This window comes from Rana temporaria, chromosome 5, assembly GCF_905171775.1.
Source record: "Rana temporaria chromosome 5, aRanTem1.1, whole genome shotgun sequence".
Taxonomy (NCBI): domain Eukaryota; kingdom Metazoa; phylum Chordata; class Amphibia; order Anura; family Ranidae; genus Rana; species Rana temporaria.
Window position 1 is genome coordinate 3,937,470 of NC_053493.1, and position 144,179 is coordinate 4,081,648.

A 144,179-nucleotide genomic window follows, 5' to 3' on the forward strand; every position below is an offset into this window, starting at 1 on the left:
ATGTGGCATCATGGCCTCTGGATGGAGTTGATGATCATAGAAAATACTATTTGTGATCTTGAGCAACTTTTATTAAAAAAGATCTGTCATGGATATGCAATAGTCTGGCAGCTTACCTGTTTCCATCTGTACATTAGAGGCCTGACTCTGTTCTGGTTACCTTCTTATCTCCTCTACTTCCTGTATGGCCCCACCCAGGCCAGCCCAGGAAGTCTATATTAACTGTTGCACTACAGGCCTGTGTACCGTTTTTGGCTCGTTCCTGACTTTTCCTGTTTGCCTGTGCCCTTGACCTTTTGCCTGTCTGCCTCTTGCCCTGACCTTGGCTTACCCATCACTACCGTTTGTCCTGCTTGCTGCTTCCCCTCTCTTTCTCTGCGGAGCGTGACCTAGGGGATCCCAGGGGTTGCGACCTGGATCCAGCTGCGGCGAAGGCCATCCTCACCACTAGAGGCTCTGGTGAACACAAAGCTGGGTCTTAGACTCCGCGCCCTGGGCCATCTTGGGTTCACGCTTCCTCTCTGATAGCAGCAGTCGGCTATAGGGTTCACTACCCTGTGGTGCATCCCTAACCCCAACGGGGTGCACTTGTCACCTGGCCACAGGTGACCTGACAAGATCTCTTCAAGTTCACTTTAATTGCCCAGAATTCTTTTTTAGTAAGTAAGACCGCAATACTTGTTTTGTTCAACCACTTATCTTACTGGGGAAATTTTTTACATTTTTTTTGCTAGAAATTATCTTAAGCCCCCCCCAAAAAGCTTTTTCTGAAAGCCCTGGAGAATAAAATGGTGGCATTTTTTTATGGTGCATGATATTTGCAGTTATTTAGCAAACATATTTCCAGGGGAAAATACACTAAAATGAATTATAGTGCAAACAAACACAATATTATACTCATTTTTTTCTGTAAAAAATATAAAATATTGTGTTGCATCGAGTAAATAGATACCAAACATGTCCAGCTAACATTGTGCACGTGATTGCCACCACCGGTCACTTGCGCACTCACCTCAAATGGTGGACCTCCCAAGTAGCAGGTCAATTAACGCTTACCCCACCTTGGGGTTGCTCTTTGATTCCACTTGGTTAAAGGGGTGGTTCCCCCTAAATCAAAATTCTAACAATACATTCGGATGTCTGCTTACACTGCGGGTAGGCTGGCTTTTGTTTTTTTGTTTTAGTACATACCTCGATATCGCCGTTTCCTCGCTTGGCGGTGGGCGTTCCTAGTTGATTGACGTTCCTCAGACGGGCGCATACTGCGCGTCACAACTTTCCGACAGAAGCCGAACGTCATTGCGCAGGCGCCGTATAGAGTCGGCTCTATACGGCGCCTGCGCAGCGACGTTCTGCTTCTTTCGGAAAGTCGTGACGCGCAGTATGCGCCCGTCTGAGGAACGTCAATCAACTAAGAACGCCCCCACGCCAAGCGAGGAAACGGCGATATCGAGGTATGTACTAAAACAAAAAAACAAAAGCCAGCCTACCCGCAGTGTAAGCAGACATCCGAATGTATTGTTAGAATTTTGATTTAGGGGGAACCACCCCTTTAAGGCCTCTGTAACGGTCAGGAGTTAAAGCCGTTTACGATATTCCATTCCACCAACCCAAGACAGCTTATCCGACACTCCACAATCCAGCAGACAGGACCCATTGGATTTCCCCCAGAAAACGAGACACACATAGCTCTGTTCTCTGGTTCCAAACGAATGACTTTAATGGTAAACTCAAGCTCTTCTTATACAGTTAGAAGCCCCAATAAACAATGGTTTAACTCCACCCATAACATGACACTAGAAAATCAATACACACTGGGGTAGATTCAAGAAGCAATTGCGCCTGTGTAACCATAGGTTGCACAGCGCAATTGTTTACTTGCCCTGGCGTAACGAGTGCTCCTGATTCAGGAACCTCGTTACGCCGACTGCAGCCTAAGATCTGCGCGGCATAAGGCTCTTATGCCCGCACATCTTAGGCTGCATTCTTGCGGTGGCCGCTAGGTGGCGTTCCCGTTGTGTTCAGCGTATAGTATGCAAATTGCATACTAACACCGATTCACAACGTTGCGCGAGCCCTGCGTACGCAATTTACGTAGTTTCCGTACGGCGGTTTTCGCGCAAGGCTGCCCCTGCTATTAGCAGGGACAGCCCATGTTACGTATACCCATCGTTCCCGCGTCGCGAAAATTGAATTTTACGTAGTTTGCGTAAGTGAATCGTGAATGGCGCTGGACGCCATTCACGTTCACTTAGAAGTAAATGACGTCCTTGCGACGTCATTTGCCGCAATGCACGTCGGGAAAGTTTCCCGACGGAGCATGCGCTTTACGATCGGCGCGGGAACGCGCCTAATTAAAATGATTCCCGCCCCCTACGGGATCATTTAAATTGCGTGCTCTTCCCCGGGCATTTTGCCGGCGCACCCGCACAATTTACGGAGCTTCTGCTCCGTGAATCAAGGGCAGCAGAGCAAATTTGCGGGGGCGCAGGGCAAAAACGTTGCCCTGCGCCTCCGTAAATTATGGGCAATTCTACCTGAATCCGGGCCACTGTTTAGATAATGACATTCAGATAATCTACATGAGCTAATTACTAATCATTTATCCAGACATTGTGACTCTGCGATAAGCTTTTCTCACCTTCTACACAATCCACATTCCTTTAGTAAACATAAGTCGGACATTTGACCTTTAGATTGTGCTAATTCACATCACATATTATCATCAATAGAACTTTCACACAATACAGTGTTAATTAGCATCACACAATGAACAGGTCTTTAGAAGCCAAACTAAAGTTAATTTACATGACAGTAGCAGACTTAATTACCTATGTTCCACATTGAATGAATCACTGTCCTATTGACCTGTTGGGGTCAGAATTAACCACCTGTAAAATTTCAAGATATCTTGCAATACATTGTGAATTATCCTTACTGTCCCATCTCATGTAATTCAAGATATCATTTCGCAGTCATCCTATGCCCCTAGTGGACATAGGATGACCCTAGACGCAAGAGTCATTGGTGAAGCTGAAACAGGAGTACCCCACATCCTTCAAGAGCCTCTGGGTCCCACGGGCCATACCTTTACAGCCTCTCACTTGAATTACCTTCTCCTGTTACCATTTTATTTATTTTTTATTTATTTATTTTTATTTATTTTTTTACTCTGTTTCCATTTTTTTTTTTACTCTGTTTCATTTTAGATGGCGTATAACACTTCCACATACATGGGTGTGTGGCCCTTTAAGAGATCAAAATTTATTCCTGCAACTGACTCATATAATAAGGCAGGGCTCGACAAATCCCGGTCGCCAGGTCGCCATGGCGACTAGAAATAGTGTCCTGGCGACTTGGCTTTTTTTTTTTGTGAGCTGGCGCCATCTGGTGGTGAGCCGTTGGTATTTCAAGTTAAGCATTACAAGTTAAACAGCAATTCTAATGTCATTTTTCACTATTTTTCAATGCCATATTCTTCCCTCTAATTAGAACCCCCAAACATTATATATATTTTTTATCCTAACACCCTAGAGAATAAAATGGCGATCGTTGCAATACTTTCTGTCACGCGGTATTTGCGCAGCGGTCTTACAAGCGCACTTTTTTGGGAAAAATTACACTTTTTTTAAATAAAAAAATAAGACAACAGTAAAGTTATCCCCATTTTTTTTTTATATTTTGAAAGATAATGTTACGCCGAGTAAATTCATACCCAACATGTCACCCTTCAAAATTGCGTCCGCTCGTGGAATGCCGACAAACTTTTACCCTTTAAAATCTTCATAGGCGACGTTTAAAAAAATCTACAGATTGCATGTTTTGAGCTACAGAGGAGGTCTAGTGCTAGAATTATTGCTCTCGCTCTACCGATCGCGGCGATACCTCACATGTGTGGTTTGAACACTGTTTACATATGCGGGCGCTGCTCACGTATGTGTTCGCTTCTGCGCGCAAGCTCATCGGCACGGGACGGGTTTTCTGGCTCCTAACTTTTTTAGCTGGCTCCTAGATTCCAAGCACATTTGTCAACCCCTGTAATAAGGGGGTTCCCCATGGTGTAGTAGGTCTTCCCCTTGCTCTTTATATGGGGTGTACTGGAGTGCTTTCATTTTATAATTTATTTTATTACACTTTATTTTTTTTCTTTATTGCTAACAACCCCCCGTGTGATAGCATGGGCAGGTGACAGGTACTCTTTATGGAGACTTTGGGGGTCTAATAGACTCCCAGTTTTCTCCCCTGCCCACCAATGCAGTTATTCAAGCACAGATCATGCTTGAATAGCTGCGTCCTCTGCTAGCTGAGGAATGACAGTTGTGATCCCTGTAGTCACAGGAGGGATCTGGGAATGGATGTTCCCTGAGAACCTTCTTTCCCAGGGCAAGTTGTTTTCCTATGGTCCTGGGCAGTGTCGGGACAAGATCATCCAGTGCCCAGGGCAGAGATGGCAAATTGCGACCCCCTCCATTATGTGCAAGCTTATGAGAAGGAGGGGGGAGAGAGAGCGCAGCCTGCACCTCCTCCCAGCTCTCTCCTCCTCTTATTGCCGCTTCTATCGCTGGGCTGACAGAAGTAGTGATGCCGCTGTCACTACTCCTGTCAGTCGTATAGTAGAAGGCCCATCCCAACAATACATGCTGCGACAAAGGCAGCCGCCTCCTTCTGCCCACCCCTTTTCCCGGCCCTGGACTCTCCAGAGGAACGGCAGAGCCTGGGAACCACTGAGGGTGCCACCAGCAGTGGGCAGGGTGCACTTTGGGACCCCCACTTCATCGGAAACACCTTTCTCAGCTCTTGAAGTGGGTACCAAGGTCACGGATGCAGCGATCGTTGAGAACTTGATTTATCCCCTTGTCTACCATGCAGTGGCGGTGCGTCCATATTGGGCGCAGGAGTGCCGCCCCCTCTCTCTTTCCTGCACCGCCACTGATTAACAATACATAGATTCATGCATTGCCTGAATCTATGTATTGTCGCTGCTGCCACCCACTATTCAGATGGCCGGCCCCCTGGTGAGCGCCGGCCATCTGAATAACGGCAGCTGGTTGGCTTAGGAAGTGCCTATCAGAGCCAGCGGCCGGCTTCCAAATAGTTAACCAGGGGACGCACAGGGGTTAACACTGACAGGCGTCTCAGCCAATCAGGTTCACCGGATCTGGTTACCGCTAACCTGATTGGCTGAAACATTGTCAAAGGCAGGAGAAGACTTCGAGGGACGGTGGAAGGAGGATGGCTGACCCCAGAAAGGTAAGTGCTGGGCGGGGGGGAAATCTGGCAGCATTTTTTACAGGGCACAGGGGCGACAATTGATGGGCACAGTGGCGACAATTGATGGGAACAGTGGCGACAATTGATGGGCACAGTGGTGAGAATTGATGGGCACAGTGGTGAGAATTGATGGGCACAGTGGTGAGAATTGATGGCACAGAGAGATAATAGTCACCGCTCCGATAAGGTATGTGGATGGATCCGTATCCTCTCAGAGAAACCCAGGTGCCGGCAATGCACGAAGAAATTGTAGAAAGAAATGTTTGGACAGCCGCACTCTGGTAAAAGTATTCAAACACCACACATCACAGCAAAGACAGGGGCATACAGCTGTATGCCCCTGTCTTTGCTGTGATGTGTGGTGTTTGAATACTTTTACCAATAAAAGGCAACCGAGAAGGTTTTTCCAGAGTGCGGCTGTCCAAACATTTCTTTCTACAATTGATGGCACAGTGGCTGCGTTTGGCATGGCACAGTGGTGACAATTGATGGGCACAGTGGCGACAATTGATGGGCACAGTGGTGACAATTGATGGGCACAGTGGCGAAAATTGATGGCACAGTGGCGACAATTGATGTCACAGTGGCTGCGTTTGATGGCATGGCACAGTGGCGACAATTGATGGCACAGTGGCTGTGTTTGATGGCGTGGCACAGTGGTGACAATTGATGGGCACAGTGGCGACAATTGATGGGCACAGTGGCGACAATTGGTGGCACAGTGGTAACAATTGATGGCACAGTGGCTGCGTTTGATGGCATGGCAAAGTGGCTGTGTTTGATGGCACAGTGGCTGCATTTGGCATGGCACAGTGGTGACAATTGATAGGCACAGTGGCTACAATTGATGGGCACAGTGGCGACAATTGATGGGCACAGTGGCTACAATTGATGGGCACAGTGGTGACAATTGATGTCACAGTGGTGACAATTGATGTCACAGTGGCTGCGTTTGATGGCATAGCACAGTGGTGCGAATTGATGGCACAGTGGCTGCGTTTGATGGCATGGCACAGTGGCGACAATTGATGGCACAGTGGCTGTGTTTGATGGCATAGCACAGTGGTGCGAATTGATGGCACAGTGGCTGCGTTTGATGGCATGGCACAGTGGTAACAATTGATGGCACAGTGGCTGCGTTTGATGGCACAGTGGCTGCATTTGGCATGGCACAGTGGTGACAATTGATGGCACAGTGGCGACAATTGATGGCACAATGGCGACAATTGATGGCATGGCACAGTGGTGACAATTGATGGGCACAGTGGCGATAAATGATGGCACAGTGGCTGCGTTTGATGGCATGGCACAGTGGCTGCATTTGATGGCATGGCACAGTGGCGACAATTGATGGCACAATGGCGACAATTGATGGCATGGCACAGTGGCAACAATTGATGGCACAGTGGCTGCATTTGATGGGCACAGTGGCTGCCTTTGATATGCACAGTGGCTGCGTTTGATGGGCACAGTAGCTGCGTTTGATGGGCACAGTGAGGCTGCAATTGTTTTATTTTTATTTATTTTTTCGTTTGTTTGCGCCCCCCCAAAAAATTTTTGGAGCACCAGCCGCCACTGCTACCATGCCGTTTATAACCATACCTTGGCAGACACGTGGTTAAGCCATCCGCTAGCCCTGGATAAGCCTCATCACACCTACACCACACGAGTTCGGGATGTGGCGGGATCTCCGGGAGTCAGAGCTGAATCCTAATTCTCATAAACCCAATTCTTCCATTCAAATTTTTATGGAAACCCTCAGAGCGCCGTTCCGACCTCCGATCCGTCTCCCACCATTCACCTTTCCGTTCCATCTGCTCGTCTTCCCTTTGATTTATGGCAGTAACTCAGAAAGGCTCTGGCCTCTCAGATGCTTAGGGGCCTCCCTGCTGGTAGGTGACCCCAATTGTCACCCCAGCATGATGTGACCCCCCCTTCCTCCCCTCCCAGCAGGCTTTGAAGACAAGGTAAGAAGCTGGCATGACAAAAGATGGCAGTGGGGGCGCTGGCAGTTCATAGAACGTGTAACCAAGCCCGGCCGCGGTAATTGCCGGCTTGCGAAGGCTCTGAAGAGGTGTCCGCGCCGCCTTGTGTGACCTGCGGGAGGTGGTACCTCCCCCGCTCAGAACAACGAGAATCAGGAGACGGCAATAAAAGGATCAAAGTCACAGAGGAATGGCGACCAGACTGTCAGAGATCATTCGCCATCACCTCCTCCCAGACAACCGCGCAAGAGCAGAGCGAGCCGACAAAGGAACGCGAAATCCTTCATAATAAGCGGAATTCCAAAAAAAATGATAATCTTAGAAGGAACTTCTAGAACTGTGATTAACCCCTTCAATACCGGGGGCCACTTTCACCCCCTTCCTGCCCAGGACAATTTTCAGCTTTCAGCTTTCAGCGCTGTCACACTTTTGCCACGTGCACGCAGAGGCGTTGCTAGGGGGGGTGCGGTCCGCACCGGGTGACACCATCCTGTTTTTTTTTTTTTTAGCTGACATGCCCAGCCTGCCCTGTGCAATCCCAGCCTGCCCTGTACCACCCCAGCCTGCTCTGTGCCACCCCAGCCTGCCCTATGCCACCACAGCCTGCCCTGTACCACCCCAGCCTGCCCTGTACCACCCCAAACTTTCCCATGCCACCCCAACTTGCCCTGTGCCACCGTAACCTGCCCTGTACCACCCCAATCTGCCCTATGCCACATAACTTGCCCTATACCACCCCAACCTGCCCAATGCCACCCTAACTTGCCCCTGTACCACCCCAACCTTTCCAATGCCATCCCAACTTGCCCTATGCCACCCTAACTTGCACTATACCACCCCAACCTGCCCTGTACCACCCTAACTTGTCCTATACCACCCCAACCTGCCCTATGCAACCCTAACTTGCCCTATACCACCCCAAACTACCCTATATCACCCCAACATGCCCTATACCACCTTAACCTGTCCTATACCACCCCACTACACCAACCTGCCACTATACCACTCTATACTACCCTAACCTGCCACTATACTGCCCTATACTATCATTTACAGGGGCTGGTTTGGGGTGCGCCCCCCGTGCCCGTGCGCTGCCTGCTTGGTGCTGGGCAGCCTAGACAGAGGGGGGGTGACACCATGTTTTACCACACCGGGTGACACCAACCCTAGTGACGCCACTGCGTGCACGCGATCTGAATTTTCGACAACGAATGTTCGATGGGAGCTTGTTGTCTGGAAATTCCGACCGTGCTCAGGCTCCATCGGACATTTGCTGTCTGAAATTTCCGACAACAAAAATTTTGAGAACGCGTGTACACAATTCCGACGCGGAAAAATACCACGCCATGCTCAGAATCAAGCAGAAGAGCCGCACTGGCTATTGAACTTCGTTTTTCTCGGATCGTCGTAGTGTTGTACGTCGCCGCGTTCTTGCCGTTCGGAATTTCCGACAACATTTGTGTGACCGCGTGTAGGCAAGACAAGTTTGAGCCGACATTCCGTCAGAAAAAAAATCCACGGTTTTGTTGTCGGAATGTCCGATCGTCTGTACGCGGCATTTGAATAACAATTACGCAATTACAATTACAATTTCCCACAAATAAAACTTTCTTTCGGTGGTATTTGATCACCTCTGCGGTTTTTATTTTTTTGCTAAACAAATAAAAAAAGACAGAAAATTTTGAAAAAAATAAAATTCTTTTGTTTCTGTCATAAAATGTTGTTTTCTCCTTCACTAACGGGCACTGATATGTAGAACTGATGGGCACTAATGAGTTGGCACTGATAAGGTTTCACTGATGAGGCGGCACTGATAAGGTGGCACTGATGGGCACTGATGAGGAGGCACTGATATGTAGAATTGATGGGCACTGATAGGCGGAACTGATGGGCACTGATAGGCGGCACTGATAGGCGACTGTGATGGGCACTGACAGTCGGCTGTGATGGGCACTGACAGGCGGCACTGATAGGTGGTACTGATTGGCAATGACAGGTGGAACTCATGGGCAGCACTGACGATGAGGTACTGATTGCCCAGATGTTACTGATTGACACTGTAATGGGCACTGATTGGCACTGTGGTGGGCTCTGATTGGCACTGTGGTGGGCACTGGCAGACTATTATTGCTAGGCGCTGATTGCCACTGTAATGGGCACTGATTGGCACTGTGGTGGCCTCTGATCGGCACTGTGGTGGGCACTGATTGGTACTGTTGTGGGCACTGGCAGACTATTATTGCTGGGCACTGATTGACACTGTGGTGGGCTCTGATTGGCACTGTGGTGGGCACTGGCAGACTATTATTGCTGGGCACTGATTGGCACTGTAATGGGTACTGATTTTCACTGTGGTGGCCTCTGATCGGCACTGTGGTGGGCACTGGCAGACTATTATTGCTGGGCACTGATTAGCACTGTGGTGGCCTCTGATCGGCACTGTGGTGGGCACTGGCAGACTATTATTGCTGGGCACTGATTAGCACTGTGGTGGCCTCTGATCGGCACTGTGGTGGGCACTGGCAGACTATTATTGCTGGGCACTGATTAGAACTAACTGTGGTGGCCTCTGATCCGCACTGTGGTGGGCACTGGAAGACTATTATTTCTGGGCACTGATTAGCACCGTGGTGGCCTCTGATCCGCACTGTGGTGGGCACTGGAAGACTATTATTTCTGGGCACTGATTAGCACCGTGGTGGCCTCTGATCGGCACTGTGGTGGGCACTGGCAGACTATTATTGCTGGGCACTGATTAGCACTGTGGTGGCCTCTGATCGGCACTGTGGTGGGCACTGGCAGACTATTATTGCTGGGCACTGATTGGTAGCTGATTGACAGATCTGAGGGGGCTGTGATGATAATCAATGTGCTGATTATCATCACAGACCGCTCCTCTGACAGGGAGTGCCGCCGATCTGCTTTCCCTCTCAGCGCAAACGGAGGAATGCCATTTACCGATGATCAGCTGTGATTGGTCACAGCTGATCACGTGGTAAGAAGCCTCTGACAGAGGCTCCCTATCACGATCGGAAATGTGGCCTGTCAGACTGACACGCCACACTCGCGATCGGCGCGCTGCATGCCCCCACGGGCGCGCGCTGGCATGTTATCCTGCTGGACGCCATATGACGCCCAGTCAGGATGACAGAACCACCGCCCGGCCGTCAATCTGCTATAGGCTGGGCGGGAAGTGGTTAAAAAGTACCCCTTATACTGCATTATGGCCACTAGATGGAGCTGGTGATCATAGGAAATAAATACATGTTTACTATGATCATCAACTCCATCTAGTGACTGTAATGACTTTGGTCTTGAGTTTCTGTTGAAAGATAGCCCCGCCCTTCCTGTGCCTAGGCACTCATTCGCTGTGTCCTCATAGCTGTATATCTTCAGTGTGAGATCATCTAAGGCAGTGGTCCCCCAAATCTTATTGCAACTCAGGGCCGGTAAATTCTATCAAAACCTTCTGTGCCGCAACGGTAAGAAAGACAATACGAGTATGGGACTACCAGTACAGTATTGGAATTGTGGAAGGCTCTGGACTGGGCTGAGTGTCAGTGTGGAGGAATGAAGGTCCTGGAGGCAGTTAGCAGACTCTGCAGCAGACTTGGTGGCCCTTGATGAGGTTTCTGAAAGGAGCTGGGGGCAACTGTGGGAGATGAGGTCTCTGAAGGTGATTGGGGCTTTGCAGCCCCAATGTGGGAAACTGGAGGGCACAGCAGGGGCTGGGGGTCACTGTGGGATACTGTTGGGGGCGCTATGAGGGGCTGAAGGCTCTGCCGCAAGCTTGGGGACATTGTGGGGAACTGGTTGGCACTGTGGGGACAGAGGTCTCTTAGGAAACCCAAGGGCCCTGTGAGAGGTTGTGGTGCACTGCAGACAACTATGGGAGAGGTTGGGTGGCACTGTGGGTACAGGGGGCTCTTAGGGAACCCGAGGGCCCTGTGAGAGGTTGTGGTGCACTGCAGGCCACTATGGGAGAGGTTGGGTGGCACTGTGGGTACAGAGTGCTCTTAGGGAACCTGGGGGCCTTGTGAGAGGTTGTGGTGCACTGCAGGCCACTATGGGAGGTTGGGTGGCACTGTGGGGACAGAGAGCTCTTAGGGAACATGGGTGACCTGTGGGAGGTTGTGGTGCACTGTTGGAGGTTGTGGTGCACTGCGGGCCACTATGGGAGGTTGGGTGGCACTGTGGGTACAGAGGGCTCTTGGGGAACATGGGTGCCATGTGGGAGGTTGTGGTGCACTGTGGGAGGTTGTGGTGCACTGCAGGCCACTATGGGAGGTTGGGTGGCACTGTGGGGACAGAGAGCTCTTAGGGAACATGGGTGACCTGTGGGAGGTTGTGGTGCACTGTGGGAGGTTGTGGTGCACTGTTGGAGGTTGTCGTGCACTGCGGGCCACTATGGGAGGTTGGGTGGCACTGTGGGTACAGAGTGCTCTTAGGGAACCTGGGGGCCTTGTGAGAGGTTGTGGTGCACTGCAGGCCACTATGGGAGGTTGGGTGGCACTGTGGGGACAGAGAGCTCTTAGGGAACATGGGTGACCTGTGGGAGGTTGTGGTGCACTGTTGGAGGTTGTCGTGCACTGCGGGCCACTATGGGAGGTTGGGTGGCACTGTGGGTACAGAGGGCTCTTGGGGAACATGGGTGCCATGTGGGAGGTTGTGGTGCACTGTGGGAGGTTGTGGTGCACTGTTGGAGGTTGTGGTGCACTGTGGGAGGTTGTGGTGCACTGCAGGCCACTATGGGAGGTTGGGTGGCACTGTGGGGACAGAGAGCTCTTAGGGAACATGGGTGACCTGTGGGAGGTTGTGGTGCACTGTGGGAGGTTGTGGTGCACTGTTGGAGGTTGTCGTGCACTGCGGGCCACTATGGGAGGTTGGGTGGCACTGTGGGTACAGAGGGCTCTTGGGGAACATGGGTTCCCTGTGGGAGGTTGTGGTGCACTGTTGGAGGTTGTGGTGCACTGTGGGAGGTTGTGGTGCACTGCAGGCCACTATGGGAGGTTGGGTGGCACTGTGGGTACAGAGGGCTCCTGGGGAACATGGGTGCCCTGTGGGAGGTTGTGGTGCCCTGTGGGAGGTTGTGGTGCACTGTTGGAGGTTGTGGTGCACTGTGGGAGGTTGGGGGAGATGATTGCAGTTGCCTGGAGGCCCAGGACGAGGGCAGCCACAGCCTGGGAATCCATGGCCCGTGGTTTAGAACCATTGATCTAAGGAGTCTACCCATATTTGGTGATGGCACTACTGTACTGATCACTGTTCTCCTTGCTGGAGAGGAAGCTGTACCTGAGGACCTGCACTGCAAGGATCTCCCTGCTTCATCTATTCTGTGGATCTGGGCTTCCTCCACCTCTTTTATTACCCCACCAGTCATCAGATCACCAGTCACCGGGGGCAGCTCTGACATGAGGAAGCAAAGCCCTGCCTCTATCAAGATGGCCGACTCCACACAGAGCAGAACAATGTGTGATCAGTCAGTAACAGGGAAAGGATCAGTTATAGGAAGACCACAAGCAATACTGGTGGCTAGTCCTATTACTGTACTGTTTACTGTTCTCCTTGCTGGAGAGGAAGTTGCACCAGAGGACTTGCACTGCAAGGATCTCCCTGCTCCTGCTTCATCTATACTGTGGGTCTGTTCTTCCTTTACCATTATCATCACCCCTCCAGTCATCAGGGGGCAACTCTGACATGAGGAAGCAAAGCCCTGCCTCTAGCAAGGATCGGTTATTGGGAGACCAGAAGCAAAATTGGTGGCTAGTCCTATTACTGTGCTGATCACTGTTCTTGCTGGAGAAGAAGCTGTACCCGAGGACCTGCACTGCAAGGATCTTCCTGCTTTGTCTTCATCCATTCTGTGGATCTGGGCTTCCTCCACCTCTATCATTACCCCACCAGTCATCAGGGAGGGATCTCTGACATGAGGAAGCAAAGCCCTGCTTCTACCAAGATGGCCGACACCGCACAGAACAAGTCATAGTAAGTCAGTAATGGAGAGAAGACAGCGTGAGGAGAAAAAAAAGCCGATCACTGGCTCTTGTGCAACGGTCCCGAAGAGAAAGGGACACAGGCACCTCATCTGTGCCCACCAGTATCGCCTGCCAGTGCCCACCAGTGCAAAAAAGTGCCACCTATCAATGCCCACGAGTGCCATCTATCAATACCCACCAGTGGTGCCAATCAGTGCCTCATCAGTGCTGCCTATCAGTGTCACCTACCAGTGCCGATCAGTGCCCATCACTGCCTTCCATCAGTGCCCATCACTGCCAGCTATCATTGTCACCTATCAGTACCCACCTGTGCCACCTATCAATGCCTTTCAGTGCCACTCATCAGTGCCACCTATCAGTGCCCACCAGTGCCACCTATCAGTGTCCATCAATGTAGCCCGTCAGTGGTCATCAGTGAAACCCATCGGTGCCCATCAGTGCAGCCTCATCGGCGTACATCAATGAAGGACAAAAATTACCTGTTTGCGAAATTTTATAACAAAATATAAACCGGTTTTGTATTTTTTTTACCCACTTAAGGACCCCTTCACGCCGATATACGTCGGCAGAATGGCACGGCTTGGCACATCAACGTACCTGTACGTTGCCCTTTAAGCCCAGCCGTGGGGTCGCGGGCGCGTGCACACGACCTGGTCCGAAGCGCCAAGACGGCGGCCGCGGGACTCGCGGACCCGATCGCCGCTGGAGTCCCACGATCGGTCCCCGGAGCTGAAGAACGGGGAGAGGTGTGTGTAAACACAGCTTCCCCGTTCTTCACTGTGGCGGCATCATTGATCGTGTGATCCCTTATATAGGGAATCACAATCGATGATGTCACACGTCCAGCCCCGCCCCCCTACAGTTAGAAACACATATGAGGTCACACATAACCCCATCAGCGCCCCCTTGTGCTTAACTCCCAAACTGCAATTGTCATTTTCACAATAAACAATGCATTTTTATAGCATTTTTTGCTGTGAAAAATGACAATGGTCCCAAAAATGTGTCAAAATTGTCCGATGTGTCCGCCATAATGTCGCATTCACGAAAAAAAATCGCTGATCGCCGCCATTAGTAGTAAAACATTTTTTTTTTAATAAAAATGCAATAAAACTATCCCCTATTTTGTAAACGCTATAACTTTTGCGCAAACCAACCGATAAACGCTTATTGCGATTTTTTTTACCAATAATAGGTAGAAGAATACGTATCAGCCTAAACTGAGGATAAAAAAAATTATACATTTTGGGGGATATTTATTATAGCAAAAAGTAAAAAATATTGCATTTTTTTTTCAAAATCGTCGCTCTATTTTTGTTTATAGCGCAAAAAATAAAAACCGCCGAGGTGATCAAATACCACCAAAAGAAATCTCTATTTGTGGGGGAAAAAAGGACGCCAATTTTGTTTGGGAGCCACATCGCACGACCGCGCGCTTGTCAGTTAAAGCGACGCAGTGCCGAATCGCAAAAACCGGCCGGGTCCTTTTAGCTGCCTAAAGGTCCGGGTCTTAAGTGGTTAACACAAAAACAAAAAAGGAAGAGGTGATCGAATACCACCAAAAGAAAGCTCTAAAAAAATGATAAAAATGAAAAAAATGATAAAAATGAAAAAAATGAAAAAAATTATAAAAATAAAAAAAATTATAAAAATGTGGGGTACAGTGTTGTATGACCGCGCAATTGTCATTCAAAGAGAGTGAGAGCTGAAAATTGGGCAGGAAGAGGGTATAAGTGCCCGGTAAGCGAGTGGTTAAAGGTACCAGCGGGTGAAGGTTCAGCCTTCAAGAGGACCTGTCACGTTACCGCGATTGGGCAAAATGAGACATTCCTTTGACAATAAAGTTTTCCATTTTGAAACGCTTAGTGGGACAATGTCTGACTCCCTGACACAGCCAGTGGCCCAGATTCAAGAAGCTATTGCACCCGCGCAACCATAGGTTGCGCGGCGCAATAGCTGTTTTGCTCCCGCGTAGCGAATGCCCCTGATTCAGGAACATCGCTACGCGGACTGCAGCCTAGGATCTGACAGGCATAAGCCTCCTTATGCCTTCATATCTCAGGCTGCATTCTTGCGTTGGCCGCTAGGGGGCGCGGCCATTGTGATCGGCGTATAGTATGCAAATTGCATACTACCACCGATTCACAAAAGTTGCGCGGGCCCTGCGCACGCAAGGTACGGAGTTTCCGTACGGCGACTTTAGCGCAAGGTTGCTCCTGCTATAGCAGGGGCAGCCAATGCTAAAGTATAGCCGCCCTTCCCGCTCGTGAAATTTAAATTTCACGTCGTTTACGTAAGTGATTCGTGAATGGCGCTGGACGCCATTCACGTTCACTTAGAAGCAAATGACGTCCTTGCGACGTCATTTGCCGCAATGCACGTCGGGAAAGTTTCCCGACGGAGCATGCGCTGTTCGCTCGGCGCGGGAGCGCGCCTAATTTAAATGATTCCCGCCCCCGGCGGGATCATTTACATTAGGCGCCCTTACGCCGGGCTATTTAGCATAGCGCCCGCGCAATTTACGGAGCTACTGCTCCGTGAATCGCGGGCATATCAAAATATTTGCGTGGGCGCAGAGCAAAAATCGTTGCCCTTTGCCCACGCAAATATTGCGCGGATCTACCTGAATCTGGCCCAGTGTTTGTTTCCTGGAAAGCATCGGCGGCGGCGGCAGATTTATTCCCCCGGCCCGGAGTGACTCTTTAATGGATGCCTTGTCTATATGTAAATATCATTCCGATATACAATATGTTTCCTCGCGCGGGAATGTATATGTCTCGGATCGATTCCACAAACTTTCATGAATATATTTCGCTCCGACACCTCGTAAATCCGGCAGCTTTATGTCTTTTTATCCGCGATCGGGGAATCGCGTCCGCAGCAGAGCGCTGCGTTATTTATACCGCGGCCGATCAATGCGCATCAGGTAAAATGTAAGGAAAGCCTTGATCTTCTCTGTCATGGGCCGCGCCTGGCCAAATGATTCAGCCTTTGTCAGCCAATCATCGATCTCATCTGAAGGTGACAGAAAAAGAGAAGATAAAGCCGAGGCGTCTGTTTAGTCTTTTCTATTTGGTAACACTGGGGTAGATTCAGATAGATTAGCGGATCTTTACATCTGATTTACGATCCGCCGGCGCAAGTTTTTGAGGCTAGTGCTGTATTCAGAAAGCACTTACCTCAAAACTTGCGGCGGCGTATCGTAATTCCCCCGGCGGAATTCAAATTCCGCGGCTAGGGGAAGAGGAACTATTTAAATCAGGCGCGTCCCCGCGCCGATCGAACTAACTGCGCATGCGCCACCGGCTAAATTTCCCAGCGTGGATTTCTCCAAATGACGTCGCAAGGACGTCATTGGTTTCGACGTTAACGTAAATTACGTCCGGCCGTATTCACGAACGACTTACGCAAACGACGTGAAAAATTCAAAACGCGGCGCGGGAACGACGGCTATACTTAACATAGGATACGCCGCACTTACCCCTGCTATAGCAGGGGTAACTTTCCGCCGGAAGAAGCCGAACGCAAACGACGTAAAAAAAAAAGCGCCGGGCGGTCGTTCGTTTCTGAATCGGCGTAAATGCTCATTTGCATATCCGATGCGTAAAAGATATGGAAGCGCCACCTAGCGGCCGGCCTGGAATTGCAGCTTAAGTTACACCTGTCGGATCTTAGGCATATCTATGCGTAACTGATTCTATGAATCAGGCGCATAGATACGACCGGCAGAACTCAGAGATACGCCGTCGTATCAGGAGATACGCCGTCGTATCTTCTTTCTGAATCCGGCCCCCTGTATCCAAGAAAAATGGATGGTCCCTCTCCTAGAATCCTACAGTCCCGGATTAGAATCATTAACAAGTCAAACTCACTTTTATCGCAGGCCACATCAGAATTATGGGTTCCCTCAACGGGAAGAGTCCCGACACCATCCTCCCCTCCATTAAAGTGCACCCCCCCCCCCTTACCCTTACCTTGTGCTGCTGCCAGGAAAAAGCTGGGGGCGAAGCTAGGAAGCAGGAACTGCTAGGTCGGCGGCACCCCCCTCCCCTACCCTGGCACTAACCCCACTGGTTGCAGGCAGGCGGGCTCCTGCGGGAGGCGCTGCGGGCAGCAGTCAGGTTGTGTGCTCCTATGGGTGGGTTGTGGGCTCCTATGGGTGGCGGGCAGCGACTGGGTTGTGGGCTTCTACGGGTGGGCAGATGCCGGGTTGTGGGCTCATATGGGCGGTGGGTTGTGGGATCCTATGGGTGGGTTGTGGGCTCCTACAGGTGGTGGGCAGAGGCTGGGTTGCGGGCTCCTACTGGCGGTGGGTTGTGGGCTCCTACAGGTGGTGGGCAGAGGCTGGGTTGTGGGCTCCTATGGGCGGTGGGTTGTGGGCTCCTATGTGTGGGTTGTGGGCTCCTACAGGTGGTGGGCAGAGGCTGGGTTGTGGGCTCCTATGGGCGGTGGGTTGTGGTCTCCTATGGGTGGGTTGTGGGCTCCTACAGGTGGTGGGCAGAGGCTGGGTTGTGGGCTCCTATGGGCGGTGGGTCGTGGGCTCCTATGGGTGTGTTGTGGGCTCCTACAGGTGGTGGGCAGAGGCCGGGTTGTGGGCTCCTATGGGCGGTGGGTCGTGGGCTCCTATGGGTGTGTTGTGGGCTCCTACAGGTGGTGGGCAGAGGCCGGGTTGCGGGTTCCTACTGGCGGTGAGCTGTGGGCTCCTATGGGCGGGTTGCGGGCTCCTACGGGCTCCTATGGGCAGCAGGTTGTGGGTTGTGGGCCCTGAATGCCACCTATCAGTGTCACCTCTCTGTGCCACCTATCAGTGCCACCTAACAGTGCCTCCTGATCAGTGCCGCCTCATCAGTGCCCATCAGTGAAGGAGAAAAATTAAAATTTGAAAACTTTTTTTTTTTTTTGTTTAGCAAAAATAAAAACCCCCCAGTGGTGATTAAATAACACTAAAAGAAATCTCTATTTGTATGAAAAAAAAATATAAAAATGTCCTATGTGTACAGTGTTGTATGACCGCGCAATTGTCATTCAAAGTGTGACAGTGCTGAAAGCTGACAATTGGCCTGGGCAGGAGGGGGGGTAAAGTGTCCCGGTATTGAAGGGGTTGAACTAGGAGGTGGGGGGTAAAAGTGCCGGTATTGAAGGGGTTGAACTAGGAGGTGGGGGGGTAAAAGTGCTGGTATTGAAGGGGTTGAACTAGGAGGTGGGGGGTAAAAGTGCCGGGTATTGAAGGGGTTGAACTAGGAGGTGAGGTGGGGGGGTCACATCCCCTTTAATTCAGAGAACGCGCCCCCCCATCCCCCCCCCCCCTGTCCTGTGAACGGTTTAGTTTAGTACATACAAACCACAAATCGCGGCGTATTGGTGAGCCCCCCCTATGGCGGCGAGCCCCCCCAGATTATCTGATCACACCGGCGCCGTTATCGGGTTGCCGGTAAAAAATTGATGCCGCGGCAGATAAAAAAAGAAAGCAGATGCGCCGGCCCGCCATAGATCAGCAGCTGTCAGCGCCGCCGCAACAATGCGAGGAGTTATAACCGCGGGAAAGATGGAGAGCGCAGCGACCGCGCTTTGATATAGCGGCGTCCCCGCACCCCCCCTCCCCCTCCTTGTCCAGGTAGCCTTGCATTATTCATACATGAAATTTAAAGACATCATTATGGTTACCACGGCAACGGGCTCTTTTCTTTAAAAAAAAAAAAGACGGCGAATTACGGCGTTGGACGCGCAACTTGTGTCTAAATAGAACATTCGTAACATAAAAAATAGATCCAAGCGCTATAAATACCGGGGCGGCCAATCAGATGAGAGGATAATGCGACGGCCGGCGTGCAGATCGCAAAAACATTTAACCGTTTCAATACCGGACACCCCCCCCCCCCCACTTTCCTGCCCGCGCCGATTGTCAGCTGAATGACAATTGCGCGGCCGTGCAACACACTGTAAGCAAACAACAGACCCATAGAAAAATTATTTATATGCAAAATTTTATAAGAGAAACAAAGAAAAAAACTTTTATTTAATTTTCTATATTTGGGGTATTTTTTCATTTATTTTGTAAAAAAAAAAAAAAAAATGGCGATTGCGACCAATAGAAAGCTTTCTATCAGTCTCAATCGCCACTGGCGTTTTTTTTTTTTACAAAATAAATGAAAAAATACCAAAAATTTGGGAAAAAAATGCAAAATTGTATAAAAGAAACGAAAAAAAAAGCTTTTTTTTATTTTTTCAAAATTGTTGGTATTTTTTTCATTTATTTTGTAAAAAAAAAACGCCAGATAGAAAGCTTTCTATTGGTCGCAATCGCCACTTTTTTTTTTTTTTACAAAATAAATTAGAAAGATACCAAAAATTTTGAAAAAAAAAAGTTTTTCTTTGTTTCTTTTATAAAATTTTGCATATACAGTAAATAAATTCCTGAATAAAAATTATTTATATGCAACATTTTATAAAAGAAACAAAGAAAAACTTTTTTTTTTCAAAATGTTTGGTATCTTTCTAATTTACTTTGTAAAAAAAAAAAAAAGTGGCGATTGCGACCAATAGAAAGCTTTCTATCTGTCTCAATCGCCACTGGCATTTTTTTTTTTTACAAAATAAATGAAAAAAATACCAAAAATTTTGAAAAAAGAAAAAAAAGCTTTTTTCTTCGTTTCTTTTATACAATTTTCCATTTTTTTTTCCAATTTTTTGGTATTTTTTCATTTATTTTGTAAAAAAAAATGCCAGTGGCGATTGAGACCGATAGAAAGCTTTCTATTGGTCGCAATCACCACTTTTTTTTTTTTTACAAAATAAATGAAAAAGATACCAAAAATTTTGAAAAAAGAAAAAAAAAGTTTTTCTTCGTTTCTTTTATAAAATTTTGCATATAAATAAATTCCTGAATAAAAATGATTTATATGCAACATTTTAAAAAAGAAACGAAGAAAAAAACTTTTATTTATTTTTTTCAAAATTTTGGGTATTTTTTTTCATTTATTTTGTAAAAAAAAAAAACACCAGCGGCGATTGAGACAGATAGAAAGCTTTCTATTGGTCGCAATCGCCACTGTTTTTTTTTTTCTTTTACAAAATAAATGGAAAAAATACCCCAAATTTGGGAAAAAAATAAAAGTGTTTTTCTTTGTTTCTTTTATTAAATAAAATTTTGCACATAAATCATTTTTATTCAGGAATTTCAGCCAAAATTAATTTCTTTGGTGAAAATAACTAGACATGTGCAGACTGGAATATTTTGTTTCGTTTTTTCGTTTCCGTTTGGAAAATAAATTTATTTAGTTACTCCCGAAAATCGTTTTGATTTATTTCGTTTTTCGTTGGGGAATAGCTTTCGTCCGAAAATCCAATAATACTTGGTTTCTGTTGAATAGGCAAAAGAATATTCGACGGAACGTCGAATCTTTGTTGGTTTCTGTCTAATGGTCAAAAAATTATTCGACGTAACGTCGAATTTTTACGCCGAATCGTACATTTCCGTTCGAATATTCCGCCTACAAGAATTCTAATGTTGTATGACTAGTAATAATGTCGAATCTATTTTCTCATAAATCGAAATCTATTCTCTGTAATGTCGAATCTATTATTTCTATAGTGTCGAATCTTTTCTCTGTAATGTCGAATCTATTATTTCTATAGTGTCGAATCTTTTCTCTGTAATGTCGAATCTTTTCCCTATAATGTCGAATCTCTCTATATCAAATTTTTACCGCAACGAAAACGAAAATAAAGCATTTTTTATGTCGGATCTTTCGGTTTTCGTTTCTTGCACTTTCGTTATCGTTTTTTAAAACGATAACAAAAAAAACTGATTTTCGGACGAAAATGCATTTTAACGAAAACGAATGCACATGTCTAAAAATAACCCAAATCAGTGCCTGTTATTTAATCTGTAGAAAAGTTATAAACTATGGCCCAGATTCTGAAAGGACTTACGACGGCGCAGCGCCATGTACGCCGTCGTAAGTCCTAATCTGGCCCGTCGTATCTATGCGACTGATTCTTAGAATCAGTTACGCATAGATATCCATTAGATCCGACAGGTGTAAGTCTCTTACGCCGTCGGATCTAAACTGCAATTTATTTTTTGCCCGCTAGGTGGCGCTTCCGTCGAATTCCCCATCGAGTATGCAAATTAGCTAGATATGCGAATTCCCGAACGTACGCGCGGCCGACGCAGTAAAGTTACAACGTTTACGTTAGGCTTTTCACGGCGTAAAGTTGCCCCTGCTATATGGTGGCATAAGTGCGGCGCAACAATGTTAAGTATGGCCGTCGTTCCCGCGTCAAAATTTTACTGGGTGGCACAGTGGGAGGTTGGGGGGCACTGTTGGGGCTGAAAGTTCTCAGGGGGCATTGCAGGCCACTATGTGGGGTTGGGTGGCATGGTGGAAGGTAACAAGCTAGGGGATTTTGTAGAAGGCTGGGTGGCACAGTGGGAGGTTGGGGGGGGGGGCACTGTTGGGGCTAAACATTTTGGGGGGGGCAAGGGGGAGTTGCAGGACACTATGTGGGGTTGGGTGGCACGATGGAAGGTAACAAGCTAGGGGATTTTGCAGAAGGCTGGGTGGCACAGTGGGAGGTTGGGGGGCACTGTTGGGGCTGAAAGTTCTCAGGAGGCATTGCAGGCCACTATGTGGGGTTGGGTGGCACGGTGGAAGGTAACTAGATAGGGGATACTGCAGAAGGCTGGGTGGCACTGTGGGAGGTTGGGGGGACACTGTTGGGGCTAAAAGTTTTGGGGGGGGCATGGGGGAGTTGCAGGACACTATGTGGGGTTGGGTGGCATGATGGAAGGTAACAAGCTAGGGGATTTTGCAGAAGGCTAGGTGGCACAGTGGGAGGTTGGGGGGCACTGTTGGGGCTGAAAGTTCTCAGGGGGCATTGCAGGCCACTATGTGGGGTTGGGTGGCATGGTGGAAGGTTAGGGAATCTGCAGGCCCAGGAGAAGGAAGGCCGTGGACCGGCAGTGAGCTAGAGCCCAGTGATTGAGAACCCCTGGATTAGGCAACCAACACGTTTCGATGGTTCTAAAGGTCCCCCTTCATCAGGCCTAATTAGCACAACAAAATTAACGTTACAAATAAAATAAAGACATCTATCTGAATAAAATACAAAGTATCTCCCTTTGACCTTGAGAAACGTTCAGCTTCTTTTTATTCCTCGCTGTATTTTCTATTGGGCGTCGGTCACAAATGAGCGAACGTTGGGCGACACCCCGCGGCAGAAACTCACTAAAATCTCCGCTAAAGAAACTTTTTTTTTTTTGGTCTCCCCTCCAAACTCCGCTGAATAAATTTCCACCCCGATCTGTGAAGTTGATGCCGGGCCGCGGCGCTCTAAATCCGCAGATACAAATCTTTATTAATCAGAAAATAATTACAAGGGAGCACGAATTCCATTAGATGTAAAATTGATTGCACTCGCTAATTTGTCAGGGTAAGCTGTACGGCAAAAAAAAAAAGAAAAGAAGAAGACATCGGTATTAACACCACGCCGCGCGTCTCGTAGCCGCATAGATTTCCAGTGATTCCATGCAGAACAATATTCATTTTCACGCGTTGTATGCAAATCCGAATCCGTCTGACACGCCGCGTTCCTAATAAACTTCAGAGAGAACTCCTAATAAACTTTCATAGAGTTTGGGGCGATCGTTAGGAGTGAGCCGCTGCTTCCGATCATCCTTCATTGTGGAAGCAGAACGCAACGTTTCTCCCTAAATCTCAGGACTACGCACACTTCATTGGCCAGATTCGCGTACGGCGGCTTAAAGTTGTGCGGGCGTAGCGTATGTAATTTACATTACGCCGCCGCAAGTTAGAGAGGCAAGTGCTGTATTCACAAAGCACTTGCGTCCTAAGTTATGGCGGCGTAGCGTAAATGTTACGGCGGTGTAGCGTAAATGTTGCCGGCGTAAGCGCGCCTAATTCAAATTGTGAAGAGGTGGGCGTGTTTTATGTAAATAAAGCATGACCCCCACGTAAATGACGTTTTGAACGAACGGCGCATGCGCCGTCCGTGGACGTATCCCAGTGCGCATGCTTCAAATTACGCCACAAAGACTCATTGGTTTCGACGTGAACGTAAATTACGCCCAGCCCCATTCACGGACGACTTACGCAAACGACGTAAAACGTGAAAAATTTTACGCGGTTCCGACGTCCATACTTAACAATGGCTGCGCCATCTTTTTGGTGGTTTATCTTTACGCCTGAAAACGCCTTACGTAAACGGCGTATCTTTACTGCGACGGCCGGGCGTACGTTCGTGAATAGGCGTATCTAGCTGATTTACATATTCTAGGCGTAAATCAGCGTACACGCCCCTAGCGGCCAGCGTAAAAAGACAGCTAAGATACGACGGCGTAGGAGACTTACGCCGGTCGTATCTTAGCAACATTTAAGCGTATCTCAGTTTGAGCATACGCTTAAATATACGACGGCGCGGATTCGGAGTTACGACGGCGTATATACGGCGTCGTAACTGTACCTGAATCCAGCTACTTGTATTTAAACAACATTTCCTTATTCGGTGTCACAGACCGTTGATGTTTCGTTGTAGCGCGTCGCGCCTTGCTGCCTGTTCACGTCTTCACCGCCCTGCCCCCTCCCCCCTGCCAGGAAAAAAACAAAATGGAAGGACACGGAGGGAGAGACGCCGATATAACTTTAGGACGGTGTCAGGCTGAAGTGATGACGGTTGTTTAAACAAAGGCGGCTGATGATGAGAGCGCTGAGCGCGCCATTACGGCCTCCCCTCCCTGAGCAATGGGCTGCATTAAGCCCGCGGACGTTTTTAGTATTGCATCATTTATAAAGTGGACACCATCACTGCAACGGGTAATAGAGATTATCAATTCTGCCCGTGGCCTTATCTCACTTCACCTATTACCGGCTTCCTACAGCTCGCCGCTGAATTACAATGGCCGCCATCCATCCCACCCCGCCTCGCGTCCTGTCACCGCCGGCTGATGTTTTCCACTCTTGACGTTGTTTACCCACAATGCCCCTGGCAGGGCCTGTATGACTTTAATCCCAGCTGACGAGTCTCTCCAGTCCTTCGTAGGTCGCAGCTGGCGGAGGGTCGCTGGTTCTGCATGTTGCTGCGTTCACACCTGAGCGTAGGTGGGTTTTTTTGTGTGCGTTTTATGTGCGATTTTGGCGCATTTTTGCGCCACTTTGCATGTTTGTGTGCCGCGTTTTTGGCCTTTGGCGGTTTTTTTATTGGCCAATAGAGAAAACTGTTATCTGTTGCATCATTTGTTGCTCGGTATTTCAGCTTTTTTAGCTTTTCCATTAGCTTTTATTTCTTCTTCTTCTTCTTTTATTATTATTCTTTTACTATAATGTTTTTTCATTAGGGGTAAAGGGTTCGAGATCAGTTTAGGTAAGGTTAGGATTAGGAGTTGGAGTTAGGGTTACTAATTATTATTTTATTTTATTTTTTATTTATTTTATTTATAATTATATGAAAAATAATAAATACATGTAAAATAAAGACACAGATAAATAAATAAAAAAAAAAATTCAATAAATGAATACTAAGTAACAATAAATAAATAATTAACCCTTAACTTTAACCCTTACATCAGAGGTTCCCAGCACATCAGAGGTCTCCCCATCACATCAGAGATCCCCCCATCACATCAGAGATCCTCCCATCACATCAGAGACCCCCCCCCATCACATCAGAGGTCCCCCCATCACATCAGATCCTCCCATCACATCAGAGATCCCCCATCACATCAGAGATCCCCCATCACATCAGAGATCCCCCCATCACATCAGAGGTCCCCCATCACATCAGAGATCCCCCCATCACATCAGAGATCCCCCATCACATCAGAGGTCCTCCCATCACATCAGAGATCCCCCATCACATCAGAGATCCCCCCATCACATCAGAGATCCCCCATCACATCAGAGATCCCCCCATCACATCAGAGATCCCCCCATCACATCAGAGATACCCCATCACATCAGAGGTCCCCCCATCACATCAGAGGTCTCCCCATCACATCAAAGATCCTCCATCACATCAGAGGTCCTCCCATCACATCAGAGATCCTCCCATCACATCAGAGGTCCTCCCATCACATCAGAGGTCCTCCCATCACATCAGAGGTCCTCCATCACATCAGAGGTCCTCCCATCACATCAGAGGACCTCCCATCACATCAGAGGTCCCCCCATCACATCAGAGATCCCCCATCACATCAGAGATCCCCCATCACATCAAAGATCCTCCATCACATCAGAGGTCCTCCCATCACATCAGAGATCCTCCCATCACATCAGAGGTCCTCCCATCACATCAGAGGTCCTCCATCACATCAGAGGTCCTCCCATCACATCAGAGGACCTCCCATCACATCAGAGGTCCTCCCATCACATCAGAGGTCCTCCATCACATCAGAGGTCCTCCCATCACATCAGAGGACCTCCCATCACATCAGAGGTCCTCCATCACATCACATCAGAGATCCCTCCATCACATCAGAGGTCCCCCCCATCACATCACATCAGAGATCCCTCCATCACATCAGAGATCCCCCCCATCACATCAGAGATCCCCCATCACATGTCCCCCCACCACATAAGAGGTCCCCACTATATATTAGAGTCCCTCATCACATCAGAGCCTTCCAATTACATTAAAGCCCCCTTATCACAAAGCCCCCCCCCCCCCCCCCGTTCAAATCAGGAGCCCCATGTTTTTGTTACAGCAGCGGGTCTGGAGTTGGTGGACCTCCATCCTCCTTGATCATGGGGATGGCCCTGCACGCCACCTTCCCTGGATCAGAGTCATGTGAGCGAGCCGACCGCCAGCACCATAGCAATGACTGATGCTGGCACGTCATTGGTTGTTATACTGCTGGTAGCCAGCTCCGCCTCCACCATGGCAATTCATGAACCCTGATCCGGGCAAACTGAGTCTTGTGCTCCCGATACCCCCCAGATGAAGAAACGCTGCTACAGGTAGGTATTTTGGATGTAGATAAAGGAGAACAACGTGTCTAATGTCAGAACCAAACCACAGATTATTTCACACGAGGCCGCCAACGCCCAGAGGGTGGAATTGAACCACTCTGCCGCTAGGCAGCTACAGGTTTGAAGCCTGCACCCCAGACCACTGAGGATCATCTGGGCAATAGTACTGGCTGTCCCATGTTGTATATAAAGCCCGCAGCTGATTGGACAAGTCAACTTAGGGAGGTATTCCCCCCCCCCCCCCCCTAAATATAAAAAATAAGTTCTAATATTAGGATTGTGATTGGCAGTGAGCTCAATGAATAATACAATCACCACGCAGTATATGCACGATGAGACGCAGCAGTGAGCAGAGACTGTGCTGGCCCAGCTGCATGCTGTGCTGTGAAAAGCATTCTGGGTATTGGTAGATTTAAATGTATTTGAATATTTAAAGGGGAAGTAAAGGAAACAAAGGTTTCATTCTTTTATTAAAGCGGGGGTTCACCCTTAGAGGGCACTTTTCCCCCTTCGCTTCCTGCTCGTTATTACTAGGGGAATCGGCAATTTATTTAAAAATATGTGCAGTACTTACCCGTTTACGAGACGCATCCTCTCCGTCGCTTCCGGGTATGGGCTTCGGGAATGGGCGGTCCTTCTTGATTGACAGGTTTCCGAGAGGCTTCCGACGGTCGCATCCATCGCGTCACGATTTTCCGAAAGAAGCCGAACGTCGGTGCGCAGGCGCAGTATAGAGCCGCACCGACGTTCGGCTTCTTTCGGCTACGAGTGACGCGATGGATGCGACCGTCGGAAGCCTCTCGGAAGGCTGTCACTCAAGAAGGAACGCCGGCTCCCGAAGACCCATACCCGGAAGCGACGGAAGAAGATGCAGCTCGAAAACGGGTAAGTACTGCACCTATTTTAATATAAATAGCCGATTCCCCTAGACCGAACGAGCAGGAAGCTAAGGGGAGATTTTTTTTTTTTTTTTAAATGGGTGAACTCCCGCTTTAAAAAAAAAAATCTGAACTCACATCTGAGGATTAAGATATAATATTTTGGGAACCTTCAGAGATAAAGGCTTTGTGCAGTCATGAAAAATAGAAATAAATAAAGTCTCAGAGAGGAGACATTTCTCCGTCCCTGAGGAGAACACTGATTGGCCAGAAATGCCCCAAAACCTGAAAGACAGATTCGTAGCCTTTACAGATGAAGTGCCAACAGCCTGGTAGGTCCAATCAGGGTGGCAAAGGCAATAGGAGAGAAGGCTGTGTGGCCAGGGGGCCCTAGAGGATGAGCCCCATTTCTTGCTATGGGGTCCCAAATATCATACTCAGAAAAAGAAACCCTTGTTGAGTTGTGGCCTAGCTGCGTTCTGGAGAGCCTGTCCTCCATGTGTTCAGCCATGTGGTGGGGGAGAACCTGTACTCTATAGTCTGTTGCTGCTTGGCATTGGCTGGTCCCCTTAGGGGAGGCGCTATGAGCACAGGATCCTCCCCTGAGCATCATTACAGCGATGCCCCCGACCAGGCCCAAGCAGAACCACCAAGTAGCCCATTCCATACATTCCTCACACCCAATGACAATGGATCCCAACATCAGCCTCACCCATTATCAGCTTCACCCAACATCATCCTCACCCATCATCAGTCTCACCCAATATCTGCTTCAACCAAATTCAGCCTCACCCAACATCAGTCTCACCCAACATGTCTCTCCCATCATCAGCTTTACCCAATATCAGTCTAACCCGTCATCAGTCTCACCCAATAGCCACTTTAACCTAAATCAGCTTCACCCAATATCTGCTTCACCCAACATGAGTCTCACCCAACATGAGTCTCACCCATCATCAGCCTCATCCAACATCATCCTCACCCAACATCAGTCTCACCCAATATCTGCTTCACCCAACATCAGTCTCATCCAACATCATCGTCACCCAACATCAGTCTCACCCAATATCTGCTTCACCCAACATCAGCCTCATCCAACATCATCCTCACCCAACATCAGTCTCACCCAATATCTGCTTCACCCAACATCAGCCTCACCCATCATCAGCCTCACCCAACATCAGCCTCACCCATCATCAGCCTCACCCAACATCATCCTCGCCCATCATCAGTCTCACCCAATATCTGCTTCAACCAAATTCAGCCGTACCCAACATCAGTCTCACCCAACATGTCTCCCATCATCAGCTTCAACCAACATCAGACTAAGCCATCATCAGCCTCACTCAATAGCCACTTTAACCTAAATCAGCTTCACCCAACTCCAGCTTCACCCAACATCAGCCTCAACCAAAATTAGCCTCACCCATCATCAGCCTCACCCAATATCTGCTTCAACCAAAATCAGCTTCACCCAACCCCAGCTTCAACCAACATGAGTCTCACCCAATACCAGCTTCACCCAATACCAGCTTCACCCAACATCAGCCTCACCCATCATCAGCTTCACCCAACATCAGCCTCACCCAACATTCATTTTAAATATCATCAGCCTCACCCAACATCAGCCTCACCCAACATCAGTCTCACCCAACATCAGCCTCACCCAACATTAGCCTCACCCAACATCAGCCTCACCCAACATCAGTCTCACCCAACATCAGTCTCACCCAACATCAGCCTCACCCAACATCAGTCTCACCCAACATCAGCCTCACCCAACATCAGTCTCACCCAACATCAGTCTCACCCAACATCAGCCTCACCCAACATCAGCCTCACCCAACATCAGCCTCACCCAACATCAGCCTCACCCAACATCAGCCTCACCCAACATCAGCCTCACTCATCATCAGCTTCACCCAACATCAGTCTAACCATCGTCAGCTTTCCCCAATGTGCAATTTAACCTAAATCAGCCTCACCCAACATTAGTCTCACCCAACTCCAACTTCACCCAACACCATCTTCACCCAACATGAGTCTCACCCAACATCAGCCTCACCCAACATGTCTCACCCATCATCAGCTTCACCCAACACCAGCTTCGCCCAACATCAGCCTCATCCAACATTAGTCTCCCCTATCATCAGCCTCACGCAACATTATCCTCACCCATCAGCTTCATTCAACATCAGTCTAACCCACCATCAGCTTTACCCAATATCCGCTTTAACCAAAATCAGCTTCACCCAACACCAGCTTCACCCATCATCAGCCTCAACAAAAATTAGTCTCACCCATCATCAGCTTAATCCAACATTAGCCTTACCTATCATCAGCCTCACCCAATATCTGCTTCAACCAAAATCAGCTTCACCCAACATCAGCCTCACCCAACCCCAGCTTCACCCAACATGAGTCTCACCCAATACCAGCTTCACCCAACATCAGCCTCACCCAACATTCGTTTTACCTATCATCAGCCTCACCCAACATCAGCCTCACCCAACATCAGCCTCACCCAACATCAGTCTCACTTATCATCAGCTTTACCCAACATCAGTCTAACCATCGTCAGCTTTACCCAATATCTGCTTTAACCTAAATCCGCTTCACCCAACATCAGCCTCACCCAACACCATCTTCACCCAACATGAGTCTCACCCAACATCAGCTTCACCCAACATTCGTTTTACCTATCATCAGTCTCACCCAACATCAGTCTCACCCAACACAAAGCTTTGTTTCTCATCTTGAGGTTAGGAGACAAAAGATTAGACACAATGCCGGCCTCTAACTCTGTACTAAAACACATTTGATTTGCATATTTACATAATTTCAGTAATCCCAGTGGCGGTGGCACATTCCCTAAGTTGCAAAAAGATAACAATAAAGATGAGAGCCGAAGAGCAAGCCTTGTCTTTTGGGCTTTGGTAGAGTCCTGCACCCCATATCACAGGGGTTTGACATTGTGTTTCATTTTCAGACAGTGAAACTTGCTTTCTTTTTTTTTTGCTACCTCTTTGAACCTTGATCGTGTCTTGAAGAAGACTAACGGTGAAACGCGTTGACGCACAAGGGCTCACTGTACAAGTTGTATCATTGTATATGACTTTTAACAATTTTGAACGCTCTGACTATAATATGTATTTTTCTAAATAAATATTGTTATTTTTTCAATTTCTCCATTGTTTTCTATGCCTCTAAAGTCCGGTCTATGGTTACTCTCCGAGTAACCTTTTTTCTTGTTTCCTCCGACATTCATAACTGCTTTTGGTCCTGGCTAGTTCAGGTTTGCCGTTATGCTGGGTTTGAGGCAAATTGTGCAGGTTACATTTTTGACTGGGATAAAAAAAATGTTTCAATAGTTTTTTATTGAAATTTCCACAAAAGAATAACAATAAAAATACAGGTAAAACTGTCATAAAGCATTAAGCATAGCAGTGCAATAAATAACAGATCGTATGTCAAAAAGGAAGACATCAAACCGGCTACCAAGGGGGCCAAAATAATGCACTGCATGGCCTTTGCACTATGGCCAGTGAGCTTAGAAGGGCCAATAATGGGAGGGTTAGGTTGGCCTCCATTACCATAGCAATGAATCCACTTTGCAACAGACCATTTTAAATGAAATTTGGCCCATAGAACAGTTTTCCACTTTGCAACAGACCGTTTCAAATGAGATTTGGCCATTACCATTGCAATGAATGACACTGTGCAACCCGGCCCCGGAGTGTCATTGGTTGTTATGGTACTGGCAGTTGGCTCCACCCCACCATGGCAATCCATGACGCTGATCCAGAGCAAGTTGGGTCCTGCGCTCCCGACACCTCGGAGGAACCCCGACAGCATCCTGGTCAAGAAACACTGCTATAGGTAAAGTACGTATTTGGCATTTTGGATGCATATAAAAGAAAACAACGTATCTAATATCAGATCCACATCACACCGCCAACGCCCAGAGGGTGGAATTGAACCACTCTGCCGCTAGGCAGCTACAGGTTTGAAGCCTGCACCCCAGACCACTGAGGATCATCTGGGCAATAGTACTGGCCGCCCCATGTTGTATATAAAGCCCGCAGCTGATTGGACGATCAACTTAGGGAGTTTTTCTTTTCCCCCCTAAACATAAAAAAATAATTCTAATGTTAGGATTGTGATTGGCAGGGAGCTCAATGAATAATCCAATCACAAGGCAGTATATGCAAGATGAGATTCAGCAGTGAGCAGAGACCGTGCCGGCCCAGCTGCATGCTGTGCTGTGATAAGCATTCTGGGTGTTGGCAGAGGGGAACATATTTACATATTTAAAGGGCAACTAAGAAAAAACGGTTCAATTGTTTTATGTAAAAAAGTTGAACTCACACTTGAGGATTAATATATAAACACTTCCGGAATTTATCAGAGATGAACATTTTGTACCAGTGGAGGCTGGCGCTCAAAATTTTTGGGGGGCGCAAACGAAAAAAAAAAAAAAAAAAACAATTGCAGCCTCACTGTGCCCATCAAATGCAGCCACTGTGCCATCAATTGTCACCACTGTGCCATCAATTGTCACCACTGTGCCATGCCATCAAACACAGCCACTGTGCCATCAATTGTCACCACTGTGCCATGCCATCAAACACAGCCAATGTGCCATCAATTGTCACCACTGTGCCATGCCATCAAACACAGCCACTGTGCCATCAATTGTCACCACTGTGCCATGCCATCAAACACAGCCACTGTGCCATCAATTGTCACCACTGTGCCATGCCATCAAACGCAGCCACTGTGCCATCAATTGTCACCACTGTGCCATCAATTGTCACCACTGTGCCATGCCATCAAATGCAGTCACTGTGCCATCAATTGTCACCACTGTGCCTTGCCATCAAATGAAGTCACTGTGCCATCAATTCGCACCACTTTGCCATGCCATCAAACACAGCCACTGTGCCATCAATTGTCACCACTATGCCATGCCATCAATTGTCACCACTGTGCCTTGCCATCAAACACAGCTACTGTGCCATCAATTCGCACCACTTTGCCATGCCATCAAACACAGCCACTGTGCCATCAATTGTCACCACTGTGCCCATCAATTGTCACCACTGTGCCCATCAATTGTCACCACTGTGCCCATCAATTGTCACCACTGTGCCCATCAATTGTTACCACTGTGCCATCAATTGTTACCACTGTGCCCCCCCCCCCGCCTGGCACTTACCTTTCTCGGGTCAGCCATACTCCTTCCACGTCCCTCGATGTCTTCTCCCGCCCTCGATGACGCTTCAGCCAATCAGGTTACCGATAACCAGAACCGGTGAACCTGATTGGCTGAGACGCCTGTCAGTCTTATCCAAGAAACGAACCGCCGGTACGTCCCGAGGATAAGCATTCAGGAAGCCGACTACAGCCTGAGGGCCGTACTCGGAAAGCCTATCAGAGCCGCTGGCCAGAGGTTCCGGGGGCACTGGTGACACTCGTTCGGAAATACGCGGAATCACTCGGAAATACTCCGTTCCCTAACCTTTCCGAGGGTTTCCGAGATCAGCCGAGCTGTCCCCAGAGTATTTCCAAGGCTCTCCGGCGCCCCCCTCCCACCTCTGTCCACATGCGGTATCGCATGCCATAGAAGTCAATGCGGAACGAATTATCTTAGTTTCCATTGACTTCTATTGGGAAACTCGCTTTGATATGCGAGTGCTTTGGATTACAAGCGTTCTCCTGGAAAGGATTGTACTCGTAATCCGAGGTTCCACTGTATAACATTTTATACAGAGCCTTGAATAAGTATTCATACCCCCTTGAAATTCCCCACATGTTGTCATGTTACACCCAAAAACGTAAATGTATTTTATTGGGATTTTATGTGAGAGACATAAAGTGTCACATAATTTGTGGAATTGTGGAAAGAAAAATTATACAAATAAATATGTGAAAAGTGTGGGGGGAGGGGCATTTGTATTTAGCCCCTTTACTCTGATACCCCCAACTAAAATCTAGTGGAACCAATTGCCTTCAGAAGCAAATAGAGTCCACCTGTGTGTCATTTAATCTCAGTATAAACACAGCTGTTCTGTGAAGCCCTCAGAGGTTTGTTAGAGAACCTTGGTGAACAAACAGCATCATGAAGGCCGAGGAACACACCAGACAGGTCAGGAATAAAGTTGTGGAGAAGTATAAAGCAGGGTTAGGTTATAAAAAAATCTCCCAAGCTTTGAAGATCTCACGGAGCTTCTGTTCAATCCATCATCGGAAAATGGAAAGAGTATGGCACAACCGCAAACCTACCAAGACATGGCCGTCCACCTAAACTAACCGGGCCTGGGCAAGGAGAGCATTCATCAGAGAAGCAGCCAAGAGGCCCATGGTAACTCTGGAGGAGCTGCAGAGATCCACAGCTCAGGGGGGAGAATCTGTCCACAGGACAACTATTAGTGGTCTCTCCACAAATCTGCCCTTTATGGAAGAGTGACAAGAAAAAAGACATTGGAGAAAGAAAGACAGAAGAAGTCCTGTTTGCAGTTTGTGAGAAGCCATGTGGGGAAGGGGCCACAGAAAACATGTGGGGGAGGGGACACAGCAAACATGTGGGGGAGGGGACACAGCAAACATGTGGAAGAAGGTGCTCTGGTCACATGACACTAAAATTCCACTGTGCCATCAATTGTCACCACTGTACCATCAATTGTCACCACTGTGCCCATCAATTGTTACCACTGTGCCATCAACTGTTACCACTGTGCCCATCAATTGTTACCACTGTGCCAGCAATTGATACCACTGTGCCATCAATTGTTACCACTGTGCCATCAACTGTTACCACTGTGCCCATCAATTGTTACCATTGTGCCAGCAACTGATACCACTGTGCCATCAATTGTTACCACTGTGCCATCAACTGTTACCACTGTGCCCATCAATTGTTACCATTGTGCCAGCAATTGATACCACTGTGCCATCAATTGTTACCACTGTGCCATCAACTGTTACCACTGTGCCCATCAATTGTTACCATTGTGCCAGCAATTGATACCACTGTGCCATCAATTGTTACCACTGTCACTGTGCCCTGATATTGTCACCACTGTGCTCCACAATTGTCGCCACTGTGCCCAGTTAAATGCTGCCACTGTGACCTGTAAAATTCCCCCTCCCCCGGCTGGCACCTACCTTTCTCGGGTCAGCCATACTCCTTCCACGTCCCTCGATGTCTTCTCCCACCCTCGATGACGCTTCAGCCAATCAGGTTACCGATAACCAGAACCGGTGAACCGGATTGGCTGAGACGCCTGTCAGTCCTATCCAAGGGACGCACCGCCGGTACGTCCTGAGGATAAGTATTCAGGAAGCCGACTACAGCCTGTAAATCTGGGAGAAGAGAAGATATACCCATACAATATCCATCAGAAAGGCCCAATACATGAATCCTCCCATCAGAGATTCCCCATCATGCCAGTCTCCCCATCACATCAGAGCCTGCCAATTACATTAGAGCCCCCCCCCCCCATGTTCACATCAGGCGCCTCATGTTTTTGCTACAGCAGCACAGCAGAGGGTGGGGGGTGCAGAGGGTCTGGGGTTGGTGGACCTCCATCCTCCTTGATGGTGGGGATGGTCCTCCATGCCACCTTCCCTGGATCAGAGTCATGTGAGCGAGCCGACCGCCAGCACCATAGCAATGACTGATGCTGTGCATCCTGGCCCTGGCACGTCATTGGTTGTTATGGTGCTGGCAGCCAGCTCCGCCTCCACCATGGCAATTCATGAACCCTGATCCGGGCAAACTGAGTCCTGTGCTCCCGATACCCCCCAAATGAAGAAACACTGCTACAGGCAGGTAGGTATTTTGGATGCATATAAAAGAGAACAACGTGTCTAATGTCAGAACCAAACCACAGATTATTTTACACGAGACCGCCAACACCCAGAGGGTGGAATTGAACCACTCTGCCGCTAGGCAGCTACAGATTTGAAGCCTGCACCCCAGACCACTGAGGATCATCTGGGCAATAGTACTGGCCGCCCCGTGTTGTATATAAAGCCCACAGCTGAATAGAAAATACAACTTAGGGAGTTTTTTTCCTAATCTTTAAAAAAAGATCTAATATTAGGATTGTGATTGACATGGAGCTTAATGATAATCCAATCACAACGCAGTATATGCACGATGAGACGCAGCAGTGAGCAGAGACCGTGCTGGCCCAGCTGCATGCTGTGCTGTGAAAAGCATTCTGGGTATTGGAAGATTTGAATGTATTTAAATATTTAAAGGGGAAGTAAAGGAAACAAAGGTTTCATTGTTTTATTTAAAAAATAAAATCTGAACTCACATCTGAGGACTAAGATATAATATTTTAGGAACCTTCAGAGATAAAGGCTTTGTGCAGTCATGAAAAATAGAAATAAATAAAGTCTCAGAGAGGAGACATTTCTCCGTCACTGAGGAGAACACTGATTGGCCAGAAATGCCCCAAAACCTGAAAGACAGATTCGGAGCCTTTACAGATGAAGTGCCAACAGCCTGGAGGTCCAATCAGGGTGGCAAAGGCAATAGGAGAGAAGGCTGTGTGGCCAGGGGGCCCTAGAGGATGAGCCCCACTTCTTGCTATGGGGTCCCAAATATCATACTCAGAAAAAGAAACCCTTGTTGAGTTGTGGCCTAGCTGCGTTCTGGAGAGCCTGTCCTCCATGTGTTCATCCATGTGGTGCGGGAGAACCTGTACTCTATAGTCTGTTGCTGCTTGGCTATGAGCACAGGATCCTCCCCTGAGCATCATTACAGCGGTGCCCCCGACCAGGTCCAACCAGCACCACCCAGTAGCCCATTCCATACATTCCTCACACCCAATGACAATGGATCCCAAAATCAGCCTCACCCATCATCAGCTTCACCCAACATCATCCTCACCTATCATCAGTCTCACCCAATATCTACTTCACCCAACATCAGTCTCACCCAACATGTCTCTCCCATCACCCAACATGAGTCTCACCCATCATCAGCCTCACCCAAAATCAGCCTCACCCAACATTAGTCTCCCCTATCATCACCCTCATCCAACATTATCCTCACCCATCATCAGCTTCATTCAACATGAGTCTAATCCATCATCAGCTTCACCCAATATCAGTCTCACCCAATATCTGCTTCAACCAAATTCAGCCGTACCCAACATCAGTCTCACCCAACATGTCTCTCCCATCATCAGCTTCACCCAATATCAGTCTAAGCCATCATCAGTCTCACCCAATTGCCATTTTAACCTAAATCAGCTTCACCCAACATCAGTCTCACCCAATATCAGTCTCACCCAACATGTCTCACCCATCATCAGCTTCACCCAACATCAGTCTAAGCCATCATCAGCTTTACCCAATTTCCACTTTAACCTAAATCAGCTTCACCCAACATCAGCCTCACCCAACATCAGCTTCACCCAACATGAGTCTCACCCAACACCAGCTTCACCCAACATCAGCCTCACCCAACACCAGCTTCACCCAACATTTGTCTCCCCTATCATCAGTCTCATCCAACATTATCCTCACCCATCATCAGCTTCATTCAACATCAGTCTAACCCACCATCAGCTTTACCCAATATCCGCTTTACCTAAATCCGCTTCACCCAACATCAGCCTCACCCAACTCCAGCTTCACCCAACACCAGCTTCACCCATCATCAGCCTCAACCAAAATTAGTCTCACCCATCATCAGTTTAACCCAACATTAGCATTACCTATCATCAGCCTCACCCAATATCTGCTTCAACCAAAATCAGCTTCACCCAACATCAGCCTCACCCAACCCCAGCTTCACCCAACATGAGTCTCACCCAATACCAGCTTCACCCAACATCAGCCTCACCCAACATTCGTTTTACCTATCATCAGCCTCACCCAACATTCGTTTTACCTATCATCAGCCTCACCCAACATCAGTCTCACCCAACATCAGCTTCACCCAACATCAGCCTCACCCAATATCCGCTTCAACCAAAATCAGCCTCACCCAACATCAGCCTCACCCAACATCAACCTCACCCAACATCATCTTCACCCAACATAAGTCTCACCCAACATCAGCTTCACCCAACATTCGTTTCACCTATCATCAGTCTCACCCAACACAAAGCTTTGTTTCCCATCTTGAGGTTAGGAGAATGAAGAGTAGACACAATGCCGGCCTCTAACTCTGTACTAAAACACATTTGATTTGCATATTTACATAATTTCAGTAATCCCAGTGGCGGTGGCACATTCCCTAAATTGCAAAAAGATAACAATAAAGATGAGAGCCGAAGAGCAAGCCTTGTCTTTTGGGCTTTGATAGAGTCCTGCACCCCATATCACAGGGGTTTGACATTGTGTCTCATTTTCAGACACTCGCTTTCTTTTTTTTGCTACCTCTTTGAACCTTGATCATGTCTTGAAGAAGCCTAACGGCGAAACGCGTTGACGCACAAGGGCTCACTGTACAAATTGTATCATTGTATATGACTTTTAACAATTTTGAACGCTCTGACTATAATATGTATTTTTCTTAATAAATATTGTTATTTTTTCAATTTCTCCATTGTTTTCTATGCCTCTAAAGTCCGGCCTATGGTTACTCTCCGAGTAACCTTTTTTCTTGTTTCCTCCGACATTTATAACTGCTTTTGGTCCTGGCTAGTTCAGGTTTGCCGTTATCCTGGATTTGAGGCAAATGTTGCAGGTTACATATTTGACTGGGATAATTTTTTTTTTTAAAACATAATGCACTGCATGGCCTTTGCACTATGGCCAGTGAGCTTAGAAGGGCCAATAATGGGGGTTAGGTTGGCCTCCATTACCATAGCGATGAATGACACTGTGCAACCCGGCCCTGGAGTGTCATTGGTTGTTATGGTGCTGGCAGTTGGCTCCACCCCACCATGGCAATCCATGACGCTGATCCAGAGCAAGTTGGGTCCTGTGCTCCCGACACCTCGGAGGAACCCCGACAGCATCCTGGTCAAGAAACACTGGGGTAGATTCAGGTACTGCTGCGCACTTACTACGGAGGCGCAGCGTTACGTTTTTACGCTGCGCCTCCGTAAATTACCTGCGCTACGCTTCATTCACGAAGCAGTAGCTCTGTAATTTGCGGAGGCGCACCGTAAAAATGGCCGGCGTAAGCGCGCGTAATTTAAATGATCCCGTAGGGGGCGTGGATCATTTAAATTAGGCGCGTTCCCGCGCCGAACGTAGTGCGCATGCTCCGTCGGGAAACTTTTCCGACGTGCATTGCGGCAAATGACGTCGCAAGGACGTCATTTGCTTTAATGTGAACGTAAATGGCGTCCAGCGCCATTCACGATTCACTTACGCAAACGACGTCATTTTCAAACATCGACGGGTATACTTAGCATTGGCTGCCCCTGCTAATAGCAGGAGCAGCCTTACGCGGAACCCGACGAAAGCAAACGACGTAAAATGCGTACGCAGGGCGTGCGTAGGGTTGTGAATCGGCGTGAGTATGCAATTTGCATACTCTACGCCGACCACTACGGGAACGCCACCTAGCGGCCATCGTAAGAATGCAGCCTACAATACGACGGCATAAGAGCCTTATGCCAGTCATATCTTCGGCTGCAGTCGGCGTAACTGAATACAGAAAAGTCGTTACGCCGGCGCAACTAAGCAATTGCGCTGCGTAACTATGGTTACACAAACGCAATTGCTTACTGAATCTACCCCACTGCTATAGGTAAAGTACATATTTGGCATTTTGGACGCATATAAAAGAAAACAACGTATCTAATATCAGATCCACATCACACCACCAACGCCCAGAGGGTGGAATTGAACCACTCTGCCGCTAGGCAGCTACAGGTTTGAAGCCTGCACCCCAGACCACTGAGGATCATCTGGGCAATAGTACTGGCCGTCCCATGTTGTATATAAAGCCCGCAGCTGATTGGACGAGTCAACTTAGGGAGGTTTTATTTTCCCCCTAAACATAAAAAATTTATTCTAATGTTAGGATTGTGATTGGCAGTGAGCTAGATGAATAATCCAATCACAACGCAGTATATACAAGATGAGATTCAGCAGTGAGCAGAGACCGTGCCGGCCCAGCTGCATGCTGTGCTGTGAAAAGCATTCTGGGTATTGGCAGAGGGGAACATATTTACATATTTAAAGGGCAACTAAGAAAAAACAGTTCAATTGCTATATGTAAAAAAGTTGAACTCACACTTGAGGATTAATATATAAACACTTCCGGAATTTATCAGAGATGAACATTTTGTACCAGTGGAGGCTGGTGCTCAAAATTTTTGGGGAGGCGCAAACGGAAAAAAAACAATTGTGGCCTCACTGTGCCCATCAAATGCAGGCACTGTGCCATCAATTGTCACCACTGTGCCATCAATTGTCACCACTGTGCCATGCCATCAAACGCAACCACTGTGCCCATCAATTCTCACCACTGTGCCATGCCATCAAACGCAACCACTGTGCCCATCAATTGTCACCACTGTGCCATGCCATCAAACGCAACCACTGTGCCATCAATTGTCACCACTATGCCATGCCATCAATTGTCACCACTATGCCATCAATTGTCAGCACTGTGCCCATCAATTGTCACCACTGTGCCATGCCATAAAACGCAGCCACTGTGCCATCAATTGTCACCACTGTGCCATCAATTGTCACCATTGTGCCCATCAATTGTCACCACTGTGTCATCAATTGTTACCACTGTCACTGTGCCCTGCAATTGTCGCCACTGTGCCCAGTAAAATGCTGCCACTGTGACCTGTAAAATGCCCCCCCCCCCCCCGCCTGGCACCTACCTTTCGTCGGGTCAGCCATCCTCCTTCCACGTCCCTCGATGTCTTCTCCCACCCTCGATGACGCTTCAGCCAATCAGGTTACCGATAACCATAACTGGTGAACCTGTTTGGCTGAGACGCCTGTCAGTCTTATCCAAGGGACGCATCGCCTGTAAGTCCCGAGGATAAGCATTCAGGAAGCCGACTACAGCCTGCCAATCTGGGAGAAGAGAAGATATACCCATACAATATCCATCAGAAGACCCAATACATGAATCCTCCCATCAGAGATTCCCCATCATGTCAGAGCCTGCCAATTACATTAGAGCCCCCCCCCATGTTCACATCAGGCGCCTCATGTTTTTGCTACAGCAGCACAGCAGGGGGTGGGGGGTGCAGGGGGTCTGGGGTTGGTGGACCTCCATCCTCCTTGATGGTGGGGATGGTCCTCCATGCCACCTTCCCTGGATCAGAGTCATGTGAGCGAGCCGACCGCCAGCACCATAGCAATGACTGATGCTGTGCATCCTGGCCCTGGCACGTCATTGGTTGTTATGGTGCTGGCAGCCAGCTCCGCCTCCACCATGGCAATTCATGAACCCTGATCCGGGCAAACTGAGTCCTGTGCTCCCGACACCCCCCTGATGAAGAAACGCTGCTACAGGCAGGTAGGTATTTTGGATGCATATAAAAGAGAACAACGTGTCTAATGTCAGAACCAAACCACAGATTATTTTACACGAGACCGCCAACGCCCAGAGGGTGGAATTGAACCACTCTGCCGCTAGGCAGCTACAGATTTGAAGCCTGCACCCCAGACCACTGAGGATCATCTGAGCAATAGTACTGGCCGCCCCATGTTGTATATAAAGCCCGCAGCTGAATAGAAAATACAACTTAGGGAGTTTTTTTCCTAATCTTTAAAAAAAGATCTAATATTAGGATTGTGATTGACATGGAGCTTAATGATAATCCAATCACAACGCAGTATATGCACGATGAGACGCAGCAGTGAGCAGAGACCGTGCTGGCCCAGCTGCATGCTGTGCTGTGAAAAGCATTCTGGGTATTGGAAGATTTGAATGTATTTAAATATTTAAAGGGGAAGTAAAGGAAACAAAGGTTTCATTGTTTTATTTAAAAAATAAAATCTGAACTCACATCTGAGGATTAAGATATAATATTTTGGGAACCTTCAGAGATGAAGATTTTGTGCAGTCATGAAAAATAGAAATAAATGAAGTCTCAGAGAGAAGACATTTATCCGTCACTGAGGAGAACACTGATTGGCCAGAAATGCCCCAAAACCTGAAAGACAGATTCGGAGCCTTTACAGATGAAGTGCCAACAGCCTGGAGGTCCAATCAGGGTGGCAAAGGCAATAGGGGAGCAGGCTGTGTGGCCAGGGGGCCCTAGAGGATGAGCCCCACTTCTTGCTATGGGGTCCCAAATATCATACTCAGAAAAAGAAACCCTTGTTGAGTTGTGGCCTAGCTGTTCTGGAGAGCCTGTCCTCCATGTGTTCATCCATGTGGTGCGGGAGAACCTGTACTCTATAATCTGTTGCTGCTTGGCTATGAGCACAGGATCCTCCCCTGAGCATCATTACAGCGGTGCCCCCGACCAGGTCCAACCAGCACCACCCAGTAGCCCATTCCATACATTCCTCACACCCAATGACAATGGATCCCAAAATCAGCCTCATCTATCATCAGCTTCACCCAATATCATCCTCACCTATCATCAGTCTCACCCAATATCTACTTCACCCAACATCAGTCTCACCCAACATGTCTCTCCCATCACCCAACATGAGTCTCACCCATCATCAGCCTCACCCAAAATCAGCCTCACCCAACATTAGTCTCCCCTATCATCACCCTCATCCAACATTATCCTCACCCATCATCAGCTTCATTCAACATGAGTCTAATCCATCATCAGCTTCACCCAATATCAGTCTCACCCAATATCTGCTTCAACCAAATTCAGCCGTACCCAACATCAGTCTCACCCAACATGTCTCTCCCATCATCAGCTTCACCCAATATCAGTCTAAGCCATCATCAGTCTCACCCAATTGCCATTTTAACCTAAATCAGCTTCACCCAACATCAGTCTCACCCAATATCTGCTTCACCCAACATCAGTCTCACCCAACATCAGTCTCACCCAACATGTCTCACCCATCATCAGCTTCACCCAACATCAGTCTAAGCCATCATCAGCTTTACCCAATTTCCACTTTAACCTAAATCAGCTTCACCCAACATCAGCCTCACCCAACATCAGCTTCACCCAACATGAGTCTCACCCAACACCAGCTTCACCCAACATCAGCCTCACCCAACACCAGCTTCACCCAACATTTGTCTCCCCTATCATCAGTCTCATCCAACATTATCCTCACCCATCATCAGCTTCATTCAACATCAGTCTAACCCACCATCAGCTTTACCCAATATCCGCTTTACCTAAATCCGCTTCACCCAACATCAGCCTCACCCAACTCCAGCTTCACCCAACACCAGCTTCACCCATCATCAGCCTCAACCAAAATTAGTCTCACCCATCATCAGTTTAACCCAACATTAGCATTACCTATCATCAGCCTCACCCAATATCTGCTTCAACCAAAATCAGCTTCACCCAACATCAGCCTCACCCAACCCCAGCTTCACCCAACATGAGTCTCACCCAATACCAGCTTCACCCAACATCAGCCTCACCCAACATTCGTTTTACCTATCATCAGCCTCACCCAACATCAGTCTCACCCAACATCAGCTTCACCCAACATCAGCCTCACCCAATATCCGCTTCAACCAAAATCAGCCTCACCCAACATCAGCCTCACCCAACATCAACCTCACCCAACATCATCTTCACCCAACATAAGTCTCACCCAACATCAGCTTCACCCAACATTCGTTTCACCTATCATCAGTCTCACCCAACACAAAGCTTTGTTTCCCATCTTGAGGTTAGGAGAAGGAAGATTAGACACAATGCCGGCCTCTAACTCTGTACTAAAACACATTTGATTTGCATATTTACATAATTTCAGTAATCCCAGTGGTGATGGCACATTCCCTAAATTGCAAAAAGATAACAATAAAGATGAGAGCCGAAGAGCAAGCCATGCCTTTTGGGCTTTGATAGAGTCCCGCACGTCATGTCACAGGGGTTTGACATTGTGTTTCATTTTCAGACAGTGAGACTCGCTTTTTTTTTTTGCTACCTCTTTGAACCTTGATCGTGTCTTGAAGAAGCCTAACGGCGAAACGCGTTGACGCACAGGGGCTCACTGTACAAATTGTATCATTGTATATGACTTTTAACAATTTTGAATGCTCTGACTATAATATGTATTTTTCTTAATAAATATTGTTATTTTTTCCATTTCTCCATTGTTTTCTATGCCTCTAAAGTCCGGTCTATGGTTACTCTCCGAGTAACCTTTGTTCTTGTTTCCGCCGACATTTATAACTGCTTTTGGTCCTGGCGAGTTCAGGTTTGCCGTTATCCTGGATTTGAGGCAAATTTTGCAGGTTACATATTTGACTGGGATCATTTTTTTTTTTAAAACATAAATCACTGCATGGCCTTTGCACTATGGCCAGTGAGCTTAGAAGGGCCAATAATGGGAGGGTTAGGTTGGCCGCCATTACCATAGCGATGAATGACACTGTGCAACCCGGCCCTGGAGTGTCATTGGTTGTTATGGTGCTGCCAGTTGGCTCCACCCCACCATGGCAATCCATGACGCTGATCCAGAGCAAGTTGGGTCCTGTGCCCCCGACACCTCGGAGGAACCCCGACAGCATCCTGGTCAAGAAACACTGGGGTAGATTCAGGTACTGCTGCGCACTTACTACGGAGGCGCAGCGTTACGTTTTTACGCTGCGCCTCCATAAATTACCTGCGCTACGCTTCATTCACGAATGATCCCGTAGGGGGCGTGGATCATTTAAATTAGGCGCGTTCCCGCGCCGAACGTACTGCGCATGCTCCGTCGGGAATCTTTCCCGACGTGCATTGCGGCAAATGACGTCGCAAGGACGTCATTTGCTTTAACGTGAACGTAAATGGCGTCCAGCGCCATTCACGATTCACTTACGCAAACGACGTCATTTTCAAACATCGTGACGCGGGAACCACGGGTATACTTAGCATTGGCTGCCCCTGCTGATAGCAGGAGCAGCCTTACGCGGAACCCGACGAACGCAAACGACGTAAAATGCGTACGCAGGGTGCGCGCAGGGTTGTGAATCGGCGTGAGTATGCAATTTGCATACTCTACGCCGACCACTACGGGAACGCCACCTAGCGGCCATCGTAAGAATGCAGCCTACGATACGACGGCATAAGAGCCTTATGCCAGTCATATCTTAGGCTGCAGTCGGCGTAACGAGCTTTCTGAATACAGAAAAGTCGTTACGCCGGCGCAACTAAGCAATTGCGCTGCGTAACTATGGTTACGCAGACGCAATTGCTTACTGAATCTACCCCACTGCTATAGGTAAAGTACATATTTGGCATTTTGGACGCATATAAAAGAAAACAACGTATCTAATATCAGATCCACATCACACCACCAACGCCCAGAGGGTGGAATTGAACCACTCTGCCGCTAGGCAGCTACAGGTTTGAAGCCTGCACCCCAGACCACTGAGGATCATCTGGGCAATAGTACTGGCCGTCCCATGTTGTATATAAAGCCCGGAGCTGATTGGACGAGTCAACTTAGGGAGGTTTTATTTTCCCCCTAAACATAAAAAATTTATTCTAATGTTAGGATTGTGATTGGCAGTGAGCTAGATGAATAATCCAATCACAACGCAGTATATACAAGATGAGATTCAGCAGTGAGCAGAGACCGTGCTGGCCCAGCTGCATGCTGTGCTGTGAAAAGCATCCTGGGTATTGGCAGAGGGGAACATATTTACATATTTAAAGTGCAACTAAGAAAAAACAGTTCAATTGTTTTATGTAAAAAAAGTTGAACTCACACTTGAGGATTAATATATAAACACTTCCGGAATTTATCAGAGATGAAGATTTTGTACCAGTGGAGGCTGGTGCTCAACATTTTTGGGGAGGCGCAAACGGAAAAAAAACAATTGTGGCCTCACTGTGCCCATCAAATGCAGGCACTGTGCCATCAATTGTCACCACTGTGCCCATCAATTGTCACCACTGTGCCATGCCATCAAACGCAATAACTGTGCCATCAATTGTCACCACTGTGCCATGCCATCAATTGTCACCACTGTGCCATCAATTGTCACCACTATGCCATGCCATCAAACGCAATCACTGTGCGATCAATTGTCACCACTATGCCATGCCATCAAACACAGCCACTGTGCCATCAATTGTCACCACTGTGCCATCAATTGTCACCACTGTGCCATGCCATCAAACACAGCCACTGTGCCATCAATTGTCACCACTATGCCATGCCATCAATTGTCACCACTGTGCCATCAATTGTCACCACTATGCCATGCCATCAAACGCAATCACTGTGCCATCAATTGTCACCACTATGCCATGCCATCAAACACAGCCACTGTGCCATCAATTGTCACCACTGTGCCATGCCATCAATTGTCACCACTGTGCCATCAATTGTCACCACTATGCCATGCCATCAAACGCAATCACTGTGCCATCAATTGTCACCACTATGCCATGCCATCAAACACAGCCACTGTGCCATCAATTGTCACCACTGTGCCATCAATTGTCACCACTATGCCATGCCATCAAACGCAGCCACTGTGCCATCAATTGTCACCACTGTGCCATGCCATCAAACACAGCCACTGTGCCATCAATTGTCACCACTATGCCATGCCATCAATTGTCACCACTGTGCCATCAATTGTCACCACTATGCCATGCCATCAAACGCAGCCACTGTGCCATCAATTGTCACCACTGTGCCATGCCATCAAACGCAACCACTGTGCCATCAATTGTCACCACTGTGCCATGCCATCAAACACAGCCACTGTGCCATCAATTGTCACCACTATGCCATGCCATCAAACGCAGCCACTGTGCCATCAATTGTCACCACTGTGCCATCAATTGTCACCACTGTGCCATCAATTGTCGACTGTGTCATCAATTGTCACCACTGTGCCATGCTATCAAACACAGCCACTGTGCCATCAATTGTCACCACTATGCCATGCCATCAATTGTCACCACTGTGCCATCAATTGTCACCACTGTGCCATGCCATCAAACACAGCCACTGTGCCATCAATTGTCACCACTATGCCATGCCATCAATTGTCACCACTGTGCCATCAATTGTCACAACTGTGCCCATCAATTGTCACCACTGTGCCATCAATTGTCACCACTGTGCCATCAATTGTCACCACTGTGCCCATCAATTGTCACCACTGTGCCATCAATTGTCACCATTGTGCCCATCAATTGTCACCACTGTGCCATCAATTGTTACCACTGTGCCCATCAATTGTTACCACTGTGCCCATCAATTGTCACCACTGTGCCATCAATTGTCACAACTGTGCCCATCAATTGTCACCACTGTGCCATCAATTGTCACCATTGTGCCCATCAATTGTCACCACTGTGCCATCAATTGTCACCACTGCCACTGTGACCTGTAAAATGCCCCCCCCCCCCCTGCCTGGCACTCACCTTTCTCGGGTCAGCCATCCTCCTTCCACGTCCCTCGCTGTCTTCTCCCGCCCTCGATGACGCTTCAGCCAATCAGGTTACCGATAACCAGAACCGGTGAACCTGATTGGCTGAGACGCCTGTCAGTCTTATCCAAGGAATGCACCGCCGGTACGTCCCGAGGATAAGCATTCAGGAAGCCGACTACAGCCTGAGGGCTGTACTCGGAAAGCCTATCAGAGCCGCTGGCCAGAGGTTCCGGGGGCACTGGTGACACTCGTTCGGAAATACGCGGAATCACTCGGAAATACTCAGTTCCCGAACTTTTCCGAGGGTTTCCGAGATCAGCCGAGCTGTCCCCGAGTATTTCCAAGGCTCTCCGGCGCCCCCCCCCTCCCACCTCTGTCCACATGCAGCATTACATGCCATAGAAGTCAATGCGGAACAAATTATCTTACTTTCCATTGACTTCTATGGGGAAACTCGCTTTGATGTGCAAGTGCTTTGGATTACAAGCGTTCTCCTGGAACGGATTATCCTCGTAATCCGAGGTTCCGCTGTACAACATATTATACGGTGTCTTGAATAAGTATTCATACCCCTTGAAATTTCCCACATCTTCTCATGTTACACCCAAAAACATAATTGTATTTTATTGGGATTTTATGTGAGAGACACAAAGTGTCACATAATTGTGAAATTGTGGAAGGAAAATGATAAATGATACAAATAAATATGTGAAAAGTGTGGGGGGGGGAGGGGCATATGTATTCAGCCCCCTTTACTCTGATACCCCTAACTAAGATCTAGTGGAACCAATTGCCTTCAGAAGTAAATAAAGTCCACCTGTGTGTAATTTAATCTCAGTATAAATACAGCTGTTCTGTGAAGCCCTCAGAGGTTTGTTAGAGAACCTTAGCGAACAAACAGCATCATGAAGGCCGAGGAACACACCAGACAGGTCAGGGATAAAGTTGTGGAGAAGTATAAAGCAGGGTTAGGTTATAAAAAAATCTCCCAAGCTTTGAAGATCTCACGGAGCTTCTGTTCAATCCATCATCTGAAAATGGAAAGAGTATGGCACAACCGCAACCCTACCAAGACATGGACGTCCACCTAAACTGACCGGACCTTTCGCCATAGTCCCTCGTCCTTAGACCATACTTCTTAGACTATAGTCCATAGTCCCTATTTCTTAAACTGTAGTCCATAGTCTCTAGTCCTTAGACAATAGTCCCTAGTTCATAGACCATAGTCTATAGTCCACATCCCATAGACAATCCCGGTAGTGATCAGGAGAGGGTGGCTACGTTCTTACATACAATGGCCCGGATTCAGGTAGATTTGCCCCAAAGTTACGGAGGCGCAGGGCAGCGTTTTTGCCCTGCGCCCCCGCAAATTTACTGCGCTACCCGCGATTCACGGAGCAGTAGCTTCCGTAAATTGCGTGTGCGCTGTGTAAACTTGCCCTGCGTAAGGGCGCCTAATGTAAATGATCCCGTAGGGGGCGGGAATCATCAAAATTAGGCGCGCTCCCGCGCCGAGCGTAGAGCGCATGCTCCGTCGGGAAACTTTCCCGACGTGCATTGCGGCAAATGACGTCGCAAGGTCGCAAGGACGCAAGGACGTCATTTGCTTCAAAGTGAACGCGAATGGCGTCCAGCGCCATTCACGAATCACTTACGCAAATTACGTAAAAATCGAACGTCGCAACGCGGGAATGACGGGTATACTTTAGCATTGGCTGCCCCTGCTATTAGAAGGGGCAGCCTTACGCTAAACACGCCGTACGGAAACAACGAAAATTGCGTACGCAGGGCTCGTGCAACGTTGTGAATCGGTGTTAGTATGCAATTTGCATACTATACGCTGAGCACAACGGGAGATTTGATAGCAATAGAAGGTAAGAATACCGATTGGAATAGAATTGTATTTGGAACTTTATTCACATTGATATTAATAGAAGGAGTCAGAGAACAGGAATAGTTTCTTGTTGGGGGGGGGGGGGGGGGGGGAGGGGCTGGGACCACTTTATCACTTTGTGATTTCATTATTCCCGTCCAAGTAGTTAGTAAATGGCGGTGTCTGCGCCGTGCTCCCGGTGACTGTCCTCTCTCCCGTCACATTATTTATTCACGCCGCACAAAGATGGGCAAATATTTTTCTGCCGCCCAATAATTGCATCGGCTGTTTACTCTTCCTGCGCTCACCGAATGTTCTGGAAGTTGTTAATTATCTCCGGCGCCGGATTATTAGCACGTGTCAGTAAGGCAGCTTGGCGTTTATGTAAATCACGTCTGGAAACGGATGAAGCTGAATTTTTACTTCTGAACCTTCGTGAACCCCGAACACCTCCGCCGAATGGAACGTCCCCGGCGTCTGGCCGGAGGGCAGGAAACGCTCATTGCCTGGAAATTGAGTCTGGTGAAAGTGGAGGCTGCGATTACTGCGCTCATCAGAGGGCCGATCATTACACTTCGCAGCAATTACATTTCTTTCTTTATCAGAATGTGGCTGATAGTCTCATACCCAAAGCAGGAGGACCGGGGACACCAGACTTCTATTCCCCTCTATATATCCCTCGCCCTCCTTCTCTCTATCCCTCGCCCTCCTTCTCTCTATCCCTCACCCTCCTTCTCTCTATCCCTCACCCCCCTTCCTTCTCTCTATCCCTTGCCCTCCTTCTCTCTATCCCTCACCCTCCTTCTCTCTATCCCTCACCCTCCTCTCTATCCCTCACCCTCCTTCTCTCTATCCCTCAATCTCCTTCCTTCTCTCTATCCCTCACCCTCCTTCTCTCTATCCCTCACCCTCCTTCCTTCTCTCTATCTCTCACCCTCCTTCTCTCTATCTCTCGCTCTCCTTCCTTCTCTCTATTTCTCACCCTCCTTCCTTCTCTCTATCCCTCACCCTCCTTCTCTCTATCCCTCACCCTCCTTCTCTCTATCCCTCACCCCCCTTCCTTCTCTCTATCCCTTGCCCTCCTTCTCTCTATCCCTCACCCTCCTTCTCTCTATCCCTCACCCTCCTTCTCTCTATCCCTCACCATCCTTCTCTCTATCCCTCACCCCCCTTCCTTCTCTCTATCCCTCGCCCTCCTTCTCTCTATCCCTCGCCCTCCTTCTCTCTATCCCTCACCCTCCTTCTCTCTATCCCTCACCCTCCTTCTCTCTATCCCTTACCCTCTTCTATTCCTCACCCTCCTTCTCTCTATCCCTCACCCTCCTTCTCTCTATCCCTTGCCCTCCTTCACTCTATCCCTCACCCTCCTTCTCTCTATCCCTCATCCTCCTTCCTTCTCTCTATCCCTCACCCTCCTTCTCTCTATCCCTCACCTTCCTTCTCTCTATCCACTCGCCCTCCTTCTCTCTATCCCTCACCCTCCTCTCTATCCCTCATCCTCCTTCCTTCTCTCTATCCCTCACCCTCCTGCCTTCTCTCTATCCCTCACCCTCCTTCATTCTCTCTATCCCTCGCCCTCCTTCTCTCTATCCCTCACCCTCCTCTCTATCCCTCACCCTCCTTCTCTCTATCCCTCACTCTCCTTCCTTCTCTCTATCTCTCACCCTCCTTCTCTCTATCTCTCACCCTCCTTCTCTCTATCTCTCGCTCTCCTTCCTTCTCTCTATCTCTCACCCTCCTTCCTTCTCTCTATCCCTCACCCTCCTTCTCTCTATCCCTCACCCTCCTTCTCTCTATCCCTCACCCCCCTTCCTTCTCTCTATCCCTTGCCCTCCTTCTCTCTATCCCTCACCCTCCTTCTCTCTATCCCTCACCCTCCTTCTCTCTATCCCTCACCCCCCTTCCTTCTCTCTATCCCTCGCCCTCCTTCTCTCTATCCTCGCCCTCCTTCTCTCTATCCCTCACCCTCCTTCTCTCTATCCCTCACCCTCCTTCTCTCTATCCCTTACCCTCTTCTATTCCTCACCCTCCTTCTCTCTATCCCTTGCCCTCCTTCACTCTATCCCTCACCCTCCTTCTCTCTATCCCTCATCCTCCTTCCTTCTCTCTATCCCTCACCCTCCTTCTCTCTATCCCTTGCCCTCCTTCTCTCTATGCCTCACCCTCATTCCTTCTCTCTATCCCTCACCCTTCTTCTCTCTATCCCTCATCCTCCTTCCTTCTCTCTATCCCTCACCCTCCTGCCTTCTCTCTATCCCTCACCCTCCTTCATTCTCTCTATCCCTCGCCCTCCTTCTCTCTATCCCTCACCCTCCTCTCTATCCCTCACCCTCCTTCTCTCTATCCCTCACTCTCCTTCATTCTCTCTATCCCTCGCCCTCCTTCTCTCTATCCCTCACCTTCCTTCTCTCTATCCACTCGCCCTCCTTCTCTCTATCCCTCACCCTCCTCTCTATCCCTCACCCTCCTTCCTTCTCTCTATCCCTCACCCTCCTTCTCTCTATCCCTCACTTCCTTCCTTCTCTCTATCCCTCGCCCTCCTTCTCTCTATCCCTCACCTTCCTTCTCTCTATCCACTCGCCCTCCTTCTCTCTATCCCTCACCCTCCTCTCTATCCCTCACCCTCCTTCCTTCTCTCTATCCCTCACCCTCCTTCTCTCTATCCCTCACTCTCCTTCCTTCTCTCTATCTCTCACCCTCCTTCCTTCTCTCTATCCCTCACCCTCCTTCTCTCTATCTCTCGCTCTCCTTCCTTCTCTCTATCTCTCACCCTGCTTCCTTCTCTCTATCCCTCACCCTCCTTCTCTCTATCCCTCACCCTCCTTCCTTCTCTCTATCCCTCACCCTCCTTCCTTCTCTCTATCCCTCACCCTCCTTCCTTCTCTCTATCCCTCACCCTCCTTCCTTCTCTCTATCCCTCACCCTCCTTCCTTCTCTCTATCCCTCACCCTCCTTCTCTCTATCCCTCACCTTCCTTCTCTCTATCCCTCACCCTCCCTCTCTCTATCCCTCTCCCTCCTTTTCTCTATCCCTTACTCTCCTTCTCTCTATCCCTTACGCTCCTTCCTTCTCTTTATCCCTCACCCTCCTTTTCTCTATCCCTCGCCTTCCTTCTCTCTATCCCTCACCCTCCTTCTCTCTATCCCTCACCCTCCTTCTCTCTATCCCTCACCCTCCTTTTCTCTATCCCTCGCCTTCCTTCTCTCTATCCCTCACCCCCCCCCCCCACTCTATCCCTCCCTCCCTGCCTCCCTCTATCCTTCACCCTCCCTCCCTCTATTCCTCACCCTCCTTCTCTCTATCCCTCACCCTCCTTCTCTCTATCCCTCACCCCCCTTCCTTCTCCCTATCCCTCGCCCTCCTTCTCTCTATCCCTCGCCCTCCTTCTCTCTATCCCTCACCCTCCTTCTCTCTATCCCTCACCCTCCTTCTCTCTATCCCTTACCCTCTTCTATTCCTCACCCTCCTTCTCTCTATCCCTCACCCTCCTTCTCTCTATCCCTCACCCTCCTTCTCTCTATCCCTTGCCCTCCTTCACTCTATCCCTCACCCTCCTTCTCTCTATCCCTCATCCTCCTTCCTTCTCTCTATCCCTCACCCTCCTTCTCTCTATCCCTTGCCCTCCTTCTCTCTATCCCTCACCCTCATTCCTTCTCTCTATCCCTCACCCTTCTTCTCTCTATCCCTCATCCTCCTTCCTTCTCTCTATCCCTCACCCTCCTGCCTTCTCTCTATCCCTCACCCTCCTTCATTCTCTCTATCCCTCGCCCTCCTTCTCTCTATCCCTCACCCTCCTCTCTATCCCTCACCCTCCTTCTCTCTATCCCTCATCCTCCTCTCTATCCCTTACCCTCCTTCCTTCTCTCTATCCCTCACCCTCCTTCTCTCTATCCCTCACTCTCCTTCCTTCTCTCTATCTCTCACCCTCCTTCCTTCTCTCTATCCCTCACCCTCCTTCTCTCTATCTCTCGCTCTCCTTCCTTCTCTCTATATCTCACCCTCCTTCCTTCTCTCTATCCCTCACCCTCCTTCTCTCTATCCCTTACCCTCCTTCCTTCTCTCTATCCCTCACCCTCCTTCCTTCTCTCTATCCCTCACCCTCCTTCTCTCTATCCCTCACCCTCCTTCCTTCTCTCTATCCCTCACCCTCCTTCCTTCTCTCTATCCCTCACCCTCCTTCTCTCTATCCCTTACCTTCCTTCTCTCTATCCCTCACCCTCCCTCTCTCTATCCCTCTCCCTCCTTTTCTCTATCCCTTACTCTCCTTCTCTCTATCCCTTACACTCCTTCCTTCTCTCTATCCCTCACCCTCCTTTTCTCTATCCCTCGCCTTCCTTCTCTCTATCCCTCACCCTCCTTCTCTCTATCCCTCACCCTCCTTCTCTCTATCCCTCACCCTCCTTCTCTCTATCCCTCACCCTCCTTCTCTCTATCCCTCGCCTTCCTTCTCTCTATCCCTCACCCCCCCCCCACTCTATCCCTCCCTCCCTGCCTCCCTCTATCCTTCACCCTCCCTCCCTCTATTCCTTACACTCCCTCCTCTATCCTTTACCCTCCCTCTCTCTATCCCTTGTTTTCAAAATGTTATAATAAACTATGAAACAGTTTTTTTTTAGCAAAAAAGAAAAAAAAACAGTAGTGATTAAATACCACCAAAAGAAAGCTCTATTTGTGTGGAAAAATGATAAAAATGTAATTTGGATACAGTGTTACATGACCGTGCAATTGTCATTCAAAGTGTGAGAGTGCTGAAAGCTGTGAATTGGGGTTTTAAGCGCCCGGTAAGCAAGAGGTTAAATCATTACATGTTAGGTATCTATTTACTCTGCGTATCATCATCTGTCACATTATACAAAAAAATGGGCTAACTTTACTGTTTTTTTTTTAATTGTGAAAGAGTTTTTTCCCCAAAAAATTGCATTTGAAAAATTGCCACACCCACCATTTTATTCTATAGGGTCTCTGCTAAAAAATATATATTTGGGGGTTCTGAGTAATTTTCTAGCAAAAAAAATATAAATTTTACATGTAGGAGAGGAGTGTCAGAATTGGCCCGGATGTTACGTTGTTAAATATGTAAATATGTTCCCATCTGCCAATACCCAGAATACTTTTCACAGCACAGCAAGCAGCTGGGCCAGCACAGTCTCTGCTCACTGCTAAATCTCATCTTGCATTTACTGTGTTGTGATTGGATAATTAATTGAGCTCTGTGTCAATCACAATCCTAACATTAGAACTTAAAAAAAAAATAGGAAAATAAAATAAAATAAAATCTCCCTAAGTTGTATCGTACAATCAGCTCTGGGCTTTATATACAACATGGGACAGACAGTACTATTGCCCAGATGATCCTCAGTGGTCTGGGGTGCAGGCTTCAAACCTGTAGCTGCCTAGCGGCAGAGTGGTTCAATTCCACCCTCTGGGCGTTGGTGGTGTGACGTGGATTTGATATTAGATACGTTGTTTTCTTTTATAAGCATCCAAAATGCCAAATACGTACTTTACCTATAGCAGTGTTCCTTGACCAGGATGCTGTTGGGGTTCCTCCGAGGTGTCGGGAGCGCAGGACCCAACTTGCTCTGTATCAGCGTCATGGATTGCCATGGTGGGGTGGAGCCAACTGCCAGTACCATAACAACCAATGACACTCCAGGGCCGGGTTGCACAATGGCCAAATCTCATTTGAAATAGTCTGTTGCAAAGTGGAAAACTGTTCTATGGGCCAAATCTCATTGGAAATGGTCTGTTGCAAAGTGGAGAACTTTTCTGTGGTCAGACAAATCGAAATTTGACATTCTGTTTGGCAACCATGGACCCAGAGTGCACCTTCCAGCTTGTTATCAGCTCTCAGTTCAAAAGCTGGCATCTCTGATGGTATAGGGTGGGGGCATTAGTGTGTATGGAATGGGCAGCTTGCACATATGGACAGACTCCATCAATGTTGAAAGATAGATGCAGGTTTTAGAGCAGCATATGCTCCCATTCAGACTACATATTTTTTTAGGGTAGGCCTTGCATATTTTAGCAGGATAATGCCAAACTGCATACTGCATCTATGACACCAGCATGGCTTCCTAGTAGAAGAGTGCTTTACTGGCCTGCCTGCAGTCCAGATCTTTCACCTGAGTGAGCTACACACCAATCAGCCATAACTTTATGGGTGAACTTTATGTTCACCCACCTATTATTTAGTAGGCTTACTTCTTCACATACAGAATCCACTGTATATTAAATCTGATTCCCTAGCACACAGCTACGATCTGCACAGTGTGTAGCTGGCTACTGTGCTACAGTTCTGACCTGTGGAATTCTCTGGTAGCCAGCAGGACTGCTGTCAGAAATCATGGGGCCCCACACAGCCTTCCTGACACCCCCCCCCCCATTATTGGCCCTTCTAAGCTCACTGGCCATAGTGCAAAGGCCATGCAGTCCATTATGCTTTAAAAAAAAATATCCCAGTCAAATTTGTAACCTGCAAAATTTGCCTCAAACCCAGGATAACGGCAAACCTGAACAAGCCAGGACCAAAAGCAGTTATAAATGTCGGAGGAAACAAGAAAGAAGGTAACCATAGGCCGGACTTTAGAGAATGGAGAAATTGAAAAAAATAACAATATTTATTAAGAAAAATACATATTATAGTCAGAGTGTTCAAAAATTATTAAAAGACATATACAATGATACAATTTGTACAGTGAGCGTCAACGTGTTTCACCGCTAGGCTTCTTCAGGACACGATCAAGGTTCAAAGAGGTAGCAAAAAAAAAAAGAAAGCGAGTCTCACTGTCTGAAAATTAAACAGATTCGAATTACAAATCTGATAGATAGCATATATACGTTAAAAAACAATATGCTCGTCTGACCACAGGAAAATGAATGACACAAAAAATGGTACAAAGTCTTCATCTCTGATAAGGAGCTCAACCTTTTTTAAACCCATTTCTCTTTAAATATGTAAATATGTTCCCATCTGCCAATACCCAGAATGCTTTTCACAGCACAGCATGCAGCTGGGCCAGCACGGTCTCTGTGCACTGCTGCGTTTCATTTTGCATATACTGCCTTGTGATTGGATTATTCATTGAGTTACCTGCCAATCACAATCCTAAAATTAGATTTTTTTTTATATTTAGGGTAAAAAAAAACAAAAAACGTAAAAAAAAACAAAAAACGTAACAAAAAAAAAAATATCTCCCTAAGTTGATCGTCCAATCAGCTGCAGGCTTTATATACAACATGGGACGGCCAGTACTATTGCCCAGATGATCCTCAGTGGTCTGGGGTGCAGGCTTCAAACCTGTAGCTGCCTAGCGGCAGAGTGGTTCAATTCCACCCTCTGGGCGTTGGTGATGTGACGTGGATCTGATATTAGATACGTTGTTTTCTTTTATATGCGTCCAAAATGCCAAATACGTGCTTTACCTATAGCAGTGTTTCTTGACCAGGATGCTGTCGGGAGCTCAGAACCCAACTTGCTTTGGATCAGCGTCATGCAGTGGCGGCTGGTGCTCAAAATTTTTGAGGGGGCGCAAACGGAAAAAAAAACAATTGCAGCCTCACTGTGCCATCAATTGTCACCACTGTGCCATCAATTGTCACCACTGTGCCATGCCATCAAACGCAGCCACTGTGCCATCAATTGTCACCACTGTGCCATGCCATCAAAAGCAGCCACTGTGCCATCAATTGTCACCACTGTGCCATGCCATCAAAAGCAGCCACTGTGCCATCAATTGTCACCACTGTGCCATGCCATCAAATGCAGTCACTGTGCAATGCCATCAAATGCAGTCACTGTGCCATGCCATCAAACACAGACACCGTGCCATCAATTGTCACCACTGTGCCATGCCATCAAACGCAGCCACTGTGCCATCAATTGTCACCACTGTGCCATGCCATCAAACGCAGCCACTGTGCCATCAATTGTCACCACTGTGCCATGCCATCAAAATCAGCCACTGTGCCATGCCATCAAACGCAGCCACTGTGCCATCAATTGTCACCACTGTGCCATGCCATCAAATGCAGCCACTGTGCCATCAATTGTCACCACTGTGCCATGCCATCAAATGCAGTCACTGTGCCATGCCATCAAATGCAGCCACTGTGCCATGCCATCAAACACAGCCACTGTGCCATCAATTGTCATCACTGTGCCATGCGATCAAACGCAGTCACTGTGCCATGCGATCAAACGAAGCCACTGTGCCCATCAATTGTCGCCACTGTGCCTATGATTGTCACCACTGTGCCCTTTAATTGTCATCACTGTTGGAATTGGAAGGAAAAGCCTATGGTGCATGTGCCCCTGGAGTGGCAGTCCAGGGGTATCTGAAGATCGCTGTGTGTGAGGGACACATTGATTTAAAGATACCACGGTCACTGCACCAGATACACGCTTTTTTTTTTTTTTTTAGCACCTTCCTCCTGGGCCGGGCCTTTTGGCTAGGTTGCTCAGACCACAGTACCTCAGTCCCCGTCTGGAGCCTAACGCCCCCCCGGGGGATTGGGGTTTGGGTCTCTCTTCACCAGTGGCGTCACTAGGGTTGGTGTCACCTGGTGCGGTAAAACATGGTGTCACCCCCCCCTCTGTCTAGGCTGCCCAGCACCAAGCAGGCAGCGCACGGGCATGGGGCGCACCCCAAACCAGCCCCTGTAAATGATAGTATAGGGCAGTATAGTGGCAGGTTAGGGTAGTATAGAGTGGTATACAGTGGCGGCTGGTGCTCAAAATTTTTGGGGGGGGCGCAAAGGAAAAAAAAAATTGCAGTCTCACTGTGCTCAAACACAGCCACTGTTACATGCCATTAAACGCAGTCACTGTGCCATGCCATCAAATGCAGTCACTGTGCCATCAATTCACACCACTGTGCCATGCCATTAAACGCAGTCACTGTGCCATCAATTTGCACCACTGTGCCATGCCATTAAACACAGCAACTGTGCCATCCATTGTCACCACTGTGCCATGCCATTAAACACAGCCACTGTGCCATACATTGTCACCACTGTGCTATGCCATTAAACGCAGCCACTGTGCCCTTTAATGGTCGCCGCTGTGCCAATTGTCCCCACTGTGCCCTGTAAATTGCTTTCTTTCCCCTCCGCCCGGCACTTACCTTTACTGGTTTTAGGCATCCACGTCCCACGATGTCTTCTCCCGCCCTCGATGACTGACAGGCATCTCAGCCAATCAGGTTACTGGTAGCCAGAACCGGCCAACCTGATTGGCTGAGACGCCTGTCATCTTATTCAAGGGGCGTACAGTCTGTGCGCTCCGAGAATAAGCTTCCGGGACCCGAGGGCTGTATTGGGAAAGCCTATCAGAGCTGTCGGCTTTGATAGACATTTCCGTACAGCCAACCAGCTGGCGTTATTCAGATGGCCGGACATTGAGCGCCGACCATCTGAATAACAGCGGCAGCGGCCAAAATAACATAGATTCGTGCAATGCATGAATCTATGTTATTTCACTCAGTGGCGGTGAGAGCCAGAGGGGGCGGCGCTCCAGCGCCCTCTATGGACGAACCGCCACTGGTGGTATAGTGGCAGGTTGGTGTAGTGGGGTGGTATAGGACAGGTTAAGGTGGTATAGGGCATGTTGGGGTGATATAGGGCAAGTTAGGGTTGCATAGGGCAGTTTGGGGTGGCATAGGGCAAGTTAGGGTGGCATAGGGCAAGTTGGGATGGCATGGGAAAGGTTGGGGTGGTACAGGCCAAGTTTGGGGTGGTACAGGGCAGGCTGGGGTGGTACAGGGCAGGCTGGGGTGGCACAGAGCAGGCTGGGGTGGTACAGGGCAGGCTGGGATTGCACAGGGCAGGCTGGGCATGTCAGCTAAAAAAAACAAAAAAAAAAACGGGATGGTGTCACCCCTCTAGCGGGTGTCACCCGGTGCGGACCGCACCCCCCGCACCCCCCTAGCAACGCCTCTGCTCTTCACAGGAGGACCACTTGACGTTGCACCCGTCTGCACGTTTTTGTGAACACTGTTTATGTGTGTGCACATTTTTTCTGCACCGGGTGGAGTTTTTTGGGTGTGTTCACACGCCATAGGCTTTTAAAAAAAAAATCACATTCCATTTAGAGGCACGGCTTTAACCGCTTGACACCCGCCCGCCGTCAAATGACGGCGGGCAGAATACTCTATTGTTCTGACAGGACGTCATATGACGTCCTGTCATTTAAAGCCGCACCCGTCGCGTTACTGGGAACACAATGCGCGTGCCCGGCGGCCACCGCGATTGCCCAGTAACTGAGCAGAACCGTGGATCTCTGTGTGTGTAATGATGGGGTGTAAACACAGAGATCCACATCCTGTCAGGGAGAGGAGACCGATGCTGTGTCCCTTGTACATAGAGACGCAGATCGGTCACCTCCCCCAGTCACCCCCCTACAGTTAGAACACTGACTAGGCTACACATTTAACCCCTTCCCTGCCCGCTAGTGGTTAACCCCTTCCCTGCCAGTCACATTTATACAGTAATCAATGCATATTTATAGCACTGTTCACTGTATAAATGTGAATGGTCCCAAAAATGTGTCAAAAGTGTCCGATGTGTCCACTATAATGTCGCAGTCCCGAAAAAAATTGAAGATCGCCGCCATTACTAGTAAAAAAAATAATTAAAAAAAATCATCAATATGTCCCCTATTTTGTAGGCAATATAACTTTTGCGCAAACCAGTCTCTATACGGTTATTGCGTTTTTTTTTTTTTTTTTTTTTTTACCAAAAATATGTAGAAGAATAAGCATGGGCCTAAACTGAGCTAAAATTTATTTTTTTGTTTTTAAATGGGATATTTATTATAGCAAAAAGTAAAAAATATTGTGTTTTTTTTTCAAAATTTACGCTCTATTTTTGTTTATAGCGCAAAAAATAAAAACTGCAGAGGTGATCAAATACCACCAAAAGAAAGCTCTATTTGTGGGGGAAAAAAGGACGTCAGTTTTGTTTGGGTGCCACGTCGCACGGCCGCGCAATTGTCAGTTAAAGTGACGCAGCGCCGGAAGCTGAAATATTGCCTGGGCCCAAACGTGGTTAAAAAAAAAAAAAAAAAAGCAACAAAGATTATATTTCTTCCAACAAACTGTTTATCTAAAAACGAATAAAAGGGTCCAAAGTCTTCATCTCTGATAAGCGGATGGGAGTTCAACTTTTTTTTTCTTTAAATATGTAAATATGTTCTCATCATCCAATACCCAGAATGCTTTTCACAGCACAGCATGCAGCTGGGCCAGCACGGTCTCTGCTCACTGCTGCGTCTCATCGTGCATTTACTGTGTTGTGATTGGATAATTCATTGAGTTCCCTGCCAATCACAATCCTAATATTAGAATTTTTTTTTATATTTAGGGTAAAAAAAAAAACTTAAAAAAAACCTCCCTAAGTTGTATCGTCCAATCAGCTGTGGGCTTTATATACAACATGGGACGGCCAGTACTATTGCCCAGATGATCCTCAGTGGTCTGGGGTGAAGGCTTCAAACCTGTAGCTGCCTAGCGGCAGAGTGGTTCAATTCCACCCTCTGGGCGTTGGTGGTCTCGTTGGAAATGTGTCTTCATTGTAATAAGTTATTTCAGCTTCAATGCATACTGATTAACCGCTTCAGTCCCGGAGGATTTGGCTGCCCAATGACCCGGCCACTTTTTACATTTCGGCACCGCGTCGCTTTAACTGACAATTGCGCAGTCGTGTGACGCGACTCCCAAACAAAATTGGCGTCCTTTCTTTCTCACAAATAGAGCTTTCTTTGGTGGTATTTGATCACCTCTGCGGTTTTTATTTTTTGCGCTATAATTAAAAATAGATATTTTGTACTTTTTGCTGTAATAAATATCCCCATTTTTTTTAAAAAAAGTTAATTTTTTCCTCAGTTTAGACCGATACGTATTCTTCTACATATTTTCGGTAAAAAAAAATTGCAATAAGCGTTTATTGATTGGTTTGCGCAAAAGTTATAGCGTCGACAAAATAGGGGATAGTTTCATGGCATTTTTATTATTATTTTTTTACTAGTAATGGTGGCGATCAGCGATTTTTATCGTGACTGCGACATTATAGCGGACACATCGGACACTTTTGACGCTATTTTGGGACCATTGTCATTTATACAGCGATCGGTGCTATAAAAATGCACTGATAACTGCATACATGTGACTGTCAGGGAAGGGGTTAACCAGTAGGGGGCGCTGAAAGGGTTAAGTGTATCCCAGGGAGTGACTCTAACTGTTGGAGGGCGTGGCTTACTGTGACACATCGCTGATCGCTGCTCCCGATGACAGGGAGCAGACGATCAGTGTCCTGTCACTAGGCAGAACAGGGAGATGCCTTGTTTACAAAGGCATCCCCGCGTTCTGTGACCCGATCACAAGCGGATATCAAGTCCGCAGCCTTTTGGCTAAGATCAAGTGTAGAATCTGTTCTTATCAGTTGCCAGGAGGTGGCGCTATACTAACCATCCCCAGTACACGGCGATGTGGAAAGGATGGCGGTGGCATGTGCAAAACCTGCTGGTGTAATGGCGAAAGCCTCCTGATGAGGATGGAGAACCATTGGGTCTTGGCGGAGGGCCGGGTCCCTGTCCTTCTGGCCTGGATTTGATGCAGTTCCTAACCCTGCCTGTTATTAGGGAGAGAACGTTGACCCCACCCTACTGTTAGGGGGGGGGGGGGGTTAGAGAATTGGCTAGTACCTCCGGAAGATAATTAGGTAGGGAGCAAAGGAGGTGATGGGGGGGGGGGGAGCTTTCACGCATTGGCTCTCCCCCTGAGCTCTCGTTCCTTCCTGGTAGCGAGGGGGGGCTGTGACTGTCCGGGCTGTTGGTCCGGGTTGAGAGAAAAGCCTGTGGTGAATGTGCCCCTGGAGTGGAAGTCTGGGGGTGCCATAGCTTGCACAAGTGTTTTGTGGGGCACCTCGAGATCTGACACCTCGCTCACTTCACCATACACACTTTTTTCACACCTGCCTCTAGGGCCGAGTCTTTTGGCTAGGACCAGAGGAATTTTTGATTCCTGTCCGGAGGGCCGGCCATCGTATTGCACGGGGGTCACTTTTCAATCTTCCCACCTTCCTTCTCCCCCACTTTCTTATTATTCATCCCTGTGTTTGTCACTTTTTTGTTGGTTGTCTTACATGTTGTGTCACAGTGTGATTAGTAGGGTGTAGGTCCTCGGGCCTGCCCTGAACGTCTTGGGAGTGGGTGGACGTGGCCTTCTGACTTAGTTCATCTGCTCTCATGGGGTCTCCCTTCGGGGGAGCCTCACCTAGTACTTGGGTGGGGTCTGTTTCGGCAGACCTTCCAGAGAACGGGGTCCGTCTGGTTTCGGCCAGATGGACCTTGTGAGAACCTCAGTCCCCGTCTGGAGCCTAATGCCCCGGGGGATCAGGGTCAGGTCCTTCCTAGTGGAGGACAAGTGTAAACACCCGTTGCACGTTTTGTGTCACTCTTTATTAGTGTTGAGCAGAATACGCCATATTCGATTTCGCGATATATCTCGAATATATAGTCGAATATTCGAGATATATTCGCTAAATTCGAATATTCGTGATATTTTATCGAAATGAAATGATTGCGAATTTTCGCTATTGCGAATGCGAAAATAATTGCGAATTTTCGATAACTGCAGTAGGAGCCCTCTGATTGGCTCAGAATATTCGTGATATTTTACAATACAAAATAATTGCGAATATTCGGCAAATGTGGAAGGAGCACTCTGATTGGCTCAGAATATTCTTGATATTTTACAATACAAAATAATTGCGAATATTCGGCAAATGCGGAAGGAGCACTCTGATTGGCTCAGAATATTCGTGATATTTTACAATAGAAAATAAAAAGTGTTTTGCATTGGTGGTGATTCTTTACTCTATCCATCTGTCACAGCCGTTTGTCAATCAAACACCTTGAAGATTGAACACGTTCATGCTGCATGCTTTGGACTTTTTTTCACTTCACATATCAAAGACATTTTTATGAAAGATTATTTTTCTATTATTGGGACTATATTTCTTTATATATTTGTTTCACTGTGTATTTCACAAGTTATTTGCGCTTGCTTATTTTATAATTTGCCCACATGTCTTGTCACTAGACATATTTTTTATTCTTGTAGAGCGACTCCATTTTCTGTCTTGTATTAAAGGGTCACTAAAGGAAAAAATTTTTTTTGCTGAAATGACTGTTTACAGGGCATAGAGACATAATAGTTAACTGATTCCTTTTAAAAATGATTAAAAATAGATAAAAAAACAATCATATAATGTGCCTGCAGTGTAGTTTTGTTTTTGCTGCTGTTTGCTGGTTCTCTGATGTACAGAGAGCCACTAGAGGGCAGTCAGCCAATAGAGAGCAGTGATACTTTGTCTAAAACTCCTCAGCACCAATCCAGTTTCGTTTTACTCACACCTCCTTGATTAGTGACCACCGTGAGAAATCTCCCAGTACTGTGGTCATCAGGAAACAGGCAACCAGGAAGTGTCCAGAACAGAGAGGATTTACAGCAACATGAAAGCAAAAACGAACAATGAGGACATGAAACCAGGACTGCAGCAAGGTAAAGGAAGCTATTTAGCTGAAAAAAAAAATTCCTTTAGTGACCCTTTAATTTATGTTGTATAACATTTTTGAGTTGCTGCTGTATTCTCCCCTTTTTTAAGGTATGCGCAATTTTTTCCTTCTTACAAAAAAAAATAATATCAAACATACAAATATTCATAACAGAAACATACACAAAGCCCCCCCCCCCCTTTTGCATCAGAGACAATCAGAGTTCTCCTACCACAGTTATCGAAAATTCGCAATCATTTTCGCATTCGCATTAGCGAAAATTCGCAATTTTTTTTTTTTATATTCGGCAACATAAAAGGATCGCCTCAGCTTAGCTACTCGGCCCAGGGTCTCTAATCATACCAGCAATGCTTTTAGACGTCGATAGGATGTGATCTGTTTTAAAAATAAAATTGAAAAAATGCGAATATTCGGAATTGCGAATATTCACCGCGAAATTCGAAATATATCGCGAATACTCGAATATGCCATATTCGAGCCGAATATTCGCAATACGAATATTCGTGAGCAACACTACTCTTTATGTGTGTGCACTTTTTTTTGGCACCGGGTGGAGTTTTTGGGTGTGTTTTACACGCCATGGGCTTTAAAAAAAAAAAACCTGTAGCTGCCTAGCAGAGGCAGAGTGGTTCAATTCCACCCTCTGGGCGTTGGTGATGTGCAGTAAAGTAACTCTTTAATTGTTTTGTTGCATTTTGGTTCAAGTGTAGCACCTGTTCTTATTGTCCAGTAGGGGGCGCTCTGCCATCGTTCTGGTCTTTAAGCTGGGATGGCTGGCTGGCTGTATAGTATCCTTTCTGGTATGCTGGGGGTTCTGAGGGCCCTCCTGGGGCAATTGGGAGTGGTGACCCAGTGCTGGAGTAACTCGATGGGTTTGGGACCACCATTTTATGAAACAGCACTAGGCCATCAATACCTCTTACTTCGATGCTAGGCCTTGTCGGCAGAGACCGGGGCAATTTTTGTTACCAGGCTGCAGGGTCAATTCTCTAACCCGCCCATTTACACAGAGCAAGCGCCGAGCGGGGATCTCTTAGTGCGTGGCCGTAGTGTCATTCCCTCCTCCTGGACCCGGCGGCGCCTATGATGGACGTCCCGCAGTCCCGGGATTGGACCAGTGCGACGTCCATCATAGGTGCTGCCGGGTCCAGGAGGCGGGACTTGTTATATCACTCACCCGCGCTCGGAGTCGGATCGATCCCTGCTGGCTGCGATGAGAGTGACAGTCTGACTCTGAGTCGTTGTATACGCCCGCTCGGGCTCAGGGCTGATAATACAATTATGAATGCCTGAGGCTAGGGGCTTTTTTGGGGGTTCATTTGTTGGGGCTCCAACCCCCCTTAGCCCCCCCTTTCTAACGCCACTGCTTCCTCCCTAATCTGTGTTCCCGCTGCACAGTCGGTGTCATTCCTGTTTGCTTTCTTCCCCCTTCAGCAACAGTAAATCTTAAAGCTGATCAGCTCTGATTTTAGACACAGTGGGCTGGATTCAGAAAGATCAGCGGATCTTTCTGCTGGCGTACTGTATCTCAGATACGTTACGCCACTGTAACTTTGGCCGCAAGTTCCGTATGCATAAAGAACTTGCGCCCTTAGTTACGGCGGCGTAACGTATGTGTGGTGGCGTAAGCCCCCCTAATTCAAATGGGGATGTTGGGGGCGTGTTTTATTTAAATTTCACTTGACCCCGCGTATTTTACGTTTTTTTGTGAACGACGCATGCTCCGTTCGTGAAAAAATCCCATTGCGCATGCTCGAAATTCCGCCGCAAAACGTCATTGCTTTCGACGTGAACGTAAATTATGTCCAGCCTTATTCGCGAACGACTTACGCAAACGACGTAAAATTTTCAAAACTCGACGCGATACACCTCATATAGCAGGGGTAACTATACGCCGAAAAAAGCATAACGTAAACGACGTAAAAAAATGCGCTGGCCGGACGTACGTTTCTGAATTGGCGTAACTACCTAATTTGCATATTCCTTGCGGAAATATACGGAAGCGCCACCTAGCGGCCAGCGTAAATATGCAGCCTAAGATACGACGGTGTAAGACACTGAGGCCGAGTACTCACGATCAAACATGTCCGATGAAACCGGTCCGCGGACCGTTTTCATCGGACATGTCTGCCCGGGGACTGCCCGGGGACTTCTGTTCGATGGCCGTACACACCATCGAACAGAGGTCTGCGCGTAAACAATACGTGGGGCATGTCCGCGGTGTCAATGACGCGGCGACGTGGGCGGCCTGCCTTTAAAAGGCTTCCACGCATGCGTCGAAGTCATTCGACGCATGCGAGGGATGGCGAGCGGCAGGACATGTACGGTAGGTCTGTACAGACGACCGTACATGTCCGGGTGGACAGGTTTCCGATCTGCCCGAAAATGGTCCGCTCGGGCCTACACACGGCCAAACATGTCTGCTGAAACTGGTCCGCGGACCAGTTTCAGCAGACATGTTTGGTCGTGAGTACGGGGCCTTAGGGAAATCTATGTGTAACTGATTCTCTGAATCAGGCGCATAGATATGACGGCGTATCTCCTATCTGAATCCGGTCCAGTGCCTAGAATAGTAAGCAACTGAGCATGTGCAGAGCAGGGTGCGTACATATCTATACGTGCAAAAAGGGGCCGACCTGACGTCATCCAACAGGACTGAATTTTATGATTAAAGTTTTACTTCAAAGTCATTTTTATGTCACTTTTACAATGTTTCTCTTTATATTATTATAACAATAATACCGATCGGTGCAGAATCACTTATGTACATGTGAATCTGCACTTCAGCGTGGGGGGGGGCGTGCACGTGCAGGGGGGGCGTGCACATTTATCCCTTAGATCGCCCCTAGACGTTTAACCCCCTCCCAGCCAGTGTCATTAGTACAGTGACAGTGCATTTTTTTTTAGCACTGATCATTGTATTAGTGTCACAGGTTCCTACAAAGTGTCAGTTAGTGTCAGATATGACCGCCGCAATGTCGCAGTCCCGCTATAAATGACTGATCATTGCCATTACTAGTAAAACTTTTTTTTTTATAAAAAGTCCATAAATGTATCCCGTTGTTTGTAGACGCTATAACTTTTGCGCAAACCAATCAATATATATATTTTTTTTTGACCAAAAATATGTAGCAGAATAAATATCGGCCTAAATTGATGAAGAAATTGCATTTTTTTTATTTTTTTTATTGGATGTTTTATACAGAAAGTAAAAAATCCTCATACCGTATATACTCGAGTATAAGCCGAGTTTTTCAGCACATTTTTTTTGTGCTGAAAATGCCCCCCTCGGCTTATACTTGAGTCACCTTTTTGATCTCACGGACTTTGGGGACCCGGGAACCGGCCGGCTCCCCTGGACCCCAAACTTGGCACACATGTAGCCCCCCTCTTCCTCTACAAGTGTGCAGCGTTTGTTGTCTGGAGGACCTATGGCCGGGGAGCACCGATTTTTCAAAGTTGGGCACCCCTTCCATAGACTCCCATGTTAAACATCAGTCTAGTCATGGACACAGTGAGGCATGGACACAGTGAGGCATGGGCACAGTGAGGCATGGGCACAACGAGGCATGCATATGGACACCCTAGGCTTATACTCGAGTCAATAAGTTTTCCCATTTTTTTTGTGGTAAAATTAGGTGCCTCTTGCAATAATCACATTTCATGTAGAGGCACGGCTTTTTAAAAAAAAAAAAAGCAACAAAGATTATATTTTATCCAACAAACTGTTTATCTAAAAACGAATAAAAGGGTACAAAGTCTTCATCTCTGATAAGCTGATAAGCGGATGGGAGTTCAACTTTTTTTTTTTTCTTTAAATATGTAAATATGTTCTCATCTTCCAATACCCAGAATGCTTTTCATAGCACAGCATGCAGCTGGGCCAGCACGGTCTCTGCTCACTGCTGCGTCTCACTTTGCATATACTGCCTTGTGATTGGATTATTCATTGAGTTCCCTTCCAATCACAATCCTAACATTAGAACTTTAAAAGAAAAAATTAGGAAAATAAAATAAAACCTCCCTAAGTTGACTCGTCCAATCAGCTGCGGGCTTTATATACAACATGGGACGGCCAGTACTATTGCCCAGATGATCCTCAGTGGTCTGGGGTGAAGGCTTCAAACCTGTAGCTGCCTAGCGGCAGAGTGGTTCAATTCCACCCTCTGGGCGTTGGCGGATCTCGTGGGAAATGAGTCTGACCTTCATTGTAATAAGTTATTTCAGCTTCAATGCTTACTGATTAACCACTTCAGCCCCGGAGGGTTTGGCTGCCCAATGACCCGGGCCACTTTTTGCGATTCGGCACTGCGTCGCTTTAACTGACAATTGCGCGGTCGTGCGACGTGGCTCCCAAACAAAATTGGCATCCTTTTTTCCCCACAAATAGAGCTTTCTTTTGGTGGTATTTGATCACCTCTGCGTTTTTTTTTTTTTGCGCTATAAACAAAAATAGAGCGACAATTTTGAAAAAAATGCAATATTTTTTACTTTTTGCTATAATAAATATCCCCAAAAAAATATAAAAAAAAAGTTTTTTCCCTCAGTTTAGGCCGATACGTATTCTTCTACCTATTTTTGGTAAAAAAAAAAATCACAAAATGCGTTTAACGATTGGTTTGCGCAAAATTTATAGCGTTTACAAAATAGGGGATAGTTTTATGGCATTTTTATTAATATATATTTTTTACTAGTAATGACGGCGATCTGCGATTTTTTTCCGTGACTTCGACATTACGGCGGACACATCGGACACTTTTGACACATTTTTGGGACCATTGGCATTTTCACAGCAAAAAATGCTATAAAAATGCACTGATTACTGTGAAAATGACAATTGCAGTTTAGGAGTTAACCACAGGGGGGCTGAAGGGGTTAAGTGTGACCTCATATGTGTTTCTAACTGTAGGGGGCGGGGCTGGACGTGTGACGTCATTGATCGCCTTTCCCTATATCAGGGAACAGACGATCGATGACACTGCCACAGTGAAGAACGGGGAAGGTTTTTTCACACACATAAAGAGCGACACACAAAACCTGCAACGGGTGCACTATGGTCCCCAAAAGAAGGACCTGACCCTGATCCCCCGGGGCGTTGGGCTCCAGACGAGGACTGAGGTACCCACTGTGGCCCGTCTGGCCAAAACAGACCCACCCAAGGACTAGGTGGGGCTCCCCCGAAGGGAGACCCCCCACGAGAGAGGGTATACCAAGCCAGAAGGCTATGTCCACGCCTTCCCAAGACTTTCAGGGCAGGCCCCCGAGGACCTACACCCTACCAGTCACCAGCGCCCATCAAATGCAGCCCCACCAGCGCCCATCAATGCAGCATCACCAGTGCCCATCAAATGCAGCCCCACCAGCGCCCATCAATATAGCCTCACCAGCGCCCATCAAATGCAGCCTCACCAGCGCCCATCAAATGCAGCCTCACCAGCGCCCATCAAATGCAGCCCCACCAGCGCCCATCAAATGCAGCCTCGCCAGCGCCCATCAAATGCAGCCCCACCAGCGCCCATCAAATGCAGCCCCACCAGCGCCCATCAATATAGCCTCACCAGCGCCCATCAAATGCAGCCTCACCAGCGCCCATCAAATGCAGCCTCACCAGCGCCCATCAATGCAGCCACACCAGCGCCCATTAAATGCAGCCCCACCAGCGCCCATCAATATAGCCCCACCAGCACCCATGAAATGCAGCCTCGCCAGCGCCCATCAAATGCAGCCTCACCAGCGCCCATCAAATGCAGCCTCACCAGCGCCCATCAAATGCAGCCCCACCAGCGCCCATCAATGCAGCCCCACCAGCGCCCATCAATGCAGCCTCACCAGCACCCATCAAATGCAGCCTCACCAGCGCCAATGAAATGCAGCCTCACCAGCGCACATCAATGCAGCCTCGCCATTGTATTAGTGTCACCGGTTCCCACAAAGTGTCAGTTAGTGTCAGATATGTCCGCCGCAATGTCGCAGTCCTGCTATAAATTACTGATTATTGCCATTACTAGTAAAAAAAAAAAAAATTATAAACAGTGAGACATGAACACAATAAGGCATGGGCACAGTGAGACATGGACACAGTGAGGCATGGGCACAGTGAGACATGGGCACAGTGAGGCATGGACACAGTGAGGCATGGGCACAGTGAGGCATGGGCACAGTGAGGCATGGACACAGTGAGACATGGACACACTGAGGCATGGGCACAGTGAGGCATGGACACACTGAGGCATGGACACACTGAGGCATGGGCACAGTGAGGCATGGGCACAGTGAGGCATGGGCACAGTGAGGCATGGGCACAGTGAGGCATGGACACAGTGAGGCATGGACACAGTGAGGCATGGGCACAGTGAGGCATGGGCACAGTGAGGCATGGGCACAGTGAGGCATGCAGATGGACACCCTAGGCTTATACTCGAGTCAATACGTTTTCCCATTTTTTTTGTGGTATAATGAGGTGCCTCGGCTTATACTCGAGTATATACGGTATTTATATATATTTTTAAATTATCGCTCTATTTTTGTTTATAGCGCAAAAATAAAAACCGCAGAGGTGATCAAATACCACCAAAAGAAATCTCTATTTGTGGGGAAAAAAGGATATAAACGTATTTGGGTACAACGTCGCACGACCGCGCAATTGTCATTTAAAGTAAAGCAGTGCCGTATCGCAAAAAAAATGTCCCGATCATGAAAGGGGGCACATTTTCTGGAGGGCAAGTTTATATGGAAAAGGTGCAGGATAACCACTAGAGGGAGCTCTAAAAAAAAAATCACTGGCCCGGATTTAAGAAGCAATTGCGCCTGCGTAACCATAGGTTACACAGCGCAATTGCTTACTTCCCCTGGCGTTACAAATGCTCCTGATTCAGGAACATCGTAACGCCGACTGCAGCCTAAAATCTGCGTGGCATAAGGCTCTTATGCCCGCATATCTTAGGCTGCATTCTTGCGATGGCCGCTAGGGGGCGCTCCCATCGTGCTCAGTGTATAGTATGCAAATTGCATACTAACACCGATTCACAATGTTGCGCGAGCCCTGCGTACGCAGTTTACGTCGTTTCCGTACGGCGTGTTTAGCGTAAGGCTGCCCCTTCTAATAGCAGGGGCAGCCAATGCTAAAGTATACCCGACGTTCCCGCGTCGCGACGTTCGATTTTTACGTAATTTGCGTAAGTGATTCGTGAATGGCGCTGGACGCCATTCACTTTCACTTTGAAGCAAATTACGTCCTTGCGACGTCATTTGCCGCAATGCACGTCGGGAAAGTTTCCCGACGGAGCATGCGCTCTACGCTCGGCGCAGGGAGCGCGCCTAATTTAGATGATTCCCGCCCCCTACGGGATCATTTACATTAGGCGCCCTTACGCAGGGCAAGTTTACACAGCGCACACGCAATTTACGGAGCTACTGCTCCGTGAATCGCGGGTAGCGCAGTAAATTTGCGGGGGCGCAGGGCAAAAACGCTGCCCTGCGCCTCCGCAAATAAGGGGCAATTCTACCTGAATCCGGGCCACTGTTGAGCTTTGAGCCGCACAGGGAGTGCGTTGGTTTTCATGAGACGGTTGGCTCCTCGGCTCGCATGGTGGGAAGGAGCAGGAAGGTACAACCCTTGGCCCAGATTCAAGAAGCTATTGCGCCCGCGCAACCATAGGTTGCGCGGCGCAATAGCTGTTTTGCTCCCGCGTAGCGAATGCCCCTGATTCAGGAACATCGCTACGCGGACTGCAGCCTAGGATATGACAGACATAAGCCTCCTTATGCCTTCACATCCCAGGCTGCATTCTTGCGTTGGCCGCTAGGGGGCGCGGCCATTGTGATCGGCGTATAGTATGCAAATTGCATACTACCACCGATTCACAAAAGTTGCGCGGGCCCTGCGCACGCAAGGTACGGAGTTTCCGTACGGCGACTTTAGCATAAGGCTGCTCCTGCTAATAGCAGGGGCAACCAATGCTAAAGTATAGCCGCCCTTCCCGCTCGTGAAATTTAAATTTCACGTCGTTTACGTAAGTGATTCCTGAATGGCGCTGGACGCCATTCACGTTCACTTAGAAGCAAATGACGTCCTTGCGACGTCATTTGCCGTACTGCACGTCGGGAAAGTTTCCCGACGGAGCATGAGCTGTTCGCTCGGCGCGGGAGCGCGCCTAATTTAAATGATTCCCGCCCCCGGCGGGATCATTTACATTAGGCGCCCTTACGCCGGGCTAATTAGCATAGCGCCCGCGCAATTTACGGAGCTACTGCTCCGTGAATCGCGGGCAAATCGAAATATTTGCGTGGGCGCAGAGCAAAAATCGTTGCCCTTTGCCCACGCAAATATTGCGCGGATCTACCTGAATCTGGGCCCTTGTGTTGAACTCCAAGCAAGAGAGCGGAGTGTGAGGATGGAAAAAGTCCAAAGTCTTCATCTCTGATGAGCGGATGGGAGTTCAACCTTTTTTTTTCTTTAAATATGTAAATATGTTCTCATCTTCCAATACCCAGAATGCTTTTCACAGCACAGCATGCAGCTGGGCCAGCACGGTCTCTGCTCACTGCTGAGTGTCATCTTGCATTTACTGCGTTGTGATTGGATTATTCATTGAGTTCCCTGCCAATCACAATCCTAATATTAGAACTTTAAAAGAAAAAATAGGAAAATATAATAAAATAAACTCTCCCTAAGTTGTCTTGTCCAATCAGCTGCGGGCTTTATATACAACATGGGGCGGCCAGTACTATTGCCCAGATGATCCTCAGTGGTCTGGGGTGCAGGCTTCAAACCTGTAGCTGCCTAGCGGCAGAGTGGTTCAATTCCACCCTCTGGGCGTTGGCGGATCTCGTGGGAAATGAGTCTGACCTTCATTGTAATAAGTTATTTCAGCTTCATTCAATGCGTCCTGATCAACCACTTCAGCCCCGGAGGATTTGGCTGCCCAATGACCTGGACAGTTTTTGCGATTCGGCACTGCGTCGCTTTAACTGACAATTGCGCGGTCGTGCGACGTGGCTACCAAACAAAATTGGCGTCCTTTTTTCCCCCACAAATAGAGCTTTCTTTCGGTGGTATTTGATCACCTCTGCGATTTTTATTTTTTATTTTTTTGCGCTATAAACAGAAAAAGAGCGACAATTTTGAAAAAAAAAAAGCAATATTTTTTACATTTTGCTGTAATAAATATCCAATTTTTTCGCTTCTCGGCCTTTTGGCGAAGATCAAGTGTAGTATCTGTTTTTATCAGTTGCCAGAGGAGTCGCTTGCTGCAGAGAGAAGAGAGTGTGAACACCAGTGGCCGGGCGCCCCTAGGCGGCTGCCTAGTTTACCTCTTGGTAGCACCGGCCCTGATTAGTGTTAGCGCGTTTCGCAGCCCGCGCTCCTCTTCTATTAATTCTGCGTATTTTACAGAGTAATTTGAGGTCAGACAAGTCTTTGGAACCCGTTCCTTCCATCCAATGACTTCATACTTTATTTCCGGAGGTGATTATATTCTGATTGCGCCGCCATGAGCGGGGGGGAACGCGTTGCTGGTATATAAAGTCTGAGGTTCCTCTTCGGAGATCCTTCTTCAATAAGGAGCGTCCCGATGATTGACATTCAGAGCGGCGCCGAGCGGATTTGTGTTGTTTATGATCCGGGTCAGGACCGCGACGTCACACCGGGATTGCTGGAAGAGAGGAACGCAGCCGCATATAAATATTATATTACAGCGCCACGCCTGTTATTGTGACCAGCGAGGGCGGCCATCTTTGGTACGCATCTAAAGATGGATTCCACCAGAGCACAGTACAGTTGTTAGACCTAAAACTCCAAACTGCAAACTATACTAGCAACACGACGGCTCCTTCATCAGAGATCTCCATCACATCAAAGATCCCCCATCACATCAGAGGTCCCCCCATCACATCAGAGGTCCTCCCATCACATCAGAGATCCTCCATCACATCAGAGGTCCCCCATCACATCAGAGATCCCCCCATCACATCAGAGATCCCCCATCACATCAGAGGTCCCCCATCACATCAGAGATCCCCCCATCACATCAGAGATCCCCCATCACATCAAAGACCCCCCCATCACATCAGAGGTCCCCCCCATCACATCAGAGATCCCCCATCACATCAGAGGTCCCCCCATCACATCAGAGATCCTCCATCACATCAGAGATCCCCCCATCACATCAGAGATCCCCCATCACATCAGAGATCCCTCATCACATCAGAGGTCCCCCCATTACATCAGAGATCCCCCATCACATCAGAGATCCCCCATCACATCAGAGATCCCCCCATCACATCAGAGATCCTCCATCACATCAGAGACCCCCATCACATCAGAGGTCCCCCATCACATCAGAGGTCCCCCATCACATCAGAGATCCCCCATCACATCAGAGATCCCCCCATCACATCAGAGGTCCCCCCATCACATCAGAGGTCCCTCCATCACATCAGAGATCCCCCATCACATCAGAGATCCCCCCATCACATCAGAGATCCCCCCATCACATCAGAGATCCCCCATCACATCAGAGATCCCCCCCATCACATCAGAGGTCCCCCATCACATCAGAGATCCCCCATCACATCAGAGATCCCCCCCATCACATCAGAGGTCCTCATTGTGATGAGATCCTTTCTCGCCCGGTTCTGCTCTCCCGACACTCCTCTGCTTCTATTGGATCAGCTTGCAGATTCCAACGTCTGATGGTCCAGTCATCCAAGGTTCCGGGGTCCGAACTACAGCTATGTGCCGTTCAGACCCATTAAGAACAAACACCAGGCAGGCTGTATGTATGTTCAAACAGGGCTCTTTATTTTCAAGTACACAGCACACTTTTATACAGAATTTGGTACATCCCATGGTCAATTGTAAAGTATGCAGTCTTCACTCAGGTCCTCCTTGACCATGCAAATGAGGACTTGAAATAGTCAACAGGGATTGGTCCAATAGCTTGGATAGAAAGACTTGTGTATTGAGACAGAAGCCCCAGGGGGTAATAAATGTACACAATAACCCTGTCTACTTAATTACTACCTCTGAGAGGTTACATTGCTTTAGACAATAGAATGCTAATTCAATACAGCTGACAGGCTTCTGACCTTTAGAACAATACAAAGTCCCTTAGCATAAACACATACATCTTCAGACGGGCTGTCTCCGACAGAAGACACCCACACCTGATAATCACAAAGGCTTTAAACAGGCTTATCACATAATGGAAATGTCTCAATATAGCTCAGTAACCACTCTATTACTCCAAGGTCCATGACACTCATCACATCAGAGGTCCTCCCATCACTTCAGAGATCCCCCATCACTTCAGAGATCCCCCATCACATCAGAGATCCCCCCATCACATCAGAGATCCTCCATCACATCAGAGATCCCCCTATCACATCAGAGATCCCCCATCACATCAGAGATCCCCCATCACATCAGAGATCCTCCATCACATCAGAGATCCCCCCATCACATCAGAGATCCCCCATCACATCAGAGCCCCTCCCATCACATCAGAGATCCCCCATCACATCAGAGATCCCCCATCACATCAGAGATCCCCCCCATCACATCAGAGATCCCCCATCACATCAGAGATCCCCCATCACATCAGAGATCCTCCATCACATCAGAGATCCCCCCATCACATCAGAGCCCCTCCCATCACATCAGAGCCCCTCCCATCACATCAGAGGTCCCCCATCACATCAGAGATCCCTTCATCACATCAGAGATCCCCCATCACATCAGAGATCCCCCCCATCACATCAGAGATCCTCCATCACATCAGAGATCCCCCATCACATGAGAGATCCCCCATCACATCAGAGATCCCCCATCACATTAGAGATCCCCCCCATCACATCAGAAATCCCCCATCACATCAGGGATCCTCCATCACATCAGAGATCCCCCATCACATCAGAGATCCCCCATCACATCAGAGATCCCCCATCACATCAGAGATCCCCCATCACATCAGAGGTCCTCCCCATCACATCAGAGATCCCCCATCACATCAGAGGTCCCCCTATCACATCAGAGATCCCCCATCACATCAGAGACCCCCCCCCATCACATCAGAGATCCCCTATCACATCAGAGATCCCCCATTACATCAGAGACCCCCCCATCACATCAGAGGTCCCCCATCACATCAGAGATCCCCCATCACATCAGAGACCCCCCCATCACATCAGAGGTCCCCCATCACATCAGAGATCCCCCATCACATCAGAGATCCCCCATCACATCAGAGACCCCCCCCCATCACATCAGAGATCCTCCATCACATCAGAGATCCCCCATCACATCAGAGATCCCCCATCACATCAGAGATCCCCCATCACATCAGAGATCCTCCATCACATCAGAGATCCCCCCATCACATCAGAGCCCCTCCCATCACATCAGAGCCCCTCCCATCACATCAGAGGTCCCCCATCACATCAGAGATCCCTTCATCACATCAGAGATCCCCCATCACATCAGAGATCCCCCCCATCACATCAGAGATCCTCCATCACATCAGAGATCCCCCATCACATGAGAGATCCCCCATCACATCAGAGATCCCCCATCACATTAGAGATCCCCCCATCACATCAGAAATCCCCCATCACATCAGGGATCCTCCATCACATCAGAGATCCCCCATCACATCAGAGATCCCCCATCACATCAGAGATCCCCCATCACATCAGAGATCCCCCATCACATCAGAGGTCCTCCCCATCACATCAGAGATCCCCCATCACATCAGAGGTCCCCCTATCACATCAGAGATCCCCCATCACATCAGAGACCCCCCCCATCACATCAGAGATCCCCTATCACATCAGAGATCCCCCATTACATCAGAGACCCCCCCATCACATCAGAGGTCCCCCATCACATCAGAGATCCCCCATCACATCAGAGATCCCCCATCACATCAGAGACCCCCCCCCCATCACATCAGAGATCCCCCATCACATCAGAGATCCCCCATCACATCAGAGATCCTCCCATTACATCCGAGGTCCCCCATCACATCAGAGATCCTCCCATTACATCCGAGGTCCCCCATCACATCAGAGATCCTCCATCACATCAGAGGTCCCCCATCACATCAGAGATCCCCCATCACATCAGAGATCCCCCATCACATCAGAGATCCCCCATCACATCAGAGATCCCCCATCACATCAGAGGTCCTCCCATCACATCAGAGATCCCCCATCACATCAGAGATCCCCCATCACATCAGAGATCCCCCATCACATCAGAGGTCCTCCCATCACATCAGAGGTCCCCCATCACATCAGAGCCTCCCCCCATCACATCGGAGCCCCCCCCATCACATCAGAGGTCCCCCATCACATCAGAGGTCCTCCATCACATCAGAGATCCTCCATCACATCAGAGGTCCCCCATCACATCAGAGATCCCCCATCACATCAGAGCCCCCCCCCCATCACATCAGAGGTCCCCCATCACATCAGAGGTCCTCCATCACATCAGAGATCCTCCATCACATCAGAGGTCCCCCATCACATCAGAGGTCCTCCATCACATCAGAGGTCCTCACATCACATCAGAGGTCCCCCCATCACATCAGAGGTCCCCCATCAGAGATCCTCCCATCACATCAGAGATCCCCCATCACATCAGAGATCCCCCATCACATCAGAGATCCCCCATCACATCAGAGCCCCCCCATCACATCAGAGATCCCCTCATCACATCAGAGCCCCCCCATCACATCAGAGATCCCCATCACATCAGAGGTCCCTCATCACATCAGAGATCCTCCCATCACATCAGAGGTCCCCCATCACATCAGAGATCCCCCCATCACATCAGAGGTCCCCCATCACATCAGAGGTCCTCCATCACATCAGAGGTCCCCAAACACATCCAAGGTCCCCCATCACATCAGAGATCCTCCATCACATCAGAGGTCCCCCATCACATCAGAGATCCCCCCATCACATCAGAGGTCCCCCCATCACATCAGAGGTCCTCCATCACATCAGAGGTCCTCCATCACATCAGAGGTCCTCCCATCACATCAGAGGTCCCCCCATCACATCAGAGGTCCCCCCATCACATCAGAGGTTCCCCCATCACATCAGAGATCCTCCCAACACATCAGAGATCCCCTCATCACATCAGAGCCCCCCCCCCCATCACATGAGAGATCCCCCATCACATCAGAGGTCCCTCATCACATCAGAGATCCTCCCATCACATCAGAGGTCCTCCATCACATCAGAGATCCCCCATCACATCAGAGATCCCCCATCACATCAGAGATCCTCCATCACATCAGAGATCCCCCCCATCACATCAGAGATCCCCCATCACATCAGAGATCCCCCATCACATCAGAGATCCTTCATCACATCAGAGATCCCCCCATCACATCAGAGCCCCTCCCATCACATCAGAGCCCCTCCCATCACATCAGAGGTCCCCCATCACATCAGAGGTCCCTTCATCACATCAGAGATCCCCCATCACATCAGAGATCCCCCCCATCACATCAGCGATCCTCCATCACATCAGAGATCCCCCATCACATGAGAGATCCCCCATCACATCAGAGATCCCCCATCACATTAGAGATCCCCCCCATCACATCAGAAATCCCCCATCACATCAGGGATCCTCCATCACATCAGAGATCCCCCATCACATCAGAGATCCCCCATCACATCAGAGATCCCCCATCACATCAGAGATCCCCCATCACATCAGAGGTCCTCCCCATCACATCAGAGATCCCCCATCACATCAGAGGTCCCCCTATCACATCAGAGATCCCCCATCACATCAGAGACCCCCCCCATCACATCAGAGATCCCCTATCACATCAGAGATCCCCCATTACATCAGAGACCCCCCCATCACATCAGAGGTCCCCCATCACATCAGAGATCCCCCATCACATCAGAGATCCCCCATCACATCAGAGACCCCCCCCCCCATCACATCAGAGATCCCCCATCACATCAGAGATCCCCCATCACATCAGAGATCCCCCATCACATCAGAGGTCCCCCATCACATCAGAGATCCCCCATCACATCAGAGGTCCCCCTATCACATAAGAGATCCCCCATCACATCAGAGATCCACCCATCACATCAGAGGTCCCCCATCACATCAGAGATCCTCCCATTACATCCGAGGTCCCCCATCACATCAGAGATCCTCCATCACATCAGAGGTCCCCCATCACATCAGAGATCCCCCATCACATCAGAGATCCCCCATCACATCAGAGATCCCCCATCACATCAGAGATCCCCCATCACATCAGAGGTCCTCCCATCACATCAGAGATCCCCCATCACATCAGAGATCCCCCATCACATCAGAGATCCCCCATCACATCAGAGGTCCTCCCATCACATCAGAGGTCCCCCATCACATCAGAGCCTCCCCCCATCACATCAGAGATCCTCCCATCACATCAGAGGTCCCCCATCACATCAGAGGTCCTCCATCACATCAGAGATCCTCCATCACATCAGAGGTCCCCCATCACATCAGAGATCCCCCATCACATCAGAGCCCCCCCCCCATCACATCAGAGGTCCCCCATCACATCAGAGGTCCTCCATCACATCAGAGATCCTCCATCACATCAGAGGTCCCCCATCACATCAGAGGTCCTCCATCACATCAGAGGTCCTCACATCACATCAGAGGTCCCCCCATCACATCAGAGGTCCCCCATCAGAGATCCTCCCATCACATCAGAGATCCCCCATCACATCAGAGATCCCCCATCACATCAGAGATCCCCCATCACATCAGAGCCCCCCCATCACATCAGAGATCCCCTCATCACATCAGAGCCCCCCCATCACATCAGAGATCCCCATCACATCAGAGGTCCCTCATCACATCAGAGATCCTCCCATCACATCAGAGGTCCCCCATCACATCAGAGATCCCCCCATCACATCAGAGGTCCCCCATCACATCAGAGGTCCTCCATCACATCAGAGGTCCCCAAACACATCCAAGGTCCCCCATCACATCAGAGATCCTCCATCACATCAGAGGTCCCCCATCACATCAGAGATCCCCCCATCACATCAGAGGTCCCCCCATCACATCAGAGGTCCTCCATCACATCAGAGGTCCTCCATCACATCAGAGGTCCTCCCATCACATCAGAGGTCCCCCCATCACATCAGAGGTCCCCCCATCACATCAGAGGTTCCCCCATCACATCAGAGATCCTCCCAACACATCAGAGATCCCCTCATCACATCAGAGCCCCCCCCCCATCACATGAGAGATCCCCCATCACATCAGAGGTCCCTCATCACATCAGAGATCCTCCCATCACATCAGAGGTCCTCCATCACATCAGAGGTCCCCCATCACATGCGAGGTCCCCCATCACATCAGAGGTCCCCCCATCACATCAGAGATCCCCCATCACATCAGAGGTCCTCCATCACATCAGAGGTCCTCCATCACATCAGAGGTCCTCCATCACATCAGAGACCCTCTCATCACATCAGAGATCCCCCATCACATCAGAGGTCCTCCCATCACATCAGAGGTCCCCCTATCACATCAGAGATCCCCCCCCATCACATCAGAGGTTCCCCCATCACATCAGAGATCCTCCATCACATCAGAGGTCCCCTCATCACATCAGAGATCCCCCATCACATCAGAGATCCTCCCATCACATCAGAGATCCCCCCAACACATCACAGGTCCCCTCATCACATCAGAGATCCCCCATCACATCAGAGGTCCCCCCATCACATCAGAGATCCTCTATCACATCACAGGTCCCCTCATCACATCAGAGATCCCCCCCATCACATCAGAGGTCCCCCCATCACATCAGAGATCCCCCATCACATCAGAGCTCCCCCATCACATCAGAAGTCCCCCATCACATCAGAGGTCCTCCCATCACATCAGAGGTCCTCCATCACATCAGAGGTCCTTCATTGTGAGAAGCTCAGTGTGTGCAGTGAAATCAGAAGAAGCCGCTTCAATCCGGGAGATTTGCCGGCACAACGCGTGTCAGACCGAAGGGGAGGCTGGAGGTCGGATTTAAGCAAAAACTCTTCATTTTCTCCTCTTTGCACTTCAGCAGATGCTAAACGCCCATTAAAATGCGGAACGTTCCTCTGAAGGACGCATTTGAGGCTGAAAAAAAAAGGCATCAAGACTGACTGAGAGCTTCAGATAAAATCTCCACCTAATTCCTATTGACATTGAAGACGCGGCGATCCCACAAACCTCTATTTTCACGCAGTCTGTTTGCGGCGCGGCGCGCCGCCGTCTGCGGGCCCCGCGTGTCCAAGTTAGAAAAATAGAGCTTAACACCCTTGTCACTCCGGGACGGGTGTCCCCCGACTGCGTGCAAGTCACCGAGCGGCCGGGGATTGAGGGCTTTACAGAACGTTCCCCCCCCTGTCCGTGGAAATCAAGGGGAAGGCATTGATAGGCCAATGGGCATACGAGACCCGGCAGTACGACTTAGTGCCCGCTACTCGCCGCATTCACCGCCACTCACCGTATTCACCGACCACTGGAATCTGGACTTTTCTGGGTCTATGCAGTGCCTGGGATAAGGTCATCTAGAGCCCGGGGTGAACATGCCAAACTGCACCCCCCCCCCCCAAGATGTATGAGCAAATCTTCCCCCCAATTTCCAAGCCCCTCCCCAAGACAAATGCCCCCCCAACAAAAAAAAATCCCCCCAATTTCCAAGCCCCTCCCCAAGACAAATGCCCCCCCCACCAAAAAAAAAATCCCCCCAATTTCCAAGCCCCTCCCCAAGACAAATGTCCCCCCACCAAAAAAAAATCCCCCCAATTTCCAAGCCCCTCCCCAAGACAAATGCCCCCCCACCAAAAAAAAAATCCCCCCAATTACCAAGCCCCTCCCCAAGACAAATGCCCCCACACCAAAAAAAATCCCCCTCTCAGAACCAATCTTCCCCCTCCAAATTCCCCCAGCACAAAAAAAATCACCCCTCGTAAGACAAATTCCCCCAATTTCCAAACTCCCCCCAAGACAAATGCCCCCCCACCAAAAAAAATTCCCCCTTTTCAGAACCAATCCCCCCCCCTTCAAATTCTCCCAGTACAAAAAAAAATCACCCCTCCTAGCACAAATTCCCCCAAATTCCAACCCCCCCAAGATGTATGAGCAAATCTTCTGCCCATCCTCAAAATCCCCCCAAGACAAATGCCCCCCACCAAAAAAATAAATCACCCTTCTGAGAACCAATCTTTCCCCTCCAAATTCCCCCAGCACAAAAAAAAATCACCCCTCCTAGCACAAATTCCCCCCAATTTCCGAAATCCCCCCTCAAGACAAATGCCCCCCCCCCCAACAAAAAAAAATCCCCCCAATTTCCAAGCCCCTCCACAAGACAAATGCCCCCCCCCCACCAAAAAAATAAATCACCCTTCTCAGAACCAATCTTTCCCCCTCCAAATTCCCCCAGCACAAAAAAATCACCCCTCCTAGCACAAACTTTTTTTGGAAAAAATTCACTTTTTTAAATAAAAAAATAAGACAACAATAAATTTGGCCCAATTTTTTTATATATTGTGAAAGATAATGTTACGCCAAGTAAAATGATACCCAACATGTCACGCTTACAAGTGGCGCCCGCTCGTGGCATGGCGTCAAACTTTTACCCTTAAAAATCTCGATAGGCGACGTTTAAAAAATTCTACAGGTTGCATGTTTTGAGTTACAGAGTAGGCCTAAGGCTAGAATTATTGCTCTCGCTCTAACGATCGTGGCGATACCTCACTTGTGTGGTTTGAACACCGTTTTCATATGCGGGCGCTACTCGCGTATACGTTCGCTTCTACGCGCGAGCTCGTCGGGACGGGGCGCTTTAAAAAAAATTTTGGGGGGTTTTCGGATTTATTTTTATATATTTTACAATTTTTAACACTGAAATAAAAAAATAAAAAAATTATCACTTTTATTCCTATTACAAGGAATGTAAACATCCCTTGTAATAGAAAAAAGCATGACAGGTCCTCTTAACCACTTGGGATCCGCCTGCCGTCAATTGACGGCTACAGCGCGGATCCCAAAAGCCAACAGGACGTCAATTGACGTCCGCCCCTTTGGGCGGTCCCCGCGCGCGCTCCAGAGCGTGCAGCGGGGAAAATCTGTGTTGGCCGTGTCCCTCGGACACAGCCAATTACAGATCGCGGCGAACGGCCAATCAGAGTGGCCGTTTGCGATGCCATCTGTGCGGCCAATGAGAGATGATCTCATATGTAAACATACGAGATCATCTCTCATTGCCGTTTTACACAGAGACAGCGGTGATGTCTCTGGAGAGGAGACCGATCTGTGTCCCTTGTACATAGAGACATAGATCGGTCACCCCCCCCAGTCACCCCCTCCCCCTACAGTTAGAACACAATGCAGGAAACATATTTAACCCCTTCCTCACCCCCTAGTGTTAACCCCTTCAATGCCAGTCACATTTATACAGTAATTAGTGCATATTTATAGCAAAGATCGCAGTATAAATGTGAATGGCGCCAAAAATGTGTCCGATGTGTCCGCCATAACGTCGCAGTCCCAATAAAAATCGCAGATCGCCGCCATTTCTAGTAAAAAAATAAATAATAAAAAATAATAATTCTGTCCCCTATTTTGTAAGCGCTATAACTTTTGCGCAAACCAGTCGCTTATTGCAATTTTTTTTTTTTTTTTAACAAAAATATGTAGAAGAATACGTATCGGCCTAAACTGAGAAAAAAATGTGTTTTTTTTTTTAAATTGGGATATTTATTATAGCAAGAAGTAAAAAATATTGTATTTTTTTCAAAATTGTCGCACTTTTTTGTTTATAGCGCAAAAAATAAAAACCGCACAGGCGATCAAATACCACCAAAAGAAACCTCTACTTGTGGGGAAAAAAGGACGCCAATTTTGTTTGGGAGCCACGTCGCACGACCGCGCAATTGTTAGTTAAAGCGACGCAGTGCCGAAAGCTGAAATTTCACCTGGGCAGGAGGGGGGTATATGTGCCCAGTAAGCAAGTGGTTAAATATGAGATCTGGGGTCAAAAAGACCTCACATCTCATATTTAGACTTAAATGCAAGAAAAAAAAATTGAAACTGTCATTTTTTCAAATGACAAAAAAAATAAAAATGTTTCTTTAAGAGGCTGGGCGGGACTGACGTTTTGACGTCACTTCCGCCCAGCAGAGCTATGAGGACGGGTGAAGGAAATTTTTCCTTCACTCGTAACCCCGCTCAGCTGCCGAAGGGTCCCGATCTCCTCCGCCGCTACCGACGGCTACGGTAAGCGGCGGAGGGCGCGGGAGAGCGGCGGGAGGGGGGGGGCCCTCTCCCGCCACCGATAACGGCAATCTCGCGGCGAATCCGCCGCGGAGACCGCCGTTATCGTGTACCGGACCGCCCGCGGAAGAGATGAATATCTCGGTTGTGGCAGCAGCTCCGTAAATTGCGTGGGCGCTCCGGCAAAATGCCCGGCGTAGGCGCGCGCAATTTAAATGATCCCGTAGGGGGCGGGAATCATTTAAATTAGGCGCGTTCCCGCGCCGATCGTAGAGCGCATGCTCCGTCGGGAAACTTTCCCGATGTGCATTGCGGCAAATGACGTCGCAAGGACGTCATTTGCTTCAAAGTGAACGTGAATGGCGTCCAGCGCCATTCACGATTCACTTACGCAAACTACGTAAAGTTCAAATTTTGCGACGCGGGAACGACGGGTATACTTAGCATTGGCTGCCCCTGCTAATAGAAGGGGCAGCCTTACGCGAAAACCGCCGTACGCAAACAACGTAAACTGCGTACGCAGGGCCCGCGTAACGTTGTGAATCGGCGTTAGTATGCAATTTGCATACTATACGCTGAGCACAACGGGAACGCCACCTAGCGGCCATCGCAAGAATGCAGCCTAAGATATGTGGGCATAAGAGCCTTATGCCGCGCACATCTTAGGCTGCAGTCGGCGTAACAAGGTTCCTGAATCAGGAGCATTCGTTACGCCGGGGCAAGCAAGCAATTGCGCTGTGTAACCTATGGTTACGCAGGCGCAATTGCTTCTTGAATCTGGGCCATGGTCTTTCTTAAAGCTTCGCAGTGACAGCGATATTTATTATAATAGAACTATAAAAAAGTTTTTTAAATTGTTTGTGGAAAGTACGTGACTTTGCGACGCGATTCGCATCTCTCTCCGGCAATCAGGCTTTCCACGCTTTACCCCAATGGGAGGCATTTTTCTCACTTCAAAACTTCCACCATTAAGACTTTGTGCCGCTGAGCGGATCGCGCTGAACGTTAAGCTCCGGATACATTATTTATTAGACAATTTTCAATATTTACTTTCCGTTTTTTGTTTTTTTTCCCTGTTTTGCATTTCTGAGTGGAAGACAAATACCCGGAGCCATTATCCCGCCGTTCTCCGACATCTTTGGGGCATTACAAAGTCGCAGATTACTAGTCAGCGCTGTTTACACGCCGATGTTTTGTCAAATGATTTTATTTTTTTATTATTAAAGTTCCAAGCTATTAATACTAATGCTGAAAGTCAACAAGAAACGCGCGGGACGCAATTAATGGATTCGCTCGGGCTGCGCCGCTTCCTTTTTATTTACACGTCTGCTTAGAAAACGTTACGGGAAATAAAGTTTTGGGCGCTTGAGAATTCTGCGTCGTTTTTCTTTGGGTCGGTTTTATTTTTTAATAAGTTTATAAAATGTAACCCCTTCAATACCGGGGCACATTTACCCCCCCCCCCCTTCCTGCCCAGACCAATTTTCAGCGCTGCCGCACTTTGAATAACAATTGCGCGTCATGTAACACTGTAATCATATGACATTTTTATCATATTATTTAATCACTGCTGGGGTTTCATTTTTTGCTAAACAAACAAAAAAAAGACGAAAAAATAGTTTTTTTCATAGTTATAACATTTTGCAAATGGGTATTTTTTTTTCCTTCACTGATGTACGCTGATGAGGCTGCACTGATGGGCACTGATAGGTGGCACTGATGGGCACTGATAGGTGGCAATGATGGGCACTAGAAGGCAGCACTGATGGGCATTGATAGGTGGCACTGAACGGCACTGATAGGTAGCAATGATGGGCACTGGTAGTCTGCACTGATGGGCACTGATAGGTGGCACTGATGGGCACTGATAGGTGGCACTGATAGGTGGCAATGATGGGCACTAGAAGGCAGCACTGATGGGCATTGATAGGTGGCACTGAACGGCACTGATAGGTAGCAATGATGGGCACTGGTAGTCTGCACTGATGGGCATTGATAGGTGGCACTGAACGGCACAGATAGGTGGCAATGATGGGCACTAGAAGGCGGCACTGATGGGCACTGGTAGTCTGCACTGATGGGCATTGATAGGTGGCACTGAACGGCACTGATAGGTAGCAATGATGGGCACTGGTAGGCTGCATGGGCACTAATTAGCAGTACTGATGGGTACTGGTAGGTCACACTTGTGGGTACTGGTAGGTGGCACTGGTGGGTACTGATTAGCAGCACTGATAAGCTAATGTTTGGACTGATGTCCCTTTAGCAGAAGCCAATTATCAGTTTTATTCTTTTCTTTAAAAAGCTGATAGCCGGGTTCTGTTGGCATCGTATTATCAGATGTCATTGGCCGGCAGCTGGTCACATGATCTGTGATCAGCCGAGTCTGAAGGATCACAGAGCGTCTTTCGGCTATAGAGAAGGCAGGAACAGGTAATCACCACTGGGTTTTTTATAGGTGCCACTGATGGGCGCTGATGGGCAATAATAGGTGGCATGGATGAAGAGGCACTGATAGGTGGCACTGATAGACACTAATAGGTGGCACAGATGAGGAGGCAGTGATAGGTGCCACTGATGGGCACTAAAAGGTGGCATGGATAAGGAGGCACTAATAGGTGTCAATGATGGGCACTGATGGGCACAAATAGGTGGCACAGATGAGGAGGCACTAATAGGTGGCGCTGATGGGCACTAATAGGTGGCACGGATGAGGAGGCACTGATAGGTGGTACTGATGGGCAATAATTGGTGGCATGGATGAAGAGGCACTGATAGGTGGCACTGATAGGCACTAATAGGTGGCACAGATGAGGAGGCACTGATGGGCACAAATAGGTGGCACGGATGAGGAGGCACTGATAGGTGGCACCGATGGGCACTAATAGGTGGCACAGATGAGGAGGCACTGATAGGTGGTACTGATGGGCAATAATTGGTGGCATGGATGAAGAGACACTGATAGGTGGCACTGATAGGTGGCACAGAAGAGGAGGCACTGATGGGCACAAATAGGTGGCACTGATGAGGAGGCACTGATAGGTGGCACCGATGGGCACTAATAGGTGGCACAGATGAGGAGGCACTGATAGGTGGTACTGATGGGCAATAATTGGTGGCATGGATGAAGAGACACTGATAGGTGGCACTGATAGGCACTAATAGGTGGCACAGAAGAGGAGGCACTGATGGGCACAAATAGGTGGCACGGATGAGCAGGCACTGATAGGTAGCACTTGCCGGTTAACCTTTTAATTGCCTTGTAACCTGTGTGTCACCTCGCGTGTCTGTACCAAGGCCAAACATTCCGGGGGATGGAAACTTTTCATCAGGACCAATCAGGGGATTTCTGTAAATAGGATTTAAAAAGAAGCCAAACAACTCTGTGATAATAAATGGCTTCATATCATCATCACTGTCCTTAACCCCTTGCTGACCCACCACAATACATACACTGCGGGGGGGGGGGGAACAGAAAAGGGTCTTCACCAAACTGTTACCAGAAGGTTGGAAGAGCCCAATTGTCTTTCATGTCTGAGTATTACCAGGACCCGTCACTGCCAGGACCCATCACTGCCAGGACCCGTCACTGCCAGGACCCGTCACTACCAGGACCCGTCACTGCCAGGACCCGTCACTGCCAGGACCCATCACTGCCAGGACCCGTCACTACCAGGACCCGTCACTACCAGGACCCATCACTTCCAGGACCCGTCACTTCCAGGACCCGTCACTGCCAGGACCCGTCACTTCCAGGACCCATCACTGCCAGGACCCGTCACTTCCAGGACCCGTCACTGCCAGGACCCGTCACTTCCAGGACCCGTCACTGCCAGGACCCGTCACTTCCAGGACCCGTCACTACCAGGACCCATCACTTCCAGGACCCGTCACTTCCAGGACCCATCACTTCCAGGACCCGTCACTTCCAGGACCCATCACTTCCAGGACCCGTCACTGCCAGGACCCGTCACTTCCAGGACCCGTCACTGCCAGGACCCGTCACTGCCAGCGCTAGGACCCATCACTGCCAGGACCCGTCACTGCCAGGACCCGTCACTGCCAGCGCTAGCACCCGTCACTGCCAGGACCCGTCACTGCCAGGACCCATCACTGCCAGGACCCGTCACTGCCAGGACCCATCACTGCCAGGACCCGTCACTACCAGGACCCGTCACTACCAGGACCCGTCACTGCCAGGACCCGTCACTGCCAGCGCTAGGACCCGTCACTGCCAGGACCCGTCACTGCCAGGACCCGTCACTACCAGGACCCGTCACTACCAGGACCCGTCACTGCCAGGACCCGTCACTGCCAGCGCTAGGACCCGTCACTGCCAGGACCCGTCACTGCCAGCGCCAGGACCCGTCACTGCCAGGACCCATCACTGCCAGCGCCAGGACCCGTCACTGCCAGGACCCGTCACTGGAGACCCCTGAATTCCATCATTTGGAGGGGGGTTCATATAGCTTTGGCCATATCGTCCATTTTAAAGCACCTTGGCATCAAGACTTTTCATACACGGCGCTCCTAAACCTCGACAACCATCTTGAAGACAGCGAAGCCTCCTGCCACATTTTGATGCCCATTATTCTTCTTCCATGAAGCTCATAAGAAAGTTTTGTGACGGTAATGCGGAATAATGCTGTATTTGCACAATGAGTGCCGGTGACCTTTGTTTCCCCCGTATTCATTTCTGTCATTTCATTAGAGCCTGGTGTAATCAGGGAGGGCTAGTTTATCAATGCCAGCGAGCCTGGCACAGTGTCTGGTTGGCAGTAATTGTCTCGGAGGCAGTGATTAATGGCATGCTAAAACATTGCAACGTTCCCGGGCACAATCTCTTCCTCTCCTCCCATCACTGGGCTCCCTGCGATGTCTCTGATCCCCGGGGGCGAGGACATCACAGTAATGGAAGTAGAAAAAAAACACCTGTTTGGGAATTTTACTCTGATGGCGGGTGGAGGGCGACGCGTTTCATGGACTTGTTGCTGCAAATATCAGACAGGACTAATTCCTTCGTGTTGTACCAGATAGTACAGGTATGGTGACACAGGAACGTGATGCTACACTGTATATAGGTACATTACACCCAACATTGACTTGTACATAGAACCAAACAAAAAAGATATGCAATTTTCTAAAGGGGTATATACACATTCACTTTTTAATTGGATGGCACCGAGGTGAGGTCTGAGTTGTCCTTCAGGACATGCCTACTGAATAGGTCTTGCTATAGAAGGGTTAAACTTGCTAAGAATATAGAATGGATAACACATCATTTATTTAAACAAATTAATTTTTAGCACATTCACTCACTTACACCTAGATTTCAATAAAACGAAACAAACAAGAAAATTAAAAATATATTTTCTCATCACTTTTCCCTCATTAATTAATTGATTTCATTAATTCTCAATAATCATTAACTTTTTATTTATTGAATAATTTACATATACACTAGTAATAACTGTCGCTTGGCCATATATATATATATATTAGGGCTGTTACTGATCAAAAATGTTGTGTTCGATTAATCGTTTTTTTTTTTAATCGATTAATCGACTAATTTCGATTAATTATAACGGACATACAGATCCAACTATTTTTAGCTGATCTCCTTGCAGGCTGATTCTCAATGCAGCTCCCAACCACTGGAAAAATGGAGAGCAGGATACAAAAAACACACAAAGGCCGCGCTCGATGGGAATAGCATTAAAACTTTTATGGTCTTCAAGTAGGTAACCAAATAAATATTGCACTGGAGATAAAATCGATGTAGCTACATAAACTGTAAAAATGGTGCGAGTAATACCAAACGGTAGCAAAAGCAGTCATAAAAACATGTAGCTAAGTATGATACTGGTATAAAAATGTGTACAACGATACCACTGCTGAATCCAGATGAGGAGGGGTTAACATCAGTCCGTTGGCATGTAGGTGTCCCATGAAGGGAACTATCACAACTCCCAGTGGATGGCTGTAGAATCCCAGGTAATCCCAGGTAATCCCAGTAATGTGAGGCTTTCTCCCTGGTGTGGAGAAAGCCTCTTGAGGGGGGAGGGGCGAGCAGGAGTGTCAGGACGCTCTCTACTTTGCAGATAAAGAAAGGAGCTGTGTGTTAGAGGGTGTCCAGACTCTCCTGCTTGCCCCCTCCCCCCTCAAGAGGCTTTCTCCACACCAGGGAGAAAGCCTTGCATTACTGTGTGGAGTTACAGACAGAAGAACAGGAAGTGAGGATTTCTCAGAAGAAATAAGGACATTGAAAAGCAAAATGGAAGGATGAGGTAAGTGAAGGAGGACGGCACTAAGGGAAAGGAAGATATTTAGGGGGGAAAAAATCCTCTACAACCCCTTTAGGCTATGAGTAGACATGTGCAGTTTTTTAAGTTACGAATACGTTTTCCGTTATTTTTCGTTATTTTCGTTGATTCGGTAACCAACGAATGAACGAACGGCTTAGCTAAAATTATAACGAATAACGATATTTCCCTAGTTAACGAATATGGAAAACAACGAATATACGAAACTGTTAAATGTAAAAAAGCAGAAACAACGAAAGAAAAAATGAACGAAAACACAGAATTAACGAAAACACCGAACACCCCCCATAAAATCATAATTACGAAAAAATAAACGAAAATGCAAACTTACTATTACTAATAGTCGAATAACGAAATGAAAACAACTAAAATGCCGAACAAAGAATAAAATACGAAAATCGAATCTAACGAAAAATAACTTACGAATCTTCGTAAAACGTAAATGAAAACAACGAATTTTAATAAATAAGGTAATTTCAGTTTCGTTTCTCCTAAAATACTTCTGGACATTGACCAATAGCCACTAAGCCCTGTCCCTTCCCCTGAAGAGGTTTGTTCCTTCCCCCAATGAGCTTCTTTCTCATTATCTAGTGGCTCCTTGACCTTGTGTCTTTTTCTAGGCTAGACTGCATTTCATTCCATCCAGAGTCCAGATAGGGTGTCTTTGGGTAGGTTGCACCGGTTTTGTGGATCTTAGAGCTAATTTGTAGTTGTTATAGAGAACTTCTTAAGCATACTCTAGATTCTCATTCCTAGATTTGTAATTGTAAATATCTCTGACATATTTTAGTTTTCTCCTACGTCAGACTGCATTCTAGACAGGGTGTGTGTGGTGTTGGATTTGTGACTCAGTGACTCACTCATTGGTGACACTTAGAAATTATACATTTATACTTATTATGCAGTGCTCACTGATTACTATTCATTTTTTCTCATATTTTCTGCAGTTATTTTTTCCCCTTTTGTGAGACAGTGTAGGACTGTGTTTTATTATCTTGCCTATATATTTTTTTTACTTTAGCATAGCCACCAGTGCCATTATAGTCTAGTACTAGGCCAGCCCAGGCAGCAGCCAGTACTCTACTAAGATATAAATGGTGGTGGTAGAAGTTGATTAGTAGAGCTTTGTTGCATTTTAATCCTGACCAATTGTGTAAGGCCTGATAAATCAACAATCATACTCCGTCCTCAATACCTTTATTTTTCAGAATACATTATCATTTGTATTTTTTTCTGAAAAAAAACACAATAATAATATTTCTAATATAAAAAATTTTTGTACTTTTCCCACTTATTCTCACATTCTCACCATGAGGAAAGCAACAGAGGAAAAAGTTGAGTGTGACACAGCAACAACAACTTCTGAATATAGGCCAACTGTAACCCCAGATGTTTTTTACAAGACATGCCGGTCACGGGCAGTTCCTGCAAAGGTTGTTGCTAGTGTCCATAATTTTAGGCAGCCAAAACTTGAAATTTTACAGCTTGAGGAGGAGCAAATTGCTCAGCCTCCAGATGTAAAAACAGCACACAATATATTGGAAACAGATAATAGCAGCATCTTTTTTCATTCTCATAGTTCAGTATCTAATCCTAATCCAAGTAGGCACCTGGCAGAACAGGATGCTGCTAAAGTAGAATTACCTGAGAGTCTGACCCTTGAAGGCCTTGACCTTGAAGGAATTGATTTAGATTTTAATATAGAGGATAATGCACAACTTGTAAACCAAATTCATGAGGATATTATATCTATGAGTCCTTACTCCTCTGCCCCTGAGTCCCCTCTGTTATTTCCCGACTCCTCACCTTCAAAAAAAAAATTGCCTGCACCATTACAAACCTCTTCAGGCTTAGTTGTTTTGCCTAAATGTCTTTCATATCCAAGTAGTGCAACTGCCACCATTGTTAGTCCACCAAATTCCTCCAAAGACACGGAAGCTGCACATACCCATCAGCCAGAGGCAATTGTAAAACAATCCTCACCGGCCACTGGGAACCGCAGATCAAAAATATGGGAACATTTTGTTACTGTTGGTGACGGGCGCATGGTGAAATGCAAATTATGTGGCAGGGAAGTGAGCCGTGGGAGAGACATAGCCCATTTAACCAATGCCGGGATGAATTACCATTTCCGTGCACACCATACACCGGTGCTGCTGAGAGAAGAAAGTGGAGTTGCAGCTCCACCTAGTAAAAAGAGAGGAAGCAGCAACACTACTGCTGCCATTAACCCCAAAAGGCTCAACAAGGGGCAGGAAGATGAAGGGACTTCTTGTGTAGTTGACACATGTCGCCCCATTCCTTTACAGCAGCCCACGCTGCAACAATTTCCCAGTTTCCAATCAAGGGGTATGTCTCGTCAACAGTCCCTTAAAATCACCCGTCTGATAGGGGAACTTATAGCAGTTGGGGGAGCACCCTTTAATATAGTTGAAGGACATACATTTAAAAACCTCATGAAGGTGGTTGCACCTCACTATGTTCTCCCCTGCCGTACTACCTTTAGTAGGAAAATTGTACCCTCTTTATATAATTCCTGTGTTGGATTACTGAAAGAGGAGCTGGGCAGAGCAGCTGGCCAGTCTGTCCATTTTACTACAGACTTGTGGAGCGCTCCCAGTGGGCAACATGCCTTTTTGTCATTGACGGCTCACTGGTGGCAGCCCAAGGAGTCACAACCAAACAAACCAAAAGCAGGAATGAGAAGCACAGGTGCTAAGGCAGCAGAACCTCCTGAGCATGGGCAACGCACATTCTTGTTGCATGCTGAAGTCATGGACGACCAGCACACTGCTGTAAATATTTTACGTGCACTTCAGAAAATGGTGGCGCAGTGGCTTGGGGAGGAGTCAGGCACACGGGCAAAGATGGGCTTTATAGTCACTGATGCTGCAGCAAACATGCTCAAGGCAGTGCGAGATGGCAGATTTGTTGGCATTCGTTGCTCTGCACACGCCCTGCATCTCGTTGTGAAGTCTGCTTTGGACGATGAAAGTGAAACATCAAAATTGTCTGCTATCTTAGACAGTTGTAGAAAAATAGCAGCCCATTTTCATCGTAGTGTGAAAGACAGTCACATACTCAGACTTGAGCAGAGTAAGGCTTGCGTTCCACAGCACCGCTTGAAGGTAGATGTAGCCACCCGTTGGAACTCCACTTTGGAGATGCTCGAACGTATCATGGAACAGCAAAAGCCAATACACGCCATGTCAAATGAACATGTTATTGGTGTAGCAAGGCCAATAAGCAGGGAGGAGTGGAAAATAATTAGTCAGGTGGTGGCTGTGCTTAGCCACTTCCGAGATGTAACAGAAAAATTGAGCCTAGAGAATGCAAGTCTGGCTCAAGTAATCCCTCTCTACATCTATCTTATCACTAAGATGGATGGCTTTCTAAACAAAAGCGAGCCCTTGCCTGGCGGCATAGTTCAAGATGTAGCTGCAATTATAAAGAGACTGAGGGGACAATTGAATAGAAGGATGAACGAGCTCATAGAGGCATGCCCTGAGCTAATGCTTGCCTCTATGTGCGATCCACGCATTAAAGGAAAAATGGCAATAATTCAGAGTTCCCTTACCACCTATAGGGATCTATTAATTCAGAGGGTTTTTGACAGTCACCGAAAATTGTTTAGGCCGGCAGAGGGTGAAGAGGAAGAAGATCAGGAGGAGCCTGATAGTGACATTGTGCCACCATCACCTACTGTTATTAGTACAACCACTGCTGAGCATTCCACTAGAAGACCTGACGTTTGGAGTTTGGCATTACATACTTTAGTTGGACCCACAAAAATGCCCACCATGAAAAGAAGCATTGTGTCAGATCATGTTAAATTATACTTGTCTGAACCCCATTTGGCCTCCACTACAGATCCATTAGAGTATTGGGATGAGAAAAGGGGTATTTGGCCTGCTCTTTCTGTGGTGGCACAAGAGCTACTTTCTTGCCCCCCGACCTCTGTGCAAAGTGAGCGTGTATTTTCTATCACAGGAAATATTCTGTGCCCACAGAGGTCCCAGCTGGCCCCACAGCTGATGGAGCAGATGGCATTTCTGAAAGTCAATCTTCCAAAGCTGGGCTACCCAGAACTAAGCTTTACAACAGAATAATTCTAATTATACTACTTCTTAAGTTCTTATGTTTATCAAATCGATAAAGATATTGTTAATAATTTACCTGTTCCAAGTATAGATGGCGATGCCAAAAAATAAATACAACAAAACCAAATATAGTGCATGTCATGATATACTGTATGTACCAAAAGTAATGTTACATGAATACAATATACGATAAAGTATCAATCACAATGTAGATACAGCAAGCATGAGAAGCTGTGATCAGCCACAGTCTATATAATTCAAAGATTTATTTTTTGTTGGGTGGGCAACATTGATTACCTCAACATTTTATTTACTATTTTTTTTTATAATTTCCTGACCCCAGGCCCCCCCCCAAATAATTCAGAGGTTGTAAACATGAAAAAAGAGTTTATACTGTAAGGGTGATCCTAGCTTGTTAGGCTCTCAATCTCTAACTTTGAGATTTTAGCTTTTGAAATACAAATATTTAATAATGTGGTTGCAAGCCCACTTTAAATAAAATACAAAAATAAAATACGTGCAAGACAAAGGCAAATACCTGCATACTATATCATAATGAGCTAGTATGCATAGCATACTAGCTCATTATGTAATACCACTGATCGGCGAAAACCTCGCTGCGGTGGCCGACACAACGGCTGGCGACATGTAATCCCGCTGTTAAACGTGCAGGTTTAGCGTCTCTGGGCAATCACAGCGCAAAACCCGGAAGTAACTCCGGGCCTACATGCTGCTGCCCGATGATGTGTCGGCCACTGCAGCGGGGGCTTTGATCGCAGGTGAGTATTACATAATCAGCTTCTATGCTATGCACGCAGGTCTGCCAGTCCTGGCATGACCACCTTAAGAAAATGCACGATCGTTCTAAATTATCCCCTAAACCATGAATGGAGGTATTTCAAGCACCTACATACAGGTAAGCATTAATATAGTCTTCCAGGTAGCTAAAAGTACTATATATTTATTCATTTCTGTTGATATATCTATTTTGAATCCTGACATGCACTATGTTTGTTTTTGTTGATTTTATTATTTCCCATCACATCTTACAACTTGCAAACGTTTGAATTGAAGTAGATCTATGCATAAGGGTAATAATAATAATAATAATAATAATAATAATAATAATAATAATTAATAAATAATAATAGTTTTTGTTTACATTCACAAATCCAATATCTACTACCACCGTTTGCAAGAATGTTATCAACCCAAGCTGGGGTTAGTTTGTTTATTTTTCATTCGTTTTTGGAGTAATGTTTTGACTCCTTGGCTCTGAAATTAAGCCACAAAAAAAAAAAGCTACCATTCCATAAAGAAACCTACTCCACAATTCCACGGCTCGCAATACTCCCACAAACACTGGGGCTCTCCTCCTACTGTGCTCTTGCTGCAGTGCAGACTGCTGCCACCTGCCCTCAAAGAAGAAATATTACAGTTCACGTTTGGAAGACATCTCACCACACTATGGATTTAATCCTGGTTAAGTATGTTGCCTGTGGCACCCTTAAACACGTGAGTGGCTTATCAATTTTCCCCTACTCACCTTCCATCATTCCATTAATTATTTCTTCTAATTTATATCCCTCTCTCTTTTTTTGCAGTTGCAATTTACTGACGTCATGTCTCACATGCATGCCTAACATTGGACCTGGATGTGGATGAGGAGGAAGCAAATAGAAAAACACATGAGGTTTTTTCAGCACTTCATAGTAAGTATTAAGACTAAGAGTAAACCCCACTTAGGATGTTATAATGATATACTTGTATGACTTTTTTTTTTAAATAAATCACATTTATTTGTCATTGTGTGTGAGTGAGTATGGGGTTAGTCTGTGTGTTTAAGGGTCAATGTGAGTATGTCTGTGTTTTTCTGTGATTAAGTGTCTGGGTCAGTCTGGCTTTGTTTACAAGGCACTTCATTTATTGGCCAGTGTGTCTGTCAGTTAAAGTGTGTGTCGTCTTTATGGGTCAGTGTGTGTCACTGTGTATATGTATATTTTAAGTGGGTGTGAGTAAGTATATTGGTGTGTGTCATGGAATGCATAATGTGCAAAAATGTTATTTTGATGTATATATGGAATACAGTTGTGTTACTTATTTTAGGTTTTTTGACATCGAAATAATTTCTTCTATGCCATTGTCAGTGTATCACCTCCACACTTCCCAGAGCTACAAATCTAAACTCATGCTTTATCTTGGCCCTGGTATTTTGATTCCATTCTGACCACCAGGGATCTGAATGCTGCTCAGCTCCATGCAAGGTAAGAACAGGGAGACTGGGAACTGTATTATCTTTTGGAATAGTGATTAAAATTCCATTGCAGCGAAAGCAGATATTTTCTCATTAGTTTACCGATCGGCAGGGATGGACTGGCCATTGGGACTACAGGGAGTTTCCCGGTGGACCGATGGCTCAGTGGGCCGGCTTCAGTGACAGCAGACCGCCGCCCCCCTCAGCTCCTCTGTCTCTCCCTACCCACAGCGCTCACCTGGGGGGGAACAAAGAAGCAGAGGGAGGACCAGAGGAGCAAGGGGGGACGACAGAGGAGCATGGGGGAGGGGACGGACAGCTGATTTAACAGCTATGGCCTGGGAGTTTCTCACTTCTGCCTAATCTTGTCCCATAAGGGGGGGGGGCACCAAACTGATTCTTTGCCCCGGGTGAAATAATGTCTAGCTTCCCCAGTGGTACTGCCTAATAAAGTAGAACGGCTAGGGGCTAGTGAAGGGGGAGAGGGGGCTTGGGTGGCCGGGGGGGGGGGGGGTTGCGGGAGTTGTCCTGTCAAAGTGGGCCAGTCTGGATGAAGTCCAGGGCCAAATTTTTGTCCCAGTCCATCCCTGCCGATCGGGTACATTCTCTGCCTAACTCAGCTCTGCTGCATACCATTTGAAGATACAAAATTGCAAAATGCCTCCACGTGTCTTTACAAGATGTGATAGTGGGATACATGTTTTTCCCTAATGTCTACTTATATTGTCCTCCGCTACCTCCCTAGCCCCTCGGTCTATAATTTTTCACCCTGGCTATCTTATTCCAGTATCCACACTCCCACTGCTGTTAGTATCCCCCCCCCCCTGCTTCCTGTGTTGTTTTACTGTCCAGTGTCCACTAACAGTGGGGAAACATTAAAATATAAATGAATAGTTTAAGGTAGACTGTGTGGGCCAGATTCACATAGAAGAGCGGCGGCGTAACGTATCATAGATACGTTACACCGCCGCAATTTTTCATCGCAAGTACTTGCACTTGCGATGCAAACCTACGCCGGCGGCCTCCGGCGCAAGGCGGGACAATTTAAATGGGCGTGTGCCATTTAAATTAGGCGCGCTCCCGCGCCGGACCTACCGCGCATGCTCCGTTTCCGAACTCCCGTCGTGCATTGCGCGCCGTGACGTAATTTTTTCGAACGGCGACGCGCGTAGCGTAATTCCGTATTACTGGACGGCTTACGCAAACGACGTTATTTTTAAAATTTCAACTCGGGAACGACGGCCATACTTTTAGACAGCAATACGCTTGCTGACTAAAGTTAGGGCACCAAAAAAAAAAGACTAACTTTGCGACGTGAAACTGTGGGAATGGAGTTGGGTGTATAGGATTTTACTGTGTTTTTTATTTTTGTTTTTTTATTTTTTGTGGTTGAACTGGATGGACTTGTGTCTTTTTTCAACCTGACTAACTATGTAACTATGTAACTATGTAACGCGAAAAACCGCCGTCGATCGCCGTAACTCCTAATTTGCATACCCGGCGCTGGTTTACGACGCAAACTCCCCCCCAGCGGCGGCCGCGGTATTGCATCTTAAGATCCGACAGTGTAAAACAATTACAGCTGTCGGATCTTATGGCTATCTATAGCATAGATAGAACAACAGATACAACGGCGAATCAGCAGATACGCCGTCGTATCTACTCTGTGAATCTGGCCCTTAGAGTTTGAAGTTCGGAATAAAATACTATTGTGTGTGGGAAATGAATACATAATAATTTAGCAGATAATGTGATGATGTATATAAATAAATAATAATAATAATAATAATATTAGACCAAAAATAGTTTTATATTCACAAAAAAAAAAATATTTTCATAGAAATTACAAACACACATGCTGGGTAGGTGTAACTTGGCAGCATAAGAAAACGTTTCTACCAAAATCAAGGAACAGTAAAAAGATCGATTCTGCATAATAATTTGCGATGAGATGGGCAGAGGAAGGTCTAGCCTTCATTTTTCAAAACGTCTTTGTTGGTTATATGTTCATCGTAGCTCCCAGGCATTGGAGCAATGTGTCTGGAAATATCTTCAAGTAAACAAAATATACTCTGTCCAATGCCTAATTGTGTTGTTGGCTTGCCCGGGCCAAAATTATTTCAAAACTCTCAGTTTGCTGCCTGCTCAACTGATGGGTAAGCCGGGTAAGCCTTTTGACCTTTCGTTGTAGTTTTCGGTTGTCACACCTTAATTCTATAAGCTCCCTCAGAATGATCTCCTGCACAGTTGGGAAAGGCGGTACAGCAGTAGGTGGCATCAGGGCATGGGGTGGCTGAATGAATGAACCTTGTCCTCTGTGCTCCTCCTCTGGGCCGGGGGAGAAATCAGGAGTCTGGGGAATGATAGGGGTAATCTCTGGCTGAATCTCCAGCCTCTCCAAAAGAAGAACAGGAGAGTGCGGGCTGCACTGTACTCTCCTCTCAGGGTGGTATTGCTGATCTGAAATAGATAAGATAGGCAAAGTTTGATGAATGATGAAAGCGTTCATAGTAATGAATTTATTCAGATTAGACTTTTATGTAGTAGTAATATTGAATAATGGAGCAAATGAAAGATTGAGTTGGGGAGGGGGGATAAGTTGTATTAATGATTGAGAGAAAACAAAAAATCAATTTAAACTTATTTAGGTAAATCTACACATTGCATTTATATCCTAAAGTTAAAAAAATTTAAAAGGTTATTTAATAAAATAACCTTTATAGAAGTAAATAAATACAATATAAAAATTGCAGAAACAGAAAATGCCTTAAACAGAAAATCTTTTTTCTTTATTAGATAACATATTTATCAGCATATGACACGCACATTTAACTCCTGAAAAGCTTTCTGTTAAAGACGGAAGAAAGAGTGAAGATAATGTTGAAGATAAAGTTCTTAAAGGGTCCCAGTAGGTTGCAGGTAAAAAGGGCATATGTCTTCTAAATTTATTATCGTAGTATTTTTGATATCCTACTGCAAAAACCTTTGTAGCGCTTTTATACCCACTAAAAGATAAAAAAATACCTGTAAAGCAAAGGCATAATGAGCTAGTATGCACAGCATACTAGCTCATTATGAGCTAATAACCTTGTAAGTAATTTAGTGTGCCGTGCTAGGTTTGCAGGGCGAATATCTTCTAAACCATACAGGTTATAGAGATATTATGTATAGATATTATAGGCTTAACGGTAGTTTAAAAAAAAAGCGCAAAAGAGCTGTTGAACACCTTTCAATAAGGGCTACTAAATTCAAAATCATTAAAAGAACCAAAGGCAGAAAAAAAATTTCAACACGGTGGAGTTCAGCAAAAAATCTTTGTGATAGGAATGAATCTCTGACATCACAGCCACTCTCATTTATTTCCACAGTTTGCGCAGTCCTCCTTGATATATCAATCCCCCTTCAAATCACAGTGTCCCTTTCACAGTCACGTTCTAAAGGTATGAGGTGTCATTTTTGTACGAATTTTTAAATTGAACTTTTAGGTGTATTACATGAAAATGCCTATGTGTAAATAGGGTACATGATGATAATGGAGTTAGTGCTGTGTCCTGTTTCTTCCCAGATCATGCACTTACCCTGAGGAGGAGCAATGGTCCTGCCAGAAGCCGATGCTGGAGGGTCTTGAATGCAGCTTTCTGTTAAAGACGGAAGAAAGAGTGAAGATAATGTTGAAGATAAAGTTCTTAAAGGGTCCCAGTAGGTTGCAGGTAAAAAGGGCATATGTCTTCTAAATTTATTATCGTAGTATTTTTGATATCCTACTGCAAAAACCTTTGTAGCGCTTTTATACCCACTAAAAGATAAAAAAATACCTGTAAAGCAAAGGCATAATGAGCTAGTATGCACAGCATACTAGCTCATTATGAGCTAATAACCTTGTAAGTAATTTAGTGTGCCGTGCTAGGTTTGCAGGGCGAATATCTTCTAAACCATACAGGTTATAGAGATATTATGTATAGATATTATAGGCTTAACGGTAGTTTAAAAAAAAAGCGCAAAAGAGCTGTTGAACACCTTTCAATAAGGGCTACTAAATTCAAAATCATTAAAAGAACCAAAGGCAGAAAAAAAATTTCAACACGGTGGAGTTCAGCAAAAAATCTTTGTGATAGGAATGAATCTCTGACATCACAGCCACTCTCATTTATTTCCACAGTTTGCGCAGTCCTCCTTGATATATCAATCCCCCTTCAAATCACAGTGTCCCTTTCACTTTCACGTTCTAAAGGTATGAGGTGTCATTTTTGTACGAATTTTTAAATTGAACTTTTAGGTGTATTACATGAAAATGCCTATGTGTAAATAGGGTACATGATGATAATGGAGTTAGTGCTGTGTCCTGTTTCTTCCCAGATCATGCACTTACCCTGAGGAGGAGCAATGGTCCTGCCAGAAGCCGATGCTGGAGGGTCTTGAATGCAGCTTTCTGTTAAAGACGGAAGAAAGAGTGAAGAGTCAAGGTAATGTTCATGAAAAAGTCAACAGCTGTATTTACAATTTTTGCCTGAGATATGTCGTATAACTACAATATTTTCTACTATGAAATCAAATATTCAACCAAAAATGGACTGAGGAAATGTAAAATATAATCAGAAGTTGCTGATGTGTTAAAACAGATGTTACATTTCTGGCAATTTTTAAGATTAACAAAATATATGTAAAATATGCTATCAAGTATCTACATATCATTTACTACAACCCCCATATACATAGTACCAGGGCTAAATTAGCTACTAGCCAGGCCTCAAGGGTTACTAGCCAACAGTTAGTTGCCACACCCAACCCTTAGCTTGCCCCACCCCTAATTCAACCCCTAAACACGCCCTCATAAATTATCTCATTAAATGACACAAAATTGTTTTATGCAGAATAAAATATTAAAAAAAAATATTAACACCAACTTTATCCAAAACCACCAATGAAGCCTGCCTGTGCCCACCTATGTAGCCTGTGCCCACCAATGCACCCTGTGCCCACCATGCAGCCTACATGTGCTGCAGGTAAAGAGCGATAAACGCTTTCATTTCAATTGATGTTTTCCCGCTACTAAACAGCCCTGCCCCATGGCCAGGAAACTTTAATTTACAGATCGCCCGTCCTGGGATTGGACAGGATAAAAGTCCCGGAGGAGGGGATGTATGTGGCAGCAAGCGGCGGGGAACACGGCAATGTCAAATCAAAGCTGTTATCGATGTGTTCTCCTCTCTCTTCCCCCCCTGTGATCGATGAGAGAAGGACTCCCTTTCAAACTATGCTGTTGGCGGAGCTCTCACCCCTTTCTCGGCATCCCTCAAAATCTAGTCACAAAATGAAAGCAGGCAAGTTTGAATTTGGAAGGGTGCATACATACTACTACTATACCCACCTTTTGATTTAAAAATCACATTTCTTACATCAGCTTCCTCAGAAGCTGATGTAACCTTCAGAACCTTCAGAACCTGATCAGAACCTTCACATGACAGTTTCCCCTTCACAATTATGTTCTGATCTGAACCCCCTTCACAGTGGTAAATTTCACCCACCTTCACAGCACATGTGAACAGCTGTGTTCTCTGTCCCACCCTGCAACTTGACCCACCTTCACCTAACAGCCCCACGCAGCTCTGCCCCCGTCACAATTCAGCATCCACAGCTCTGACCTTGCTACCTTGCTTGGGCACACAGAACCGTAGACACAATAAATACTATAGTGGGTGGAGCAGAAGTTGCTGAAGTTATCCAGCATAATGTTGTTTGTTAGGGCCGCATAGCAACCAACCAATCACCTGCTGGTTAATTTTAAAAAGTTCTCTTCAGCTGCTCTATTGCTGCCCACTATTTTGCATTGCTATTTTTTCGGCTCACTGTGCATAACGAGCCTTCTGCTCTCGACTGTGATAGTGAAAGCTGAGTAGCCAGGGAGACAGAAACGGCACCTAATTGTCTCAACTGTGACGGTCTGCATGGCACAGTGACTTGGTCCAAGTAGTAAATAGCAGTTCATTAGATATCCTTTGTGTTGGGTACTCACCACCAGAATGTTGTTGATAGGATGTACTTGGAGTTGGAGCTGATCCTTCCAAGGATGATGTTTCTTGATCTGGAAAACATGAATGTAAAAAAATAAAAATAAAAGTCATACATGTGTAGTCATCATAAACAATAAGATAGCTTTACAAATATATTATAACTGCAATATATATAAATTATAATGATATATTTAATTTTCCTCACCACCAGCTCTATGATTGTGACCCCTGCTGCTGAATCCAGGGACATCCTCTGCCAGAAGGACATCTCTTAGCTCCGCCTCCCACTCTCGCAACTTGATAGGCTTTCCTCGGTTTTGTCCTAGTCGAAGCCTCTGCATCTTCTTTGTAACCGTTGCCCGACAATCATAGAACCTGCAAATGTACATAAACATTACAATTACATTAATAAAAAAACAAATACTTAGATTAATGTTTTTTGAAAACCACATTTCTTTTCACATTGTGATGGTTATATGTATACTGTTCAGCATGTGGCTGTGACAAATAAATTTTTTGGTTACGTTGAACTGTTACTTTTTTGTTATTGACTACAAAACTGTGTATTTTTTACACAAGAGTGAAAGAATATTTTAATATTAATTACCTGTGTCTGACGCCATTGGTGGGCCTGTGAAACTTGGAGACCGCATTCACGGAGTCCCGGACTCGTTCCCAGGCTGCTGACTTCTCAGATGCTGGCACGGATTGGCAGAAGAGTGTCACTTTTTCTTTTGATACTGCAGCAACCAATGCAGCATTCTCCTCTTTGGTATATATGGGTCCCCTTGATTTCTGTCTCTTGGTTCGCTTGTTCTGCTGCACATCTGAGTCCGCACTATCTGACATAGGAGGGGCCACATGTCTCCTTTCTTTGCCATGCTCCCGCTCCACTACACCTCCACATTCCCTTCCATGCCTCGGCTTCACTCCACACCAATCCTCCCCTCCCCGCCTCCTCTCCCCTCCATGCCTTTCCTCCACTACCCTCCTCTCCTCCCTTTCACGCCTCTTCTCTCCTCCACGCCTTTCCTCCACTACCCTCCTCTCCTCCCTTTCACGCCTCCTCTCTCCTCCACGCCTTTCCTCCACTACGCTCCTCTCCTCCACTCCACTACTCTCCTCCACGCCACTCCTCTCTTCCCCTCCATGCCTCCTCTTCTCTCCATGCCTCCTCTTCTCTCCATGCCTCCTCTTCCCTCCATGCCTACTCTCCCCTCCATGCCTCTCCTCGACTCTACTCCTCTCCTCTCCTCCACACCTGTCCTCCACTCCACTCCTCTCTTCCCCTCCACGCCTCCTCTTCCCTCCATGCCTCTTCTCCCCTCCATGCCTCTCCTCCACCACACTCATCTCATCTGCTCCACACCTCTCCTCCACTTCACTCTCAGTCACACCAACAAGTCTCACATCAACACACTGACTAACACCAACATTCTCACTCTCAGTCTCAACACTCACATGTCCATTCTCACTCCTATACATGATTTTAATTGCCCAAAAGATAGCAAACCAGTGAAACCACCACACAAAAACAAGTCGAAATTCGACAAGCCCACCTCTGCCCTGCTCTCTGTTCCTCCCTCGCCAAACCACGCACTCATACACCGTCTCAAAATGGAGTCCAGGGGCGGAGGCTATAAGCCGCGCATCGAAAACGAAAGTAAAGTATGACATTTTCGAATGGTTAAGATTTGCTGCGATGTACTTACGAAAGTACGAATGATTTACAACACACATTAGCAGCGTTAGCGGAGCAATTCTGACACATTGCGTAAAATAACGAATTAAGGCCCGATTACAAATTTACTCAAACAATCTTACGAAAGTAATAATCAGTCAGTATCAGTAAGACCGTCAAGTAGTCTATCGCAGCCAAGTTAGATTTACAAAATTACAATGAGTAGTGTGTTGAATCAACGTAAAATGTATTTTAACTGAATTACGAATGCACTAAGATCTACTAAAGCACGTTTTTACAATCGAATGAAACAAGACACGAAAATACGAATGATGATAAAACAACGAAGATCTATTTCCTACGAAAATACGAATGCGGCACGATGGTAAATATAATGTAAATACGAATCTAAAAAAACGAAAAATATACCAACGTAAAAACGAATAAACAAATAAATTCATTCAAAAAATACGAACGAAGCAGAATACAAAACATAACGAAAATACGAATCTCGATTCAACGAAAAATAAACTAACAAAAAAAAACGGAAACGGAAAAAAGAGTGTTACGAAAATACTAAAGAGTACGAATACGATAACTAACGTCTTACGAAATTACGACTCGTTACGAATCACGATAAACGAACAGAAACGAAACAGAAATAAACGAAAATTTTTGCTGTGCACATGTCTAGCTATGAGTGGTCTGCTTTTAGCATTCCTTGAGGGTTTTTAACAAAATAATTTTAACATTTTGGAATCTAGGAAATTGTGGGTGCCCTCTCGCCCCTTCCCCAGTACAATAGAAGGGTGACTTCTTGCAAGTTGTGTGAGGCGAGGGTTCCTCCGTGGAGGGCAGGAGAACAGCGTGTGGACATCTTGGGGTCATCGAGGCTTGATGTGCTTTTAAAGGAACAGCAATTCTTTTGGCCATAGAACATAGGCTTTCTCATCGAAAAATAGTAGATATATACTGATTTATTGCAATAGAACATATTGATTATACAAAATGATGGTGTATTTATAAACAACATAATCTACAAAAAAATGTTTTTTTCCTTTTTGCATGGAAAAACTCCCTTGAAGAAGACCAAAAACTCAAAGGTCGAAACGCGTAGGGATATCATGTGAAACTCTACACAAGTACAGTGGGTTTATATAACATGAGTTGTGTATTTTTTCTATTGTTGATGGGTTATGTCCTTTATATTAAGGCCAGACTTTCTTTTTACGACTCCTATGTATTTATGCCAATACTTTTTTCGATACTATGACACAAACAAATAAACAATACCGTATATACGCAAGTATAAGCCGAGGCACCTAATTTTACCACAAAAAACTGGGAAAACGTATTGACTCGAGTATAAGCCTAGGGTGAGAATGCAGCAGCTACTGTAAGCGGGAAAAAAGGGTCCACAATGCCCATTTGCAGCTTCACTGTGCCCATTTTCATGCCTCACTGTGCCCAACATCACTGTGCCTATTGCAACATTATTGTGTCCATTGCAACCCTACTGTGCCCAACATCACTGTGCCCGACATTACTGTGCCCATTGCAACATTACTGTGCCCAACATTACTGTGCCCAACATTACTGTGCCAATTGCAACATTACTGTGCCCATTGCAACATCACTGTGAGCATTGCAACATCAATGGGCCCAACATCACTGTGCCCGACATTACTGTGCCCATTGCAACATTACTGTGCCCAACCTTACTGTGCCCATTGCAACATTACTGTGCCCAACATTACTGTGCCCATTGCAACATTACTGTGCCCATTGCAACATTACTGTGCCTATTGCAACCTCACTGTGCCACTCACCTGGAGGATGCAGGAAGCGTCCATAGGCCTGAGCGCAGAAGCCAGGAAAGAAGGGATGCAGTGCTGGTGGAGAGGCCGGGAGTACCAAGATGGCCACCGGAGCCCGGGACTAGGCCCGAAGCAGTGGATTTGGGGATGCCGCCGTGCAGGAGGGCACCGTTCCGACCTCCGCCTGGTCGGAAGCCCTTGGAGCAGGATCTGTGAGCGGTGAGGGAGCCAGACACCAGGGAGGCCAGGATACAGTGCTGGTAAAGAGGCCGGGAGGAGCAAGACAGCCGCCGGATCCGAAGACTAGGCCCGAAGCCACCGCCTATAGTAGTGGCCGCCGCCGTGCGGAGGAGCGTCGCATCGTTCCGGTACACTGACTCGAGTATAAGCCGAGGGGGGCATTTTCACCCTAAAGAAAAGGGCTGGAATACTCGGCTTATACTTGGGTATATACGGTACATTTTTACGTAAATTGATTGCTACTCTTTTCAAATTTCGCCGCTAAAAAAAACCCTTGAGGGATCTTCTATTCAATATAACTTGCTAAGAATTGCCCCTAAATTTGAACAGTGGGAAGTAGGCACAATATAGCCTTGCAGGGCAGTCCCTTGACCTCACTACTGTACAGGGATGGACTGGCCATTGGGACTACAGGGAGTTTCCCAGTGGGCGATGGCTCAGTGGGCCGGCTTCAGTGACAGCGGCCTGGGAGTTTCTCACTTCTGCCTAATCTTGTCCCATGGGGGGGGCCACCAAACTGATTCTTTGCCCCGGGTGAAATAATGTCTAGCTTCCCCACTGGTACTGCCTATAAGAGTAACAGTACCAGCCGTTCTACTAATAAAGTAAAACGGCTAGTGGCTAGTGAAGGGGGAGAGGGGGCTTGGGTGGCCGGGGGGGTACCGGAGTTGTCCGGCCGCTGTGGACCGGCCGCAGTGGGCCAGTCTGGATGAAGTCCAGGGCCAAATTTTTGTCCCAGTCCAGCCCTGCTACTGTAGGTACAATGCAGGGGTATTAGTCTTGGAAGAGGCAAGAGTGTGACGGCGGCCCGGGGAAAGCTTGGCGAGGAGGAAGCATAGAACTGGTTTCACACTCATAGGGAGCCTCTTAAAAATGGTGAGCAGTGGAAAGTATTAATCCTGATTCTCCTAACTCTCTCACCCTCCTAGACTTAAAGGGTAAGTTCACCTTTTTATAAAAATAAATAAAGGTGAACCAAAACTGTACCACCACCCCCTGGTCTCTGCTATACTTTCTTCCTGGGGTGCTTAGCTGTCGTTGCCCACGCAGCCCGTTTAGCAGTCCGGAGATTTAAGAGGTTCTTTCTGCAGGGCTTCCAGGACGGCGATGCTCTGTGCCAGTGCCGACCAATCCTGTTGCTGACCCAGCTTGCTCCTTACTTTGCTCTGAGAATTCCAGATTCTAACCTCGGCTCATCTGTGATAAGACTCTACTGTTTGCTGGTGCTGACCTTGGCTTGCCTTTTGACTATGCTTACTCCTCTGTGTATGAGCCTGGCCTGGCTACTGACCTCACCCCTGCTGTCCACCTGTGCTGGCCTCGCCTCATCTCTTGACCACGTCTCAGAACCTGGTGGTTAACCCCAGGGCTGGACTGGGACAGAAATTTGGCCCTGGACTTCATCCAGACTGGCCCACTTTGACAGGTCTCTCCCATGGTGTCCGGACAACTTCTGAACCCCCCCCCCCCGGCCACCCAAGCCCCCTCTCCCCCTTCACTAGCCACTAGCTGTTCTACTTTATTAGAGTAGAACGGCTGGTACTGGTACTCTTATAGGCAGTACCAGTGGAGAAGCTAGACATTATTTCACCTGGGGGCAAAGAATCAGTTTGGTGCCCCCCCTTATGGAACAAGATTAGGCAGAAGTGAGAAACTCCCAGGCCATAGCTGTTGAGTCAGCTGTCTGTCCCCTCCCCCGTGCTCCTCTGTCGTCCCCCCTGCTCCTCTGGTCCTCCCCCTGCTTCTTTGTTCCCCCCAGGTGAGTGCTGCGGGGAAGGAGAGGAGGTGAGTGCTGCGGGAAGGGAGGGACAGAGGAGCGGAGGGGGGCGGCGGTCCGCTGTCACTGAAGCCAGCCCACTGAGCCATCGGCCTACGGGAAACTCCCTGTAGTCCCAGTGGCCAGGCCATCCCTGGTTACCCCTCCCTGCCTCTGATTGAACTACTGCACAGTCTCCACACCGGGCTGCCAAGGTTCTTCTTCTGGGTGCCACCCTGCAGACTACCAACCACAATCCTCTCCTGGTGTGGATCCACTGCTGTTGGCTACAGTCCAAATACTATGGCTACCTGGTTACTGGCACCCATATTACCTTGTGCCATGCACCTCTGTCCCCATACTCTGGGGTCCTTTGACTAGAGTCACAAGAGGACCCTTTTCGTCATTTCGGCCTCCAACCAAGGTGACATCAGCTTTAAGGTTTATGTAAAGCCACAATGTTCTTTGGTTAGAACCCCAGTCTGTTTTGTATTGCCGTACATGTAAAAGAGACACCCAATCTCTTTTTGTTAGCACCCAGTACTGCTGCAAAAGGCCATGTCATTGATCAAGCTAACTCACATTGGTAATGTTCCTCACATGTATCACAACCCCCAGGGGGGCAAAGTCCAACTACCATATTTTCCGGCGTATAAGACGACCCCCTAATTTTCCAGGAAAAATTTTGGTTTTGGGATATACTCGCCGTATAAGACGACCCCCTTCCTACTAGTCTTTCTGGAAGCTGAGGGGTAGCCAGAACAACCGCTGACAGAAACAGGCTTTTTTCAAGCCTCACTGTGCCATTACATGCCCCACTATGCCATTACATGCCCCACTGTGCCATTACATGCCCCACTGTGCCATTACATGCCCCACTGTGCCATTACATGCCCCCACTGTGCCATTACATGCCCCCACAGTGCCATCACATTACATGCCCCCACAGTGCCATCACATTACATGCCCCCACAGTGCCATCACATTACATGCCCCCACAGTGCCATCACATTACTTGCCCCCACAGTGCCATCACATTACTTGCCCCCACAGTGCCATCACTTGCCCACACAGTGCCATCACTTGCCCACACAGTGCCATCACTTGCCCCCACTCCCCCCCCCACTGTGCCATCACTCACGTTTTGCAGGCCAGTGACAGTCTCCGTCTGCTGCGAGCGTCCATGATTTCAAAGCCGCGCCGTCTTCTCAGCGTGTCCTGTGATTGGCGGAACACAAATTTTCCCAGTAGCGCCTCTGTTCTGTGTTCCGCCAATCACGGATGCCTTCTCATCTCGTCCGAGGATGAGAAGGCATCCGGGTTAGGCGGAACACAGAACAGAGGCGCTGCTGGGAAGTTTTGTGTTCCGCCAATCACAGGACACGCTGAGAAGACGGCGCGGCTTTGAAATTATGAACGATCGCAGCTGCACGGAGACCGTACCCGGCGTATAAGACGACCCCCGACTTTGGATGCATTTTTTGGCATCCAAAAAGTCGTCTTATACCCTGGAAAATACGGTATATACACAGTAGTGAGAGATGGTATTTTATTGGATATTCAATAAAGTGAAAAAAGTGTGGGGTTTAAATATACCCTTCATCAGGGCCTGAGACATATATCACCTCAAATATGAATGGATACAGTTGGGTTACAGTAAAAATTGTGATATCTACATAGAAGGATCCCGACCACCAGATGCTTTTCCAATCATTAAACTCCATGCTACAAATAGCTATTGATGGTTTTCATGGTCCCCTCAATGATCTGTAGCCCCCCTCATGCAGCCCCAGACCATGACCCTCCCACCACCATGCGTGACTGTAGACAAGACACACTTGTCTTTGTCCTCCTCACCTAGTTGCCGCCACACATGCCTGACACCATCTGACACCAAATACGTTTATCTTTGTTTCATCAGACCACAGGACATGGTTCCAGTAATGTCCTTAGTCTGCTTGTCTTCAGCAAGATGCTTTCTTGTGCATTATTTTTAGAAGAGGCTTCCTTCTGGGATTATAGCCATGCAGACCAATTTGATGCAGTGTGCGGCGTATGGTCTGAGCACTGACAGGCTGTCCCCCCACCCCTTCTGGCAGCACTCATGCATCAATTTCCCAAAGACAACCTCTGGATATGACGCTGAGCACGTGACCTCAACTTCTTTGGTGGACCATGGCGAGGCCTCTTCTGAGGGGAACCCGTCCTGTTATACCGCTGGATGGTCTTGGCCCCCGTGCTGCAGATCAGTTTCAGGGTCTTGGCAATCTTCTTATAGCCTCGGCCATCTTTATGTAGGGCAACAATCCTTTTATCAGATCCTCAGAGCGTTCTTTGCCATGAGGCGCCATGTTTAACTTCCAGTGACCAGTATGAGAGAGTGAGAGCGATAACACCAAATTTATCACACCTGCTCCCCATTCACACCTGAGACCTTGTAACACTAACGAGTCACATTACACCGGGGGAGGGAAAATGGCTGTTTGGGTCCAATTTGGACAGTTTCACTTAGGGGGTGTCCTCACTTTTGTTGCCAGCGGTTTAGACATTAATGGCTGTGTGTTGAGTTATTCTGAGGGGGCAGCAAATTTACACTGTTATACAAGCTGTACACTCACAACACAACACTGTAGATACAAAGGCCCAGATTCACGTAGAATCGCCTATCTTTAGGCGAGCGTAGCGCATCTGAGATACACTACGCCGCCGTAACTTAGAGCGGCATGTCCCATATTCTCAAAGAACTTGCGCTTTAAGTTTTGCTGGCGTAGTGTAACTGGGCCGGCGTGAGCCCGCCTAATTCAAATGCGGAAGTGGTGGGCGTGTTTTATGGAAATTAATCGTGACCCCACGTAATTGATGCTTTTTTCGAACGGCGCATGCGCGAGCATGCTCAGTATCACGTCAAATTTTCAAATTAAATTGCGCCCGCTCAATGCCTAGTCGACGTGAACGTAACTTACGTCCAGCCCCATTCACGGACGACTTACCCAAACAATGTAAAACGTGAAAAATTTGACGCTGTTCCGACGTCCATACCTAACATTGGTACGCCTAATATACGCCTCATAGAGCAGGGGTAACTATACGCCCAAAAAAAACTAACGTAAACGACGTAAAAAAAAGTGCCGGCCGAACGTACGTTTTGAGAATCGGCGTATCTAGCTCATTACCATATTCGATGCGTAAATCGACGGAAGCGCCACCTAGCGGCCAGCGTAAATATGCAACTTAGATACGACGGCGTAAGAGACTTACGCCGGTCGGATCTAAGACAAATCTATGCGTAACTGATTCTAAGAATCAGGCGCATAAATACGACGCCTCAAACTCAGAGTTACGACGGCGTATCTGGAGATACGCCGGCGTAACTCCTACGAGAATCTGGGCTGATGTGAGGAGTGTGCTCACTTTTGTGAGATACTGTATATATATATATAGTTCTGATCATAATAAATAATATATACCATCCCTGTAAGAGATGTATAAATGAAGTTCAGGAAACCTTGCTCCCTGCTCTGGGGAAGTGAGCGCAGTTCTTTCATCTTTCTTGCGTTATAATAGATTTTGGATTCTCTAATAGAGACAGTTTTCTGCAGATTCGTTTTTCTTCACATGACATTTCCTCTTCCAAGCGTAAACATAAAACTCTTCTGAAATATAATAGTTTCCATCTAATAGAAGGAAAAAAACATCATTTTAATGATTAAAAATATTTTTATGTAAACAGTGTGAAGTTTTATTTTGCCTTTATTGTTATCTCTCCGATCGGTTCCATTTGTTTTATGGAGAGCTCCATTTGTTTTATTGTTTTCCTCCAGTATGTGGAATATATAATGATTGAAATCTCAAATCAGAAAGAAGACATCTGCCATTCCCCATACATGAACGAGAACGAGGAGCTCCAGGCGCACATAAACAACCTTTTTTTGTCCAGTGGTGGCCTGAGAACGACCTAAAATCAGGGTGATTTATAATAGGAAAGGTAGGTAGGAGTTCAGAAGAGTGAGGGAATAACATTCTTCCTCTTCCATCCTTCCATTCCTTTGCCTTCTACTCTCTCTCTTTCCTTCCTTCTACTCTCTCTCTTTCCTTCCTTCTACTCTCTCTCTTTCCTTCCTTCTACTCTCTCTCTTTCCTTCCTTCTACTCTCTCTCTTTCCTTCCTTCTACTCTCTCTCTTTCCTTCCTTCTACTCTCTCTTTCATTCCTTCTACTCTCTCACTTTCCTTCCTTCTACTCTCTCTCTTTCCTTCCTTCTACTCTCTCACTTTCCTTCCCCTTCTTCACTCCCTCTCTTCTCCTCCCTTACTTCCTTCCACTCTCTCTCTCTTCCTTCATCTGTCTTCCTCTCCCTCCCTTCCTTCCTTTCTTCCACACTTTTCCTTATTCTTCCTTCCTTCTTTCCTTCCCCTGCCTCCCTCCCTACTCTTCCGTCCCTTCCTTCTTCTTTCTTTTCCTCCCTCCCTTCTCTTCCTCCCTCCTTTATCATTTTCTTCCTTCACCTCCATCTTTTCCTTTTTCTCACTCCCATCTTTCCCTTCCCTCACTCCCACCCTTCCTTTCCTTCTCCTCCTTCCATTCCTTCATTCTCTTCTTTGCTCTCCCTCCCTTCCTCTCCTCTTTACCTTCCTTCACCTTCCCTTCATTCTCCTACCTCTCTTCATTCTTTAATACTTCTTTCTACTCCCTCTATTCCTTCTCCTTCCTTTCCTTCCACCTCTTCTTTCCTCTCCCTCCCTTCTTCTCCTCCATTCTTTCTCATTCACTTCCTTCCTTCCTTCCTTCCTTCTTTCCTCCACCTCCCCTTCCTTCCCCTCCCTCCTGTTTCTTTCCTTCCCTTTCTTCTCTTCTCTCTCTTTCTTTCTCCTCCCCTTACTTCTTTCCTCCCCCCTCTTTCCCTTCCTTCCCCTTCTTCTCTCCCCCTTCCTTCCTTCCCCGTCTTCTCTCCCCCTTCCTTCTCTTTCCCTTCCTCCTTCTTCCTCCCTCCCCCTTCCTTCTTTCCTTCCCCTCCATCCTTTCCTTCTCCTCCCTCCCTTCCTTCCTCCCCCTCCTTTCTTTCTTCCTCCCTTTTTCCTTCCCCTGCCCCCTCCCTACATCTGTCCCTCCCTTCCTTCTCCTCCCTCCCCTTCCTTCCCCTCCCTCCTGTTCCTTTCCTTCCCTTTCTTCTCTTCTCTCTCTTTCTTTCTCCTCCCCTTACTTCTTTCCTCCCCCCTCTTTCCCTTCCTTCCCCTTCTTCTCTCCCCATTCCTTCCCCTCCCTTCCGTCTCGTTCCCTTCCTCCCTCTTCTTCCCTCCCCCTTCCTTCTTTCCTTCCCCTCTATCCTTTGCTTCTCCTCCCTTCCTTCCTCCCCCTCCTTTCTTTCTTCCTCCCTTTGTTCCTTCCCCTCCCTACACTTCTCTCCCTTCCTTCTCCTCCCTCCCTTCTCTTCCTTCCTCTCCTACCTTTATCCTTCCCTTCCTTCACCTCCCTCCTTTCTCTCACTTCTATCTTTCCCTTTTCTCACTCCCATACTCCCCTCCTTCCCTCCCTTCCTTCTCCTTCCCTTTCTCCCATCTCTTCTTTCCTTTCCCTCCCTTCCTCTGCTCTTTACCGTCCTCCCCCTTCCCTTCCTTCTCCTCCCTATCTCCCTCTTGTTATACTTCTTTCTACTCCCCCCATTGATTCTCCTTCCTTTCCTTCTATCTCTTCTTTCCCCTCCCTTCCTCTCCTCCCTTCCTTCTTCACTTCCTTCCTCCCCCTCCCCTTCCTTCCCCTCCCTCCTGTTCTTTTTCTTCCTTTCCTTCTATTCTCTCTGTTTTTCTTTCTCTTCCCCTTCCTTCTTTCCTCTCTGTCAGAAACCATGAATCAGACTGAGACAGAAATGCAGTAAAAAATCACACTAGTTTACTAATAATAATAGTAAAAGGAAAACAGCAAACGTAATCAAAACATAGCCAGAGTTCGGTAACCAGAACGGATAGTCAGACAAGCCAGGACGTCAGGGAGCCAGGAAATCAGGAAACTGGAGAATCAGCATAGTGGAACAGCAAGCAGGATCAGGAACCAGAAGGGATGTCAGCCAAACAAGTCTTTAACAGAAACACAGGTGAGGGTCTCTGATATGTTGACCAGGCGAAGGCAGAGAGAACCTGAACTGAGCAGCTTAAGTACCCAGCAGGACTGATGAGCAGTATATCATCGCTAGGTGAGTCACTGTGGAAAAGATTGGAGCTGGCACTTAACCGACAGCTATGCGGCCTGCTCTGAGAAGGAAGGGCTGAGACCAGCCCTGACAGTACTCCCTCCTCAAGGACCCATCCCTGTCAGAGGACCACCAGGTTTGAGGGGAAAATATCTATGGAAAGCATGGAGGAGGACAGGGGCATGTTTGTCAGAGGATGAGACCCAAGAGCGTTCCTCCGGACCGTACCCTTTCCAATGCACTAGGTACTGTATGTGCCCATGGAACCTACAGGAGTCAACAGAGGACTGTACTTCATACTCCTCATGGTTCTCAACCTGTACAGGGTGAGGACATGGCCCTGAGGTGGTAAAGCGGTTGCAGACCAAAGGTTTTAATAAGGAGACATGGAATACATTTGAAATACACATAATAGAAGGAAGGTCTAAAGCAGGGGTGCCCAACCTTTTGAAGAGCGAGGGCCACTTAAGCTACTTGGTAACCATTTGAGGGCCACAATGAGCGGAGCGGGCGGATGACAGATCACGGATACTCTATAGGCCCTCCGATCCGCCCAGATGGAAGGGGACGAATTCCCTTCTGTTTTTCAGATTGGAGGTAGGCGGGGTAAACGGACATCTGTCGCTCTGTAGAGGTGAATTGAGGGTCCCATTTGGTTGGGCTGGTCGTGTGAAAAAGGGCCTAAGGCTGCTTTCACACTGATGTGCTGCGGTTTACCCACACCGCGGGTGCAACGTAGTGCACCTGTGTCTATCCTGCGGGTTAGCTAAACTTTGCCATAGACTCCGCCTGTGGCAAAAGCTGATGCTGTAGAGGAAGCATTGGCTTATGGGGCTCTGCTCCGCAGCCACTTTCTCCCTCTACCACCAGCTTCATTTACAACACTGATGCTGTGGTATGGTGAGTCGCAACCTGCGATCTGGGCTTGCCAACCCACCATTCCAGAGCAGGAGGTCGCGGGCCACATCAGAGGGCTCCGCAGGCCACATGTGGCCCCCGGGCCACTGGTTGGCCACCCCTGGTCTAAAGTGTAAGACACTGGGTTAATCCTGTGGACATTACGGAAAGGCCCAATAAACCGAGGTGCCAACTTCAGTGAGGGAACACAGAGTAGGAGGTTGCGAGATGACAGCCAGACCCTGTACCCAACCTGATAGGAAGGCGCAGGTAGGTGTCTGCAGTCAGCATGGAGTCTATACCTATCATTGGCATGTCGCAAAGCCTACAGAGATGCTCCTCTAAAGCATGAATGGTCTCCAGAACAAATGAGTCAGGCAGCATGGAAGGTTGGAAACCATACTTCGCCATAAACGGGCACTATTGTGAGCAAACTCAACCCCAAGGTAAAATGTCTGACCAGTTGTTATGATGGTCAGAAATATAGCAACGTAGAAACTGTTCCAAGGACTGGTTGACTCGTTCTGCAGACCCCATTTGACTGCAGGTTATACGCAGAGGATAAAAAAAGCTGAATTCCCAACTGTGCACAAAAGGCTCGCCAGAACGGGACACAAACTGACTACCCCTGTCCGAGATGATCACTTTGGGTAGACCATGTAAGTGAAAGATCTCCTGAGCAAAAATGGAAGCCAGTTCCTAAGTGGAATGCATGAGACATTTTCGAGAACTGACCAACCACTTTAAGGATAACTGTTTTGCCCACAACGAAATCCATGGACAGGTGGGTCCAAGGCCTCTCTCCATTGGGTATGGGTTGTAGGCGGCCCATTGGAAGATGTTGTGGAGTCTTACTCTGAGCACACGGAACAAGCAGCTACGAAGGCGGCTTCATACGCACATAGACTAGGCCACCGGAATTGTTGAGAAATGGTACAAAAGAGTTGATTCCTCCCAGGGTGACCAGCAGCCTTGGGAGAATGGTAAGTCTGGAGCACGGCAGTACGAAGACTCTCAGGGACAAGGCAGCGGTCACAACGTTTCTCAGGAGGAGCATGGATCTGAGCGGCAAGAATCTTGTCATCCAAAGGGGAAGTGTACAAATTTCAGTAACTGTACACCCAATTCCAGGGCTGGACTGGGACAAAAATTTGGCCCTGGACTTTACCCAGACTGGCCCACTTTGACAGGTCTCTTCCACAGCGGCCGGACAACTCCCGCACCCCCCCCCCGGCCACCCAAGCCACCTCTCCCCCTTCACTAGCCACTAGCCGTTTTACTTTATTAGAGTAGAACGCCTGGTACTGGTACTCTTATAGGCAGTACCAGTGGGGAAGCTAGACATTATTTCTCCCGGGGCAAAGAATCAGTTTGGTGCCCCCCTCATCGGACAAGATTAGGCAGAAGTGAGAAATTCCCAGAAAGCTGTCACTGAAGCCGGCCCACTGAGCCATCAGCCCACCGGGAAACTCCCTGTAGTCCCAATGGCCAGTCCATCCCTGCCCAATCCTCCCCATTTTTGAGGCCCCCACCGCCCAAATACACGCAAGTATGTATGTAAATGCACACGTTATGGGCGCCCCGGCTGTAGGTCCCCCGGACAAAAAAACTTGCATTCTTGTAGAGGAAGAGTGGGGCTACATGGGTGCCAAGTTTGGTACCGGGTCCCCAAAGTCCAGGAGATCGGGTGCAAAAAGGTGACTCGCAGAGGGGGGCATTTTCAGCAGTGTTAGGGTTAGGGTTGAGTCCTAGCCATATTCTTCAATGGGAAACCCTAACCCCCTAACCCTAACCCCCTAACCCTAACCCTCTAACCCTAACCCCCTAACCCTAACCCCCTAACCCTAACCCTCTAACCCTAACCCCCAAACCCTAACCCTCTAACCCTAACCCCCAAACCCTAACCCCCAAACCCTAACCCCCTAACCCTAACCCTCTAACCCTAACCCCCAAACCCTAACCCCCTAACCCTAACCCTCTAACCCTAACCCCCAAACCCTAACCCCCTAACCCTAACCCTCTAACCCTAGCCCCCAAACCCTAACCCCCTAACCCTAACCCCCTAACCCTAACGCAGTGCCTTTTGCAAAAAACGGCCAGGTCATGAAGGGGGGTAAATCTTCCGGAGCTGAAGTGGTTAAACATACAAGTATGTACAAAAACGCAAAAATGGCTCTTGCAGCAAAAGGGTTAAAGGAGTACATTGGCAGCCCACGTATTTCTATGTATTCTGATTCCTTCCAATAGACGGGCAGCCCCTGTATCGCCTGAACGCGTCAGTTCAAAACTTACGAAAGATCGCCGCTTCTCCTTTCCAAAAGCAAAGTTAAACAAGTCTTTTCACTGCGATAATTTCCTTCTAAGTTCAAAAAAAAGAAAAGAAAAAGAAAAACATAAATAAATCCTGGAAAGACACACGCCTTGTCAGGAGGGAATGAAATGACGATCGGATGAAGGATTTGCGCAGATCTGCGTGCGAATTCAGCGGCTTTTTTTTTTCAGGGTTTTAAGCTGTATTTATATGAGATTAAATGGAGCGCCACACTTGCAGGCTTTAAAGAAACGAACAAAGGGGAAAAAAATCTTCTACATATTCAAACGTAGATATAAACGCACATCATATGGGGATACAATGGCGCTCGTCCATAAAATATACACTTTGATAGAGATTTGCGCTCGCTTAAACTGAGCCAATTGGGCGTTCGCTGGAGCGGAGAGAGCGATTTTTTTTGCATCAAAATGATCCGTAATGCGATGCGTGCCAAGTGTGAAGCCTGGAGTTCAGACGGCCACCTACAAGGCTGCTGTTAAAAATCACGGGGCCCCCATATAAACTACCTGACAAAGCCGCCCCCCACCCCACTCAGCCTGGGTAGGTGCAGGTGTGTGGCCCCCGAACACAGACCCATCTGCATGAAGAAACCACACATTTGGCGTACCTGTGTGAGTGAGACCTTAGTGTACATTTTGTAACCACTTCAGCCCCGGACCATTTGGCTGGCCAATGACCTGGCCACTTTTTTTGCGATTCGGCACTGCGTCGCTTTAACTGACAATTGCGCGGTCGTGCGACGTGGAACCCAAACAAAAATTGACGTTTTTTTCCCCCCCACAAATAGAGCTTTCTTTTGGTGGTATTTGATCACCTCTGCGTTATTTTTATTTTTGTGCGCTATAAACAAAAATAGAGCGACGATTTTGAAAACATTTTTTCCTTTTTGCTATAATAAATATCCCCCAAAAATATTTATAAAAAAACTTTTATTTTCCCTCAGTTTAGGCCGATACGTATTATTCTACATATTTTTGGTTAATGAAAAATCGCAATAAGCGTTTATTGATTGGTCTGCGCAAAAGTTATAGGTGCCAGATTCACAGAAAAAGTACGCCGGAGTATCTGCTGATATCTGCTGATACTCCGGCGTACTTTCAAATTTGCCGCGTCGTATCGTTATTTGTAATTCACAAACAAAGATACGACGGCTTTTGGCTAAGATCCGACAGGCGTACGGCTTTGTGCGCCTTCGGATTGTAGGTGTAATTTTCCGGCGGCCGCTGGGTGGAGTTCGCATCGTTTTCCAGCGTCGGGTATGCAAATTAGCTGATTACGGCGATCCACGAAGATACGCGCGTTCGTCACTATCTCTTACGTCGTCGATAGTCGGTTTTTCCCGTCGTAAAGTTAAGAGTGCTATTTAGATGGTGTAAAATTACACCATCCATGTTAAAGTATGGCTGTCGTTCCCGCGTCGAATTTTACATTTTTTTTTTGCGTAAGACGTCTGGGAATACGAAAGTACGTTACGCAAGTCGCCGTTCAAAAAACACGTCGGGGCGCCGTAATTACGCGCAAAGCACGGCGAGAAATTTCCTAACGGAGCATGCGCAGAACGTTCGGCGCGGGAGCGCGCCTAATTTAAATGGTACACGCCCCATTTGAATTAGGCGGGCTTGCGCCGGACAGCTTTACGCTACGCCGCCGCAAGTTTACAGGCAAGTGCTTTGTGAATCAAGCACTTACGCCAAAAACTTGCGGCGGCGTAACGTAAAGGGGATACGTTACGCCGCCGTAGATATTCGTGAATCTGGCCCATAGCGTCTACAAATTAGGGGATAGTTTTATGGCATTTTTATCAATAATATTTCTTTTTTACTAGTAATGGCGGCGATCTTGGATTTTTATCGTGACTGCGACATTATGGCGGATACATCAGACACTTTTGACACCATTTTTGGACCATTGTCATTTATACAGCGATCGGTGCTATAAAAATGCACTGATTACCGTGTAAATGACACTGGCAGTAAAGGGGTTAACCAGTAGGGGGCGCTGAAGGGGTCTTCCATGAACGGCACCTTTGAGATCTCCCCAGAGGGGCTCAATGATATTGAGGTCAGGACACTGAGATGGTCACTCCAGAACCTTCACTTTATTCTGCTGTAGCCAATGACAGGAGGACTTAGCCTTGTGTTTTGGATCATTGTCATATTGGAATGTCCAAGTCCGTCCCATGAGGAGCTTCCTGGCTGATGAATGAAATATTCCTCCAGTATTTTTTGATAACATTCTGCATTGTGACTAACTTTCCTGTGCCTCTGTAGCTCACACATCCCCAAAACATCAGCGATCCACCTCCGTGTTTCACAGTAGGGATGGTGGACCTTTCATCGTAGGCCTTGTTGTCTCCTCTCCAAATGTAATGTTTATGGTTGTGGCCAAAAAGCTCAGTTTTGGTCTCATCTCTCCAAATGACTTTGTGGCAGAAGGTTTGAGTCTTGTCTCTGTGCTGTTTGGCGTATTGTAAGCGGAATACTTTGTGACATTTGCGTAGTAATGACTTTCTTCTGGAGACTCGACCATGCAGCCCGTCTTTCTTCAAGTGTCCCCTTATTGTGCCTCTTGTACAGCCACACCTCATGGCCCAGATTCAAAGAGATCTGCGCTATATTTGCAGAGGCGCAGGGCAACGATTTTGCCCTGCGCCCACGCAAATATTTTGCGCTGCCCTCGATTCACGGAGCAGTAGCTCCGTAAATTGCGAGGGCACACCGGCAAAATTGCCCGGCGTAAGCGCGCGCAATGTAAATGATCCCACCGGGGGCGGGAATCATTTAAATTAGGCGCGCTCCCGCGCCGAGCGTAGAGCGCATGCTCCGTCGGGAAACTTTCCCGACGTGCATTGCGGCAAATGACGTCGCAAGGACGTCATTTGCTTCAAAGTGAACGTGAATGGCGTCCAGCACCATTCACGAATCACTTACGCAAACGACGTGAAATTCAAATTTCACGTCGCGGGAACGGCGGCTATACTTTAGCATTGGCTGCCACTACTATTAGAAGGGGCAGCCTTGCGCTAAAAGTAGCCGTACGGAAACTCCGTACCTTGCGTACGCAGGGCCCGCGCAACATTGTGAATCGGCGTAAGTATGCAATTTGCATACTATACGCTGACCACAATGGGAGCGCCCCCTAGCGGTCAACGCAAGAAAGCAGCCTAAAATCTGCGTGGCATAAGAGCCTTATGCCACGCAGATTTTAGGCTGCAGTCGCCGTAACGAGTTCTCTGAATCAGGAGAACTTGTTACGCCGGCGCAAGTCAGCAATTGCGCTGCGTAACCTATGGTTACGCAGGCGCAATTGCTTACTGAATCTGGGCCCATGTTTTCAGAGAGTCCTGTATTTCACCTGAATTTATTTGTGGGTTTTTCTTTGCATCCCAAACTATTTTCCTGGCAGGTGTGGCTGAAATTTTAGTCGGTCTCCCTGACCGTGGTTTGGTTTCACCAGAACCCCTCATTTTCCACTTCTTGATAAGAGTTTGAACACTGCTGATTGGCGTTCTCAATTCCTTGGATATCCTTTTATATTCCTTTCCTGTTTTATACAGTTCAACTATCTTTTCCCGCAGATCCTTTGACGATTCTTTTGCTTTCCCCATGACTCAGAATCCAGAAACATCAGTGCAGCACTGGATGAAAGATGCAAGGGTCTGTCAGGAGTCCAGAAACCTCATTGACCTTTTAGGCTGGGTTCACACTGATACTACACGGCAGAGGGGGTGCACATACTTATGGTCATACAGTGTATATTCACATGCCTGGTTCTCTTTAAGGGTGAACTGTGTTCAATGTCAGACGTTTGTATGGTTGCCATGGTTCATGATGAATAGTGATAATAGTTCCCTGATTGAGTTGACTTGTCCTCAGTCGGAGGAGCCCCGTCTGTTCCGTAATCAGCAATCAAGTCACATTTGCAGTCAGCCCGCAACGCCACGTCATGAGCGGCGAGGAGCGATAGTTTGACAGTTGTCATGCTGCGACATATGGGAATGGGAATCCCTACAGCCTGTTCTTTATGTGGGTGGTTCCAAGAAATGCAAATCTGATGTTTTTCTCAGAAATCTCGAAAAACAATTTTAAAGGTCAGGGAGGAAAACTGTCAGCGGTAAAAGTATGTCTCATACCTGCTATTTCTTTGTCGGCTATAAAAAGCTGAGAGCTTTTCTTTTTTTGGCTGAAAAGAAAGTTCAGGGTTTTCTCAGTCGGTCCTCCACATTTTGGAACAACATGGAGAATGAGGAAGAGAATAGCATCTCACTGCGGGGGAAAGAACGAAACGCAGCGGGGCGGGCGAGGACAAGAACACGTGGCAGGACGCCAGAGCAACACGTGGAATCCTGAGCATGAAGATGTAAAAATCCCCCCTTTTTCCCTTTGCCTCTTATGACCACCCTACCCTTCCGTTCCCCCCATCCCCCTACCCTCTTACTACCCCCTACCTCCCCTTCACCCCATTCCTCTCACCTCTTACTACCCCCCTACCCTCCCCTTCACCCCATTCCTCTCACCTCTTACTACCCCTCTACCCTCCCCTTCACCCCATCCCTCTCACCTCTTACTATCCCCTACCCTCCCCTTCACCCCATCCGTTTCCCCTCTTACTACCCCCCTACCCTCCCCTTCACCCTATCCCTCTCACCTCTTACTACCCCCTGCCCTTCAATTCCCCCTATCTTCTCTTATTACCCCCTATCTCCCCTTCACCCCCATCCCTTTCCCCTCTTACTACCCCCCTACCCCCCTTCCTCTTACTACGCCCTACCTCCCCTTCACCCCATACCTTTCCTCTCTTACTACCCCCCTACCCCCCCTTCACACCATCCGTTTCTCTTCTTACTACCCCCTACCCTCTCCTTCACCCCATCCCTCTACCCTCTTTCTACCCCCTACCCTCCCCTTCACCCCATCCCTTTCACTTCTTACTATCCCCCTACCCTCTACTTCGCCCCATCCCTCTCCCCTCTTACTACCCCATACCCCCCTTCACCCTATCCCTCTCACCTCTTACTACCCCCTACCTCCCCTTCACCCCATCCCTTTCCCCTCTTACTACCCCCCTACCCCCCCCCCCCCCCTTCACCCCATCCCTCTCACCTCTTACTACCCCCTACCTCCCCTTCACCCCATCCCTCTCACCTCTTACTACCCCCTACCTCCCCTTCACCCCATCCCTTTACTCTCTTACTATCCCCCTACCCCCCCTTCACACCATCCCTTTCTCTTCTTACTACCCCCTACCCTCTCCTTCGCCCCATCCCTCTACCCCCTCCCCTTCACCCCATCCCTTTCACTTCTTACTATCCCCTACCCTCTACTTCGCCCCATCGCTCTCCCCTCTTACTACCCCCTACCCCCCCTTCACCCATCCCTCTCACCTTTTACTACCCCCTACCACCCCTTCACCCCATCCCTTTCCCCTCTTACTACCCCCCTACCCCCCTTCACACCATCTCTCTCTCTTCTTACTACCCCCTACCCTCTCCTTCGCCCCATCCCTCTACCCCCTCCCCTTCACCCCATCCCTTTCACTTCTTACTATCCCCTACCCTCTACTTCGCCCCATCCCTCTCCCCTCTTACTACCCCCTACCTCCCCTTCACCCCATCCCTTTCCCCTCTTACTACCCTTCACCCCATCCCTTTCCCCTCTTACTACCCCCTACCCCCCTTCACACCATCTCTTTCTCTTCTTACTACCCCCTACCCTCTCCTTCGCCCCATCCCTCTCCCCTCTTACTACCCCCTACCCTCCCCTTCACCCTATCCCTCTCACCTCTTACTACCCCCCTGCCCTTCAATTCCCCCCATCCCCACTCCTCTCTTACTACCCCCTACCCTCCCCTTCACCCTATCCCTCTCACCTCACCTCTTACTACCCCCTACCCTCCTCTTCACCCTTTCCTCTCACCTCTTACTACCCCCCTGCCCTTCAATTTCCCCCATCCCCCTCCTCTCTTACTTCCCCCCTGCCCTTCAATTCCCCCCATTCCCCTCCTCTCTAACTACCCCCTACCCTCCCCTTCACCCCATTCCTCTCACCTCTTTCTATCACCCACCCTACCCTTCACCCTACCCCTCTTACCTCCTACTACCCCCCACCCTTCAATTCCCCCCCACCCCCTCCTCTTGTATTACCCCCTACCCCCTTCACCTTTCTCTTTCCCCTCTTACTACACCTCCCCTCCTCTTCACCCTATCCCTCTCACCTCTTACTACCCCCCTACCCTTCAATTCCCCCACCCCCTCCTCTCTTACTACCCCCTACCCTCCCCTTCACCCCATCCCTCTCACCTCTTTCTACCCATCTACCCTCCCCTTCGCCCCATCCCTCTCCCCACTTACTACCCCCTTCACCCAATCCCATCCCCCTCTTAATACCCCCTCCCCTCCCCTTCGCCCTATCCCTCTCACCTCTTACTACACCCTACCCTTCAATTCCCCCATCCCCCCTCCTCTCTTACTACCCCCTACCCCCTTCACCTTACCCTTTCCCCAATTACTACCCCCCTACCCCCCCTTCACCCTGTCCCTCTGACCTCCTACTCTTCAATTCCCCCCACCCCCTCCTCTCTTGCTACCCCCCACCTTTCCCTTCTCCTCCATCCCCCTCTCACTTCCTCCCTTCCTTCTTGTACTCCTGATATTGATCTACTCGGCACTATGACACCCTCCTAGCCAAGATCATGGAACTTCTGACCCTCAAGCCTTTGCTATTATATTTTTTACTACCCGACTGGTTCCATGTAAGAAACCGAACTGGAGGCTAATTTTTTGCATTTGTTTCTTGATGCTATACATTAACTTAAAAAGTTTAGCCTCTAAAAATAATCCCAGTAGATAGATATATGGAATCCATCAATGAGTGCATGGATGGAATTTATGAATGGATGAGTGCATGGATGGATGGGTGCATGGAAGGAATGCATGGATAAATGGATGGTGAAATTCATGGATGGATGGAATCCATGGATGGATGGTGAAAAATCCATGGATTATGGACTTCATTAATAGGTGGATTGATGGAATCCATAGATAGATGGATGGTGGAATTCATGGATGGGTGGATGGATGGAATTTGTGGATGGATAGGTAGTTGGATGGACAGATGGAATCCATGAATGGGTAGATGGATGGATTTTAGGGCAGGAGAGAGCAGGTTATCTCAGGACCATTTTTTAAGATAATTATTAGTATGTTGTGGTGGAACCATCCAGCACCCCGCTTTGGTGCTTCCATTAGTATACGGCTTTCTCCAGTCTGGAGCCAGGAACCAGGTATTATAACGGCATATTGCACTCAAGATACTAGACGGGACTAGCTCAGATGCAAACTGGAACTCTCTTTATTGAAAACTCACACAGAATATATAGTACACCAGATCAGGTGAGCCTGGTCATACTATCGTATACTATAAACAGGAATACAATTAACATAGCTAAGGAATAGTGTTGCTCACGAATATTCGTATTGCGAATATTTGTTACGAATATGGCATATTCGAATATTCGCGAATAACTCGAATTTCGCGGCCAATATTCGCTATTCCGAATATTCGCATTTTTTCAAATTTATTTTTAAAACAGATCACATCCTATCGACGTCTAAAAGCATTGCTGGTATGATTAGAGACCCTGGGCCGAGTAGTTAAGCTGAGGCGATCCTTTTATGTTGCCGAATATTCGCAATCGCGAATATTCGATTTCCGAATATTCGCAAATACTTTCTCCGCCCTTCTTTTGCATCAGAGCCAATCAGAGTTCTCCTACCACAGTTGTCAAAATCTCGCAATCAATTTCGCATTCGCATTAGCGAAATTTCGATAAAATATCACCAATATTCGATTTCCGAATATTCGCGAATACTTTCTCCGCCCTTCTTTTGCATCAGAGCCAATCAGAGTTGTCAAAATCTCGCAATCAATTTCGCATTCGCATTAGCGAAATTTCGATAAAATATCACCAATATTCGATTTCCGAATATTCGCGAATACTTTCTCCGCCCTTCTTTTGCATCAGAGCCAATCAGAGTTCCCCTACCACAGTTGTCAAAATTTCGCAATCAATTTCGCATTCGCATTAGCGAAATTTCGCAATTTTTTTTTTTTTTATAAAATATCACGAATATTCTATTTTAGCGAATATTTCACGAATATTCGGGTTTATTTTCGTGATATATCGCGAAATCGAATATGGCGTATTCCGCTCAACACTAGACGGGACTAGCTCAGATGCAAACCGGAACTCTCTTTATTGAAAACTCACACAGAATATATAGTACACCAGATCAGGTGAGCCTGGTCACACTATCGTATACTATAAACAGGAATACAATTAACATAGCTAAGGAACAGCCAACATACACAGTATGCTAATCAAACAATTAGCCTTGACTAGTCAGGGGAGGACCAGACCATCCGGCGACAAGACTACAACAAAGTACATTACACATTATCATAAGTACACACAGAGATGAGCAGACAGACATAAACAATAGGTGACTCCATTAATAAATGGGAGAAAGACACTTAACACATAACACCTTAAACCAGGGGTCACAAACTGGCGGCCCTCCAGCTGTTGCAAAACTACAAGTCCCATAATGCCTCTGCCTGTGGGAGTCATGCTTTTAACTGTGAGCCCTGCAATACTTCATGGGACTTGGAGGGCCGCCAGTTTGAGACCCCTGTGCTTAAACAGATTATATCAGGAGACCCCAGACAGGATTTTTGGTTGATATTCTCTCTCTATCGTATAAAATACACCTATGAGAAAAATGATAGACCCTTCATTTCTATGTAAGTGGGAAAACGTACACAATCTGCAGGGGAGACGATCATTATCCCCCCCCCACTGTATATAATTGTATGTAATGAATGTTAATGAGAATTCCACTCGGTAGGATGAAAACTGGAGGAGCATGCGGGAAATATCCAAATGTCAAAAAGAGTTTTTATAAATGTGGGAAATTTTTTCGATCAGCGTGTGATGGTGGAAAACCCAGCAAATGACTGACTTATGAAACAATTGCTACTTAACCACTTAAGACCCGGACCTTTAGGCAGCTAAAGGATCTGGCCATGAGAAAATAATAATAAAAAGCAGGTGGTGGCGCCAACCTAAAGTGTAGAATATAGACTGATGTCAATTAATAATTAATATTGTATAAGTGATATAATAAAACAGAAAACCAAAAACCAAAAAAATGTTACGTGGTAATCCAAAAACCAAAAAACAAATAAAATCAAATCAAAGTTGCGTGGTGATCCAAAAACCAAAAATAAATAAAATCAAATCAAAAAAGTGTTCCAGTGCTAAAATCTCATTCCTTCTCTGCTTCATGCAAAAGTTGAGTGAATCAATAAAAATATATATAGTGCAATGTGCTTTCAACAAACAGTATTCATACTGTAAGTAAACAGTCTTTATGCAGAAAAAGTCCCATGCAATAAAATGATTGAAACAATTACAAAGTGCTGTGTGCTTCTTCCACGTGAAAACAACGTAAATGTAAATCTTCTGTGCAAAAAAACCGTGCTCTCTCCCTGTGGTCCCGCACTCACCAGATACTTGAACCCCTGCAGGGGTAACAGGCGTTCCCAGTATAATATACTGACAAATCCCTGGATCTAAAACTCCACCGCTCAGAAGAGGTTGAAGAAGATATAAGAAATCGCCACTCACTATACGATCACCGCTGGATTCCCCTGCACTGTACAAAGCCAAACATTGTGCACTTCTCTTCCCTGTCAGCCACTACTGTAGTGAGTGGCTGACAGGGAAGAGAAGTGCACAATGTTTGGCTTTGTACAGTGCAGGGGAATCCAGCGGTGATCGTATAGTGAGTGGCGATTTCTTATATCTTCTTCAACCTCTTCTGAGCGGTGGAGTTTTAGATCCAGGGATTTGTCAGTATATTATACTGGGAACGCCTGTTACCCCTGCAGGGGTTCAAGTATCTGGTGAGTGCGGGACCACAGGGAGAGAGCACGGTTTTTTTGCACAGAAGATTTACATTTACGTTGTTTTCACGTGGAAGAAGCACACAGCACTTTGTAATTGTTTCAATCATTTTATTGCATGGGACTTTTTCTGCATAAAGACTGTTTACTTACAGTATGAATACTGTTTGTTGAAAGCACATTGCACTATATATATTTTTATTGATTCACTCAACTTTTGCATGAAGCAGAGAAGGAATGAGATTTTAGCACTGGAACACTTTTTTGATTTGATTTTATTTATTTTTGGTTTTTGGATCACCACGCAACTTTGATTTGATTTTATTTGTTTTTTGGTTTTTGGATTACCACGTAACATTTTTTTGGTTTTTGGTTTTCTGTTTTATTATATCACTTATACAATATTAATTATTAATTGACATCAGTCTATATTCTACACTTTAGGTTGGCGCCACCACCTGCTTTTTATTATTATTTTCTCATACCTTTCTCCATTTTTGTGGGGATTTTTGCAGGGGCAGCCACTCACACTAATTATACTATATACTACATATCTTCCTACTACCTGAGATCCTTACTATTAATTTGGAAATATTCTGTAGCGCAGATTCACATTTTCCTTTTTCAAAGGATCTGGCCAGTTTTTGCGATTCGGCACTGCGTTGCTTTAACAGACAATTGCGCGGTCGTGCGACGTGGCTCCCAAACAAAAGTGGCGTCCTTTTTTTCCCACAAATAGAGCTTTCTTTTGGTGGCATTTGATTGCCTCTGAGATTTTTATTTTTTGCGCTATAAACAAAAATAGAGCGACAATTTTGAAAAAAATTCAATATTTTTTACTTTTTGCTATAATAAATATCCCTCAAAAATATATAAAAAACGGTTTTTTTCCTTAGGCCGACACATATTCTTCTACCTATTTTTGGTAAAAAAAATCGCAATAAGCGTTTATCGATTGGTTTGCGCAAAATTTATAGCGTTTACAAAATAGGGGATAGTTTTATTGCATTATTTTTTTTTTTACTACTAATGGCGGCGATCAGCGATTTTTTTCGTGACTGCGACATTATGGCGGACACTTCGGACAATTTTGACACATTTTTGGGACCATTGTCATTTTCACAGCAAAAAATGCATTAAAAATGCACTGATTACTGTGAAAATTACAATGGCAGTTTGGGAGTTAACCACAAGGGGGCGCTGAAGGGGTTAAGTGTGACCTCATTTGTGTTTCTAACTGTAGGGGGGCGGGGCTGTAGGTGTGACGTCATTGATTGACGTTCCCTATATAAGGGAACACACGATCGATGACGGCGCCACAGTGAAGAACGGGGAAGGCGTGTTTACACACATCTCTCCACGTTCTACAGCTCCGGGGACCGATCGCGGGACTCCGGCGGCGATCAGGTCCGCGGGTCCCGCGGTCACGGAGCTTCGGACCGGGTCGCGGGCGCACGCCCGCGACCTACGGTTGGGCACTTAAAGAGGACGTACCTGTACGTGCTTATGCCCAGCGGTGTCATTCTGTCGACGTATATGTGCAGGAGGCGGTCCTTAAGCGGTTAAGGACCAAGCCTCTTTTTCAGATGTGTTGTTTACAAGTTAAAAACAATTTTTGCTAGAAAATTACTCAGAACCCCCAAACATTATAAGAAAAAATTCTAACACCCTAGAGAATAAAATGGCGGTCATTGCAATACTTTTTGTCACACTGTATTTGTGCAGCGGTCTTACAATCGCACTTTTTTTTAATTAAAAAATAAGACAACAGTAAAGTTATCCCCATTTTTTTTTCATATTATAAAAGACAATGTTCCGCCGAGTAAATTGATACCCAACATGTCACACTTCAAAATTGCGCCCGCTAGTGGAATGGCGACAAACTTTTACCCTTAAAAATCTCCGTAGGCGACGTTTAGAAAATTCTACAGGTTGCATTTTTTGAGTTACAGAGGAGGTCTAGGGCTAGAATTATTGCTCTCGCTCTAATGCCTTGTAAACACGGTTGGACTTTTGACCATGCAAATCCTACGGAAAGATAGAGAACAGGTTCCGAAAAAAAAGTCTGATGGAGGCTACACACGGCCGGACTTTCTGTGAAAAAAAGCCCTTCTGACTTTTTTTCTCGAAAAAAATGTCCCTTTGAGAGCTATGGGTGGAAGTGACGTTTTGACGTCGCTTCTGCCCTAGGGTGACCACGTGTCCCGGATTGCCCGGGAGAGTCCTGCATTTTGCAGGTCTGTCCCGGGCACCTTCATTCCAGGACAATACAGTGTCCCGGAATGAAACTGACACAGCCACCTCCCCCCCCCCCCGGGCCAATCTGATGCCCCCAAATAAGGCCGCCACATCACCGTTTTACTCACTGACAGTACTTGTCCTGGCTGGGAATGCCTGGAGGAGCACAGTCCCCGCCCCCTGCTTGTGATTGGAGAAATCATAAATCCCGCCTCTTGTGTCCAATCACTGTGCTGTGATTAGGGTGACCACATTTCCAAACTACCATTCAGGGACACCCCCCCCTTCCCAAAAATCAGCTTGTGGTGTAACGAATCACAGCACAGTGATTGGACACAAGAGGCGGGATTTATGGTTTCTCCAATCACAAGCAGGGGGCGGGGATTGTGCTCCTCCAGGCATTCCCGGCCAGGACAAGTACTGTCAGTGAGTAAAGCGGTGATGTGGCGGTCTTTTTTTGGGGGCATCAGATTGGCCCGGGGGGTGGCTGTGTCAGTTTCATTCCGGGACACTGTATTGTCCTGGAATGAATGTGCCCGGGACAGACCTGCAAAATGCGGGACTGTCCCGGGCAATCCGGGACACGTGGTCACCCCTAGCTGTGATTCGTTACAGCACAAGCTGATTTTTGGGAAGGGGGGGTGTCCCTGAATGGTAGTTTGGAAATGTGGTCACCCTATTCCGCCCTGCTATGGTATGGAGCCGGATGGGGGCCATCTTCCCCTCACTCGTTTCCATATCCAGCCAGGAACAGGACCCGATCGCCTCCGCCGCTACCGATGGCTCTGGTAAGCGGCGGAGAGGGCTTGGGAGAGCCACGGGAGGGCCCCTCTCCCGCCGCCGATAATGGTGATCTTGCGGCGAATCCGCCACAGAGACCACCATTATTGTAAACCAGACCGCCGCCTGCAGACGAGGATATCGGGGGTTATGGTAGCTAGCTGCCGCCATAAACTGAGATATCCGACGCATATCGGCGTGCGGCGGTCCGGAAGTGGTTAATAAATAATGGAATCTCGTGCTGCTCATAGGATGCCATGTGTGACACAACCAGTTGTTTTCGAGGCTTATAAAGACGACACAACATCCTTCGCAGGAACAGGAAGAAAACGGATCCGCCACGGACCCGCGATCACATTGGAAATGTTCGATGGGAGAGAAAATTAAAACAACAGCGGTCACATCCCAGCAAGCCGACTTCTAGAAAGCCGCCTTTTATTCCCCAAGATCCTCGCAGCTCGTTAGAGAATATTTGCACGCTGTCTGCTCCGGTCCCGAGCGTTAACATTCATTAATGACAAAGCGTCTGCAAATGGATAACAGGCGCGAGGAATTCAATCCCAACTCTGCGGATAAACTCTAAAAATGGCAGAAAAAATAAATAAAATAAAAAAATAAATAAAGAGATCGAAATGAGAAGTGAGGGGGGAGAGGAGACATCATTTGTCTCTCATTAATATCCCGCTTTTTTCCCTCCGTGTATCAGCGCAGGTGTTTTAAACGTGATAAGAGACAATTACCCGTCTGTGAAATGTCAGTCTGCGGGTTATTAGAGAGGCGCGGAACCCAATCGATTCCGCCGCCAGCCGCGTTCTGTAAACAAAACTTATATCAGGAATAGAAAGATTCTCGCGTGTCGCCCTGGAGGAGAGTGCAAAGGAAGATAATACCCATTGACGAGGGGCTCTGTTCTGAAACATTGCTGCGTGCGTCGGTTCTCGCGTATGGAGAATTCGCTGACCTTTCCCGCAAATTGTAGATGGAAAAGAGCCCCGGAAATCAAGGTGACCGGCCAAGGAAGCCTTCTAGACAGATTTGCCCAGATTCACAAAGCACTTACGCTGACGTATAACAAGTTACGCCGACGTAAGTGCAAATGTGCGCCGTCGTATCTGTGCGCCAGACCCACAAACTAATATGCGCCTAAAAACAGGCTTCACCCCGCCGACGTAACTTGCCTACGCTGGCGTAGGGTGGGCGCACATTTAGGCTGGACGCAATGGTGGCGCTCCCATTGATTAGCCATTCAAATATGCAAATGAGGGAAATACGGCGATTCACGAACCTGCGTGCGCCCGACGCAGGCTACGCGAGGTGCGCGTAAGTTGTACGTCCGGCGTAAAGTTATGCCCCATAAAGGAGGTGCAACCCAGCAACAGACATGCTCAGGTCTGCACCAGGGAACACAAGCCGACGTATTTGCCGTTGAACGTGTGTCTGGCTGGGCGTACGTTATGTTCACGGCGTACGTAGTGATTCAGGTGTAGCTTAGGCAGTTGTGCCGGCGTGGTTGTGAGCAGGCGCATGGGGGTGCTGTGTCGTCACGGAGCATGCGCAGTTCGTAATATGTACCTGTCTGGCGCTTGGCCCATCATTTGCATGGGGTCACGCCTCATTTGAATGGGTTCTCACCCACTTCCACCTACACCGATGTGTGCCTTCAAAACCCACGCCACGCTGGCACATCGTTGGGACCACTGGCTTGCTGAATGCAATGCTTGCCTCTCTGCGCTGCGTTGGCGTAGCGTACATTGTTTGCCCTACGGCGGCGTAGTGTGCGCCTTGCTCTCTGTCATGGTCAAGGCTACTGCATTCGCCCATTGTGGCTATAAGGTGTGTAGCCAGGCCCGCCATCAGGAATTATGGGTCCCCTTACACAGCTTAAGGCATGGGCCCCCTGGAGCAGAGAACCGGAGGATGCCGCCTCAAATTGAGAAGCGGGGGCATGGGCATGGGCATGGGCGTGGGCGGGGGGGGGGGGTGCTTCGCTCTGGGCCCCTTACAAAAAAGAGAAATAATAAAATATATATATATGTAAAATTATTTAAAAAAAAGGGGGGGGTGCCATTCGGGCGCTGGGGACCTCTGGGCCCTTGAATTAAAAAAAAAATATATATATATATATACCGTGTTTCCCCGAAAATAAACCCGGGTCTTATATTAATTTTGGCAGCCAAAAACATGGTAGGGCTTATTTTAGGGGTAGGGCTTACTATTGTGTGGACTTCTCTACCCCTCTCCCTCTCTGCCTGACAGGAATCCCGTGTGAAGTAAAGAAAAACGTATTGTGTCAGGTACCTTATTATAGCGCTGCTCCTGGCTTCCATAGCCTGCCTGAGCTCTCTTCCACGAGCCAAACTTTGCAGAGGGAGGGGGGCCGACATCCCCCACTGACAGGAGAAGGAGGTCTGAGTGCCGCTCTGGGCTTTCTATAGCCAGTTTGAGCTCTCCGCCGAGCATTGCAGAGGGAGGGGGGCGGACATCCCCCACTGACAGGCAGGCGGAGAAGGAGGAGAGAGTGCCGTTCTGGGCTTCCCTAGCCCGCCTGTACAATCTTCCGCAAGTCGAGCATTGCAGAGGGAGGGGGGTCGAGATCTCCCGCTGACAAGCAGGAGAAGAGGAGGAGACAACCACGTCAAACTAGGTCTTATTTTTGGGGTAGGGCTTATATTGCAGCCCTCCCTGAAAATCCTGCTAGGTCTTATTATCGGGGTAGGTCTTATTTTCGGGGAAACACGGTATATAAAGAAAAGAAAAAAATATATAAAAAAAAGGGGTGTTGCCATCCGGGCCCCTGGGGACCTCTAGGCCCCGTACAAAAAAGAGAAATGATAAAAAATATATATATATATATAATTTTTTTTAATTATTTATCTTTTTTGTAAGGCGCCCAGAGGTCCCCAGGGGCCCGGATGGCAACACCCCTTTTTTTATATATTTTTTTTCTTTTCTTTATATATATATATTATATTATATTATATATATATTATGCTCTGCTGTCATGATCCCTATCAGTTGCTAGAACCACCAGCATCACAGGAAAAGAGAACTTCTTCCATCCAGACTGCTCTGCCTCCCACCCTGCTGGTAGAGTCATGGCTAGAGCTTACAGGGGTAAGGGAGACTATGACGGGGACTCTGATGTAAGGGTGGACTCAGATCCTAAACCCGCTGTAAGTGGGGACTCTGATAGGGGCCCAGATGTCAGGGGGGACTCTGATGGGGACCCTGATGTAAGGGGGACTCTAATGGGGTCCCTGATGTAAGGAGGTTTCCAATGGGTACCCAGATGTAAGGGTGGACTCTGGTGGGGACCGTAATGTAGGGAGGAATCTGATGAGGACCCTACTGTAAGGGTGACTATAATGGGGAGCATTGGGTAATGGTGGATTCTGATGGGGACCCTGATGTAAGGGGGACTCTGATGGGGACCCGGATGTAAGGGTGGACTCTGATGGGGACTGTAATGTAAGGAGGAAGTGGATGAGGACCCTAATGTAAGGGCGACTCTGATGGGGACTGGGGAGCATTAGGTAATGGTGGACTCTGATGGTGACCCTGATGTAAGGGAGACTTTGATGGGGACCCTGATGTAAGGGTTAACCCTGAGTGGGGCCCTGATGTAATGGTGGACTCTGATGGGGAGCATGAGGTAATGGTGGACTCTGATGGGGACCATGATGTAGGGTGAAATATCTGATGAGGACCCTGAGGTAATGGTGGATTTTTATAAAGACCCTGATGTAAGGGGGATTCTGATGGGTACCCTGATGTAAGGAGGACTCTGATGGAGACGCTGATGTAGGGGGTAACCTGATGAGGACCCTAGGGTAATGGTGGGCTCTGATGGGGACTCTGATGTAGTGGTGGACTTTGATAGGGACCATGATGTAAGGGGGACACTGATGGGGACCCTGATGTAAGGGTGGACTCTGAAGGGGATGCAGATGTAAGAGTACACTCTGATGCAGACCCTCATGTAAGGGGGACTCTGATAGGTATCCTGATGTAAGGATGGACTCTGATGGGGACCATGATGTAGGGAGTAACCTGATGAGGACCCTGAGGTAATGGTGGACCCGGATGGGGACTCTGATGTAGTAGTGAACTTTGATAGGGACCCTGATGTAAGTGTGGACTCTGATGGGGACCCTGATGTAAGTGTGGACTCTGATGGGGACTATGTTGTAGGAGGGAACCTGATGAGGACCCTGAGATAACAGTGGACTTTGATGGAGACCCTGGTGTAAGAGAGACTGTAATGGGGACTTTAATGTAAGGGGCAGTACTCTGTTTGGCCCACCAATAAATAATAAAATATAGTTATATACAATGTGGCCCTTGTACTGGAGTTTGGAGACTTTTCAGTTGTGCCCCAGGCATGTCTATGAGCTAAATTGTGAGATTCCGGTTCCGCAAAATTTAACAGTAAAATCTATTTTGCCATTACTACGTTCATCTCTGCTTGTGATTAAAGCTTTGAAGTCGAAGGATCAGCATGACAGCCAGGCACTTGGCATCTTCAGAGATGGACCTAGCCCCTGTGTTTCTCTCAGGTCTCCCATAAAGGTCATGTCCTCTGGAGCCGGGTCGGGAAGACCTGCAGCCCCAGCGAGTTTCGGCGTGGTGTTGTGATGGGAAGCCGGCAGAACTGAAATCCCAATTAAGCGCAATTTACCGACCCGTAATTAATCCAGAACTTCCACATGTGAAGATTTACAGCTTTTCTCAGCAGAGAACTTCCTCTACCCTTTATAAAGGTCACCTGAGAAATTAATAACATTAATTAGCAGGAAACGCATTCATACTGTAAATAATGAGCCTGTTTCCCCGTATCAACAAAACAAGCAACAACCAATTATTTCCTTCAGTTTACCATAAAATAATAGGAATAACGCCAACAAAAATGATGATGATTAATAATAATAATTTCCAAGCAGGTTGAAATGCTGGTTAGTGAGGCAGCTGCTGCCACAGCTGGGGGGTACACAGGTAACTTGTTTCGCGCATTTTCTCCTGAGCACTGCCTCTCTCCCTGTGCTGATATAAAAGGGAGGAGGGCTCTGCCCAGTCAGTGTAACGTCTCACGAACAATTTTGCACTAAATACAACTGTGCTTCTTTCCCAGTTAACTCTCATCCGTTACTTCCTTCCCAAACCTTCTTCCTGAAGTCTCTCACTCAAAATTCAACTATAGTTACTTCCTTCTTTCTAATTAGCCTGTGGCTTCCTGTTAAGCTGCTGGGCGGCCTATTTAAGCTCCTAGCACTAACCAGGAAGTGTTCCTTTATTTTGGCTGACACAACGCCTCTGTCGGTTGGGTATCCAGACGCACCTGCTCTGAACTTCAGCTTCCTGACCTGGACCAGGAGTCTCCACTGCCTGCTTCACCAGCCTTACCCGTCTGGACCCTTGGAGCCTGACCTTATGCCTGCATCATTCACTTCAGTATCGCAAGTACCCTGATGTTGTTATGCATTACTATCCTGTGAACTGCCCTGCCTGCTAATTATGTATGCTAACTACACCAGGAATTGCTGCAGCCACAGTCTCTCTATGTTCGGTACTTCTAATAAGGATCCTGCCATGATTTCTACATTCTAAGTCACCAAGTATAAATGGAAGTCTTTCATGCCTAAGTACCTCCTTCTCAAATGTTATTGTGTGCACATATACTACCTATTACTTTGAGGACTTTGCCATTAAGGTTATTTACATGCCACGCATGCTCGGCTACTTCTGCATTTAACTAGTATCAGTTCTACCTGGACTTTATACTTATTTGTTTGAGTTTTCACTGGCGCCTATGAAGGAATATGCGCCATGTTTCTTGACTGAGACTGTGATGGTAGGATTCCAAACTCTCTGCACACAAGAGAGTGAAACCTGGGTCCGAAACTGAGTAGTCTCCGCAGTTGAGATCCTAACTCTCAAATAATATCCGGCGTAACATTACAGTCAGACAGTCTGCATGAGACAGAAGACACGGACAGGGCACCGCATGTAATCTTGGGCCAGATCACAGAACTGCTGCAGCTACCAGAGAGAGCCTCACTTTTCTCTAGGATCCTTCCACATGAAGGGGGATTGCTGGGACATGCAGTCCTCCCTGAAGAACACCAGCTCTGGAGATCTACCACAGTGGTCTCTGCTGTAGGAAATTGAAGAAAACAGCTGAACGGCTGCACTCCGAATAACACCCTGTAACAGGAGTGACTTTTGGGCACAGATTGAGCCAGGAGATGGGGTGGCAAGTGAATCCTAATCCATGTTAGCAGGATGTCTTGAGATATAATAATCCATGATTGCAGGATTTTGAGATACTGCAAGATGTGGGTTAATTGTGACCCAACCAGTCAATAATGCCTGCAAAGAATATTCTCAATATGACTCATTTCTAGGATTAGACCTGACTAGTGACATGCTAATTGAGTCAGGGCCTGGAAGACATTTCATTGTCCTTGTGAAAGGTGTTAATTGCATAAACTCCTAAAATATTCCATTAACCATTGTGTAAGGCTGTAGAGGTGTTAATCCAGGTCTGCTCCCAGACCTCTAAATTATGTATGCTAAATACTGTTTATGTGTGGAATGTACTTGTCGGAGACAGAACGTCTGCCTAGGGAACTCAGTGTGTGATGGTGTTTTGTTTGTTATGCTGTTAATGAAGGAATGTTTAGTAATTAGCCTTAGTGTGTGATTAGGGGGGTGGAGATCTCATTGTTGCTTTAATGCCTGGTACTGTATATAAAGCTGAGAAGAAACCATTAAAGTGTCATTACATTTGGAACAAGTACAGAGCTGCGTGTCTCGTCTTGATTCTGGGAAAATGGGATGCCTGCTGATTTGTCTGTGTGTCAGATGAGCTGTCGTGGATGGGATGGAAGGTCGTAAACGGTGGTGACTGTTACACACCCTTTATTTGTGGCAAAACCTAGAAGATCCCAAATCTGTTACATCATGGTGATGAAAGGTACAGACGGGTTAACGCGTTTCACATCAATATAGATGCTTAATCATAATCAGACTAAAACATATTTATAGTGAAATAAAACCAATTAGGGGATAGACAACCCCAAGAAACTCCTCCCATATCTAATCAGACTGAAGTGGAAACCAAGGCCCAGATTCTCAAAGAAGTTACGCCGGCGTATCTCGAGATGCGCGGCGTAAGTGTATACCGTATTTATCGGCGTATACCGCGCACTTTTTTGCCCTGGGCAAAATCGTGGGTGCGCGATTTACGCCGATACCCGCTTTCCCGCGCCGAGTTTGAATACTGCGCCGGCATATACCGAGCGCAGTATGCTCGGGTATAGTCGGGCAGTCTCGGCTCCTCTCGTGCTCACGTACAGGACGTCAGCGCGAGAGTAGCCGAGCCTGCCCGACTATACATGAGTGTACTGCGCTCGGTATATGCCGGCGCAGTATTCAAACTCAGCGCGGAAAAGCGGGAAACAACGGGGAGGACGCCGCAGAAGGACGCCGGACCCGACGAAGAGGACACCCGAAGCCGAGGTCGCCGATGGACGCCGCGCAAGACACCAAAACTGTAAGTACGAAAATCTTTTTTCCACAGGAATTTCGGGGCAACTTTAGGGGTGCGCGCTATACGCGGGAGCGCCCTATACCCCAATAAATACGGTATATACGTCGGCGTATCTATGCGCCGTACCCACAGAACCAGATACGCCTGAAAATAGGCTTCATCCGACCGACGTAACTTTCCTACGCCGGCATAGCCTGGGCGCATCTTGCGCTCCCATTGATTTCCTATTCAAATATGCAAATGAGGGAGATACACTGATTCCCGAACGTATGTCCGCCCGACGCAGGCTACGTGTGGTGCACGTAAGCTGTACGTCCGGCCTAAGCTTGCCCCTCATAAAGCAGGGGCAACTTTGCACCAGACGTGTGCAGGTCAGCTGGAGAGCAGCTTCAGCAGCACCGTTACGGAGGAGCTGAGCAACCACACTTGCAGGACAACACATCTGTGTGCCAACATGCCAGGTGCAGGCATGGTCATAGCACTACTAGTGTGTGCCCAGGCGCGTAGAAGGAGGAGGGCACGGGAGAGGATATACCGAATGCGCATAAACGTCTTTGGCATGGGTGAATCGGAGGTGTATCGCATCTTCAGATTCATCCCTGATGCCATCCTAGAATTAGCCACAACCCTGCAGGATGACATCACCAGCCAGACACACCGCTCACATGCAGTGCAGCCACTGGTCAAGGTCCTGGCAACACTGCATTTCCTCGCCAGTGGATCTTTTCAGCGTACAAGTGGAGTAGTGGCTGGGATGTCACAAACCAGCATGAGCAGATGTGTGCACCAGGTTGTCCCCGCAATCCTCAGACGCATGTCCCACCACATCATCAGACCCACCCAGGAGCACCTGCGGCATAAGGCAATAGCGGATTTTGTCAGAATTGCAGGATTCCCACGCACCGTGGGGGCCATTGATTGCACAGATGTGGCACTACGGGCCCCCCCCCCCCGTGACACAGAGAACATATACCGCAATCGGAAGCACTGGCATTCCATCAACGTACAGGTGATATCCAATGCCCATCTGAGATGCGCTACGCCGGCATAAAGATCTACGTGAATCTGGGCCCAAATGTGCACAGGAAAATGGGCAGCAGGAAAAAACCAACAACCAATTATTTCCTTCAGTTTACCATAAAATAATAGGAATAACGCCAACAAAAATAATGATGATTAATAATATTAAATAATAATTTCTAAACAGGTTGAAATGCTGGCGCCAAAGTGCTACCCTCCCTCCTCCTCTCCTTGTGTGTGGGCAGGCGTGCTAGTGTGGGCACAACCGCCCAGTGACAAACTGACCGCCAGCACCGCGCCCTGCTCAGAAAACATTGGGGTAGATTCAGGTAGATTTGCGCAGTTTTTACGGAGGCGCAGGGCACCGTTTTTGCCCTGCGCCCCCGCAAATTATCTGCGCTACCCTTCGATTCACGGAGCAGTAGCTCCGTAAATTGCGTGGGCGCTCCGGCAAAATGCCCGGCGTAAGCGCGCGCAATGCTCCGTCGGGAAACTTTCCCGACGTGCATTGCGGTAAATGACGTCGCAAGGACGTCATTTGCTTCAAAGTGAACGTGAATGGCGTCCAGCGCCATTCACGATTCACTTACGCAAACAACGTAAATTTCAAATTTCGCGACGCGGGAACGACGGGTATACGTAGCATTGGCTGCCCCTGCTAATAGCAGGGGCAGCCTTACGCAAAAAACGACGTACGCAAACGACGTAAACTGCGTACGCAGGGCTCGCATAGGGTTGTGAATCGGCGTTAGTATGCAATTTGCATACTCTACGCTGACCACAACGGGAACGCCACCTAGCGGCCTGCGTAAGAATGCAGCCTAAGATATGACGGCATAAGGAGCCTTATGCCAGTCATTTCTTAGGCTGCAGTCGGTGTATCGAGGTTCCTGAATCAGGAGCATTTGATACGCGGGGCAAGTAAGCAATTGCGCTGCGTAACTATGGTTACGCAGGCGCAATTGCTCTTTGAATCTACCCCATTGTCCTCAGCCCCTACTGAAGCCTGCCCAATCTACCATCCCAGCGTCCTCCCCCGTGGTTGCCTAGCAGCGGGACGCTGTAGACATCGGAGTGGTGGGTGAAGGTACCATGGTGCCTAAGAGAGAGAGAGAGAGAGAGAGACGTGTAAAGCGCAACACATGTAAACTGAATGGCTTCTGGGCGCTGTATCCATTTCATGGGTAAGGAACCCCCTGACCTCAGAAGAGATGGGTTTTAATCTTTCTCCTGAAGGCCAAGTGGTCCGACTCCAGTCGGATGGTGGTTGGTAGTGCATTCCACAGGCGGGGTCCCTGGACTGCAAATCTTCGATCTCCTTTGGACTTGTATCTGGCTTTGGGTATCTGGAGGAGGTTTTGATTGGTGGATCGCAGAATGCGATTGGGGTTATGGGCTTTTAGTTTTTCGCATAGATATTGGGGGGCGTTGCCTTGAATACACTTATGTATTAGGCAGAGCGCCTTGAAAGTGATTCTGTCTTTTACCGGCAACCAATGAAGGGATCTCAGTGAAGGGATCTAAGTGAAGGGATCTCAGTGAAGGGATCTCAGTGAAGGGATCTCAATGAAGGTGAGATTGATTCCCAGGGTTTTTTCCCAGTCACTAGTCGAGCGGCCGTATTTTGAACGACTTGCAAACGAGTGATTTGGTATTTGGGGAGTCCTAGATAGAGGGCATTTGCGTAGTCGAGTCTGGAATTGATGATTGTTCAATTAAGTAGGAGGGAACAAAGAGCATGGGTGGGAAGAAGGAGAAGGTGGCAGATGAGAGGACCAGAGGAGAGCCTGTCACAGAGGCATTGGTAGTCTGCATTGGATGGGCACTGATGAGGCTGCAATTGATGCATAGATCTCTTGTATCATTTTCGCAGTCTTCTGTATCATCTCTCCATCTTCTGTATCATCTCTGCAGTCTCTGACCATCTCCTGTATTATGTCTGCAGTCTCTGACCATCTTCTGTATCATGTCTGCAGTCTCTGACCATCTCCTGTATTATGTCTGCAGTCTCTGACCATCTTCTGTATCATGTCTGCAGTCTCTGACTATTTCCTGCAGTATGTCTGAAGGCTCTCTAACAGACTCTCTAACACAGGGGTGGCCAACCAGGAGCCCTCTGATGTGGCCCGCGACCTCCTGCTCTGCACTAGTGGGTTGGCAAGCCCAGATCGCAGGTTGCCGACCCACCATACCACAGCATCAGTGTTGTGAATGAAGCTGGTGGTGGAGGAAGAACGCAGCTGCGGAGCAGAGCCCCATAAGCCGATGCTTCCTCTACAGCACCGGCTTTTGCCACAAGTGGAGTCTATGGCAAAGTTCAGCTAACCCGTAGGATAGACACAGGTGCACTATGCTGCACCCGCGGTGTGGGTAAACCACAGCACATCAGTGTGAAAGCAGTCTTGGGCCCTTTTCACACGATCAGCCCGACCAAATGGGACCCTCAATAGCGACAGATGCCCGTTTACGCCCGACTACCGCCAATCCAAACAGAAGGAAATTCGTCCCCTTCCATATGAGCGGATCGGAGGGCCTACAGAGTAGCCGTGACCTGTCATCCGCCTGCTCCGCTCATTGTGGCCCACGACTGGCTACCAAGTTGCTTAAATGGCCCTCACTCTTCAAAAGGTTGGGCACCCCTGCTCTATCAGAAGCCCTCTCTAGAGTACATAGGCCTCTTTCACACGGGGCGGATTAGGAATGATCCGCCCCGTGCACCTCTGCTTGCTCAGCGGGGATCGCTCCGTTGATCCCCGCTGAGCCGGCGGATGACAGGGCGGTCCCCGCACACTGTGCAGGGACCGCCCTGTCTTTTCTCCGCTCCCCCCTATGGGGGGATCGGATGAACACGGACCGTATGTACCAGTACCAGTGGGGAAGCTAGACATTTCACCCGGGGCAAAAAATCAGTTTGGTGCCTCCCTTATGGGACAAGATTAGGCAGAAGTGAGAAACTCCCAGGCCATAGCTGTTGAGTCAGCTGTCTGTCCCCTCCCCCATGCTCCTCTGTCCCCTCCCCCATGCTCCTCTGTCGTCCCCCCTGCTCCTCTGGTTCTCCCCCTGATTCTCTGTTCCCCCCCAGGTGAGCGCTGCGGGGAGGGAGAGGAGGTGAGCTCTGCAGTCGGCCCACCGGGAAACTCCCTGTAGTCCCAATGGCCAGTCCATCCCTGAAGATGACCACGCCCAAGCGGGGGGCGCCAGAAATATTTTTGCACCCAGGCATCTGTGACCCTAGGATCGGCCCTGGCCGGGACGGAAGCAGTTAACTCGTTTCCCGCATTTTCTCCTGAGCATGGCCTGTTTTTTTATTATTTGGACAGGAACGCTATACGATATAAACCAACTCTGGGCCAGATTCTCGTAGAAACGGCGTTGGCGTAGTGTAACCCATTTACACTACGCCACCGCAACTTACTGGAGCAAGTGCCGTATTCTCCAAGCACTTGCTCCGTAATTTGCAGCGGCGTAGTGTAAATGGCCCGGCGTATGGCCGCGTAATTCAAAGGGGGCGGCTTGTATTTAAATGAAGCGCGCCCCCGCGCCGATTGAACTGCGCATGCGCCGGGCTGAAAAATAGCCCAGTGCGCATGCTCCAGCTCACGACGGGAAACGTCAATGACGCCGACGTGAGCGTCATTGACGTAAAGTCGTATTCAAGAACGACTTAGGAAAACGACGTAACCGACGGAAAAAGCCGACGCGGACCCGACGCCATACTTAACATGGCATACGGCGGACTGGCGTAAGGTTACCCCTCATATAGCAGGGGTAACCTTGCGCTTACGGAAACGACGTACGCGACGAATACGCGACGCAAATTCGTTCGGGAATCGGCGTATCAGGCTCATTTGCATAAACAAATAAGAACTGAACGTAAACGCCACCTAGCGGCCAGCGTTGTATTACATCTAAGATCCGACGGTGTAAGTGACTTACACCTGTCGAACCTACAGCGTATCTATGCGTAAATGATTCTAGGAATCACTCGCATAGATACGCGGCCCAAAAAACAGAGATACGATGGTGTTTCCTGAGATACACCGTCGTAACTCTTCTGAGAATCTGGCCCTCTAACTTTTTCCCGCCGCGCTCTCAACTCTTTTTCCACTATTACTTTTTGCTGAACCGACTCAAGAAAAAAAAAAAAAACAATGAAATTTCTCGGCTTTATAATGAAGAACAAATGAGTTTGTAATTACTGATTTGATTTTACAAGTGTCCTAGGCAGAGTAATAAAAGTGTTATGCCGAGTGTTAATGTATCTTAAAAGCAATATTTCAGCAGACAATTTGTGAGTGCGCACATTCACTGTAACAATTAATGCGATGTGCGACTGAATAAATAAAACATTAAAAGCGCAAATACGAAACAAAGCGCCGATACGGACATGTGTTGGAATAGGCGAGAACGTCGTTTGTTTTCTCTTTAAATTACCCCGTCGGCGCCCATTACAATCGGCGCATTAACTGATTTTTTTTTTCCTTGTGCCTAATGTTAGTATGCGCTAATATCGACAGGAAGGATATTAGGACTCGTAAGAAAGTGATAAAAACGATATTTCTAATAAATTCTAATGGAGGCCAATACACAGAAGGAGCCATCGGAGTTATTCCAAATTTAAATACTTTTTCTTTAAAGTGAACCTGTGAAGTCGGAGGATGTGAGAGCTTCCAAGGCTGGATTGAGGACAAGGGGTGAGCTCCACAGCATAACTCTGTATAAAAGAACATATTTAACCACTTAAGACCCGGGAAACCAAAATGCAGGTAAAGGACCAGGCCCCTTTTTGTGGTTCGGCACTGCGTCGCTTTAACTGACAATTGCGCGGTCGTGCGACGTGGCTCCCTAACAAAATTGGCGTCCTTTGTTCCCCACAAATAGAGCTTTCTTTTGGTGGTATTTGATCACCTCTGCGTTTTTTATTTTTTGCGCTATAAACAAAAATAGAGCGACAATTTTGAAAAAAATTCAATATTTTTTACTTTTTGCTATAATAAATATCCCCCAAAAATATATAAAAAAAATGTTTTCCTCAGTTTAGGCCGATACGTATTCTACATATTTTTATAAAAAAAAATCGCAGTAAGCGTTTATTGATTGGTTTGCGCAAAATTTATAGCGTTTACAAAATAGGGGATAGTTTTATTGCATTTTTATAAAAAAAATTTTTTACTACTAATGGCGGCGATCAGCGATTTTTTTCGTGACAGCGACATTATGGCGGACACATCGGACAATTTTGACACATTTTTGGGACCATTGTCATTTTCACAGCAAAAAATGATATAAAAATGCACTGATTACTGTAAAAATAGCAATTGCAGTTTGGGAGTTAACCACTAGGGGGCGCTGTAGGGGTTAAGTGTGACCTCATATGTGTTTCTAACTGTAGGGGGGCGGGGCTGGACGTGTGACGTCATTGATCGCCTTTCCCTATATCAGGGAACAGACGATCAATGACAGCGCCACAGTGAAGAACGGGGAAGGTTTGTTTACACACACCTCTCCCCGTTTTCAGCTCCGGGGACCGATCGCGGGACTCCGGCGGCGATTGGGTACGCGGGTCCCGCGGCCGCCGTCACGGAGCCCGTGACCCACGGCTGGGCTTTTAACAATCACGTACAGGTACGTGATTGTGCCCAGCCGTGCCATTCTGCCGACGTATATCGGCG

At 47.6% G+C, this 144,179-nt stretch overlaps 2 protein-coding genes and 11 non-coding genes across 13 annotated transcripts; 6 read left to right on the plus strand and 7 right to left on the minus strand.

The window, feature by feature from the left end:
• Window positions 1-26,310: 26,310 nt before the first annotated feature.
• Window positions 26,311-26,397, minus strand: TRNASTOP-UCA. Its single transcript has one exon. It is a non-coding gene; the product is annotated as a tRNA-Sec (tRNA).
• A 2,214-nt stretch (window positions 26,398-28,611) lies between these two features.
• LOC120939713 (putative uncharacterized protein YHR217C) lies at window positions 28,612-29,085 on the plus strand. Its single transcript, XM_040352042.1, has one exon. The coding sequence runs from the start codon at window positions 28,612-28,614 to the stop codon at window positions 29,083-29,085; it is 474 nt and encodes a 157-aa protein (XP_040207976.1).
• Window positions 29,086-31,074: 1,989 nt separating this feature from the next.
• On the minus strand, window positions 31,075-31,161 carry TRNASTOP-UCA. The gene has a single exon. It is a non-coding gene; the product is annotated as a tRNA-Sec (tRNA).
• A 3,873-nt stretch (window positions 31,162-35,034) lies between these two features.
• On the minus strand, window positions 35,035-35,121 carry TRNASTOP-UCA. Its single transcript has one exon. It is a non-coding gene; the product is annotated as a tRNA-Sec (tRNA).
• Window positions 35,122-38,923: 3,802 nt separating this feature from the next.
• Window positions 38,924-39,010, minus strand: TRNASTOP-UCA. Its single transcript has one exon. It is a non-coding gene; the product is annotated as a tRNA-Sec (tRNA).
• A 1,658-nt stretch (window positions 39,011-40,668) lies between these two features.
• On the minus strand, window positions 40,669-40,755 carry TRNASTOP-UCA. The gene has a single exon. It is a non-coding gene; the product is annotated as a tRNA-Sec (tRNA).
• A 3,762-nt stretch (window positions 40,756-44,517) lies between these two features.
• On the minus strand, window positions 44,518-44,604 carry TRNASTOP-UCA. Its single transcript has one exon. It is a non-coding gene; the product is annotated as a tRNA-Sec (tRNA).
• Window positions 44,605-53,826: 9,222 nt separating this feature from the next.
• On the plus strand, window positions 53,827-53,913 carry TRNASTOP-UCA. The gene has a single exon. It is a non-coding gene; the product is annotated as a tRNA-Sec (tRNA).
• Window positions 53,914-55,743: 1,830 nt separating this feature from the next.
• TRNASTOP-UCA lies at window positions 55,744-55,830 on the plus strand. Its single transcript has one exon. It is a non-coding gene; the product is annotated as a tRNA-Sec (tRNA).
• Window positions 55,831-59,937: 4,107 nt separating this feature from the next.
• On the plus strand, window positions 59,938-60,024 carry TRNASTOP-UCA. Its single transcript has one exon. It is a non-coding gene; the product is annotated as a tRNA-Sec (tRNA).
• Window positions 60,025-67,145: 7,121 nt separating this feature from the next.
• On the plus strand, window positions 67,146-67,232 carry TRNASTOP-UCA. The gene has a single exon. It is a non-coding gene; the product is annotated as a tRNA-Sec (tRNA).
• A 4,558-nt stretch (window positions 67,233-71,790) lies between these two features.
• Window positions 71,791-71,877, plus strand: TRNASTOP-UCA. Its single transcript has one exon. It is a non-coding gene; the product is annotated as a tRNA-Sec (tRNA).
• A 25,952-nt stretch (window positions 71,878-97,829) lies between these two features.
• Window positions 97,830-103,043, minus strand: LOC120939714. The gene is made up of 5 exons (XM_040352043.1): window positions 102,657-103,043; window positions 102,255-102,424; window positions 102,052-102,120; window positions 100,408-100,467; window positions 97,830-98,498 (listed from the first exon to the last, which is right to left on the minus strand). Exons 1-5 carry the CDS (start codon window positions 102,896-102,898, stop codon window positions 98,122-98,124), a joined length of 918 nt encoding a protein of 305 aa, XP_040207977.1. The 5' UTR covers window positions 102,899-103,043; the 3' UTR covers window positions 97,830-98,121.
• Between the last annotated feature and the right edge of the window lie 41,136 nt (window positions 103,044-144,179).

Bases quoted from the DNA above. Each gene is read 5' to 3' on its own strand.
- LOC120939713 (XM_040352042.1), top strand. From the start codon at position 28,612: ATGAGTCTCACCCAATACCAGCTTCACCCAATACCAGCTTCACCCAAC.
- LOC120939714 (XM_040352043.1), bottom strand. From the start codon at position 102,898: ATGTCAGATAGTGCGGACTCAGATGTGCAGCAGAACAAGCGAACCAAG. The intron at 102,425-102,656 runs GTAATTAATATT...GTACATTTGCAG, and splicing joins ACCAATGGCGTCAGACACAG to GTTCTATGATTGTCGGGCAA. The intron at 102,121-102,254 runs GTGAGGAAAATT...CATGTTTTCCAG, and splicing joins TCACAATCATAGAGCTGGTG to ATCAAGAAACATCATCCTTG.